The 121,896-nt window shown below is 44.8% G+C and overlaps 2 protein-coding genes and 1 long non-coding RNA gene across 6 annotated transcripts; all 3 read left to right on the top strand.

The window, feature by feature from the left end:
• Window positions 1–7,002: 7,002 nt before the first annotated feature.
• CLSPN (claspin) lies at window positions 7,003–47,323 on the top strand. Its single transcript, XM_027604964.2, has 25 exons — window positions 7,003–7,163; window positions 9,654–9,762; window positions 10,269–10,711; window positions 11,314–11,487; window positions 12,959–13,036; window positions 13,363–13,435; window positions 15,080–15,188; window positions 15,373–15,950; window positions 21,181–21,372; window positions 31,123–31,334; window positions 32,521–32,696; window positions 33,016–33,080; window positions 33,672–33,871; window positions 34,202–34,356; window positions 35,226–35,452; window positions 35,985–36,096; window positions 40,615–40,687; window positions 40,907–41,010; window positions 43,290–43,454; window positions 43,546–43,667; window positions 43,913–44,040; window positions 44,361–44,463; window positions 45,044–45,126; window positions 45,389–45,550; window positions 45,857–47,323. The coding sequence occupies exons 1-25, from the start codon at window positions 7,140–7,142 to the stop codon at window positions 45,965–45,967; spliced, it is 3,978 nt and encodes a 1,325-aa protein (XP_027460765.1). The 5' UTR covers window positions 7,003–7,139; the 3' UTR covers window positions 45,968–47,323.
• Window positions 47,324–60,426: 13,103 nt separating this feature from the next.
• C4H1orf216 (chromosome 4 C1orf216 homolog) lies at window positions 60,427–66,625 on the top strand. Of its 4 annotated transcripts, XM_027576621.2 has the most exons (4): window positions 60,427–60,942; window positions 63,239–63,348; window positions 63,448–63,956; window positions 64,486–66,625. In XM_027576621.2, the coding sequence occupies exons 2-3, from the start codon at window positions 63,244–63,246 to the stop codon at window positions 63,928–63,930; spliced, it is 588 nt and encodes a 195-aa protein (XP_027432422.2). In that variant the 5' UTR covers window positions 60,427–60,942; window positions 63,239–63,243; the 3' UTR covers window positions 63,931–63,956; window positions 64,486–66,625. The 4 variants fall into 4 exon arrangements, 2 of the variants coding, with proteins under 2 accessions (XP_027432422.2, XP_027432403.2); XR_003517009.2 differs by having other exon boundaries at window positions 63,239–63,998; XR_003517010.2 differs by having other exon boundaries at window positions 63,239–64,032.
• A 517-nt stretch (window positions 66,626–67,142) lies between these two features.
• Window positions 67,143–67,763, top strand: LOC113912846. The gene is made up of 2 exons (XR_003517012.1): window positions 67,143–67,201; window positions 67,466–67,763. It is a non-coding gene; the product is annotated as an uncharacterized LOC113912846 (long non-coding RNA).
• The last annotated feature ends 54,133 nt before the right edge of the window (window positions 67,764–121,896 follow it).

Below are 121,896 nucleotides of genomic sequence, written 5' to 3'. Positions count from 1 at the left end.
ATAATGAAAATAAAATCTGCAAAGTTCCTTAAAGCTTAGCCTCAGAAGCTCTATATACAATGATACTCTCCCTATATTTTGTTCATCACTGCAAGTAACACGGACAGGCAGATTTAAGAGACTGAGAATTAGATGGGAGGCACAGCAAAATCACATTGAGGAAGGGAGAGGACACAAAGAGCTGTGATTATTCTAGCAATCCATCACAATGTTCAGTAAAGGTTTGTGGAGTGAATGAATGACTGTCTAAAGTTCCATGCTTCATATTCAAGGTCTGCTGTGATCATACTTCCCAGAGCACAGATTTCATATCTTTCCTGTAACACTCATCACAATCCGCTCTGTGTTTTTTATCCTCAAAGGAAGTTACCTTGTCTCGTTCTCTCCATATATTCTGTGTATCCAACAGATATTCAATCTCCAAAAAGATACTCTATAGATCCTTGAGTTGAATTTAATTCAACAATCTTGACATCCTATCCCCTACCTTCCATTCCATCATCACGAAGTCACTGATTGAACAAGTCCCTGAAAATCTTATCATCATTCTTGTCTCGGTGCCCTTACCCTTTCCATCTTCCCTGCCGAAAATACCCTCCTTTGGGGCCCCTGGCTGACTCAGTTGGTAGAGCATGAGATTCCTGATCTCGGGGTTGTAAGTTTGAGCCCCATTTTGAGTGTAGAGATTATTTTAAAATAAAATCTTTTAAAAAAATACTCTTCCTCTATGCTTATTTCACTTAGCAACCTTGGCCCTACACTCTAAATTCTTGGGGAGGGGGGGCATTATAACAACTGTGACAAATCCCCTGGTTGAATACCACTAATAAAACCATCCTTTGGGATTATAGTGGGAACAATGTTTTGTCTGTCCAGTACCATCTCCTGTCTTAGGAAGTGTTTCTTCTCCAACTATACTGTGCTTGAAGGAGTTACTATATTACTATAAGATTCTGCCCTTCTAGGTACAGTCCAATTATCTGACATGTCTGAAGTACGCATTAGCCTACCCAAAAGCAGGTGCTGAAATTTAATAGAAAGCAGGAGTGGAGCAGATCACCTTTGTCCTTCTGTGATGGAATCCCCTCCCCTAGACACACATATATGCATATAGAGTCTCCCTAGACTCGTTGAGGAATATGTGATTTAAGTATAATTGACCAAGTGCTGAGGATGCTGATGTCTAAATAAACACTCTTAGCACCACCAAGCCATTAAATGTCTCTAGGGCTTTAGGGGAGGGTTGGGTCATGAAAATAGGTGGGTTTTTACAAAAACTGAAGCCAAAAGCCTGAGGAAAAAAAGACAATAAAGCAGGGCAGAGGAATTGTTCTTACACATTTTGCCCCCCTTGGGTAGGTAGCCAGAAAGGAAAAGAAAATTAAGGAGAAATTATACAAACAGGAAACAAAAAGCTGCTGAGCTGAGGTTCCAGGTACTTCACAGAGAGCAGTTTGGAAATGGAATGGAGAGAGAAGCCTGTGCCTGGGGGGCACCTCTTCAGCCACCAGGAAAGCTAAGAGAGCTCCAATGTGGACAATGTGTGGACAGAGGGGAGCTTGGAAGCTCTTTGTTCCCAATCCATCTCCTTCTCTCCATTGCTACTATCACTGACCTAGTTTAGGTCCCTCTAATCTCCCACCTAGACAACTGGTCTTCCTGCCTCCAGTCTAATCCCCTTCCAATCCAGCCTTCATACCCTGTCAGAATAATCTTTCTCAAACACATATCGAACCACATTGCTCTCCTTCTTTACAACCCCCACCCTCAACCCCAGATGGCGAGTTCATATTTGCCTAAAAACTAGACTGTAAGCATAGCATGCCAGACTTTTTTTGTCCCGTTTAACTTTCAACCTTCTTTCTAGCCATTCCCCCCTTCCCCCCCCAAACACATACCCTGGGTTCTCATCATACTGACCTACTTTCAGCTCCCCAAACGCAACACGCGTTATCAAGCCCCTGTGCGTACCTAAGTGCCTTCTCCTCCACTGCCAGCCCAGAGAGCTGCAATCCATCTTTAAAACTCAGCTCAGGAGTCATCTCCCCATGGCTCACCCCAGGCAAAGTCACTTGCCTTTCTCAGGGCCCCACAGCTACCTGTACACACTTCTGCTATCACACATGTGTATTTATTTGCCTGTCTCCAGCCAACAATGGGAAGTTCTCCAAGAACAAGACTGTGTTTTATTTATCTTTATAGTCTCCATGTTTAGAATAGGCTTAACATAGATGCTCAAGTTCTTTTAAATGAGCAGATGAATATTGGATAGATACTTGAGCTTGCCAAAAGTTGCAGTAAAGGAGCTTCTGCATACAAAATAGTGGATAGCACGTGTGCCGTCATGCCTTGGGAAAAGGCCCTGAGAGTTTTTGGTTTTGTTTTTTAGGCCATGGTATTTTAATCATTCATTCAACAATTATGTAGTAGGCACCCCTTATGTGTCAGGTCCTGTGCCATTTTTAAAGGTCAGGGAGGACTTAAATAAAGCCAGAAAAACAGCCCTGGCCTTACAACGGGGCACTCTCCAGGAGAAGATTAAACTGTATGGAGTCATGGCATGAAATTATTTTTGAAAGCAGATTCTGGGAGATGCAGTTATTTCACCCCACCAAAGGAAAATTTAAACAATTCTGAATAATTTTAAAATGAAAACAAACAAACAAAACCAACAATTTTTTTTAGGGTAGAGTGGCTACAGGCAATAGATGGAATGACATGACCAAGGACTGCCACATGGTGGCAGTGCTTCTCCAAGGATAAAGACTCAGCGGCCCAGGACTTCAGAAAAGCAAGCCATTCCTCACACTTTTAACTCCAGAAGAGTAGTACTAAAACTTTAACATGGGAGGCTTTCTCAATTTGCAGAAAAGGTGAAATAAAATATATAATTTAATCAACTTTCTCCTCCAAACTTTCATAAGCTTTTAGAATCTGCTTTTGTCTTCCAGCGAGCAAATAAAACTACAACTTCGGAATGGGCTGACCATGTTAAATCCTGTGGCTTATTTTTTCATAGACATGTAATCTCAGAATTCCTTTTTTATGTTGATTTTGTGTGACATAAGGATAGATCCTAGTAGTGAAAATGTTTCCTAATTTCTATGACCAGATTAGGTGTGGTCAGTACTGCAAAATATTTCCTTTAGATTACCATACGTCCAGGTGATCTGCCAATTAAATCCATCTGAGAGTCCATCTGATCTGATTGGATTGGATCCAGTGTTTTCTACTTATAAATAATGAAAACAAGGCTCTAAGAAGCTAAACAACTTACCTAAGTTTACAAAGCCCTTTATTGGACAGGTTCAGGCTAATCTCTGCAAAGTGAACACTGCAGAGATTTCCCTTGCTACCATCAACTTCATAAACAGAGCTTGTTGGATGATTAACCTTGAGAGTCAAGAGACAGAGAACAGTCAAGGTGAATCCCAGGTTTCTAAATTGGTGAGTGATGAATTATGGTGCCAACAACCAAAATTGAGAATATAGATTGCTAATTCCATATACAGACTTGCTTTATTTATTTATTTTTAATTTTTTAATTATCATATAATGTATTATTTGTTTCAAGGGTACAGGTCTGTGATTCATCAGTCTTACACAATTCACAGTGCTCACCATACTACATACCCTCCCCAATGTCCATCACCCAGCCACCCCATCCCTCCCACCCCCCTCCACTGCAGCAACCCTCTGTTTGTTTCCTGAGATTAAGAGTCTCTTATGGTTTGTCTCCCTCTCTGGTTTTGTCTTGTTTCATTTTTCCCTCCCTTCCCCTATGATCCTCTGTCTTGTTTCTCAAATTTCTCATATCAGTGAGATCATATGATACTTGTCTTTCTCTGATTGACTTATTTCGCTTAGCATAATACCCTCTAGCTCCATCCACATCATTGCAAATGGCAAGGTTTCGTTTTTTGATGGCTGCATAATATTCCATTGTATATATATACCACATCTTCTTTATCCATTCATCTGTTGATGGACATCTAGGCTCTTTTCATAGTTTGGCTATTGTGAACATTGCTGCTATAAACTTGGGGTGCATTTGCCCCTTCGGATCTCTACATTTGTATATTTGGGGTAAATACCCAGTAGTGCAATTGCTGGGTCGTAGAGTAGCTCTATTTTCAACTTTTTGAGGAACCTCCATACTGTCTTCCAGAGTGGCTGCACCAGCTTGCATTCCCACCAACAGTGTAGGAGGGTTCCCCTTTCTCTGCATCCTCGCCAACATCTGTCGTTTCCTGACTTGTTAATTTTAGCCATTCTGACTGGTGTGAGGTGGTATCTCATTGAAGTTTTGATTTGGATTTCCCTGATGCCGAGTGATATTGAGCACTTTTTCATGTGTCTTTTGGACATTTGGATGTCTTCTTTGTAGAAATCAGACTCACTTTAGATTAACACAAGTTAATGTATAGAGTAAAATGTTTCCCCTTCCTAACTCACTCATTCCGTTCATTGTCCAAATCAGAGCTCTCTTTGTTTCTCTGGTGACTAAATAGGTGTTTTTCAAAGAAAGGAAAATGCTGATTACTTCTGAAAATGCTAATATCAGGAGTATTATCTCATTTATTCACTTCCAAAGGGAGTTCAAGAATAGTACAGTTGTCAAGTGACCGAATTAGTTCAACAAATATTGATTTGCTACCATGAGCCAGGTATGTTCTATGCCCTTGGTTCTCAAAGTGTGCTCTCCATATCAGCAGCTTTAGCATCATCTGGGAACTTGTTGGAAATGAAAATTCTCAGGCCTTGGGGCTCCTGGGTGGCTTAGCTGATTAAGCGTCTGCCTTGGTCTTGGGTCATGATCCCGGGGTCCTGGGATCCAGCCCTGTGTCAGGCTCCCTGCTCAGCTGGGAGCCTGCTTCTCCCTCCGCCCCTTCCCCCACTCCACTTGTGCTCTCTTGCTCTCTCTCTTAAATAAATAATTTTTTAAAAAATCTTAAAAAAGAAAAGAAAATTCTCGGGCCTCACATCAGACATACTGAATCAGAAACTCTGGTAGTGGGGTTCAACAACCTTTCTACCAGCTCTTCAGATCATTCCGATGCATGCTCAAGTCGGAGAACAACTATTCTAGATAGGATATGGTGTTAAAGGAAACAAAGTGCTTGTCCTCTTGGAGCAACAATATCCAAATAGATAAAAATAAAATTTCAGGCAGAGATGTTATTGGGAAAAGCAGAACAGGGGATGGAGGGAGAATGGAGAAGGGGCTCAGGCAAAGTCTCCCTTAGGAGTATGAGCTCTGGAGTCAGATTGAGCAGGGTGTGAATATTGGCTCCACCAGTTATTAGCTTTTAAAGGTTTAGTCCCCTGCTAAAATGGAGATAATATATTACTTACCTTGCAAATTTACTCTGAAAGCTAAATAAGATGTTTGCAAAATTCTTGCAACTGTTTCTGTCTCAGGGTAAGCCCCCGATAAATGTTAGCCCCCCATATATGAAGGAGGAGTGCTATAGATGTATATTTGGAAATCATCAATGTAGAAATAGTGAAGTGGGTGGAAATGTGGCTAGACAGATGGGAAAGAAGAAGATGGATAATGGGATCTTGGGGCGGGGGGCAAAAGTGAGTTGAGAAGTGGTGAGGAGGTAAAGAAATAATGAGGAAAGAACTTTTATCTGAACCCAGCTAAAGCTGGAAACTTGGAAGACGAGGCCAGTGGATAAGGTAACTAACTATCCTGGTTTGCCTGGGACTGAGTATCTCGGGACGTGGGATTTTCAATGCTAAAACTGGGAAAGTCCTGGGAAAATTGGGATGAGTTGGTCACCTACCAGGGGATAGGCTCATGAAAGTAACTACTGTGGCCTTTCTTTCTTGGTGCTTTCTGATCTCCTTACAGTAATATTGTAAAGTACCTTCCAGGAGCTTGACTCAACCAGAAGCCAGAGGTCAAGGGAGCTTGGGTAATACAGTGGGGAGAAGTCAGCCTTGCCTGGACAGAGCAGGGTAAGGAATGATAAAGAATGGACCCGCAGGGGGAAAAGATAGTAACCAGCATAATGACAAGGGATTAGAATTGCCTGGCATTAGTCTGACTCCAGACCTTTTATTTTTTCCTGCCTTGTCTAAGGATGGACTGGTAGTTGTTTTCCGTATCCTCAAATTAACCTTATTTTTTAAAAAGATTTTATTTATTTATTTGAGAGAGAGAGAGAGAGAGCACAAGCAGGGGGAGGAGTAGAGGGAGAAGCTGACTTGGAGCCCAGTGCAGGGCTTGATCCCAGGACCTGAGCCGAGGCAGACGCTTAACCCACTGAGCCACCCAGACGTCCTCAAATTAACTTCCTTCCTTCCTTCCTTCTTTCCTTCCCTCCTTCCTTCCTTATTTATTTAATTTATTGGCCTGAGAGAGGGAGCGCGCGCGCAAGAGGGCAGAAGCAGGCTCCCTGCTGTGCAAGGAGCCAGACGTGGGACTCGATTCCAGGACCCTGGGATCATGACCTGAGCCGAAGGCAGATGCTTAACCGACTGAGCCACCCAGGGGTCCCTTAGATTAACTTTAAATAAAATTATAAAGGCTATCTAAGGATATTCTTTGGTATCTGAGCAGCCCATAAAACTTTTCTTTGTCGATGTTCAGTGGCGTGAATGCTATGTACAAGAAGGAGCCGGTAGGATCTAGCTGTTCCAGGGATGGAGGTCCCGGAGAAAATCCCCACAGGTGCCTTCGGTTGCCCTGGGACCTTCTCCCTGCTCACTTCCCGCTTGGAGGGCTTACACCTCAAAATGCGCTGCGGCAAGGGCCAAAGGTCAAAGGCCACCACTCGCCTGGTACCGCCTTGCAAGGCCAGAGGGCCCCTCCGACCCGTAAACGGGACACTCCCAAACTCCCTTAGTTTCAATTGACTGGAGGAGCAGGGACCCGCCAACCCAACCCAGATTATACTTGCGGGACTGGCCGAAGGCGCTTCGTGATTGGTAGGACAGTGTGGAGGGCGTGGCCTCATGAGAAAGGCTCCTCCGGATTGGTGCGAATCCTTAGGGCGGGGCCTCCACTCTGGCTGGGCGCGAAAGCTTGAACAGTGTTGCCTGACTGGAGACCGCGGGAGCAGCTGTACCCAGGCTAAGAGAACCGGAGACCTGCTCCGTTACAGCAAAGCGCCGGGGAAGCCGGAGTCATGACCCGCGAAGTGGTTTCTGAGGTGAGTTCGTACATAGGCCGCCATCCGCAGCTACAGAGGCTTGGCGCGGTGGGGCGAGGTTGGGTAGGGGTCTAGCCGGGCGGAGCCGGTCGCCGAGGATGGGAGGACTACAGCTCCCGGCGTGCACCGTGGCGGCGCGCGGTCGGGTCTGGCGGGATGCCCCCCGCGGCCCGGTGAGCTCGCGACTCTGTGGTTCAGTCCCGCGCTGGGCTTCCCGCCCCTCGGTGCGCTTGGCCGCGTCTCTTGTGGCCCCTGCGGCGCGCGCAGCCGGCTGCCCAGCGGTTCCTCAGCGGGCCCCGCCCGTCCGCCTCCCCTTTGGCGCGTTTCCTGCCGCCGGGGCTCTTCCTTGTTCAGGTCCCCAAAACAGAGGAAGGCCCAGGCTGACCTGGGCCGCTGGGTTGCGGGGCGGGGTTCCCCGGAAATGGACGGCGGGAGTCTCTGGGAATTCGGAATTGAGTGTGCAAGGGGACTTTGAGGTCATGCACGGGACCCCGAGAGACGTAGCAGTCTCTGGGCTTCCCGGCTGGTGGCTGGCTGATCGCTGGCGGGATTGGGCATAGAAGCAGATGATTCCAGACCCGTGTTCTTTCCTGGGACCGGGACTAGGGTGAGACACTAGCCTTGGGAGCAAAATTTAAGAGAGCTCCCAAAAACTCAGTAATTAAGATAGTATTTTAATGCAGTATTTTTTTAAAATAAAAATTAAAGCAAAACCCTGCGGTTGCACTACATCTCACCCTCCCCTAATCCTGGCCCTGTTTCCAATAAAACTTTATTTACAAAAGTAGTTGGGTGACTTCATGAGCCATAGTTTATCAATTTGATTTTTTTTTAGTATTGCACTAAGATATTATCTTGATTACTGAGGTTTTTAAGACTCGACTCTGTCCTCGCGGTGTTCCTGACCCTGACTGTTGCTGATATTGGTACAAATTGCCTAGAATAAAGTGATTAAGAGCATCACCATGTATTGAGTTATGTGGTTACCTAAATTCAGTTTCTGCATCCACAAAAAAAAATCTTACTGCTTTGGATTGTTGGGAGAATCATCAGCACATGCGTGATGATCCTTAGTGATTCCTCAGTACCTGTTACCTTTGGTTATTATTTAAATAATTATACCAAACATTTAAATCAATTTAATAGTTGTTTGAGAAACCATTAAGGTGGGTAGTGCCCTGCTACTTTACAGATGTTGGTATTTACCCCCCTATTTAAGTTCATTCAGAGCCCTAAGGACACCAAGGATGTAGGAGATCTGGCCTCTAGGATCAGCCTGGTCACTACCTGGCCAAGTCACCTAAAAACACACCCGTACTACTTATTATTTTTTACTTATGACTTTTAAAATGGTTTTATTTGGAAAATTTCAAACATAGAGAAACATAGAAAGGCTGGTATAATGAACCTGTTACCTAACTTCAACAGTTAATCAAATCATGCCAACTTTGTTTCATTTATAGTCCCACTCACTTTCCCCCTCACTGGATTATTTGGAAGCAAATTTCAGACTTCATTTCATCCACAAATATTTCATTATGCATCTCTAAGATAAGGGCTTTCCAAAACAGATAATCACAAATATTATTACCACACCTAAAAAATTTAGAATTGTTGCTTAATACTAAATATCTAGCTAGTGTTGAGATTTCATTGACTCATATGTATACTTTCAGTTTATTTGAATCAGAATCCAAAGCCTGCATATTACAATTGTTGATAATGTGTGTGTATATATGTATCTTAACTCCTCCCTCTTTTTTTCTTGCAGTTTACTATTAAGGAAACACATTGTTTGTTTTATAGAGTTTTTCACATCTGGATGCATCTCTGTGATGTTATTTTAACATGTCATTTGGGGTACACTGAGAAGCAGTTCAAACAAAAAACATGTAATAAATGCTTGATTCTTTTTGTTTAGGTACCATTACTCAAAGTAAAGCATTGGTTCTATAGCATTCTTCAAAGGTGAACAATGAATTTTTGTGTTTTTTTGCCCAGTGATTCTTTTTTTTTTTAAGACTTTATTTTTAAATAATCTCTACACCCATTGTGGGGCTCAAACCCACAACCCTGAGATCAAGAGTCACATGCTCCACTGAACCAAGCCAGCCAGGCGCCCCTTCTCCAGTAATTTTTTTTAAATTAAATTAAATTAAATTTATTTATTTGACAGAGACACACAGCAAGAGAGGGAACACAAGCAGGGGGAGAGGGAGAGGGAAAAGCAGGCTTCGCGCCGAGCAGGGAGCCCGATGTGGGGCTCGATCCCAGGACCCTGGGATCATGACCTGAGCCGAAGGCAGACGCTTAACGAGTGAGCCAACCAGGTGCCCCTTATCCAGTAATTGTTAATGTCATCCCTTCATTGAACAATTATACTGGTGTTTTCCTTACTTCAGCCTTACGATCCTATGATTTGTGTGTCATTATGTACTTAGAGCTTTCTGTCACCAGCTGGTTAATGCAAAGTATGTTCTAATTTTCTAGATTCACCTAGAAATCAGTGATCCAAAGCTCGTTTCACAGGAAGAAGCCGATAGCCCTTCAGACAGTGGACAAGGCAGCTGTGAAACAATTGTGCCCCTGAGTGACGGAGGTTTGTAATAGTGATTTTATTTTTAGGAATAGAATAGATTGGATTAATTTCATTATTCTCTTGGTTTGTTAAATTATTCATGTTTAACCTTATTGTTTGTCTTATTTATTATAAAAACAAAATAATAGTGCTTGTACCTTTTTGACATTAACCATTTCTATTATGTTATTGAATAAAATATATAAAATGTTTAGAAGCTACCACCGCCTTGTTGAATGCATTCATCCTTTAATAAAAGGATTTTTAACACCTGCCAGAAGAATTAGAACAACTTTACACTTTGTAAGTATATATAATTATATTTCTCAGTAAGAGACATTTTTCCAGGGAAAATGTTTTTCAAAACCTGTTTTTAGATTTGCTTTGCTACAATCAGTTCTTAGTGGTAGTTACATAATTTCACATGGTGACATAGCACTCGGATAATTGGATGTTTTTGAGGAGCAGTGGGACTAGGAGGAGGGCCAGATGACAGTAGACCCCTAAAAAAATTATGTTTCCTCCAGATTCAGATGAAGAGATATTCGTGAGTAAGAAATTAAAAAGCAGGAAGGTGCTACAAGACAGTGAGTCTGAGAGAGAGGACACAAATGCCTCTCCAGAGAAAACTCCCTATGACAGTGTCGAGGAGGAAAATAAAGAGAATTTATACGCCGGAAAAAATGGAAAAGTCCGAAGGATTTACAAAACTCTGGCAGACAGTGCTGGAAGTGACATTGAGGAGTCTTTGTATCAGGAAAATCTTGAAACTCGGGTGATGCCTTGCTCACAGCAGAGTCTCCAATCTGAAAACTCTGTGGACTTCACAGTTGACAGAAAGATTTCCAAAAAACCCAAATGTGATAAAGAAGGAATTGAAGGAAAGGTAAAATCAAAGAGAAGACTTGAGAAAGAGGAAAAAAAGATGAAAAAAATCAGGCAACTAAAAAAGAAGGAAACGAAAAATGAGGTATATTTAAAAGAATAAATTTGTTCTTTCTAAGGCAGATGAACTTAACATCTTAGAAAAAGTTGCGTTTAGTTCTTGAGGTTTCTGCACTCAGTATAGCTTTGAGGAGGCTCTTGCATTGCGAGTAATGAGATATGTAATTTAAAACTTGTTGGTCTCATTCTCCATTTTGATAAACAGGGGACACTTCCAAATAAATAGGCTTCTGATTTTCTTTTTGAGCACGTGGAGTAATTGCTGCCTCTGATTTGATGAAAATTAACTTTCAGAGGAGAATTTTTTAGGTATCCGTAAGTCAAGTCTTGTTTGCTAACTAGAGAAACCATCCTCAAGTTTTATGAAGTAGTTGCCTAATAAGTATTTAATTGACTTTTCAAAATATATATATACTGTTATTAAGTTGGTTTGGGACAGTAAAATCACAGCATGGACCTCAAAGGGCGACTGTGGGTAGGAACCAGGGAGAATGGTTCTAGAATGCCATAAATGTGTCCACTGATGTAATATGGGCTTTTTATGGCCTGATCAAAATTACCTTATGATGTTGTGAAATATTGGAGTTTGGGTGATTGGATTTTGTTTTTCCTTTATGCATTGTCCAGGAAGATGATGTGAAACAGCCATTTAATGACAGTGGCTGTCTTCTTGTGGATAAAGACCTTTTTGAAACTGGGCTGGAGGAGGAGGAAGAGGAGGAAAATAACTCTGCATTGGAAGATGAAGAGTCATTAGAATCAATAAGGGCAGCTGTGAAAAACAAAGTAAAAAAGCACAAGGCAAGTAGATGATTGCAAAAGAGCTAACCCACTGCTTCTAACCTTTGCTTTATTTTCTAATTTACTGTTGGAACCTTTTTTTTAACTGAAAAAAAAAAATGTGGCAATTGATTTAAGTTTTTTGGCTGTTAATTCTGGAATCAGGCAGTATAGGTGATAGACATGCTAACTTGTGTGGAAGCTAGTATTTTTTTTTTTTTAAGATTTTATTTATTTATTTGAGAGAGAGAGATCGTGAAAGAGAGAGCATGAGCAGGGGGTAGAGGGAGAAGCAGGCTCCCTGCCGAGCAGGGAGCCTGACTCGATCCCAGGACCCTGGGATCATGACCTGAGCCAAAGGCAGTTGCTTAACCAACTGAGCCACCCAGGCGCCCCAAAAAGCTAGCATTATGACTGCCTTCATAGGAATGTTAAGGGAAAAAAACGAGATACTTTGTATTGTATAAGAAGCAGGTAAGTAATGGGGCAGAGATACAAATTTTATAATCCTGTGGCCTCTATGAAATGAACCTAAAGTGTTTCTGGAAAGGTATCAAAGAGAAACAACAGTCAAACATTGTCCTGAGTGTTTGGAAACAGTTGTTCTGTTCTTGCTAAGATTATCTTTAGCTCCCTGGGAGTCATTGTCCCTCCTTAGGGAAAGATATAATAAAGAAGTGTAAGAAATGAGAGCCCAAGCTCCATTTGAGACAGCAAATTTTTTTCTAGGCTTTATATGGATGCTGTAGGTTTAAAACTTTCTATCTGATAATTACTGGCTTGTTATTAACAATGATGTGATGTTGGGATACAGAAGCAATCTTCTGAGTAGGCAATATCCTGTTATTTCAGTTTATTTTTTTTAAAGATTTTATTTATTTATTTGACAGAGAGAGACATGGCGAGAGAGGGAACACAAGCAGGGGGAGTGGGAGAGGGAGAAGCAGGCTTCCTGTGGAGCAGGGAGCCCGATGCGGGTTCGATCCCAGGACACTGGGATCATGACCTGAGCCGAAGGCAGACGCTTAACCAACTGAGCCACCCAGGTGCCCCCTTTTTTTAGATTTTATTTATTTGTTTGACAGAGAGACAGCACAAGTAGGCAGAGCGACAGACAGAGGGAGAGGGAGAAGCAGGCTCTTGCTGAGCAGTAAGCCTGACGTGGGGCTTGATCCCAGGACCCTGGGATCATGACCTGAGCCGAAGGCAGCCGCTTAACTGAGCCACCCAGGCACCCCTAATTTTTTTTATAAAAGATTTATTTCCTTTAGCGAGAGAGAGAGAGCGATCAAGCTCAAGTGGGGGGAGGGGCAGAGAGAGAATCCCAAGCAGACTCCCCTCTCAGCACGGAGCCCCACACAGGGCTAGATCCCATGACCCGTGAGATCATGACCTGAAATCGTGAGTTGGTTGCTTAACTTACTGAGCCACCAAGGCACCCCTTCAATTTAATTTTTGTCCATATTTTTCAACTTGTCATCTTCTCTTTTAGAAAAAGGAACTGTCTTTAGAGGGTGGGGTATGTCCATTTGAAGAAGAAACTGAGTTATCGAAAGGCACCATGAGGAAGGTGAGATGGAGCTCTATATAATTATCATGTTGATTTCTTTCCCCAGGAGATTGTGAATTTCTGAAGGATAAATATTATATCTATCATATTTTCCTGGTACCCAAGATATTGCTTTGTACATAGTAGGGACACAAATATGGATTTTGTTGAGTTAATTCTATATGATATGCAAAATAAATGATCTCCTTGAGTTTATATTGTACTGAACTTATTAGTGCTTACTTTTCTTTCTCCATCCTCTTTTCTTGGAGAGGGCAAACTTTTGAAGCATGAATATCTTTCTGGGTAATAGCATTAATGTAGTCTCACTGTTTGTTTTCTTTAAGGAAAGGAAGGCAGCCAGATTAAGTAAGGAAGCATTAAAAAAACTGCATAGTGAAACTCAGCGCCTTATTCGAGGTAATGTAAACCACTATAGTAACTTTAAGGCAAATCACAATAGTTCTTTGTAAGCTCAACTTAGCTATTGGGGATTTTTTTTTTTTTAAGATTTTACTTTTTTTAGAGAGAGGGAGTGTCTGCACGAGTCGGGGGTGGGGCAGGGGGAGAAGCAGGCTCCCCACTGAATAGGGAGCCTGACACAGGGCTCTGAGATCACAACCTGAGCCGAAGGTAGACGCTTAACCAACTGAGCCACCCAAGAGCCCCTAAATTTTTTTTTTGTAATTTCTACACCAAATGTGGGGCTTGAACTCAGGACCCCAAGATTAAGAGTCACATGCTCTTCCAACTGAGTTAGCTGGGTTCCCCAAGAGGGATTTTTATGTTTTTAACACTCCTAGTATGAATTATAATAAGTTTAGAGTTGATCTTGGTGAATGGCCATTGTTTTAAAGCCCCTCGAACATTAGTGTAAACAGAAAATTTCCAGAACTGTATTAGTGGTAAGGAGGGAGGGTTTTTTTTTAATGGTTTTTTATGGACCGGCTGTATCAGGATCCCTTTGGGAACATTTCAAATATGTAAGTTCTTAGGTCCACAGAAGTTCTGATTCAATTGGCTTGAAGTGGGGTCCAAGAATCTGTATTTTTTTAAACTTTTTTTTTTGAGAGGGAGAAAGAGAGAGCATGAGGGGGGTAGGGGTGGTGGGGGAGGGAGGGGAAGAGGGAGAGGGAGGAGCAGAATCTCTACTGAGGACCCTGGGATTGTGACTTGAGCCGACAGCAGATGCTTAATCCACTGAGCCACCCAGGCACCCCAAGAATCTGTATTTTTATTTTTATTTTTTTATTATTTTTAAAGATTTTATTTATTTATTTGAGAGAGAGAGAATGAGAGATAGCACAAGAGGGAAGAGGGTCAGCAGGAGAAGCAGACTCCCTGCTGAGCAGGGAGCCTGATGCGGGACTCGATCCTGGGACTCCAGGATCATGACCTGAGCCGAAGGCAGTCGCTTAACCAACTGAGCCACCCAGGCGCCCAAGATTTTATTTATTTATTTGACAGGGAGACACAGCGAGAGAGGGAACACAAGCAGGGGGAGTGGGAGAGGGAGAAGCAGGCCTCCTGCTGAGTAGGGAGCCCGATGTGGGGCTCCATCCCAGGACCCCAGGATCATGACCTGAGCCAAAGGCAGACGCTTAATGACTGAGCCACTCAGGTGCCCCAAGAATCTGTATTTTTAAAAAACTTCCTGGATTAGTTTGATTTCACGACTAGGTTTAAAAGCCACTGGTCGGGACACCTGGGTGGCTCAGTTGGTTAAGCGGCTGCCTTCGGCTCAGGTGATGATCCTAGGGTCCTGGGATCGAGTCCCGCATTGGGCTCCTTGCTCAGTGTGGAGCCTGCTTCTCCCTCTGCCTGCCACCTCCCTGTTTGTGCTCCCTCTCTCTCTCTGACAAATAAATAAATAAAATCTTAAAAAAAAAAAAAAAGCCACTGGTCTTCAGGGAGTTCTTTTGTACTTAGATCCTGTCTTTATTAAAGCCAGATTGCTTTCTGTTTCTGGTGATGGCTTTCACTGTACTGTTTAGTTAACTGAATATGAAGTGACATTTCAGAATATACAGTATATGTATCTGCTTGTTTTGTTCCATTTTATAGAGTCTGCACTTAATCTTCCATATCATATGCCAGAGAATAAAACCATTCATGATTTCTTCAAACGTAAACCCCGACCCACTTGCCAGGGAAATGCCATGGCACTACTGAAGTAAGAACTCTCTTTCCTTGTGATTATAATTTTTGTAAATATTCAGTTTTGTAACAAACATCTGATGTAAAAATTTCAGATTCCTCCCTCTTGTAAAACCGATTTAACTGATATCATTATGTGCTGAGATGAGTGTTTCACACTTAGGGTGATTTTGAACTTCAGCTCATTTTCCCTTTTCTAGGTCGTCTAAGTATCAGTCAAGCCATCCCAAAGAAACCACAGACACTGCAAATACAAGTGAGAAGAATAATGACCACCATAGCAAAGATTCTGAGCAGACAACAGGTGCAGGATATGAAATGGAAATTAATGCACTCCCTGCAGCTTCACAGGAACCCCAGATCACTACTGGATCAGATGAGTCTTGCAGTAAGGATTTGATGGGAAGTGAAGAACAAGAAATTCAGGAGAAACAGAAGCAGAGTGATGATAGACCTTCACCCAAGGACAGCTCCGTGGCACAACAGGAATCCCACTTCCTTGGGAAGGAGGACAATGAGGAGTATCAGGCTGGAAGGCTTGTGGCACCTGAACCTCATGCTCTAGAAGGAGAAGAAGGCCTGAAGAAAACAGAAGAAGCAGATGAGAAGGTGGAGGAGTCTGGGCAGCAAACTAAATCAATAATTGTGCCACCTGAAAAAGTGAGGAGGTTCACTCTGGATAGACTGAAGCAACTGGGGATAGATGTTTCCATTAAACCTCGACTGGGTGCTGATGAGGATTCCTTTGTGATACTTGAAGAACCTGAAACCAACAGAGGTAATCCTTTGAATTGTGGGAAGCCTCCAGAGTAGTTTATTCTGGCACCTTTCTATTATTTGCTACTATGGAGGATAGGGAACCCAGGAGGAACCCGTAACCACACGTGATCCTATTCTGTAGATGTACCACATATGGGTAAAATTCTTTTTAGATAAATTTGGCAGGGCATCAGAGTGTTCTCAACCTTGTTTAAAATGGAAGCCTGTTGACAGGTTAGTATACAAAAAAGGTGCATCGCTGTGGTACTATGGTATGACATTCAAAAAAGCATTATTCATTTTTTCACCGTTAAAGGGAAACATTTTGGTTCAATAAATTGTCTGCAAAACTGAATTTCTTTTTTCCCCCACTCATTTAACAAATATTAAGCTATCCACGACATGTGAGGTTCTGTAGGGCATACCAAGAGCAATCTGACATTTATCGTGCATTTAAGCTACTTACACTCTTGTAGGGAAGATAAGTATGCAAATAACAGTAATGCAAGAGAGAAGGTGGAAAGTGACATCTATAATGAACGTGTGTCACTGATGATTGGAAAAAATGAAGGAAAGTGAAAAGTAGTCTTTGCTGAAGGAAACATTTAGAATAAAGTGCTGTGGCAGTTTAGAGGAAGAATTAATTTCTTCCAATAGGTGGTTAAAAGAAGGCTTGAAGAGTAGGTGGATGTAATTACTTGTTCACTGCCTTTCCCTTTATACTGTGAATAGGGAACTTCTGGCTTATTCCTACTCTATCACCAGTGCTTCCACAGTGGAGGACGTATTACAGGCGTTTATATTGGATGAGGGAATGAATGAATGATCCTTCAAGACAGTTCAAATATTACCATATTAGGTAGATTTCCTGACTAGTAGGTAGAATTGGGTGTTTCCTCCTCTGAATTGAGGCAGTATGGCATGATAATTAAGAGCTTAGGCTCTGTAGCAAGACCAAGGTTTGAATCTGGACTGTGCTACTCACTGTTTAACCTTGAATGTGCTATTTGAGCTCTCGAGCCATCTTTTTTAAGGAAAAAAAAAAAACCAGTTCACAGAGCTATAGTGAAGATGTGTTGAAATAAGGCAGAGAAATAGATAGCATAAGGAAGCACTCAAATAGTGGCTCCTAGTTCTATTATTAGTGAAATTACTTACATCGTAACCATAACAGCTTATGGTTGGCAGGTGCTCTTGTCATCCACAGTATCTAGTGTGTAAATTATGCCCAGTGAGTCTTTGCTGATTGAAGCGGTGGGCTTTTTGGAAGTGGAGAAGACATTCTTGGAAGGGACAGAGTAATCTCTGCATGGTGCATATGGGGAGGATGGATAAGTCCGTTTGACCAGAGCAGGAGGTGGAGTGAAATGGTTGTGTAACAGAACCAGCATAGCTCCATTGGCAAAGAAGCAGGGGAATAAGCTGTTGTCCAGAACACGGAGGGAAAGTTTCGTCATGTGGGACTAGAAATTACCTAAACAGTCTCAGAGTAAGAGAGGGGGAGGAAACATTTCTTAAATACTTAAAATACTAGCTACTGTGAGTTTTTTTTTTATTTGGGATTTGAAGCTCTCTAAATGGTTCTGGACTGAGACAGGAAAGGGAAGAAACCTTTTTTTTTTGAGTACCTAGTACATCAGACACTGATAGATTCTTTATTATTGTTCTTAATTCTCACAGCCCCAGGTATTATTTTGCAGTGAAGAGATGGAGACTTGGAGAGGTTGGGTCATTTTTCCAACATTACACTTGGCTTATATAGGGAACTAGCACAGTGCCTGGCACATTGTAGGCCTTTATTTTTTTATTTATTTTTTTAAAGATTTTATTTATTTGAGAGAGAGAATGAGAGATAGAGAGCACGAGAGGGAAGAGGGTCAGAGGGAGAAGCAGACTCCCCGCTGAGTAGGGAGCCCGATGTGGGACTTGATTCCGGGACTTGATCCCGAGACTCCAGGATCATGACCTGAGCAGAAGGCAGTCACCCAACCAACTGAGCCACCCAGGCGCCGCCGTAGGCCTTTATTTTTAACTCAAAATATGTTTTCCTTCAGAAATAGTATTTGACGTGAAAGTTGGGTTTCCATGCCAGCCAGTTCCATATGTATGAACTTAGGATTGACTTTTATTTATCCGTGCAATAAACTTTTTTCTAGCATGGTGTCGGATGCTGTGTACACAAGACACAGTCCCTGCTCTTATGGAAGTTAAAGTCTAGTCAGAGTGACAGGCAGGCACACAGACCATTACAACACAACTAGATGGTAAGGGCTGGGTATACTCTGAACCTAGAGGAAGGGTACCTCCCTTGGAATACCTCGTGGGGAGTCAGGGAGGCTTCTGAAAGGAACCAATACCAGAGCTGAGTCCTGAAAGCCGAGTAGGAGATACCAAGGCAGAGAGCTGAGGGAGGGCATTCTTGGTGGAGGGAACAGACCCGCAAACGACCCAATGGTGACAAGAGAGAGCACTGGGTGTTCTGGCGAACTGGAGTGAAGATTGTAAAGGCACTGAGGATGGGTAACCAGAGGCCATATCTCGCAGGGCTTTTAGGCCATGGGAGGAGCTTGGACTTTCGCCTTTTGTTAGCAGAGGACCACTGACAGATTTTTAGCAAAGGAAATGATCCAATCAGATAGTCATTTTGGGAAGTTCAATCTGGTGGCTAGTAGGGTGGACAGGGGAAGGGGTTAAGAGTGAAAGCAGTAGGAACAGCTTAGTTTCCTTAACCTCACATAGAATAAGGTTTCCATGAGAAAAGGCACGTAGATCTCAACTTTGGGGTGCCAGAAATGTAGGACTCCTGCTTCCTGCAATAGTGTAGGTAATAATCTCTGCCCTTAATTCCTCTACTTTCTGGACTAAGAACAATGGGAATGAGAACAGTTTTAGATTCAAGCTGCTGCTGGTGGAGACCTGAGCTGGAGCAGACATGAATGGAGCTGGACAAAGACTGATGGAGGGACAGGAGCTTGAACAGGGATTCTAGGGTGAGGGGGGAGATGGTTGAGTCATGTAGTAAAAGGCAAGGAAAGTAGGTGCCCAGGTGCGTTGGAGATGAAGAGCTTTAAGGAACCTGACTTTTTCCAGAAGAACGAAGGCAACTCCTCTGCCTCACTATTATTTTAGGTCCCAAGCAAATCTTCCTCCACATCCATTTGTTTTATTTTGTTGGTGCCAATAATGACCTGCTTATTTCTGTTACCTTTCCACTTCCATTTCCCCATTGCTTCCAGCCTTACTGAACTGCTATAAAAGCGGGTGCAAACTCACATCTTCTCTCCCTACATGTCTGTTTGTCATGTAAACATACTATCCTTTGGAGCTGGATTTTTGCTACTAATAATGCTAGGGACTCAGAATGAAAAGATTTCCTTCCAGTTCTTCTGTTCCCTTCTAGGGAAGGAAAAACCACATCTAGATGCTAACCCCAAAACTACTAAAATACAATTTGAGTGCATTTTAGAAAAAGAACCAAACTTGGAGTGTTCTGGACATTTTATATGGAAGAGAAGGCACGTGAAGATATCTAGATCCCTCAACCCTAAAGGAATCTTTTCTCTTTATAACTGTCAGCTCTCTCTTTTTTTTTTTTTTAAAGATTTTATTTATTTATTTGACAGAGAGAGACACAGCGAGAGAGGGAACACAAGCAGGGGGAGTACGAGAGGGAGAAGCAGGCTTCCCCGCGGAGCAGGGAGCCTGATGCGGGGCTCGATCCCAGGACCCTGGGATCACGACCTGAGCCGAAGGCAGACGCTTAACGACTGAGCCACCCAGGCGCCCCATAACTGTCACTCTCTTAAAACCACCCACTATGGTATGATGTCTTAAACAGAGGCATTAGGTGATGGTGCCAGGTAGCAGCTAGCTAAGGGAGAGAGGAGGAAGAAATTCTGAGCTACTGTAGCAATGGGGAAGTGGGGAGAGGCCCTATTGCCATTGGGCCACTGAACTTACTGCTCCCAGTATGTATATTCCCCTTTGTATGCAAGTTGCGTGTGTGGTATAGAGGCCACCTGTAAGCAGGATTTCCTTTCTGATGATACTGATTAGGCTAGTGTAACAGTTTCACCAACAGACTTTTCCAGTCCTGCTGCTGAGTTATATCACTGACTGGATGGATTGTAATTTTTTTTCCCTTTTTTTAAATGGACCTTGCCCATATTTAGTAAGATTGCTAATTAATAGTGAAATGTTCAAAATAGGGAAATTTTAAAAAAGAGGCTGGAATCTATGAAAAATTAAGCCATTGAATGACTGATAATTATGGTGTTGGTTCTACCAGTTTAATACTTTTTTTTAAGAATTGCATACTGGGCGCCTGGGTGGCTCAGTTGGTTAAGCGACTGCCTTCGGCTCAGGTCATGATCCTGGAGTCCCAGGATCGAGTCCCGCATCGGGCTCCCTGCTCGGCGGGGAGTCTGCTTCTCCCTCTGACCCTCTCCCCTCTCATGTGCTCTCTCTCTCACTCTCTCTCAAATTAAAAAAATCTTCCAAAAAAAAAAAAACAGAATTGCATACATTTAGGGGCGCCTGGGTGCCTCAGTTGGTTAAGCAACTGCCTTCAGCTCAGGTCATGATCCTGGAGTCCCGGGATCGAGTGCAGCATCGGGCTCCCTGCTCAGCAGGGAGTCTGCTTCTCCCTCTGACCCTCCCCCCTCATGTGCTCTCTCTCTCTCTCATTCTCTCTTTTTCAAATAAATAAATAAATCTTAAAAAAAAGAATTGCATACATTTATCTGAAACTAATACATTATATGTTAATTGAATTTAAATTTTAAAAATGAAAAAAAGAATTGCATACATTTAGAAACTTCGATTATAAATTTCTACCCTAAAATGGTTTTTTTGTAAGATTTTATTTATTTATTTGATGGAGAGATAGCACAAGAAGGCAGAACGGCAGGGAACCTCACGTGGGGCTCGATCCCAGGACCCTGGGATCATGACCTGAGCTGAAGGCAGACGTTTAACCGACTAAGTCACCTAGGTGCCCCTACCCTAAAATGATTTTTGAAGTATATTGAGGAAGAACAATGGCAGCATTTCATTAGTTTAGTTAAGTTATATGAATATGAATTTGACATAGGTGTTAGTAGCAAAGGAGTTTTTGGTGTCTTTGGGTGTTTTGATTCCTGCTGCAACTTTGTTGAGCTTAAAAACTTAGCTTGTGATTCTTAACTGGAATCTTAAAGGAAAGAGTTTAAGCATGGCAAACTGACATACTGGTTGGTCTTTGGATCTAGAACTGGAAGCCTTGAAACAGCGTTTCTGGAAGCATGCTAACCCAGCGGTGAAGCCCAGGGCTGGTCAGAAGGTGAATGTGAACATCATAGTGAAAGACGTGGACACTGATGGCAGGGAAGAGCTGAAGGCAGATGTGGTACCTGTGACTTTGGCAGCTGAGAAGCTGGATGGAGCAAGCCACACAAAGCCAGGTATTTGAGTTCAAGGTTTGGTTTGTCTGATTCCTTACACTTTGCCCTCTGGCAGGTCTTTATGGCTACTGAAGACCCTGTAGTGAAAAGTTCTAGAATCTCTTTCCTTGGACACTTTGGAGATTGGATAGCAGTACCTGTGGCATGATTCACATGAGCATTGCTTAGATGTGTGGGGTGGGTAAGATGACTTTATTTCCACTTGTCTTTGTCTTTTTATAAAAAACAATAAAGGTGCCTTTCTGGCTCAGTTGGAAGAGTGTGCAACTCTTGATCTTGGGGTTGTGAGTTTGAGTCCCCCATGGGGTGTAGAGATTACTTAAATACATAAAAAACTTCAAAAATAAATACATTAATTAAAAAATAAACTCCAAATATCCATTATAGAAAATACAAAGAAAGAATAAAGAAAAAACTTCTACGATCCTCTATCAGAGACACCTATAACTATATTGTGTATCCTTTTTGTAAAAAAAGATTTTATTTATTTGTTTATTTTAGAGAGAGAGCATGGGCACGAGCTGGGAGAGGGGCAGAGAGAGGGAGAGGGAGAGAGAATCTCAAGCAGACACCCTGCTGAGCACAGAGCCCCACACGGGGCTTGATCTCACAACCCTGAGATCATGACCTGAGCCGAAATCAAGAGTCCATCACTTAACAGTCTGAGCCACCCAGGCATCCCTATTGTTTATCCTTTTAATCTCTCTTTGCGTGTTTGTATGTATATGTTTTTAGAAACAAACAATAATGTGATCATACCATGCATTCTGATTTCTAATCTACTTTTTTGTTTTAACAATGTCTGTTGTCCCCACTTCCACTTTGAAAGTACAATTAATATATCACATAGAAAAAAATTAAGACACTGAGGAAAATGTATGAAATGGAAAATTAGTCTTCCTAAAGGCAACTCTTGACAATTTCTTGTATCCTAGGAAGTATCCTAGGAAGAAAATTCATATACATACACCAGAGTGTGTGTGTGTGTGTGTATGTGTGTGTGTGTGTGTGTGTGTGTGAGAGAGAGAGAGAGAGAGAGACGGACAGACATTGGATACTCACTCTCTGCCAGGCACTGCTCTAGGTACTTTACTATAAATAACATCAGTATCCTTATTCTATATATGAGGAAACTGATATACAAAGCATTTAAACAACTTGCTCAAGTTTACACAGCCTGTGAGTAGTAGAACCAGCAGCCTAATCCAGACCTCCTAACTTCAGAGCTCAGATACACATTATATTGTTTTTGAGGGTTTTTTTAACAGCTGCATAATATTCCATTGTGTGACTATAACATGATTTGTTTAACCATACTCCTGTTAATGGACATCTTGTTTATTCCAGTTTTTGGCATTTCAATGTTGCACCCCCGTATCAGATATATGTTGGTGTATCTGGATGTAGAATTCCTTTTTTTTTTTCCTTTAAACATTTTATTTATTTGTTTGACAGAGAGGGAGAGAAAGAGCACACTAGCAGGGGAACAGCAGAGGGAGAGGGAGAAGCAGGCTCTCCGCTGAGCAGGGAGACTGATGTGGGACTTGATCCCAGGACGCTGGGATTATGACCTGAGCTGAAGGCAGTCAATTAACTGACTGAGCCACCCAGGAGCCCCTGGATGCAGAATTCCTTACAGTGGAGTCATTGAGTCAAATTTTGATATATATCATCCCATTGTCCTTTAAAATAGTTGTACCAATTTACATGCTGAATTACAGTTTGTAAGAGTTCCTGTTTCTTCTTGTTCATAAGAGATACTATCAAACCTTCTAATTTTTGCCAATATGTCAAAAATGGTATCTCTTATTTTGATTTGTATCTCTTTAATTACAAATGAGGTGAGGGGTGCCTGACTGGCTCAGTCAGTGGAACATGTGACTCTTAATCTTGGGGTTATGAGTTCGAGCCCCGTGTCGGTTGTACGATTACTTAAAAATAAAATCCTAAAAAAAAAGAGAGAGATGAGGTTAAGCGTTACTTTTGTTTATTAACCACATATGTTCATTTTTTCTTTGAACATACCCTTTCCCCATTTTACTCTTGAGTTGTTTCTTTTTTTTTTAAATTTTTTTATTATGTTAATCACCATATATTACATCATTAGTTTTTGATGTAGTGTTCCATGATTCATGTTTGTTCATAACACCCAGTGCTCCACGCAGAATGTGCCCTCTTTAATACCCATCACCAGGCTAACCCATCCCCCTACCCTCCTCCCCTCTAGAACCCTCAGTTTGTTTTTCAGAGTCCATCATCTCTCATGGTTCGTCTCCCCCTCTAACTTACTCCCCTTCATTCTTCCTCTCCTGCTATCTTCTTCTTTTTCTTTTTTCTTAAAATATGTTGCATTATTTGTTTCAGAAGTACAGATCTGTGATTCAACAGTCTTGCACAATTCACAGCGCTCACCGTAGCACATACCCTCCCCAATGTCTATCACCCAGCCACCCCATCCCTCCCACCCCCAAGCACTCCAGTAACACTCAGTTTGTTTCCTGAGATTAAGAATTCCTCATATCAGTGAGGTCATATGATACATGTCTTTCTCTGATTGACTTATTTCACTAAGCATAACACCCTCCAGTTCCATCCATGTCGTTGCAAATGGCAAGATCCCATTCCTTTTGATGGCTGCATAATATTCCATTGTGTATATATACCACCTCTTCTTTATCCATTCATCTGTCGATGGACATCTTGGCTCTTTCCACAGTTTGGCTATTGTGGACATTGCTGCTATAAACATTGGGGTGCACGTACCCCTTCGGGTCCCTACATTTGTATCTTTGTGGTAAATACCCAGTAGTGCAATTGCTGGATCGAATGGTAGCTCTAATTTCAACTGTTTGAGGAACCTCCATACTGTTTTCCAGAGTGGTTGCACCAGCTTGCATTCCCACCAACAGTGTAGGAGGGTTCCCCTTTCTCCACATCCCCGCCAACATCTGTTGTTCCCTGACTTGTTAATTTTAGCCATTCTGGCGGGTGTGAGGTGGTATCTCATTGAGGTTTTGATTTGGATTTCCCTGATGCCGAGCGATGTTGAGCACTTTTTCATGTGCCTGTTGGCCATTTGGATGTCTTCTTTGGAAAAATGTCTGTTCATGTCTTCTGCCCATTTCTTGATTGGATTATTTGTTCTTTGGGTGTTGAGTTTGATAAGTTCTTTATAGATTTTGGATACTAGCCCTTTATCTGATATGTCATTTGCAAATATTTTCTCCCATTCTGTCGGTTGTCTTTTGGTTTTGTGGACTGTTTCTTTTGCTGTGCAAAAGCTTTTTATCTTGATGAAATCCCAATAGTTCATTTTTGCCCTGGCTTCCCTTGCCTTTGGCGATGTTTCTAGGAAGAAGTTGCTGCGGCTGAGGTCGAAGAGGTTGCTACCTGTGTTCTCCTTTAGGATTTTGATGGACTCCTGTCTCACATTTAGGTCTTTCAACCATTTGGAGTCTATTTTTGTGTGTGGTGTAAGGAAATGGTCCAGTTTCATTCTTCTGCATGTGGCTGTCCAATTTTCCCAACACCATTTGTTGAAGAGACTGTCTTTTTTCCATTGGACATTCTTTCCTGCTTTGTCAAAGATAAGTTGACCATAGAGTTGAGGGTCCATTTCTGGGCTCTCGATTCTGTTCCATTGATCTATGTGTCTGTTTTTGTGCCAGTACCATACTGTCTTGATGATGACAGCTTTGTAATAGAGCTGGAAGTCCGGAATTGTGATGCCGCCAGCTTTGCTTTTCTTTTTCAATATTCCTCTGGCTATTCGGGGTCTCTTCTGGTTCCATACAAATTTTAGGATTATTTGTTCCATTTCTTTGAAAAAAGTGGATGGTATTTTGATGGGGATTGCATTGAATGTGTAGATTGCTCTAGGTAGCATTGACATCTTCACAATGTTGGTTCTCCCAATCCATGAGCATGGAACGTTTTTTCATTTCTTTGTGTCTTCTTCAATTTCTTTCATGAGTATTTTATAGTTTTCTGAGTACAGATCATTTGCCTTTTTGGTTAAATTTATTCCTAGGTATCTTATGGTTTTGGGTGCAATTGTAAATGGGATCGACTCCTTGATTTGTCTCTCTTCTGTCTTGTTGTTGGTGTATAGGAATGCCACTGATTTCTGTGCATTGATTTTATATCCTGCTACTTTACTGAATTCCTGTATGAGTTCTAGCAGTTTTGGGGTGGAGTCTTTTGGGTTTTCCACATACAGTATCATATCATCTGCAAAGAGTGAGAGTTTGACTTCCTCTTTGCCGATTTGGATGCCTTTGATTTCTTTTTGTTGTCTGATTGCTGTGGCTAGGACTTCTAATACTATGTTGAATAGCAGTGGTGAGAGTGGACATCCCTGCCGCATTCCTGACCTTAGGGGAAAAGCTCTCAGCCTTTCCCCATTGAGAATGATATTCGCTGTAGGTTTTTCATAGATGGCTTTTATGATATTGAGGTATGTATCCTCTAACCCCATACTCTGAAGAGTTTTGATCAAGAAAGGATGCTGTACTTTGTCAAATGCTTTTTCTGCATCTATTGAGAGGATCCTATGATTCTTGTTCTTTCTTTTGTTAAGGTATTGTATCACGTTGATTGATTTGCGGATGTTGAACCAGCCTTGCAGCCCAGGGATAAATCCCACTTGGTCGTGGTGAATAATCCTTTTAATGTACTGTTGGATCCTATTGGCTAGTATTTTGGTGAGAATTTTTGCATCCATGTTCATCAAGGATATTGGTCTGTAATTCTCCTTTTTGATGGGGTCTTTGTCTGGTTTGGGGATCAAGGTAATGCTGGCCTCATAAAATGAGTTTGGAAGTTTTCCTTCCATTTCTATTTTTTGGAACAGTTTCAGGAGAATAGGTATTAATTCTTCTTTAAATGTCTGATAGAATTCCCCTGGGAAGCGATCTGGCCCTGGGCTTTTGTTTCTTGGGAGATTTTTGATGACTGCTTCAATTTCCTTAGTGGTTATAGGTCTGTTCAGGTTTTCTGTTTCTTCCTGGTTCAATTTTGGTAGTTGATACATCTCTAGGAATGCACCCATTTCTTCCAGGTTATCTAATTTGCTGGCATAGAGTTGCTCATAATATGTTCTTATAATTGTTTGTATTTCTTTGGTGTTGGTTGTGATCTCTCCTCTTTCATTCATGATTTTGTTGATTTGGGTCATTTCTCTTTTCTTTTTGATGAGTCTGGCCAGGGGTTTATCAATCTTGTTAATTCTTTCAAAGAACCAGCTCCTAGTTTCCTTGATCTGTTCTACTGTTCTTTTGGTTTCTAGTTCATTGATTTCTGCTCTGATCTTTATTATTTCTCTTCTCCTGCTGGGTTTAGGCTTTATGTGCTGTTCTTTCTCCAGCTCCTTTAGGTGTAGGGTTAGGTTGTGTATTTGAGACCTTTCTTGTTTCTTGAGAAAGGCTTGTATTGCTATATACTTTCCTCTCAGGACTGCCTTTGCTGTATCCCAAAGATTTTGAACAGTTGTGTTTTCATTTTCATTGGTTTCCATGAATTTTTTTTAATTCTTCTTTAATTTCCTGGTTGACCCATTCATTCTTTAGTAGGATGCTCTTTAGCCTCCATGTATTTGAGTTCTTTCCAACTTTCCTCTTGTGATTGAGTTCTAGTTTCAAAGCATTGTGGTCTGAAAATATGCAGGGAATGATCCCAATCTTTTGGTACCGGTTGAGACCTGATTTGTGACCTAGGATGTGATCAATTCTGGAGAATGTTCCATGGGCACTAGAGAAGAATGTGTATTCCGTTGCTTTGGGATGGAATGTTCTGAATATGTCTGTGAAGTCTATTTGGTCCAGTGTGTCATTTAAAGTCTTTATTTCCTTGTTGATCTTTTGCTTAGATGATCTGTCCATTTCAGTCAGGGGGGTGTTAAAGTCCCCCGCTATTATTGTATTGTTGTCAATGTGTTTATTCGCTTTTGTTACTAATTGGCTTATATAATTGGCTGCTCCCATGTTCGGGGCATAGATATTTACAATTGTTAGATCTTCTTGTTGGATAGACCCTTTAAGTAGGATATAGTGTCCTTCCTCATCTCTTATTACAGTCTTTGTTTTAAAATCTAGTTTGTCTGATATAAGGATTGCCACCCCAGCTTTCTTTTGGTGTCCATTAGCATGGTAAATGGTTTTCCACCCCCTCACTTTCAATCTGGGGGTGTCTTTGGGTCTAAAATGAGTCTCTTGCAGACAGCATATTGATGGGTCTTGTTTTTTAATCCAATCTGATAGCCTGTGTCTTTTGATTGGGGCATTTAGCCCATTTACATTCAGGGTAACTATTGAAAGGTATGAATTTAGTGCCATTGTATTGCCTGTAAGGTGACTGTTACTGTATGTTGTCTGTGTTCCTTTCTGATCTATGCTGCTTTTAGGCTTTCTCTTTGCTTAGAGGACCCCTTTCAATATTTCTTGGAGGACTGGTTTCGTGTTTGCAAATTCCTTTAGTTTTTGTTTGTTCTGGAAGCTTTTTATCTCTCCTTCTATTTTCAATGACAGCCTAGCTGGATATAGTATTCTTGGCTGCATATTTTTCTCTTTTAGTGCTCTGAAGATATCTTGCCAGTCCTTTCTGGCTTGCCAGGTCTCTGTGGATAGGTCTGTTGCCAATCTAATGTTTCTACCATTGTAGGTTACATATCTCTTCTTCCGAGCTGCTTTCAGGATTTTCTCTTTGTCTCTGAGACTCGTAAGTTTTACTATTAGATGTCAGGGTGTTGACCTATTACTATTGATTTTGAGAGGGGTTCTCTGTGCCTCCTGGATTTTGATGCCTGTTTCCTTCCTCAACATTAGGGAAGTTCTCTGCTATTATTTGCTCCAATATACCTTCTGCCCCTCTCTCTCTCTCTTCTTCTTCTGGGATCCCAATTATTCTAATGTTGTTTCATCTATCGTATCACTTATCTCTCGAATTCTGCCCTCGTGATCCTGTAGTTGTTTCTCTCTCTTTTTCTCAGCCTCTTTATTTTCCATCATTTGGTCTTCTATATCACTGATTCTCTCTTCTGCCTCATTTATCCTAGCAGTTAGTGCCCCCATTTTTGATTGCACCTCATCAATAGCCTTTTTGATTTCGACTTGGTTAGATTTTAGTTCTTTTATTTCTCCAGAAAGGGTTTCTCTAATAACTTCCACGCTTTCTTCAAGCCCAGCTAGTATCTTTAAAGTCATGATTCTGAACTCTAGGTCCGACATCGTACTAATGTCCGTATTGAGTAGGTCCCTGGCTGACGGTACTACCTCTTGTTCTTTTTGCTGAGGTGATTTTTTTCGTCTTGTCATTTTGTCCAGAGGAGAATAGATGAATGAGAGAACAAAATGCTAACAGGTTTACAACGTCCCCAGCAAATATGCTGTATACAAATCAGAAAAGACCTGAAACCAGGGGAAAAGAAAGGGAAAGAAAGGAAAAAGAAAGAGAAAAAAAAAAGATAAAAAGATAAAAACAAAAACAGAACAATACAAAAAAAGCAGAATATGATCAAATATGATCAGGCGAGTGCATAGATCAGTGCCACACACTAGATTTTGGGCGTATTTTGGTCTGTTAGAAAAAAGTGCCTCCTAAAATTTTAAAGGAAGAAAGACATATATGTACAAAATAAGGGTTGATACAATGAAGGGATGGAAGATGACTGTAAAGATGAAAATTATAAAAGATTTTATAAAAGGACTTGATAAGATAAGAAGTTGTTTGAAAAAAGAAAGAAGAAGATTTAAGAAAAAAAAAAAGGAAAAAGGGAGAGAATGTGATCAGGCAGGAGACTAGAACAAAGCCATACACTAGTGATTTAGGGTATATTTTGATCTGTTAGAAGAAACTGTATCTCAAAATTTTAAAGAGAGAACAACTTATATATATATGCCAAAAATAAGGGTAACTACTATGAAGGGATAAAATATGACTCTAAAAATGAAAAATAAAAAATGTTTTTTTTTTAAAAAGGGATTGATAAGATGTTGGTTGAAAAAGGGAAAAAGAAAAATAAAAAAAACAGTTAACAAAAATTAACTTTGTTGAACTAATGAATCATGGTAAAAAAAAAAAGCCATGAATTCTATGTGCAGTATTCCCCTAGCGCTGGAGTTCTCCCGTTCTCCTTGATCGGTAAACTTGGTCTTGGCTTGCTGGCTGTTCGTGCTGATCTTCTGGGGGAGGGCCCTGTTGCTGTGGTTTCCAAATGTCTTTGCCGGAGGCTGAATTGCCCCGCTCTTGTCCGTCCAGGCTAAGGAAGCTGCTCGGGTTTGCTCTCAGGAGCTTTTGTTCCCTGCAAGCTCTCGGTACAGCTTTGGAGGACCAGGGCAAAAATGGTGGCCTCCCAATCTCCACCTGGAGGAGCTGAGAACTCGGGGCCTCGCTCCTCAGTGTGCCCCCAGAGAAAAGCAGTCACTCCCGTGTCCCCGGTCTCCGGCCGCACTCCGTGCTCACCCGGCCTGTGACCGAGCGTTGCTATCTCTGGCACCCGACCCCGTGTGGAGTCTCCAAACCCAGCAGATCTCTGCGGTGCGTTCCTGCGCCGCTCCTCCCTGGGAAGGAAGGGGAGTCTCCCCGGCTCTGCCGCTTGTTGGGTCCCTGCTGGAGAAGCAGTGGCCCGACTGGGCTGCAGATCACAGTTTATGGCCACCCTGAGCTGAGAGCCCGCGCCTCGGCTCCGTCTCTGCAGCCGGCTTCCCCGCTCCGATACCTGGGAGCTCTGGCGCACTCAGGCACCCCCGGTGTCTCTGTGACCCCGAGGGTCCTGAGACCACACTGTCCCGGGAGGATTCCAACCCCTGCTTAGCCACTGCAGCGACGTCCCTCAGCCGAGCCAACTTCTAAAAGGTCCGATTTTGTGCTCCGCGGCTCTAGCACTTGCCAGAAGTGGCCCGCGGAGGCCCCTCCCCCGCCATCTATCCTCCCGAATATCGCCTTGGATTCACTTCTCCGCACGTCCTACCTTCCAGAAAGTCGTCGCTTCTCTGTTCAGAGTTGTTGCTACTCTCCTCTTCGATCTCCTGTTGAGTTCGTAGGTGTTCAGAATGGTTTGATCCCTATTCAGCTGAATTCCTGCGACCAGACGAAATCTAGGTCTCCTACTCCTCCGCCATCTTGCTCTGCCGAGTCCGAGTTGTTTCTTTTATTCTTTAATATTACCAATGTTGTGGTGCCTGGGTGGCTCAGTCGTTGAACGTCTGCCTTCAGCTCGGGGTCATGGTCCCTGAGTCCTGGGATTGAGCCCTGCATCGGGCTCCCTGCTCAGAGGGAAACCTACTTCTCCCTCTCCCACTCGCCCTGCTTGTGTTTCCTCTCTCGCTGTCTCTCTCTGTCAAATAAATAAATAAATCTTTAAAAAAAATATGTAATATATGAGTAGATGTAGTTTTGCTTCTTAAATAAATAAACAATAATAATATAATCAATGTTGTCCTTCATGGCTTCTGAGCCAGAGATTTTCAGAGTCCTACTTTTCCACCCCTTTTTTGCCCTCTTTAATAACTTTCTAATCTCTGTGTAGTATATTATCCCAGGGTGTAGAACATCACTATGAGAGTTCTCTTTTATACTTCAGTTCGTAATAATCCTTATTTGTTAAGATAACAAAAGCCTGGAGTACTAAGGTCTCTGGTTTTCCTTTGAGGATGTGACCAGAACACTTCTGGAGTTGCCTGGAATGCACACTTCCATGATTGCAGTAGGTAGTTGGTCATTGTGTCTACAGCATTTCTTCACATTTCTGTTCAGGTGAAAAGCTTCAGGTGCTGAAAGCCAAACTACAGGAAGCGATGAAACTCCGTAGGCTTGAGGAGCGCCAAAAGCGCCAGGCGTTGTTTAAGTTAGATAATGAAGATGGATTTGAAGAAGAGGAAGAGGAGGAAGAAATGACGGATGAGTCGGAGGAAGATGGAGAAGAGGGAGATTTAGAGCAAGAAGAGGAGGAAGAAGGCAATCAGGAGGTTCTGACAACTATTTAATTTTGTTACTCAGTCAGGATGGGTAAGGAAAGAGGAAATCAGATTTGAATAAGAGTAGAGTAAGCATGTTCAATCATGTAAGAGATTTTAGGGGCAGAGATGACGTAAGTAGCTCCGAGGTACCATAGTCCTAGTGCATTCAGTTCCATCAGTGCCTTTGGCTACTGGCCGTTCGCGGGCCCTAGCCTTGGCCTCTACCTGTTAATCTACTTATTGAAATATATGACTAAAATGGAAACAGCTTTGTATTCATAGATGCTTTTTTTTTTTTTTTAAGATTTTATTTATTTATTTGACACAGGGAGACAGAGTGAGAGAGGGAACACAAGCAGGGGGAGTGGGAGAGGGAGAAGCAGGCTTCCCGCCAAGCAGGGAGCCTGATGCGGGGCTCGATCCCAGGACCCTGGGATCATGACCCGAGCCGAAGGCAGATGCTTAACCAGCTGAGCCACCCAGGTGCCCCCTTAGATGCTTTTATCTTTGTTGTGTATGTAGTTTTCTCTATTCAGAATGAACAGTAGTCTTAACCTTGATCAGGTGGAGGTCTGGAATAAGTTCTCAGGCAAGCTGAGATTTTCCTGAGTTTCTTTCTTTGCTGCGGAGGGTAATTATAAAAGGGCCTCTTGCCCTTGTTCCACAGTATTGTTTTCTGCCTAGGTAAGACAGATGATGATAGGGTTTTGGGTATTTTGAAAAAGAAAAAAGCCACCAAAAAAATAATAGAAAAGAAAAAGAAAAGCCCCCGTGTTGGAACTCTGAAGTCACTGCAAGAGTTGGCTCATGTTTATCCCTGGGTCAAGAAAGAAGGGAGTCTGAATGTCTGAACTGGGCTGCGTGTCACAGTCTGTTTTTGGTCTGAGGCTACTAATTGTGCCTCAGTCTCAGGCTAATTATTTAACCTCTCATTGCCTCAATAAAATGATAATCCAGTCTTCTTTGACAATCTTGTAGCAAGTTGGGGAGGGTAAAAGGTAAAATAAGTATAAAAGAGCTCTAGAAGTGTCAGGGAAAGTTATGTTGCTCCTAATGGTTAGACCAAGCTTCCTTTAGGTTTACCTTTTCAGATCTAAGATGTGACCTGTCACCAAGCAGCCATATATCAGGCTAACAGCATATTTGTTTTTAAATTTTTGGACTTTTTTGTTCTGGGGCGGCATGATTGGTGAAGATTGCAGAATTCCTTCTCAGTAGTGAAGAAACGGAAACCAAAGACGAGAAAGAAATGGAGAAAGACAACAGTGATGGCAGCAGTAACATTGACAAGTCAGTTGGTCTTCTCTCTGTCCCCAAACCTCTGTCATCCGAGACCTTACTTCTATTTAAGGACAACTCTTCCAAGATGGGGTAAGTAATTCTCTCTAGGGAAAGATAAGATTCCCTTATGTTTGCCCCTCTCATAAGAAGCAGAAACATGGGCTCCTGGGTGGCTCAGTCTGTTAAGTGTCCGACTTTTGATTTCTGCTCAGGTCGTGATCTCATGGGTCATGGGATGGAGCCCCGTGTCTGGCTCCAGGCTCAGCAGGGAGTCTCCTTGGGATTCTTTCCCTCTTCTCCCTCTGCCCCTCCCCTCACTAGTGTGTGGTCACACTCTCTCTCAAAAAAATAAGTCTTAAAAAAAAAAAAAGCAGAAACAGATAAAACAACTGACCTTCTTATTTTGTAGTTACTTTCCTAGTGAAGAAAAATCAGAGACAGATGAAATCTCAGGGAAAAGGTCTAGCAAACTGGGTAAGTAGTAACTCCCACGCAGAACTTTTCTTAGCTCCTCTAACTTTGGTACTTCAGGACTACAATTCCGTAAGATTCCATTTTTTGGAACTCTAGTAGACTTTTCTCAGTCTCCCCTGTGGCAATGAAAGGAATTTATGAGTTAGAAAATTCTTCTGAAAGGAATTTACAAATTAGAAGATTTTTCTTGGTTCTGTTTTTGAAAACTTACAGTTTCCTTACAGTTGACCATGGACATATAATAGGTCCTTAGTAGTGTGTGTTGATTAAGTGAACTGTGAAACATTTCTGTCATAAGTAGATGAAAGGAAGATGTATACGTGAGTGGATAATGGGGAGAGTGATCACAGGCGTTAGGCAGGGTGAGAGAAAGATGGGAACTTCCAGGTGTCACTTAGCTCAGTGATAAACCTCGATGGTATAATGCTATCTTAGTACTATAATTTACCTTCGACTTCATGTTTTAGAACATATAACTTGAGAGGTTTGCCTATGAATGTTACCTGACAGTTTCATTCTCAATTCTTTGTCCTAAACAGATCCACCTCATTTCTAGAATCATGTACTTAAAAGTTATTTCTCTTTCCTTAGATGAAGATGATTCATGTTCATTGCTAACAAAGGAGAGCAGCCGCAATAGCAGCTTTGAGCTGATTGGCTCCACGATTCCATCCTATCAGCCTTGCAATAGACAGACAGGCCGTGGGACCAGTTTTTTCCCTACAGCAGGAGATTTCAGATCTCCTTCCCCTGGGCTATTTCGAGCCAGTTTGGTCAGCTCAGCTTCTAAGGTAAGATGATAATTGTTTTCTAATCTCCTCCCCCTTTTACTTCCCACCCTGCTAAATTAAGTGTGTCCAAGCCAACCAACTCCCAGCACATTATGTATGTTCAGTTTAAAGCAACCACCCCCTGTGTGTATTAAAAACAAGCCTCATTCGGTGTTCTTACTTTCCTGAAGATGTTTTTCTTTATTCCTCTCTTGACTATGCATTGTCCTCCTCAACTGTAATTGCCTGAGAATGGATAAAATCCTGCAAATAGCAACTTCTGTTGTTGTCATGACAGTGAATGACAATTATAAAATGTTTTGTTTTTGTTTGGTTTTGTTTTGGTGCCAGAGTTCAGGAAAGCTGTCTGAGCCTTCACTTCCCATAGAGGATTCCCAGGATCTGTATAACGCCTCCCCAGAGCCTAAGACACTTTTCCTAGGAGCCGGAGACTTCCAGTTTTGTTTAGAAGATGACACTCAGAGCCAACTGTTGGATGCAGATGGGTAGGTAGTTTTATGTTTCTGTGGGTGGGATGGTGCTGGGTACTGCTTAATTTGTTTAAAAATAAAGTGAGCTTCTGTTGCTCCATCTGTGCTTTCTCTTCTGAGAAAGAGGTGTACAGACCATTAGTATTACATTCTGCAAGTTTGAACAAAGGCCTTCCAGAAAATAAAACGTAAATAGTCCTTGCTGGCATTCTGATCCTTCGATCTCTGCTTTACAGATCCATGGCACATTACGTGGACATAACACCAAGTTCTACTCTGGCACTGTTTGAACCAAAAATTACCCTTTACCCCTTTACCTTTCAAATAGCATTTATTCTTTTATTAAACTCCCTTCCTGTTTAGATTATCACAAGGCTACAGTCTTCTGGTTTGGAATTCAGCATTTTTTTTTTTTTAAGATTTATTTGAGAGAAAGAACATGAGCGATGGGGAGGGGCATAGAGAGGGGGAGAAGCAGACTCCCTGCTGAGCAAGGAGCCCTACATGGGGCTCAATCCCAGGATCCCGAGATCATAACCTGAGCCGAAGGCAGATGCTTAACCAACTGAGCCACCCAGGCACCCCTAGGATTCAGCTTTTTTAAGTTAGGTTTTAGAAGCATCCAATTTTTTTTCCCCATGGGGCACCTGGGTGGCTCAGTCGGTTAAACATCCTACTCTTGATTTCGGCTCAGGTCATGATCTCAGGGTCGTGAGATCAAGCCCTGCCTTGGGCTCTGGGCTGGGCATGGAGCCTGCCTAAGACTCTCTCTCTCCCTCTGCCCCTCCCCGCTTCTTAAAAAAAAAAATCCTCTTTAGATTTTTTTACCTACTACTTTGTTTTTTCCCCTAGAGAATTTCTTATATTCTTCATTGTGTTTGTAGGTTCTTAAACGTTAGAAACCATAGGAATCAGTACCAGGCTTTGCAGCCTGGCTTGCCATTGGCCAGTATGGATGAGAATGCCATGGATGCTAACATGGATGAACTATTGGATCTGTGTACTGGAAAGTTCACATCTCAAAACGAAAAAACTCAGCCCAGGAAGAATGACAAGAAAGAGAACCTGGAAGAACTTCTGAATCTTTGTTCAGGAAAATTCACTTCTCAGGGTAAATAGCCAGCAGAGAATATCAGGCTCACCACAGCCAAATATCTTAAGTCAGTGTCCTTGAAAAGAAGCCTGTTACCATTGGGTGAAAAGTTCATAGAAAACAGGGCTGTGCTGGATTATTGTGTATAGGTTGAATTCTTAGCTTCCTGACATTTGGAGCCCTTACTTTCTTAAGGTGGTAAATGTCAACTTAAGCTTCAGCTTTTGCCATGCGATTTCTCATTTATGGTTACTATGCATGCAAAGCTTAGAAGAGTGTTGGAGTATAGTTAATTTCATATAAATGCCTACTTGTTTCCACCTGCGTGTTCTATTCTCCCCGATGCTAGAATGTCAGCTCTATGTGAGCTGGGATTTTTGTTTTGTTCACTACCGTATCACTTGTGCCTGGCACATAGTAAGCACCAAATAAGGATTTGTTGAATGAATGGATCTTTTTGGCAAGCTTACCTTAGAACTGTATTGAGCTGGGGAAAGAGGACAGAGCTGTTATTTCTTGGTAACAAATCTTTCTCTTTGTTGTGATATAGATGCCTCTACTCTGATTCCATCAGAGTTAAATAAGCAGGAGAAGGAGAGCAGCTTGGGGGATCCAATGGAAGAAGCACTTGCTCTTTGCTCAGGTTCTTTCCCCACAGACAGGTGAGTCTCAGTGATTGGGGGGAATGTAAGAAGGCCCAGTCTTCTGATAAAATCCTGAAGTCAGCAATAAGGAACCATCTTAGGGGCTTCCTATCCTGTCTGAGAGTCTTGCAGTACGTTTGAGTCTCATTTGCAAAGTAAGGAAATTACAGTTCTTTCCTTTGGTTGGTGGAGAACAGGGTTAAAGAAAGCAAGAATATGGAGCGCCTGGGTGACTCAGGCGGTTAAACATCTGACTTGGGCTCAGGTCATGATCTCAGGGTCCTGGGATCGGGCCCCGAGTTGGGCTCCCTGCTCAGCAGGGAGTCTGCTTCTTTCTCTCCCTTTGCCCCTCCCCCCATTCGTGCTTTTTCTCTCTCTCTCAAATAAATAAATAAAATCTTTAAAACAAAACAAAAATGGCAAGAATAGAGACCTAGAGCTAAAGCTGGGGGGCAGACAGTGCAGAGCACCGGGCACTGCTCATTCCTCTGGCTCTGATCCGCTGTTGTACCAAGGCTCCAGTCAGGCCTGTGTCTGCCTCCTTGAGTAGGCCAGGATCCCATCTAAACAGCCCTCCTACAGCAGCTCCCTGCTCCAGGGGGCCTGACAGAGTTCCAGACCAGTGTTCTCTCCTGGGATGTTGCTGCAGTAGCCACGTTTGTTTGTTTAAAGGATTTTTATTTATTTATTTGAAAGAGGAGAATAAGCGGGGAGGTGGGGCAGAGGGAGAGGGAGAAGCAGGCTCCCCAGTGAGCAGGGAACCCGATGCAGGGCTCGATCACAGGACTGAGATCATGACCTGAGCCAAAGGCAGACACTTAACCGACCAAGCCACCCAGGCGCTCCAGCAGCCACGATTATTGGTGCTGGGGCTACCACAGTTAGTGTGGCTGGTTCAGGGGCTGGCTCTGGAATGGTGTTTGCAGCTTGATCATTGGCTGTGCCAGGAACCCGTCTGTCAAGCAGCAGCTCTTCTCCTGTGCCATTCTGGGCTTTCCCCTGTCTGAGGACAAAGGGTTTTTCTATGGGATGGTCGCCTTCCTCATTCTCTTTGCCATGTGAGACTCTGCAGGGGTTGCCTACCTGTCCCTGCTGCTTTGACTTCAGGCCATGGCTGGTGTTAAAATTGTGCTAAGCTTACCATTAAACACAACATTTCTCTTAAAAAAAAAAAAAGGCAAATTAAAATATTTGTATGCATGTATTTTTTTAAAAGTTTGTGCATGCACTTTACAGAGTAAATTAAATTCTATTTCATTTTTCAGGTAACTTATAACCAATTACTATTTAGTGTTCTTTTAGAGAACACTAAAAATTCAAAGAATTATCAGTGATTGAAAATAATCAATATAGGGACACCTGGGTGGCTCAGTTGGTTAAGCATCTGCCTTCAGCTCAGGTCATGATCCCAGGGTCCTGGGATTGAGTCCCACATCAGGCTCCCTGCTCCGCGGGGAGTCTGCTTGTCCCTCTGCCTGCCGCTCCCCCTGCTTGTGCTCTTGCTCTCTCTCTCTCTGACAAATAAATAAATAAAATCTTTTAAATAAAAAAAGGAAATAATATATAGTTTAAGACTATATGTACTCAGATGTTTAAAACAGTCTTTGCATTTGACAGTAAGAATCAAAATCCCTTCAGTGTGCTCTTGTCAGCTAATACGTGACCAGCAAGGAAAACTTGGGAAGTATTTATTAAATATTATACTATGGATATAGGCAAAATAGTACAGGCTTTGCAATTTGGGATCTTGATGCTAAATTGTCAAATCCCCCTACAGCAGAAATAAGGGACAGAAAAGCAACTATTTACCCATATTCTTAATCACTTTGAAGGTGCATGAACTGCGTTCAGCTGCTTTGTTTACGTATCTTACATGGCCAGGCCTCTCCTGTAGCGAGATGCACCACTGCTGTCTTTGCTCACTCTTTTAAAATAGGAATTAATATTTCCTAGAAGTTCGATTTGGTAACCCTCTACAACTTCAGGATATTTTGTCTAGATACAGTACTTTCTTCCCTGCTAGGGGTGTCACTGGAGCCCTTACCTGTGGGAAAGGAGGAGAAAGTCGAAAAGTTGCAAGTGGAATAGAAGACAGGTTTTGGTTGAGTTAATGATATTTTTCATGGGGTTTTCCCTAGCTGTGGAAAAACTCAGGCCAGTAAGCATTTCTCTGTTTAAAGTCCTACAAGGCAATTTGAAATAATTCATTGTTCTTACCCAATTTCTAAGTGCTCTTTTTCTTACCAAGCCTACTCTTATTGGGGGGAATGTCTGGGTATAAGTAAAACATTCTTTGGATCATGTTCAAAGCCTATTAACATTGTACCTAAAATGATAGGCCATTTTGCCTCACTTGCCAAAATAGCCATTTCTAAGTTAAGGAAATTTTGAGGTAGGCTTACAGCATTCTTGTTGTATTTCATTTTAGATTGTAAGCTCCATGGCAGGGACACTATGTTGTTAATTGTGTTTTTACATAGCAACCATTGCAGTATACTCTTGGTGCTTAATAAATGTTCATAATTATTAAGAATAAAAAGGCAAGAATAAGCACATGAGAGTGTTCAACACTAATGATTAGAGAAATGCAAATCAAAACCACAGTAAGATACTACCTCACACTCATTAGGATGGCTACTATAAAAAAACCCCCACAAAATAACAAGTGTTTGTGAGGATATGGAGAAATTGGAACCCTTATCCACTGCTGGTGGGAATGTAAAATGTTGAAGCTTCTGTGGAAATCAGATTGGCAGTGTCTCAAAAAATTAAAAATAGAATATGATCCAGCAATTCCACTTTCAAGTATATTCACAAAAGAAGTGAAAACAGGGTCTCAGATATTTGTATACCCATGTTCATCGTAGCATTATTCATAATGATTAAAAAGTGGAAGCATCCCAGGGCACCTGGGTGGCTCAGTCGTTAAGCATCTGCCTTCGGCTCAGGTCATGGTCCGGGGGTCCTGGGATTGAGCCCCGCATCGGGCTCCCTGCTCAGCGGGAAACCTGCTTCTCCCTCTCCCACTTCCCCCTGCTTGTGTTCCCTCTCTCGCTGTGTCTCTCTGTGAAATAAAGAAATAAAATCTTTTTTAAAAAATGGAAGCATCCCAAGTGGAGAAACAAAATGTGGTGGACACACACACACACACACACACACACACACACACACACACACACACACACACACAATGGATTAGTCATCCTTAAAAAGGAAGGAAATTCTGACACATGCAACAACATGAATGAACCTTGAGGACATTATGCTAGGTGGAATAAGCCAGTCCCCAAAATACAAATACTGTAGGATTCCACTTAGATGAGGTACTGAGAGTAGTTAAATTCATAGAGACAGAAAGTAGAAGGGTAGTTGTCAGGAGCTGAGGGGAGGGAAGAGTGGGGAACTGTTGTTTAAAGGATATGGAGTTTGGGGCACCTGCGTGGCTCAGTCAAACGTCCGTCTCTTGATTTCGGCTCAGGTCATGATTTTAGGGTCTTGAGATCAAACCCCGCTTTGGGCTCTGCACTGGGCGTTGTGCTTATGTTATGTGTCTTTTGTTTGTTTGTTTGTTTCCTAGGGAAGGAACTTTATTACCTTGTTTCAAACTTTATTCCCAGGCTTCTTCAGCTTAATTAGCTGCAAAGAATGAATTGTGTATAAGCAAAACCTGAAAAGAGCTGCGGTGTCCAAGGGGCTTGGGCTTAAAAATATTAGAGCTCTAGATTTTATCAGATCCATGAACAAAATTTTAAAAAGCAGTCATATAAAATAGCAGCTCCCAGTAACTTCTTTAGAAGTTGACTCAATTCAGTTTGCTTCATTCTTGGAAACTTCATCAAAATTCTCCACAAGATCTGGAACTTCATCATCATCATCCTCCTTTCCGGTAGCAAGTGGTGCTTTTCCATCCACAGATTGTGTGGGCAGAGCTTCAGCCAGTCTTCTTCAACTAGTCAGACTCTCTGCACCGAGTTGGTAGCATTTCTGTCAGCGCTTTGCCTCAGCATGGCCTGTGATGGCAAAAGTTCGCTGCCAGTGACGCCTGAACTTCGGGGTTGTTAGAGTGCATCACTGTTCCTGGGTTTGTGAATACAGTCACTTCTTCAATACCAGAGATACTGTTTACCCCGAACTTCTTTAAGGAGAACTGAAGTTTCTTATCATCTGCTGTAGCCGTTCTATGAACCACCTTCTTTGGACGAGCAGTTCCTTTCCCACCAAGTTTCACTTGTGCTTGTAGTTTGGCGACTTTCTCCTGGTTCATAATAGTTTCTTTCATCTTGTTGGAGCGGAAATGGGACCGCGCGGGGGAATAGGGTTGGCGCTCAGGGGGTCTTGGGCGGGCCAGCTGAGATGTGGTGCCTTATGTGTATTTTATCACAATTAAACAAATTTTTTTTTAAAGGCAAGTATCTTGTTTCCTGTTTCTTAAAGAGATTGTTGGGGCTAATAAAATATTTTCAGTTCCTAAGTTGGCTGAATCCTTGTGGTTTGCTTTCAACGACCTATTTATTGGTTTCTTGATTTGCATTTTAGGGAAGAGGGTGAAGAGGAGGAATTTGGAGACTTTCGGCTTGTCCCAAATGATAATGAGTTTGACAGTGATGAGGTGAGCTGGAAGGGAACAGAGTAATCCTAACTGAACTCCAGGTGTTGCTGCTGCTGTCTCTCTTTTTCCTAGTCTGAGTTGTTGAGAATTTTAAGTTTGGCATGTCATCCGAAGCCATTTCCTAGAATGAGATGTTTGGGCAGAAGTTTACAAATCCTGTTTTTGTTGAGGACACGTTCTGTTCTGCTTAACTCTGTGTGTGATACTCTGATTTTTCAGGATGAACACAGTAACTCTGCTAATGAAGATGTGGCCCTGGAAGACCATGAAGATGATGATGAGGAAGAGCTCCTGAAGCAGTCTGAGAGGTTGAAAAGGCAAATGTAGGTGTTATGTCCATTCCTTCCGTTGCTAGAGAAAGTTCTCCTAACGGCTGAGTTGTCGCTTGCTCCCGTTTTACCTGTCTGCTGGGTCTGTTGCTGTTTGTGGTTAACACAGATGAAGTAAACCCCATTCACATGGTATCTCTTGAGTGTTCAAAGATGGTTATGTACTCCCTTAAGTGAGTTCTATACTAAATATCTCTAGTTCCTTCAGCTGTTTCTCACATGACGTTGCTTTCTGACTCCTCACGTCCTGGATACTCTCTTTATCCTCAGGTGTGGTCCGACTCCCGCTGCGGGTTACGGTCTAACCATGATATGGATGCACACTGCTTGTAAAGTAAAAGATCGTAAGGGCTGAGTCACTATAGATCCTGAGGATTTGGTAGACAACAAAAATTCCTTGTCTAGGAGTAGGGTCTTTTTTCCTATGAATTACTGTCATTTCAGGTTTTCCTCATCCTAGTGTTGGGCATATGACCTCCCGTTCATTTTTTTTTTTTAATGTTTCGTTGTTCTGCTCATGAAAGTAAACCATTTATTTTAGAATATTTAAAAGAAGACAGAAAGCTACAAATAAAAAGTCGTCTGTGTTCACCATCCAAGTATTTAATGAATGTGTGGATGGTAGATTGCTCCATAACCATTTTTATGCATATATTTTCATATAGTTGAGATCTGTGCAGGTTGGTTGGTTTGTTTTTTGTATGTACACTTTTGCGTCTTACTTTTTTCTCAGGATATCCATAAGCATTTTCCCGTGATGTTAAGAGTTTTATAAAGACCATTTTAATAGGTATTCAATATTATATTTTACGTGGATGACTTTTGGAATTCACATACAGGATATCATATTGATCCCTACTAGCTTTGTATTATTGTCTCTAGCCCATCATTCCATTCTATTAAGATCAAGTTTAGAGTTCTAATTTGTCACCTTTCAGATTAACTATCTCCTATAGCTTTGGGTCATCTATAGATTTTTCTAAGGAAGTGGTTCTTAAACCTTATTTAACTGCAAAGTCCTTTGTCCAAATGAAATCTTAGAAAGAATGACAGCTAAAAGTTGAACTGCTCCAAATGGGCTAATGGGACGATTAGAGAACTCAGTGGCTAGTAGCCCTCCGAAGGAATTCCTCAGGAACCCTGGGATTTAGAGGAACTCAGCTTTAAAAGAATAACGTAAGTCTGGGGTGCTGAGGTGGCTCAGTTAAGCGGCTGCCTTCGGCTCAGGTCATGGTCCCAGGGTCCTGGGATCGAGCCCCACATCTGTTTCCTGCTCGGCAGGAAGCCTGCTTCTCCCTCTCCCACTCCCCCTGCTTGTGTTCCCCTCTCTCGCTGTCCCTCTCTCTGTCAAATAAATAAGTAAAATCCTTAAAAAAAAAAAAATAACATAAGTCTTTGATAAAAATCAGCCTTCAGAAAGCCATCAAACTTCTACCACTCATGACCATAGATGACAGGACTTTAAGCCCAAAGTGACAGCAGATTTGTTCTCAGTAGGAACCGAGGTCACAAAAACTAGTAGTGGTTTTACTTATCAGTAACTCTGAGCCTCAGTCATGCCTCTAACTTGGGGGTCAAGATCTGGTGGCTGTAAGGGATCCCAGTCTATTATGTCTTTATACCATACCATCTCTAATCTGTCTCCCAGCACTGGTGAGCTTAAGTACAGAACAGAATAATCTGAACCTGCCCGCAGGTATGTCCCAAATGTATAGAGGAGATTGGGATTCTGGCTTTAAAGAATCCAGGCTCGGGCGCCTGGGTGGCTCAGTTGGTTAAGCGACTGCCTTCGGCTCAGGTCATGATCCTGGAGTCCCGGGATCGAGTCCCACATCGGGCTCCCTGTTCGGCGGGGAGTCTGCTTCTCCCTCTGACCCTCTTCCCTCTCATGCTTTCTATCTCTCATTCTCTCTCTCTCTCTCTCTCTCTCAAATAAATAAATAAATAAATAAATAAATGTTTAAAAAAAAAAAAAGAATCCAGGCTCTACTACCTCCTAGTTGTGTGACTTTGGGTAATTTATTTACTCTCTCAGTCTCATTTCATTCAACTGTAAATTGAAGGGAATAATAGTCTTCCCCCCTGAGATAAGGCCACGATGCCTGGAAAGCACAGTTATTGGCATACAGTGTGTATTAAATGATAGACTTTAAGTATCTTCAGAATGTATTATTAAAATTTAAGTGGCTCTATGTTCTGCTTTTCTCACTGCATCCATAGTCTGTATGTTTGTATTCATTGTTGCATTTCTAATCTTTACAATTCTTTTCTAGGAGATTGAAGAAATACCTGGAGGATGAGGCAGAGGTGTCGGGGAGTGATGTGGGAAGTGAAGATGAGTATGATGGGGAAGAGCTTGACGAATATGAACAGGACGAAATTGATGAAGCACTTCCTTCTGACGAGGAGCTGCAGAATCAAATCAAGAAAATACACATGTCAGTATCCCAACAGGCCCTTCTGCGTCATGGGGTGTTTCTACGACCAGCCAGAGTGGTCCCGGTTTTGAATGCTGTACTTTTCCTGCAGGAAAACGATGTTGGATGATGATAAGCGACAGCTACGTTTATACCAAGAGAGGTACCTCGCTGATGGGGATCTGCACAGTGACGGTCCTGGCCGAATGAGGAAATTCCGATGGAAAAACATAGGTATCTTGCTCATTGCTTTCGGAAACAAAATGGTACGGCATCCGTGTTTGTCCAGTTTAAGACGGCAAGTGGAAATCAAAACCGCAGCAGGCTGTTGAGGAGGACCTGGCCGTAACCGTGACTTTGTGTTAGTGAGTGGGGAAAGCTTGTGTTGGTATATGATGAGCAATGAGTTCCGTGTGTCTGTCCGGGCACCTTCTCCCAGGAGACTGCAGAATGCTGATAGCCTTGACTCTTTGCTTTAGATGATGCTTCCCAGATGGACTTGTTCCACAGAGACTCTGATGATGATCAGATCGAAGAGCAGCTTGATGAGACGGAAGCCCGTTGGAGGAAGGAGCGAATTGAACGAGAGCAGTGGCTTCGGGACCAGGTAGGAAGTCTGTAAGAACGTCCTCTGTTCTGTCCCTAGTTTATGAGGAGAGGACCCACTCACCTCACTGGTCAGGCTAGTTTCAAAATCTTGGGCAAATTATTGCTGTCCCTTTTAATCCTTGAATTTTCTTTTGTGCTTTGAGAAGATCATGAGCAGTTCATTTAGTGTTTGTCTGTCCAATATCATTTTTTTTGTCTATAGCAACAAAGGTTGTAAAAAAGAAAGCAAATGATATCCCAGGTACCTTAGCTTCACAATCCAGGCTATGCTATTTGGGGACGCGGTAGACTTCCGTTAATGTTGATTTTTGTTTTTAGGCACAGCAGGGGAAAATTGCAGCTGAAGAAGACGACATTGGGGAAGACAGTCAGTTTATGATGCTAGCCAAGAAGGTTACAGCCAAAGCACTACAGAAAAATGGTGAGCTCTTGGCCTTCGTCCGGGTCCAGCCCCCTGGACTGGTCGTGCTGGAGCCTTGGAAGCGACTGCAGCCTTAGGGACTGTTGCGGCTTAGGCATGGTCCTGTGTCTAACATTGTCTTAAAGAGGGCCCTCCGAGGTGGGAAAGGACAGTGTTTTTGGATCTTAGACTATTGGGTAGTGGACATTGTACTTGTGAGTATAAGGTAGCTGGTTTGACTTTATCTTCTAAGGCAGCTCAGAGTAGGAATTCTGGCTTCTTTATTTAGTTGCCCAGGATTGTGTCAGAGCTAGACTTTGAACCCAGATATATCTAATTCCAGAATGAGGCTCCTAAAACACTATTCTGCACTCTTACCATGCTTGTTTTTGCTTATTACTGTTAACTATTTGTCAGCGTTCAAGTTGGTTGTCTGTCTTCCTGCCACTCCTTACTATAGTTTCAAGTCACCATTATAAAATAATTCGAGTTCTTAAGCTTTAGTTTATTCGTTTAGTTACAGGCTTCTTAGCTTGTTTAGATTTAAAGGTAATTCTACCCAGCTTTGCCCAGAACAAGCCTCTCTGTCTTGTCTTTTCAGCCAATACTGCTGTGGTTGTTCAAGAACCAAAGTCTTTACTCAGAAATCCTTTTGAAGCCATCAGGCCGGAAAGTGCACACCAGGTTGGTCGGGGACTTGTTTAGGCTGATGTCATGATCTGCAAGGTTCTATAGGCCCAGGTCAGGCTAAGGGAGTACTCTGTCATTAGCGGAGGGAGGTGGCTGCAGGAAATGAAAGTAGATGTCAAAAGATTCTGCTCTTTCTTTTCTACTTGAGTGGGGTAGGAATATGTCCCCTCAAGGCCTGGGGAGGCAGGGCGGGACTGACTTCTCATTCTTCCCTTGGCGCTTGGGATCTGATGCCAACCGACTCTTCTCTCTTCAGCTGAAGACAGGCTCACTGCTAAACCAGCCCAAAGCTGTGCTTCAGAAACTGGCTGCCCTCTCTGACCTGAATCCCAGTGCACCCCGAAATTTAAGAAACTTTGTCTTCCATACACTTTCTCCTGTTAAGGCTGAGGCAGCGAAAGAATCATCTAAGCCTCAGGTAGGGAATTTGAGAATTGATTTGGTGGCTCTCCAGGGCAAGATTGATTGATTGATTTTTAAATAAAAAATATAGATATTTCTGGCTTAAAGGCTTATGCTGGGGTGTTAATCTTACACTCCCCAATGAAGTACAAGAGGACTGCTACCTCCAGTAGGTAATCAGCTTTGAAACTTTCCTGGAAAGTTTATATTTCTCTTTTTCCTAAATATCCATGATTTAACTATGTGTTCCTTAAGAGCTAATTGAAGGTAAGTACTTGTATGAGGGCCCTGAGCTGGTCCTGACTCTTTCTCCGCTCTCTAGGTAAGGAGAAGGGCTCCATCTTTAATGGCATCCCCATCACCTAAGCGCCTCAAAACAGATGATAGCATTTCAGGATTGAAGCAAAGCATCTTCAGATACTTGGAAAGCTAATATCAAGGGTGCTGGCACCTATGTTGAGACTGCTTTGAGAAGTTTCTGGTGTTGAAGATTGGAATTGATGCCCACGTGGATGACCTCTCCTCTCCCCCCCTACCCTTTATAATCAGTGCATTAAGATTACGGACAGAGATTCCAGTTCTTTCCACTGCATCGCTCTGGATGTCTTTTTCCTTTCCTAGTATTATTTCCTGGGTTGGCCACTAATCTTAATTCTGCAGTGTTTACATTAATTCATGGATGCTTGGGTGAAGGCTCACTTCCTCCATTATACATTTGACACTTTATCCTAGCAGCCTCCTGGGTTGATAGCTCTTTGTGAAAGGGCTGGTTGGAGGAGGATGAAAAAGTGTGGCATTACGGAAAATTCCAGAAAACGGAATGCCGATGTCGGTACCAGTAGGAATCCTTCACACCCTAACATGTGCCCCACAATGACCTGGAGTCAGTGAAAGAGAGCCTTCTTGGAGGACCTTGGAACCAACAGATGGACCGTTACATTTGTCTTGCCCCTTCCGTTTTCCTGTATTCCTCTTCCCGAGGCAGCCTCAACTTGCCGATTAACATTTGCTTCACTTATAGTAAGGACTCAAATCAGTACCCAAGTCAGAAAGACGTTTGCCCTAATTTTCTGGACTACAAGGATGAAGATTAAGGGTTCTACACACCCGGTGTCTCCCATATTCTATATCCCATGGGACAGAGAGAGCTCTCTCCTGGGACTAAATTCTCAATGTGAAACAAAGTTGCTCAAGGACCTCCCTTCTCATCCTGACAAAAAGACATATAACCATTATTTATTGCATTCAACTGGGTTTATTACATTGCAAGACATATAACCATTATTTATTGCATTCAACTGGGTTTATTACATTGCCCTGACCAGAGGACAACAGTTCATTGCTTATTTAGAGAGAAGACCACTATCGAGTTTATAATCAAAATATTGTTGACGAGAATTGCCCCCCACTCCCAATTTTCCCTGAACAATCATGAGGCTCTCAGAATTCTAGACAGATCCTCCCCTCCACCCCCCAGAACTGAGTGTCACTGCTGCTTTGGAAAAACATACCATGTGAATACTGTGGTTTCACTGTCAGGAACTGGACTTGACAGTTTCGGGGTGCACTGGGGTTCAGGTCAGAGAGGGCAGCCAGTTTGTGATGGGCAGATAGGGAACACCAATTTTATTGCTGGAGTTAGGGTGTAGGTTTTCTACAGTTGTTTCTAATACACAAGATGCTGACTTTGAATTTGTATATTTGTAATCTTGTAATGGGGAAAATGTATATAAAGATGTTTTAATATGTATGTAGTGTTTCAATAAATCTCAGTGCCTGAAGGCAGGGTTTGCCGTCCAGATTGGGTCCTCGTTCTTAGGTCAGTGCCTGTCTAATATTTTCAGGCAACCTGTCTCCTAAGGAAGCCCCCCTGAGTCAAGAGAAAAAGGCTGTTACAGTTGTCCCTCCCTGACCTCTCCACTCCGGTGAATCACATTAACTCTCCATGTGGTTTGGGTTCAGTGCAGGTGAAGAGAGTTTACATAAATGGTGCCTGTGGTTATAGCTCTTTGATTTGCAGCCTTGGGTCCTCGGTGAGGGCTAATGCCCCTCCTTCTGAGCCCTCTAAACAGGGCCCTAGACAGGCAGGCTTTCCCATGCAGAAGAGAGCTGGGAAGGAGGGCGAGATATTTCTCTCCTCTTGCTTTCCCAGATTCTTTTTGGGGGACAGAAGAAGAGGGTTGGCATTGACCACCGAGGATAAGAAAAGCAGTATGAAAGGTATCCAGGGAGCCACTGGCTTCTTTCCCAGGCTCTGGAAAGAAAGCACTCTGGAGAAAGTGAAGTTGGGTCTTCAGCTCTGGGTCACTTTTTCCCCATGTGGGTATAGCTGTCACAGGGCAAGCTAAGCCTCGACCTGGCTAACGGGATTGCAGTGGAGAGTTGCCTCCTGACCCAGATGCCTGTGCCCCAAACATTGAGCCATCAGCTTCAGCGCTGTTTGAATGAAACAGGCCCCAGGGCCTGCGGCTACAGCTCCTGCTGCTCCGCTAGCTTGGAACTCCTCCCTGGGGGGGTAAGAGCCTATGCATCTGTGAGAGAGATATGCTCAGTGTCAGCCCTGTCACCTGGTTCCACACCGTGGGGTAGGGACACATGGTTTTACTTCATGCGAACAGGTCTCTGATCTCGTTAATTCAGTCCACAGTTGTACAGACTATAGACTGTTCTAGGGCCTCTTGCATAAAGCGCCAGGTTCTGTTCACTAAAGCGCCATGGGGACAAGCTGCTCAACTCCCTTGCAATCCCTCATCTCAACTGCTTCTCCACAAACTGTGCCCTTCGAGAATTTCTAATGGTGCGGACTGGACGTTTTTGGTCTTTATGTCCTCTACTTGTTTAATGACTCATGGGGCTTCCTGTCTTGTTCACCTAAACAATAGGGAGGAGTGTCATGATATCTGATCATATACTTGAGATGGTGTTCTATCTTCTACCTTGTATTCTTATCTTTTTTTCTTTTATTCATAAGGATTTTATTTTTAAGTAATCTCTACACCCACCGTGGGGGCTTGAACTCACAACCCCGAGATCAGGAGTTGCTCGCTCTACGGACTGAGCCAGGCAAACACCCCTCTCCTCACTCCATGACGTGCAGCCTGGAATGTAGTGTTGCCTAGTAAAGGTTGAATGAATAATACCACACCTTTCAGAGCCCCCATCGAGGGCTATAAAATGAGGATCGTCATTCATGCCTGTCTCAGAGTTGTGAGGCTTACGTTGGAAAACGAACGTGAATGCATTATGTCAAGTGCTACACAGCAAGCTTGAGAAATCACTCCTGTCACAACTGTATCACGTTTTGTGGACAACTTAAAAGGCCCATTGTCTCATAAGCATCTCAAATGTGTGATCTTAAAAAGCATCTTAAAAATGTGATATTCCCCAGGGAGCCTGGCTGGTGCAGTCAGTGGAGCGAGCAGCTCTTGATCTTGGGGTTGTGAATTCAAGCCTCATGTTGGGCCCAGAGCTTACTCTTAAAAAAATAATATGATCTTCCTTCTAAAAACCTCTTCCTCCAGTGTTTCTCATTTCAGTAAAAGTACCTCATATACCCAGTCATTCAGGCGGGAAACCTGAAGGGTGTATTTTTTTTTTTTTAAGTTATGAAGATTTTATTTCATTTTATCATCCTTCAAATCTGAGTCAAAAGGATTTTCTTTTTTGTTGTAATTGTAACAAAAAATATATTAGTTTAAGGTGTACATTATAATGATTTGATATTTGTATATATTGTGAAATGATCACCTCAGTAAGTCTAGTTAATTAACATCTCACACATGGTTACTTACACATTTTTTTCTTGTGACAAGAACTTTTATGATCTACTCTGTCAACTTTGTAGTATGCGATACCATATTATTAACTACAGTCACCATGCTGTATATTACATCTCCACAACTTAATTTATACGACCATTCTCGCTTTTTAAAGATATTTTTCTTTTTATTTTCTTTTATTTTTTAAGTATTTCTTTTATATTTTAAGCCCAATGTGGGGCTTGAACTCACAACCCCGAGATCGAGAGTCACCCGCTACACCGACTGAGCCAGCCAGGTGCCTCTATAAGGGCATCCTTGACACCTCCTTCCTTCCGTAATCAAACACTCTCTGAGACCTGTTATTTCAACTTCCACATTGCATCTTGACTCTGCCGTCTCGCAGCTCCATAGCCAGTGCCCTAATCCAAGCTTCCATAATTTCCTGCCAGCGAACTGTGGCAGGCTCCTGATCTCTCCTCTCCCAAAATATTTTTGCTTGCTTTCCATCTAATCTATGCACAGCAGCCAGAGGGTGACCTTTGTATAAACATAAATTGGAGGATGCCACTCCCTCATATAACACTTTTCAGTGTCTTGGGCACCTGGGTGGCTCAGTCGTTAAGCGTCTGCCTTAAGCTCAGGTCATTGTCCCAGGGTCCTGGGATCGAGTCCCAAGTCTGCTCACTGCTCAGTAGGGAGCCTGCTTCTCTCTCTCCCTTTGCTTCCCCCCCCTTCTAAAAGTAAAAAATAAAACCTTTTATTGTTTCCGTTGCACTCAGAATGAGCTTCAAACTCCTCATGGCCTACAAGGTCCTCCATTATATAGCTCTGCCTCCCAACCTCCTGTCCACTCTCCTTCCACATTACACTTAACCTCAGGGCCTTCCAAAGTGTTCTTCCCTTTTCCTGGCATGCCTCCTCTTCACCCTCCTGTTTTGTCTGGCTAGTGTATAATTCTCCAGATGTTAGCTTAGATTGAACTTCCATTACCACCCCTTTCTTAATCAGCTTACCTCTGTTTGTTTCCTTTTCTTTTGCATCTTTTATCACAATTTTTTAAAAAGATTTTATTTATTTACTTGAGAGAGAGAGAGAGCACAGAGGGAGAGGGAGAAGCAGACCCCTGCTGAGCAGGGAGCCTGATGAGGGGCTTGATCCCAGGATTCTGGGATCATGACCTGAGCCAAAAGCCGGCGCTTAACCGACAGCCACCCAGGTGCCCCCTTTTATCACAATTTGCCATCTTAATGTTTGTGTAGGTCTGCCTTTCTCATTAGACTAAATTTTGTAAAAGCAGAGACCATGTCTGTTTTGTTAAAAAATGTAAAGAAAGGGGCACCTGGGTGGCTCAGTCGTAGAGCGTGTGACTCTTGATCTTGGGGTTGTGAGTCTGAGCCCAACATTAGGAATAGAAATTGCTTAAAAATAAAATCTTTTTAAAAATGTAAAAAAAGAAAAAGAAAAAGAAAAGAAAGAAAAGCCTAGGTAGCACAGTACCTGGCACGTAGAATCATTCAATAAATACCTCCTGAGCAAGGACTGCTTTGAAGCCTAATGGGGAGAAGCTTGGAGCTGAACTGCTCACAAAGAAGGTGGTAGCTAGGGCGCCTGGGTGGCTCAGTTGGTTAAGCGACTGCCTTCGGCTCAGGTCATGATCCTGGAGTCCTGGGATCGAGTCCCACATCGGGCTTCCTGCTCGGCGGGGAGTCTGCTTCTCCCTCTGACCCTCTTCCCTCTCGTGCTCTCTATCTCTCGTTCTCTCTCTCTCTCAAATAAATAAAATCTTTAAAAAAAAAAAGAAAAAAAGAAGGTGGTAGCTAAAGCCTTAAGTCCTTGTTCATGCAACTTACAAGCGGCATGACCTTGAATAAGTCATTCTCTGAACTGCTTTCCTCATCTGGAAAACAAGGCCCGAGTGGAATGACTGAGTTTAGCTCGGGGCTGTGGTTGGGATTAGAGGCGTAAATTAATCTGAAATGATGGAGCACACATGAGAGGCCACACGGATGCCCACTAGCCTGCTGCTGAGGACGGGGTGGGGCTCAGGCTCACCGTGGTCTGGCTGAGTGGGGAGGAGAAGCCAAGCCTTGCCAGAGCCAGCAGCCCATGGCCCATGGGCTGGCTCTGTGCTGGCACCTGTGGGAGTGGTTGGGATGCGCGCTGGCCGTGTAGCTGGACGCTTGCAGCGAGCTCAGGGAATCGGCACGGCTTTGTGGATTTTCCCTTGGAGACCCCGGTGCCGGATCTCTATCCCTAGTAGTTGTATTGTCCGTGTGTACTATCTGTGTCCTTCCCAACCCCTTTCTGTCCTCTCTTCTCTCACCTTAAAGGTTTTCATTCTCAGTGTATTGATCTAGTTGTTCCCTGTGGTGGGACACATAACGGGAAAAGGGGGTTTGAGGTAGCTACAGCTTCGGGGTGTTCGGAAGAAGCTCTGGGGCTGAATGCCTGGGTTCTTCCCCTTCATTTTAGAAAGCACCACAGTCTGGTATTCTTTTTTTTTAATAGGATTTTTTTTTAAAGATTTTATCTATTTATTTGAGAGAGAATGAGAAATAGCACGAGAGGGAAGAGGGTCAGAGGGAGAAGCAGACTCCCCGCTGAGCAGGGAGCCCGATGCGGGACCCGATCCCGGGACTCCAGGATCATGGCCTGAGCTGAAGGCAGTCGCTCAACCAACTGAGCCACCCAGGCGCCCCCCTTTTCTTTTTTTTCAGTCTGGTATTCTTGATGGCTGGTGGGCTAGGCCTGTGGGGGGGAAGGAGCACGTGGGGATGAAGGGGCGACTCCCAGCTCCAGGGTGGGGAATCACAGCACCGAGTCTAAGGGGTGGAAAGTGCTAGGGCAGGGTTGGGAGTGAGTCATGGTGTACGTTTTCCAGCCCCTGTCTTTCTCTCAGGGGCTGATGGAAGGAAAAATCTGACTGCCCACCCCTTTCTTTGTTTGTCTTGTCTAATTTAACTTATGTTATTTATCAAAAAGACAGGTTATTTGGAAAACCAGATGGACCCAGGCAAAAATCATCTGGGTTTTCCAAATGTGAAAAATTAGGTTCTGGGCGCCCAGGAGGAAAGGCGTGTGTGTGGGGGGGAGGGGGGGAGGCATATTGAGAGTACTTTATGTCTCTCTGCAGTCAGACCCAGAAATTGCTCCATGACATCCAAGATTCCCCCCAACACACATACACGCCTCTTTTTCCTTCAAGTTCTTTATGATTGGAATCTAAATGAGAAAACTAAGATCTTTTTTGACAGTTTTTTAAATTTCTTTTGTGTGTGTGTGAAGATTTTATTTTTTTATTTGACAGAGACACACCAAGAGAGGGAACACAAGCACGGGGAGTGGGAGAGGGAGAAGCAGGCTCCCCGCTGAGCAGGGAGCCCGATGCGGGGCTCGATCCCAGGACCCTGGGGTCATGACCTGAGCCGAAGGCAAGACACTTAACGACTGAGCCACCCAGGCGCCCCGAGAAAACTAAAATCTTTATGTTGGTGGCTAGGATGGCTGGATGACGTAATTGGCCAAAGATGAGAACGGGTCAGGGCTATAATGGAACAGCTGCTGACAGCTTCCTCTATCACCTCCTACAAAGTTGGGTTAGCGAGAAGTATAGAATATAGAGAGGTTTTTGGAGCAGAAACCTCCACCTCTTGCCCTTCAAGATTCTCCCCAAATGATCATGCAGATAGGGAAGTTAGACATTAGAGGTAGAACTCACTCCTTCATGATTTCCTAATGATCAGATGACCAAAGAGCCCCGGGGATGAAGAATGGTCTCCCCTTTAAATATCCAGGGAAGGAGCTAGCTCTGTTGCTACAACCAGGAATTTTTATTTATTTATTTTTAAAGATATTTATTTGTCAGAGAGAGAGAGAGATTGCACAAGCAGGGGGAGCGGCAGACAGAGGGAGAAGCAGACTTTCTGCTGAGCGGGGAGCCCGATGTGGAACTCGATCCCAGGACCCTGGGATCACAACCTGAGCCGAAGGCAGACGCTTAACGACTGAGCCACCCAGGCGTCCCACAACCAGGAATTTTTAAAGCCGGTGCTTCTGTAGAAAGGAATTAAAGCCAGAAGCCATGGAGGCACGACTCTTGGCTATGATGGAGGAAATATTCTGGCTAAAAGCAGAGAGAGAGCCCTGTCTCTACATACATGCATGCACACACACAGAACAGAGCCGACACCCCTTTGTGGCCCAAAGGACCTCTGACAGCAGCAATAGCACTTGTCCCATTGTGTCATTTTTTTATAAGTGTCATTGCACGGGAAAGCCACATGATAACTTGATCTCATGTGAATAATCTAAGTTAATACCAGCCACACAGTTGTGAGGATTAAATAAGAAAAACATTGGTAAAGTGTCTCCCTCCAGGCCTGGCACACAGTAAACCCCAGTGAGTGTTTGTTGAATGAATGGATCCGTGAGTTCGAGCATTAAGGCTCCCTTGACCATTTCCCAAGATCAGCGGCTTGAATAACAGACCTGCAGGCTGTCCCCATTGAGCTTGGATCCTGAGGCATGATCTAACCCGGGCCGCTCACGTAACACATGTTTAATCAGTATCTGTGGGGCATGTGTGGGGTAGGTGGGAATGCGCTGCCCCGTCCTGGGAGAAGGGGTTGGCCCAGTTTCTGGGAGCATTGTCTGCAGATAGCTTTCAGTGGTCAGCCCCTTGGGGGACTGCCTTTGCAGCAGAGAACCCCTTGCCTGTGGTCATGCCCCTTTCCAGCATGGCCCGCATCCAGTGACAGGAGTATAAAGGGCTGGCCATCTCAGCTCATTTGGGGACAATTCTGAAGGGCCATCCAACCTTCCAGGGCTCCCTGAGGGGCTGGCTGACACTCTCAGGGATCTGAATGGCAGTTCGGCTCCTGTCCCCTCCCTTCCACAGATGTAAGATTTTATTTATTTATTTGACAGAGAGAGAAACACAGCGAGAGAGGGAAAATGAGCAGGGGGAGTGGGAGAGGGAGAGGCAGGCTTCTTGCCGAGCAGGGAGCCCGACGTGGGGCTCGATCCCAGGACTCTGGGATCGTGACCTGAGCCGAAGGCAGACGCTTAACGACTGAGCCACCCAGGCACCTCCCCCCCCCAGGGGCACTTCTTAATGAATGTCCTACATGCTAAGCTGTCTCAGCGTCTGCTTCCTGGGGTGTGCTAGTCCTGGTGGCCAAGGCTTTAGAACAGAAAAGGAGACAGACTTTGCAGTTTCCAGCAAGTTTCCAGCATTGGAGGTGTTGATGCTGTTTTTTTGCCCACCAGAGGGCAGCAGCAGCATAGCAACCCGCCCTCCTGGGCTCAGCGAAGTGGGCTGGGGGACTTCTCCCTCCGACTTCCCACCGTTACCGTTCAGTATTAGGCAGGATCACCTCCTTTCATGCGTCTACCCTCCTGTCTCATGGAAGAAAACTTTCTGAAACTTTCAAGGCTTTAATTTTTGTCAGTCTCAAACCACCCCGTCCACCCCCCTCCTGCCCCAGCACCAAAGGCCAATCCGTCCTCCTACTACAATTCCCTTCCCCCTCCTGAGCTGGGCAACCTCCTTGCCCAGGATCTCCCACCTCTCCACATTTAACACCCACAACAGATTTGTTTTCTGTGTGACAGGGTAATTATGAGCTTGAGGCCAAGAGGCCCAGGGGCCAGTCTGAGGATGGTCACTTCAATCTGGTTCTCCTTGTTCTGCTAACATTATTGATTTTTAGTTTTATTTATTATGATGATTTTTTTTTTTTTTTGATCTGGCTCTGGTGATATGAGGTGTGGAGGCTAGAAGGCAAAAACAAATTTATTCTTGTCACAGTTTAGCTTCTCGAAACCACCTACCCACCCAACATTTTTTTAAAGATTGTTTTTTAAATTTTAAGTACAATCTACCCCCCAACGTGGGGCTCAAACTCATGACCCCAAGATCAAGAGCTGCATGCTCTACCTTCAGTCAGGTGCCCCCACCCAAACATTTTTTTTAATCTACTGGTTTTAGCATCTCTACTTATCTGTCTTCCTTCTCTCCCCTAATCCCCAATGTTCTCCCTAAGATTGTTCCAGGAATCAGAGCCAGATGTGGCTGGAGGATGGGGACTAGGAAAAAGAGTGTGGACAACAAATAGGATACCTTTTGTTAGCAGCCATTAATCACCCAGCAAGGCTTTATTGCATGCCGTTTATCTGTAGGCTATTTCCAGGCTGAACCCCCAAACCCTGCTTCTTCAGTCTTTCCCCTGGGACCGTCCTGAGATGGGTCAAGTGATGTGCCTTTTTTTTTTCCTTCTGCATCAGTTTCTCTGGCTGTGAAATGGGTTTGAGAAAAACCTGACCAGGAAGATTTCAGGGAGAGTGAGGTTGAGATTGGGTGGAGACAATTCAAAGAGCAAGCCTGCCTGAGCTGCAGGCTACTGAAGGCCTCCCTTACTGTCGTCTTGCACTCTATTTGCTGGCAGGGGAAGAGGAAGGGCGGGCTGGAGGCAATATATTAGGAGTGGGAGGGGGCCCTCTGAGCTGCAGGGATTGCCATGGGAATCAGCTGAGGCCAAGGGCGATTTGTGGGGCCGCGTTCCCTCGGGCCTGTTTTCTCCGCGTGTGCCTGGAGAATGAATAAATCATTGTTCAGGGGTGGGATGCAGCTGCCGGGCTCCTCCCCTCGGCACATGCCCCGACTCCAGCTCCTCCATTGAGGTCTGCTGGAGCAGAGCGGTTTATACACCCAGCTCCCCAAATCCTATTGAGGCCTCCCCCTCTGCACGAGCCGCCAGCTCCAAGTCCATTCAGCCAGGCCCTTTGTGCTGGGGGTTAAGTGGTTACATGTGGGGGGCACCCAGAAAGGACCTGTCAGACCCTGAAAGGCTGTGCTGATACCGCGCCCTCCTACTGATGAATGGGGTGCGGTGGCGGAGAGGTGGGCGGCCAGAGGGTGCGGTGGCGGAGAGGGCATGGGGATTATGGAGCCCACAGATGCAGCTGCTAGGAAGGGGGCAGAACAGGCACTCCCTTCTCTCAGTCCTCCTTCCCATCAGCTTCTCTAGCCCACTCCCTCTGTTGTGGGCTCTAGGATTTCCCACAGCCTCGGGGACTTTGGATTTGGCTTTCTGGCCTCGTGGTGGAAGAGAGGTTTGGAAGAGGCCATTTACCACTTGGGTGCACTGAAGAGAAAGAGTCTACACTGCCTTTCATTCTCCCAGCAGCTCCAAAACACCCCCTCAGCTTCTCCTTGCCCCCTTCAGAAAGGGAGGCAGGGATGGTGAGTGGAGGGATTCGTCTCCTAAGTTCTTATGGTGCAGAGCATTTGAAATTATGCCCCATCCGAGCTTTAAAAGCTTCCCGGGAGCCTCCTCAGGAGCCATTCAGGGTGGAGGGTTCAGGGAGGAGACAAGATGTCCATCTGGGTATACTACATAGATTTTGTTTGGGGGGGTGTGGAAAAAGATTCCAAGGCTAAAAAAAAAAAAAAAGCTTTAAAACTTCTGTTTGATGTACCCCCGCCCCCATTTTACAGCTGAGAAAACAGCCATATCGGGGGCAGGGAATGGACATGTCTTACCTAAAGTGATGGCACAGCAATTTCTTTCTCTTTTTTTTGTTAAAGATTTTATTTATTTATTTGACAGAGAGATAGAGAGCACAAGTAGGCAGAGCGGCAGAGGGAGAGGGAGAAGCAGGCCTCCCGCTGAGCAGGGAGCCCGATGTGGGGCTCGATCCCAGGACCCCGTGATCATGACCTGAGCCGAAGGCAGACGCTTAACCTACTGAGCCAGGTGCCCTGGCACGGCAATTTCTTGATAGAGTGGTGCTTTACCTTTAAGAAGCAGCAGAGAAATGGATCAACAAAACAACCAGGTCACCAGCTTTGTAAGCTTTCTTTCCCAGGATGAGCTAATTCTGGGGAATGATTTTCCTTCTCCTCTGCCTTCAGGACTCTCTGGGACACCAAAGGTCCTCCAGGGCTGTACCTGGTCTTGGGAGTCCAAGGAACAATGTTCACAATTACAATGTTCTTTAACCATGTTCAAGGCATAATATCTTTATTTAATCTGAAAAGTTTAAAATGCTTTGATTTGCCTAAGTTCCCAAAGCCATGTGGGGAAGCTGGCAGGTGCTATGAGCTTGGGGAAAGAGAAGAAAGCAGGTAGCAATAGAGCTTGTCCTCCAGGGCTAGAGGCCTGTGCTTTGTTCTGATGAGAAAGCTTTGGGGGCTTGCTCAGTTATTTTCCTGCTGCCCACAGGATGAGGCTCAGGCTCCTTGGAATGGTAGTCAAGGCCTTTCACAACTGGGTCAATTTTTCCCTCTAATGTCATCTCCTACCTCCATTTCCCCTCAAGCTCCAGTCACCCTGACCACACTCCGAGCATACACACCGTATAGAGTCTCCTCGGCCTTCCCCCGCATTCTCTTGGGGAGCTTCTATTCATCCTTTAAAGCCTGTGAAGGCTTTCCTTACCCTCTTTTGTACTCATTCCTTTGACTCACTTTCTTCTATTTCCCTTTCTAAACAGGGAGTCACACAAGGCCCCCATCAGTCCCGATTCTGCTCTGAATCCCCAACACAGTACGTGACACAGGAGAGCACTCTGCTGGATGTGAGTGAAGGGACAAGAAGGGGCAGAGTCTTTGAGGTTGAAACACCTTGATTCTACCCCCACCCCTTTCTTCCTGGGAGTACTGACCCTGAGAAATTCTCCACCTGGAGAGGAACTCTTGCCTGTCCTATATCCTGGGGTAGAAATCCCTCTCATCTCCCTTGTCTCCTTGCCTGACGCTCTAGGCCCTTTGGACCTGGATCCGGGTACTCACTGCTAGCCTCTCTTGGCTCTGACATCTGTCCGCCTGCCAGGATGTCTACCCAGCCTATCCAGGCTGCTACTGGCCATCTCTGGTGATTTCTATGTCCCTGCCAATTAAGTCCCTGAAATCTATGTAGCTAGGTGGACACTTTACCTCTCTACCTGGAAAGACTGATTCCTTGGCATCCTGACTGTGGAATCTTCTGGTGAATGAATCACAGACATCTGTACATCTGCTTTTCTGTGATCATGCAGACATGGACGCCCCTGCCTTCCTGGGGTTTTTTGTTCTCAAGGCTCCCGGCTTTTGAAAATTATGGAGTGCCCAGGACCACAGTCTGAGCACTTGCTGCGTTAATTATACAGTGCTAGAGTATCCCACACAACTTTACCCTTGACTAAGAGAAGAGAGGCTGCAATCCGATGCCCTTGGAATTCACTTGACTTCTCAGAGATGATGTTATTAAAAACAACTAGCTTAATAGAACGGAAAGACCGACTGATGACTCAGCTACGCCAGGTTGTCTGCTGCCCCTCAGAGTACAATAGAGGCTATAAGTCAACAATCAGTATAGAATTCTTTGTCATCTGTAGCCAGAATACATATGAAGAGGCAGAGGTAAGTGTGCCATGTTATGTGATTGTACCTGATGACTTTCTCCCAGAGTTTACTTCCTGTCTCCACCATTCTAGCCTCTACAGGTCAGGAGGTTTCAGCATCTAGGGAGGAATGTTTCTAATGAGGGAACACTAAGATGATTCCATTGCATTTCAAAGGAGGTCACTGTTTAAGCTGGATTGATAATGGCTACCATGGGGAAACTGAGTTGCTACTCCTTAATGAGGGCTGAGAGGTATATGAGAGGGACTCCTGGGTCACCACCTTGTGCTCTTGTATTAATCAGGATTCTCTGATTGCCAGTGAAGGAAATTCCACTCAAGTTAGACTTGGCAAAATAAGGGCCTTATTGGAAGATACAGAAAGGCCTCAGGAAGTAAGGACTGGAACATCACCAGAACTTCCGTCTTTTGTTTCTGCTTCTGTGCATGAGCAACATTTTCTCCTACTACAAACGGACTCCCACTTGGCAGGGAATGTGATTGCTGCAGCCCTGCCCATATGTCTTCCCTGCTTCATCTTCCTTTTATTTCAGAAAGTCCCAGAGAATGATGCTAACTCACCTGGAATGGGGTTCCCATCTCTGGACTCATCAGGCTCCCTTTTGGCCCACACGGTTAGATCTGGGAGCGATGGAGTCCACAGGAGAGGTGGGGAGGAGCTGCTCTGGGCCCATAGAACAACTAAGTATCTGACACAGCTGTGTGGCACAGGAAGATCTGCACAACTCTACACCACCCAGGCTCAGAGTGGCTTTAGGAGTGAGGATCTGGGTCACCTCATTTGGTCACCTGGCTAAAGGCAAGGGGAACTTGAGGTGGGTAAGGGAAAAAGGAAGACTAGCTAGGGTTCAGCTCCTGGTGTAGAAATGGGGCTGAGGTCTAAAAAAAAGAGCAAAAGATGGAGAGGGGGGAAAAAAGCAGCAGAAAGAGATGAGGGAAAGACAAGAGTATTTTAAATGTATTATGATCCAAAGATGAATCCCTGTTAGATTTGTTTCTAATGGGGGGAGGACATGAAAAAGGTTGTAGCCAGTTGCTTGCTTTACTTGGTAAAGTGGGGAGTATGGAAGGGACCTCCTAGACTCTCACGTGGGTGCCCTGAAGGCTAAATATGTCCCAGTCTCCTTCCTAGGGCTGCCTTAGGCAAAAACTTAATTTAAGAAGCCCTAACTTCCCTAACACCAGCCAGTGCTTTCTTATCATTAGAGTCAGCACCAACTCTGACCCCATTCTCTCTGATTGCAAACCGAGTCCCAACACTCCTCATTTCCTCCTAAGAAGAAGGGAGTGAGGGGGATCAGGCTTCGGTAAGTAGAAACTGAGAAGAGCTCACTGCACAGACACCTGGAGAGGTTCTCTGTCCTGCAGGGAGGAGGGTGCCTGGGCCTAGGTGCAGGACAGGAGACCCAGTCCTGTCCCAGAGCAGATTTTCTTTCTTCTCTTAAAACATAGCTTTCATTAAGTGACTTTAATGAAATAAGCACAAAATGAATATATCATTTCAAATTGTGATAGATGCAATGAAGAAAAGGAACAAAGTGCCCTGGGATAACATAAAAGGGGAAATGAATCTGGTCTAGGAGGTCAGAGAAGGTTTATCTGAGAAGAGAACTGAAATATGAGTAAATCGAGAAGAGGAACAGAATTTTAGGTAGAGGGAACAGTGTGTGCAGAAGTCGCATGGCAGAAAGGATCGTGAGGCCCGGCTGTAGAGATGGAGGGCAGAGGATGAAGCTGGCTCAGAACCCTGTGGCTGCCGCCTTAAGGATTTATCCCGCAAGAAGGAAGCCATTTGAAAGGCTTTAAGCAGGGGCTGGTGACATGATCGGATTTTTCATTTTGAAAATGTCACAGTATCTGCAGTGACGCAAAGCGATCCGAGGGACCCAGTGGATGCAGTTAGAAGATAAACCTGACCCGGCAGGCCTCGGTCGAGGCTGCAGGAGGCGGGGGAGTCGGTTCGGGCGCTCGGGCTGCACCCGCTGCTAGCTCCGCGGAACCCCGAACCGGCCCACGTGGGCCCGGCCGCCCCGCCCCGCCGCGCTGACGCCGCCCGACTCCGGAGTCCAGGCCTGGGGCTGGCCGCGCCGTCCGGGAGCCCCGCACCCCACGCCCGGCCCACGGGCCTCCCCAGGCCAGGCCGAGGGACACCCCCCCTCCCCCGCTAGCCCCGAGGGACGAGTTCCCGCCACGGGGTCCACAGGAGCAGAGCCAGCCGCGCCGGGGCGGGCGCGTCCAGGCCGTGAGTCGGGCCCGGAGGGGAGGGTTGGGGGCCCAGCGCTGGGGGGGCGTCGGGGGGTGGGGTGGGGTGGGGTGTCGCAGCCTCCGCCCGGCTGCCTCCTATGGGGAGCTTAGGGAAGGACGGTCTCTATCCTCTGTCTCCTGGCGAGGTCCTCTCCTGCAGGGCTAGGCAGGAAGGGAGGCCGCCTCCCGCACCATTACTGAACCGAGCGCCCCCCAGCCGCCCCATCCCCCGACCCCGGCCGACTACAGATGAGCTTGGGGGGAAGCCTGATCCTGGGGTGTCTGGGTTCCCATTTCACCATCCCTGAGAACCCCGTAAGCCTTAGCACCACAGCCACCGCATCTCAGCTTGCCTTGTGGCCCCGCCCAGCTTCGGAAAAAGAGAAAACGTTTGGGCCGGGGAAGAACTCCAAGACTGCTTAGAGGGATGGGAGCGTGTAGGTCACTAAGGGACCGTCCCTACACCCCCAGGACTTTTGCCCACTACTGAATGTAGGGAGGGTCCCTGCCACCTATAAAAACCTCTTAGTGCTTGCTATACTTCCACTATCCCTCACTCTCACTGATTCCCTATTTGTCTAATCCTAGCAATATGCGGTCAGTAGAAACCTCTTGTCGATTCAAACCCTAATTTTGGTAGAGGTGGTTATTGGGGAGGAAAGAATGTTGTGATATGCCCTCCCTCTGGGGCCTCAGGATGGAGCAAGCTAGGGGAGGGGCACAAGATAGTAGACACAGAGGGAAGTGGGCAAGGTCAGAAGAGAGGCTTGTCAATGGGGGGGCGGGGCGGGAGGGGGCGCTTCCTGGGGCAGAGGGGGGAACTGAAGCCGGGTCTCCCAGCCCTGGGCAGCTTGCAGTAGCCTCCTGCTACTGTTGGCTTCCTCTTCCCGAGCATGGGTAGCCCACTGCAGTCGCCCTCCCCCATCACTCCCTCAGCAACTGTGTACTGACCCCTGCTTAGAACCAGGCTGCGTGCTGGCTCCGGGGGTATGACGGAGGATATGCAGAACTCCTCGATTAGTCAGGGAGCCACGTGTACAAGCTGCTATCACTAGATAGTCCAAAACCAAAACAAACCCGCAAACGACTACATAGAGACATCTGCTGACCATCAGCTATGTTCCAGGGCCAAGGAACAAATACAGACAAAGCAGCGTGTACCGGTGCAGTGGGGACCCAGGGGAAGTGCATAGTTAACGGTGCTTAGTTCTGTGCCGGGGGAGGGTATCAGGAAGGCTTCAGAGAGGGGGATATGAGAGCTGGGTTTTGATGTTTGGAAAGGAATTTGCTGGTGGAGAAGGGAGGAGCTTAGAGGGCAGGGGAATTGTTGTTGTTGTTTTTAATATTTTATTTATTTATTTGACAGAGAAATAGCAAGAGCAGGAACACAAGCAGGGGGAGTGGGGGAAGTAGAAGCAGACTTCCTGCTGAGCAGGGAGCCCGAAGCTAGGCTCCATCGACTGAGCCACCCAGGCACCCCAGGCCAGGGGAATTGTGTGGAGTGAATGATGGCATATTGGGAGATTTCTGAGCAGTTTGGAGTGCAAGAGGCCAGTCTGGAGGGGTGAGCAAGGGCCTGCTGAAGCACAGCCTTGTAGGCCACGTGGAGGTTCAGCAGTTTAGAGAGGGCACCCAGAGCTGTGACAAATCAAGTTTAGCTTTTTAACTGGAGGCGGGGAGATCAGTGAGAAGGCTGTGGCCATCAGTAATCCAGGTAAGAAATGACCTGAACCAAGTGAAAGTGAGGGTTGACGTCTGTCCACATACACACAAGTTTTTACGAGGAAGAATTGTCAGCGTTTGGTGGCCAGTGAGATGGGGGAGGAAGCTGAGTGAGGAGTCCGGGCTGCTCGTAGGTTTCTGGCTGGAGTGACTGAATGGAGAGTGGGCCATTTTGCTGAGGACACTGGAGCAGGAGAGCTGGCTTGGGCATGTAGATTTTGAGGAGCCTATGGTTGGTTACAGAGTTGGACAGCATTTGGATCTGGGCTGGAGACACATCTGAGAGTCACCAACACTTGAAGGTTCTTAAAGCTACAGCAGAAGATGAGGTCCTCTGGGGAGACATGCACAGAACGAGAAGACAAGCTGTCTCAGAGGGCTGAGAAAACCCTATGCAGGAGTCTGAGCCAACAGAGAAAGAGGAGGAGAACCACAAAGGGAGGTGTTGCCAGAGGGAAAGGGACTGAGACCGCCTTGCCCCAGCAGCCAGGGTGCCACGACTTCGGACACCACCCAGCCCACCTCCCAACCCCTGTCCTGCTCTAACTCATTCTTCTGCTTCCCCTTTACAGACCAAATGTTTGCCATCCAGCCAGGGGTGGCTGAGGGGGGCCAGTTCCTGGGGGGTCCGCCGGGAGTATGTCAGCCGGAGCTCCAAACAGACAGCAACTCTAACTTCATGGTGAGTGCCAAAGATGCCAATGAGAATTGGCATGGGATGCCAGGCCACGTGGAGCGCATCCTGATGAGGAGCTCCTCTGAGTTGCCCTCTGACAACCAGGTCTTCCAGGCCCCTGGACTCCCCGAGGGGGAGGTGCGCAGCCCACCAGAGGGGGCAGAAATCCCCGGAGCTGAGCTTGAGAAGTTGAGTGGTGCCAGCCCAGTGTGCTCCCCGCTGGAGGACAATGGCTACGCCAGCAGCTCCCTGAGCACCGACAGCCGCAGCAGCAGTCCTGAGCCTGCCTGTGGGACCCCTCGAGGCCCGGGCCCTCCAGATGCCCTTCTGCCCTCGGTGGCCCAGGCTGTGCAGCAGCTGCAGGCTCAGGAGCGCTACAAAGAGCAGGAAAAGGAGAAGCACCACGTGCATTTGGTGATGTACCGCCGCCTGGCCCTGCTGCAGTGGATCCGGGGCCTGCAGCACCAGCTGGTAGACCAGCAGACCCGTCTGCAGGAGAGCTTCGACACCATCCTGGACAACCGAAAGGAGCTTATCCGCTGTCTCCAACAGAGGGCAGCCCCATCCGGGCCCCAGGAGCAGGGCTAAGGGTGTGCCTCCACAGGAGTGCAGGGGTATATGTCCATATTTGCAGGCATGTGTGTGGTTGTGCACAAGTAAGTACGTGATTATTTGCTGGTATGAGTGCAGGTAAGCAAACTGAGTATGTACGTGCTAACATGTAGGCACATGGGTCCGGGCATGGACCTGTATGTACACACAAGCTAACTTAGGTGCAGGCCTATGTGTGTGCACAGAAGTGTGTGTATGGCATGTATGTGAGAGGGAGTAAGTTTGTATGTGTATGCATGAACAGGTATCCAACAATGTGCATATATGTGCATGAGTGAGGATATATATGTAAAAGGTGTGTGTGCATATGCGTGAGTTTGAGTGAGTGTGTAGGCTTGTGGTGGGTGTATACGAATGTGTCTTTGTGCAGGCCTTTGTGTGCAGGTGCAGGCATGGGAAGTGTGTTGTAGGAGTGTGTGTGTTGGCAGGCCGACTCACAAGGAGGTATATGCAAATACACATTCAGTTGCTTATATGGAGCATCCACACCCTGTGTTACCCATTCCAACCCTAGCCTTCTTCTCTCCACAGGGTCCCATTGCTCCGGAGAGAGGGCTAGCCTGCAGGATTTATCGGAGGGTTGTGGCTGATCCATTCCCCTGAGATTTCCCAGGCCACCTGTCCACCCTCTCCCCATCACTCCTCTCAGACTTTGCTCTGCTAAGGCTGTTGTCCCTGATGGTGGATTTGCTGTGGGAAGTGTGGTGGCAGCTCTGGCCTGCCATGGCTTTTTGGCTACAATTTTGCCAGGCGACTGGTAGAGAATTAGTAGGAGGGAGGGGAGCTGGGGTTGGTGATCAACACTGTGGCAGGGATGGGGCGGGATGGGATCAGAGAAGAAGATAAAGTCCCACTTGAACTCTGCCTTGGGGCACATGGGAGATGGGGATGGGGGAGATGACAGTGGCAGAACCCTGTGAAGAATAGGAGAAAGGGAATTCTAAAACGTCACTTGGAAACAAACCACACTTCTCGACGGCAAAGGAGCGGTTGCAGACCATATTGATTTAAGCTTCTGATGAAAGCGGATGTACGCTTATACGCTTGCAAGGAACAGACAAGGTGCTCCAAGACTGCTGGGGAAAAATAATCTCACTTTCTTCTCTGTGCCTCTACTTGCTGTCCCTCTCGGGCTTTAGCAACACTGGATGTTAAATTAGTTTGGTCCGTTTTCCTGAAATCAGGCTGTCTAGGCCCAGAGGAGCCATAGTCGGCTTTCCAGGTGGGCAGAGGCCATTGTCAGCCGAGCCTCTGGAAGCTCTTAGGACGCTGGGTCATAACCCCTTCCTTCACTGCATGGTCCTTTCGGTGGGGGTTGACTGGCTCCAGCAGAGGCTCCGTGAAATGGAGAGTGGGTGAATTCTGGGGAGAACTAGGGACTAAGGTAGCCAAGCTCTCTGCTTTGCTTTTGGGAGCCATGAGGATGCAAGATCCTGATGGTGAGCAGTGGCATGATGCTGAGTCTCCCTATCTGCAAAATGGGGGTGTTCTTCCTCTCTCTAAAGAGTTCTATCCCTGACAGTGGGTGAAGGGCATATTAGTTAGGTTGAAGCAATGGTCCTGGGGAGTTTTGTGTCTAGCCCTTGCGTGTTGAGTATGAACCTGACCTCTGGGCCAAGCCAGGATGAATAAACTGGGGCAGAGGAATGCATTTCTTGGGTTTGTGTTTCTATTCTACCCATTGTCTGGTGGCCTCTTTTCCACACCATGTGAGCTGCCCTTTTGAGCAGAGTTCTGGGCTGGGAGCTAGGGGGCAGACGGGAGGAAAGACAGACAGGAGGAAAGTCACTGGGGAGGAGTAATTCAGCCTTCTGTGGCTGATGGGGGTGACAAGAAGTTTCTCCTCAGGGGCCTCTTGGTCTGACAGGGGGGACTTGGCCTCAGCCTGAGAGCCCTGTGTGGGATTGCCCTTGTCCTAAGGCACCTTTGGGCCTGAAGGTTGGTGGGGGGGAAGTAGGCATTGATGGTGAGGGATACATATGCTCTCTCCCTCCCCACCCTCACACTCCTACTCAACCCTGCCCTAGAACCACCACTTCCCTGAAGGGTGCCCTGACGGCAAAAGACTTGAGTTAGGCTCCTCACATGGTTCTGACAGATGTAGTTATAGTGCATGTCTATGACTTCAGATATTTACTCTGCCAATCTAGACCAGACCTTTTCTTTTACATGGGTTTGTATGATGACTTAATGATTAGTTTCTCAAAAATTCACTGTATAAAGAAAGGTATCTATTGCTGCATAAGAAATTACCTTAAAACTTAGGGACTTAAAATAATACACATTTGTTATCTCATGATTCCTGTAGGTCAGGAATCTCTCACAAGGCTGCAATCAAGATGTCAGTCTAGGCTCTGTGGTCTTATTTGTTGGGAGCATTCAGTTCCTCGAGGCAGGTCATTTTCAGTTCCTTGCCATGTGGGTTCTTCCAACATGGCAACTCACTTCATCAAAGTATGCAAGCCAAGAAAGTGATAGAGTACTAGCAAGACAGAGGACATTAGTTTCTGCAACCTACTCATGGAAGGGATAACCCCTCGATGTTGTCATATTCTATTGGTTAAAAGCAAGTTACTCAAGGGGCACCTGGGTGGCCTAGTTGGTTAAGCATCCAACTTGTGATTTCAGCACAAGTCATGATCTCATGGGTCATGGGATTGAACCCACGTGGGGTCCACGCTCAGGGAATCTGCTTGAGATTCTCTTCCTCTGCCCCTCCCCCCACTCGCTCGCTTGCATGCACCTTCTCTCTCAAATAAATAAATAAATGTAGAAAAAATAAAAAAGCGAGTTACTCAAAGGGAGGGTATTATATAAGACTAATTACCAGGAGGTAGAGGCTGCCTACCACAGAAGGCATTTTTTGATTGATTAAATAAAGGCATATTTTTATTGGTTTTTATTTATACAAATAAAAATTATGTTCTACTTTTATAAATTGAAACATTTCAGAGAAATCTAATGTCCCCCTGTACTTCTCCCCAACAAGGTTTATATATTTTAAACCTCACAAAGTATACTTTTCACTGAAACAGTGACCCAAGGTATTTTTTGTTTGTTTTGTTAAAGATATTATTTATTCATTTGAGAAAGAGTGAGCGGGAGGGTGAAGGGGAGAGAATCTGAAGTGGACCCCATGCTGAGTGCAGAGCCCAACTCGGTGCTGGATTCCAGGACCCTGAAATCATGACCTGAGCCAAAATCAAGAGTCGGCCTCTCACCAACTCAGCCACCCAGGAGCCCCAAGGTATTAATAATTCTTAATAATTCTTGTCACCTTGACATTTGCCATTTAAACAGAAACAATACTGAACCAGTTTTAACAAATTCCGCTTATTAAGGGATGTCGTTCTAGCAAAGAGTTATATAGCTAAATGCGAATAATTGAAAATTAATAAAAGGAAACCTCATTTAGAAGCAGCTGGGAGGCCAGAAGGGGGAGCTCTCACCCACTATCACTCCCAGTCAATTGCATAACCAACCGGAAGAGACTACCTTGCATTCCCAACAGGAAGAAGCGGATACTTCGCTGCCGGAGCAGGAAGAAGAAAGGTTTTCTCCTTGCGGGGCAACAGCCCAGCCAATGGGAGGCTGTCACAACTCAGCCAGTGACCGCCGCTACACTTCAAACTCCCGGGTTACTCCAATGGACTTTTTGTTTATAACACCTCTTCCCAATTCCCCCTTTCCTCTATAAAAGAGCTTTCTTCTCCTTTGTTCTCTGGGCTTGCCTATGGTTTGCTGAAGCTTGTTTATTCTGAATTGCAATGCTTTGCTACCCTCAAATAAATCCATCTTTCCTGGTAAAATAACTGACAGTTTTATTTTTAAGTTTAACGACTTTAATCATGGAGATCTCTAACAAGGAGACAACGTAAATCTCTTAAGAGCACAAGATAGTGAATTTTTAGAAGGGGCTCTTTCCTAAATGTGTGAAGGCTCTTCTGAGCACACCAGCAGTTAAGAGCACAGACTCTGAAGCCAGACCCCTGGATTTGGACGTTGGCACCATTGCTTTTTGTCTCTGTGACCCTGGGCAAGTCTATTTACTTTGCTGTGCCTCAGTTTCCTCATCTTAAAATGGAGACAGTAGTAACTACCTCACAGGGTTGTTGCAAGGATTAAATGAATATATAATGTGCAAAATGCTTAGAACTCTACTTGGCACAGAGTAAACTGCATTAATGAGAGTTATTATAAATCGTGCTTTTGTGATGCACACTTACATTTTTCTTTAAAAAAAAAAATCAAACTTTTCCTTAAGGAATTTGAATCCAAAATTTGAAAGGCATCTTTAAAGAAAGCTTTTAAAAATAAAGCTGCCTAATATTCCTTTCCATAAAAGAGCTGTTTGAACTGCGAAAAAGATAAAGCCAGACCAAGGAGCCAGTGTGGTGAATTGTATGGACCCCTGCCAATCACTGAGGGTCTAGGGGCAGGCCCAGCCCCTGGTGTGGTGGGGAGCAAGACAAGAAACTGAAGAAACTAGGCAAGAGCAGGGAGTTAGAGCACAACCAGGCCAGAATTTGGGGCGGAGAAACTGAGGCAGGACCCCAGGGGTTGCCGTTGTCCACCAGGTAGGCTGGAGGCCTGATGACAGGAAGTGCTGGAGTGATTTCTGGACTTCTGATGTGGGGCAGACAAGGTCCAGAGGCTTTCTAGACTGCCTCGGCTTCTTCACCTGTGGCAATGCTATAGCGTGAATGAGGAAAAGAACCTGGAGATGCTTTGTATGCATTAAAACCCACCAGGCCCTGTGGAGCCAGCCTCTGCCCTGCTCAGGCAGAGGAGACTTGCATCCCAAAGACTAATGCATAAACCACTCTGAGCCTAGGAGAGGGGAAGCTGGGCTGGCCCTCTGTGCAGGTCTCCGCCAGTGACTGCTTTACTTGGGAGCTTAAGTCATTGGGTGGGGATTAGTTAGTCCCTGGGACTGGGAGGGGAGTAGGGAAGGTTCATGCTCTAGGGAGAGAATTAACCAATGAGCCACCTTCCCCTTCCAGCCGGAATGGAATCCCGTGAACAGCAGCAAGGAAGTCTAACTAGGTTTCTGGTATTACCTGAAGAGTCTTGCTTAGGAGGAGGAAGGAGGGATGAGATTGGAGCTGACAGCCAGAGGCCCCACAGGGGCAGGGCACACAGCAGAGGCCTGAGCAGGTCCCAGGAACAGAATGAGGCATGGAAGGGATTGGCAGGGAGGCCGTGCTGGGCTGGGTCCTCTGGGGAGAGAAGAATGGGCTAGTTCTATGAAAACTTTCTCTCCTAGGAGATGACCTAATAGGAGGTCATCTCCTTTAAGTGTGGCTGAGGGGATGGGGTTAAAGCCTGGGGTGCAGGGAGTGAAGTGGGAACTAAGGAAGAGTGTAAAGAGTTGGGGTTATGAGGAGGCTTCAGAATGTGCTGGGTGAGCTCCCCAACCGGGCTCATCAGGGCTCTGTGTGGTGACCATCTCTAAGGAAGACTGAATGCCTCCTGGTAGCAGCCTGTGCCCTACCAGCCTGTTTCCTATAAGCAGTTCCTAATCCTGGATGGGGTGACAGGAACAGGAAATCGATGAAATCTGTGAGCACCTGATCTAGGAAGCGTCCCTGGAGGAAGAAGTGCCTAGAGAATGAGTAAAAGTTGAAGCAACAGAGGATAGTGACCCAGTTGTCTTGGGTCCTCCACTTCCCTAGCTGTGCCTCACTTTCCTCAGCCGTCAAATGGGCACAATTAGTACTGCTTTCATAGGATTGTGTGAGAGATAAATGAGTTTACACATGCAAAAGGCTGACACCTGAGCCTGGCACAAAGAAGGGAACCTGAGCGGTTATTAACTGACAAGGAGAGGACCGGGAGCCAGCAGAGGTAGGAAATGCAGCTGGGCCGTTGTGCTAATAAAAGCGTTGCTAAAGGGCCTTGAATCCCAGACCTATGAGTTTAATGAAGTGTTGGTGGTGAGAAGAGGAGCATGAGATGGGGCCGTTCTGGGGTCTGAGCCAGACCTCAAACCCACACTCATATACATGCCCACATCCCCTAGACGCCCCCAGACACAGGGGCCCCCATGCATGAGCGCGCGCGCGCGCACACACACACACACACACACGCACACACACAAATTCGCTCATACTCACAAATTCACACTCCTGGCCACAGAACCCACATGCGTGCTCCCTCCTCCTCCCTCAATCCCTCTCAGAAATAAGACTGCACCCAGCCTGGGGAGGTGTCCACACTCCGGCAAGACCCCCGAGACTCTCCCAGCCCCAGCACCTGACAGCCAGAAATATGTCTGCTTTTCCTCTCCAGGCCTGGAGGCTTCTCTGGCCAAAACTTATCCTTGCCCAGCTCCTTCCCCCAAACCCCAGGCTCAGAACCGGTCGATCCTCTAATCGCTCCATTCTCATTTATCACCAGATTTGAGAAGAGATTCATCTGGTTATGGGACTGGCGGGCGGAAAGGGGGAGGTAGCGCGAGAAAGGGGAGTTCGTCCTACTAAGATCAGGGCCCGGGTAGGGGCTAGGTCCCCAGAGGCTTCTACCCGCCCCCACCCGGGAGGAGAGAAGGCTCCGGCCGGGGGGTGGGAGCAGTCCGAGGGCCTCGGGCGTGGGCGGGGAAGGGCCGTGACCTTGCCCTATGGCGGAGGGGTCAAGGTGGAGCTCCAGTGCTCCGCGCTGGGGAAGAAGGAGAGGGCTGGAGGCCCGCCTTCAGCTGGTGTTCAGCGGGCCCGGGCGGGGCTCGTCCCCCGAAAGACGCAGACAAAGCGGCGGCCTCCCCGGAGCCCGGCGCCCGGCGCCACCGGGATCCTCGGCTCCGCACAAAGCGGGGGGCGGGCGGGGCCGAGCCCGCCCCAAGCGCCGGCGTGCCGGGGACTGCTGATCCGCACGACTGGGAGCGACGTTTCCTGCGCCTAATCCCAACAAGCATGAAAACGGCTCGGGCCGGCCCGCCAGCAGGCCCTTTGTCCCGGCCCCCTCGCGGGACAGCTGCAGCCGGGGTCCCTCCCCCTCTTTGTGTCTCCTCCCCGCACCCCACTCCGCCCTTCCCACCTCAGCTGCCCGGACAGCCGCGAGCCTCCCAGGGCTTTCGCCTCCGGCACTTGCGCGCACAAAGCGGGGCAGCGCCCCTAATCTGGGGGAGGGGAGGATTAACCTCAGGGTCTGCAGGGAGGGGCGGGGCCGTGGGGGGGGGAGAGCAAAAAGGGGCTGCGGGGTGTGCTCCCCGCTTGGAGTGCAGGGCTGTGCAAGTGAGAACACAGGTGTGGGACGGGACCTGTGGGTGAGAAGCTGGTGCTGCCTGTTGCTTAGACTCCTCTAGCCAGCCCCTAGCAGTCAGCAGTCAGCTCTCAGGGCAAGCAGTTCCCTTGACGCTCCCCTGGGCTGTCCTGGGGCCGCTTCTCTCCACACTCCTCCTGCGATCTCCTCCACTTTGTGACTTCAGTCCTCTCCCGTCCTTGAGACTCCCCAACCTCAGTCTCCAGCAGGGCCTCTGCCCCCGCCCCCCCTGCATAGTCAGCTACCTACTGGACAGCTCCACCCGATGCCTCAGCGCACCTTAAACTTCCCAAGTCCCAAACTGAGCCAACTTCTCCCCACCCACAAACTTCCTCGCTCCACTCAGTCATCTGGGGCCCTCCTCGTCAATCACCAGATGCTCTGCTTCCACTCCCAGGCACGTCTCCGGCCCACTCCTGGTCTGGCTCCTTCCCTTCCACTCACCCTCACTGCTCTAGAGTGGGCTTCCACAAGGCTCCTCCCACTTCAGACCTTTCTGAGGCTCTCCAGTGACTCCACTTGCTTCGCTTGGCAAGCTTGGCTTGCAAGGCCTTCTTGGTTCCTCCATGCAGGGCCTTCTTGGTTCCTCCATGCATGCTGGCCAGATCTGTCCCCAGGGTCTGGTGTTTTGCAAGTTACTGTCTAGTCCACAAAGACCTTCCTCAAGGGCCGTCATGGAGATTTTTCCCTCTCAGGAAAGGGAATGAAATCACTGGCTTAACCTCATTCCTCACAGAACCATCCCTCAGTGCCCCAAGGTCCAGGGAACGACAGGGTAGTGGCTGAGTCAGGGAAGCCAGGCTCTCCAAAGATGGTGTATGCTGGCCCAGTGCGACCCACATTGTGCCTGCCACATGCAGGACAGCCGAGCTCCTCCCAAGCTGATGAGGTCCCGCCCTGCCTTGGGTTCTCTCAGACCACTGCGGCCACGGAGGCCACTTCGGGTGCTTGAATCCCCGGAGATGCTGGACACCCTCATCTCTGTCCCCGATCCCTCAGGATGAATCATATCCCTGGAAGGCCTAGAACCCCACAGTCTGCAAGCATATCTGTGTCACCCTGCTCTTGTCACCACTGTCACCTCCTCCCAGGTGCTGCCAGGAACCTGACTTCATGTCCCCATCTTAGTCCCAGACAGGAAATCCCTGCATTGAACAAATATTTATTACTGTCTCCATGTGCCAGACTCTCTGCTAGGCACCGGGGACCCAGATGAATCAGAGACAGTCCCAGCCCGCAGGGATTTCACAGTCTCTCCAGGAGACAGACCCAGACATGCAGTGTGATAAGTGTTAATGGAAGTCTGTACACAGTGCTATGGAAGCACTTTCCAGAATAATAGACAGGAAGTAAAAGATTTCCGATATCAAAGGGCTTGGGTTTAACCATGCAAACTGGACTTCTTTACTTCTTTTTTTTTTAAAAATATTTTAGGGCGCCTGGGTGGCTCAGATGGTTAAGCGTCTGCCTTCGGCTCAGGTCATGATCCCAGGGTCCTGGGATCAAGTCCCGCATCGGGCTCCCTGCTCCTTGGGAGCCTGCTTCTCCCTCTGCTTCTCTCTCTCTCCCTCTCTCTCTCTCCTCCTCTGTCTCTCATGAATAAATAAATAAAATCTTTAAAGAAATATATTTTATTTATTTATTTGAGAGAGAGAGAGAGAGAGAGAGCACATGCATGAGCAGGAGGAGGAGCAGAGGGAGAGGGAGAAGCAGGCTTCCCGCTGAGCAGGGAGCCCAATGTGGGACTAGATCCCAGGACCCCGGGATCATGACCTGAGCTGAAGGCAGACGCTTAACTGACTGAGGCACCCAGGCCCCCCTTTTTACTTTTACTGCAGGACTCTTCAGGGCCTTTACTGTTTCAGTATGTGTTGTGAGTTCCTGGGAGGAGAGCAGCCGATGAAAAGGGTTTCTCAAATTTATTTGAGCATGGAACCCTTTTTTCATAGATCATCTTCCAGAGATCATATTTGGGAAACACATTGCCATGGGAACCTAGCGAATGGAGAGTCTGCTTCTGTGTCTGGGGTGGAAAGAGGAATGAGGGAGGTAAGTGGCGATCTAGAAAGAGTGCACAGAGGAGCTGGTGTCACCCTGGAGGATGAGTAAAAATAGGTGAGGAAAAGAGCATTGTAGGAAAAGGAGAGAGGACTTGCCGTGGGGAGGCAGGAAGCTGGGACCTGCGAGGGTTCGGAAGCAGGGCACTGCCCCAGAGACAGAGGCATCTTTTGGAGCCAGCAACTGCTATGTGGAAAGGGGCTTTATCTGCACAGCTCTGACAGATGTTCCCTCTGATCAGTTTGGCCTGAGACATCACATCCCTTCCTAGGATGCTGGTAGTATAATAAACTCAGTAAAATAGCCCACTTGTCTGTGAGCCAGACATACCTCTGTCTTCAGGTATGCCCCCAGGACTGTCACAGTTTGGGTGCACCATGGGGTAGTAATGGGTGCAGACGGGGAACCCCAGAAGCCAGTCCTCTGTAAAGAGGGTTTCTATACCAGGGTCACTGGGCGTCACCATGGGAGCCTACAAGACTCCCTCAAAAGGCCCTACTTTGTGTCAACTGAATTTGGTCCCACAAGAGCCCAACATAGGCTCCATCTAGAACATGCAGGTGTGTACAGGTGAATATGTGTGCGTCCAGACTCCTGTGAAGAAACCCAGAGCATCTTTTCTCTGGCTGTTCTGGCGGCTTTCCATGCCGTGCTCGCTCCCACTTTATTCCCACCAGAGTCCATGTGTTATTCCTGCTCCCTCAACAGCCAGCGCATCCTCTAACCATCCTCTAACGAGCTTCCCACCTCACTTCTCTACCGCAGCCCAAACCGTTTCCGGGTTCCCTAACTGACAACAAGAGAAAGAAGCAGCAGGGGTGGGAGAGGGAGAGGAAGAGGGGAAGGGAGAGGAGGGGGAGAGCGTCCCCATAGAGCACTTATTTTGTGCAGGGCAGGCACTGTTCTTGGCGCTTTACGTGTGTTAACTTATCTAATCCTTACAGTAACCACAGGAGAAAGATACCATTACCATCCCCATTTTGTGAATGAAGAAATTGAGGCCCTGGGGGTGTTGAGCAAATTGCCTAAATCCCCACAGTTGGTAGGAGGATTCAAACCCAGATGGTGTGGCTGCGGGATCAGTGCTCTTACCCCCTCGAACTTCACACTGCCCCACTTCCACCCCCTACCTACCTCTGTACATTTCTTCATTTCTTCCTACTCATATCCCCACCCTGGTCTCCATGCCCAGATGCCACTATCATCCTGTCCTGAGTGTATTATTCCCACCCCACTCACTCCTTGTCCAGTTTCATCCCATTCATCACCAGCAGCCCCATCTGACCTTCCCATCTCTAGTCCCTTCCTCTTCCCTGTACCCCTTAGAAAACTGTAAGCTTTACAGCCTCTTCTCAAGCTCACTAGCCCTGTGACCAAGAGATACATTCATTTAATCTTTTGGAGTCTAAGTTCCCACATCTATTAGAAGGGGATAAGAAAGCCAGTGCCATCTACTTTATTATTATTATTTTTTTAAAGATTTTATTTATTTATTTGAGAGAGAGAGCATGAGGTGGGGGGAGAGGGAGAAGCAGGCTCCTTGCTGAGCGGGGAGCCCGACGTGGGGCTCCATCCCAGGACCCCGGGACCATGACCTGAGCCGAAGGCAGATGCTTACCCAACTGAACCACCCAGGTGCCCTAAGTACTATCCACGTTACAGGATTATTTTAAGTCTTTAAAAAAATGCTCTTGAAATTGCTTTATAAATTTCAAAATTGTTACAGGTCAGTGGTTTTTTTTTAAGATTTTATTTATTTATTTGACAGAGAGAGCACAAGCAGGCAGAGTAGCAGGGAGAGGGAGAGGGAGAAGCAGACTCCCTGCCGAGCAGGGAGCCCGATGCGGGGCTCAATCCCAGGACCCTGGGACCATGACCTGAGCCGAAGGCAGACGCTTAACCGACTGAACCACCCAGGTGCCCTAAGTATTATCTACTTTACAGGATTAATTTAAGTCTTAAAAAAAATGCTCTTGAAATTGCTTTATAAATTTCAAAATTGTTACAGGTCAATTTTTTTTTTAAGATTTTATTTATTTATTTGACAGAGAGAGAGACAGCGAGAGAGGGAACACAAACAGGGGGAGTGGGAGAGGGAGAAGCAGGCCTCCCGCTGAGCAGGGAGCCCGATGCGGGGCTCCATCCCTGGACCCTGGGATCATGACCTGAGCCGAAGGCAGACACTTAACAACTGAGCCACCCAGGTGCCCCATTGTCTTGATATTATTTTCCACCCTTTCTAGAAGCAAATGTCTTTATTTCAGTAGTTGACCATTTGTTTTCTAAACAGTGACATTTTTATGATGTTTTGAAATTAACTGTAATGAAGTCTACTGATAATGTAATCTTTATTGCTTGTGATTAATAATTTTTTAAAAGAAAAGTAAAGTTTGCCTTTATTCACAAGGTTGGGAATACTTTCCATGGGAGGTTCTGTTTTTAGTATTCCTGAGCATGGAATGGTTTTGAGTGAAGGTGCTGTGGGAGAGGATGGGAAGGAGGTGTGATGGGGACAGGGGGTGGGGACAGGGACGTGGATGGGAAGAAGGTAGAGATACAGAGCAGACAAGCGGCACGGGCACCATATTTCAGGCCTTCCGAGGTGCCCTTTCTCTACTATCCCATTTTACAGGTGAATACACAGAAGTTACTTTAGGTGGGTTCCATTTCTGGTAGGACCCACAAACTACTCTGCATTCTCACACGGCCCCTCCAAACCTGGCCAGGAAGAAACAAAGTCACAGACTCCTTGCCTGAGAAAGAGGCTCCTCTGTACTCAGAAAGGCTTCTGTAACTTAGAGAACACCCCCACCAACCCACCTGGGGCTAAGTGGAGCTGAGCAGGAAAGAGTGGGGAGCTTGCCTTTGGAATGGAAGGGGGAGGGAGAAATGAGAGCTGGTGTCTGCCTCATGATACAGTTTTATATTTAATGCCCTAGATTAAAAAAATTTTTTTTTACTTATTTTTTTAGTAATCTGTACACCCAATGTGGGGCTCAAACTATGACCCCAAGATCCAGAGTCACTTGCTCTTCTGAGTGAGCCAGCCAGGTGCCCCTACAGTTAACGCTCTAAATGACGCTTTTCTCCTTCTTTTGGTAAAATGGAGGGAAGGGAAGGTGTACTTATTCTGCTTCCTGTGCCTCCCAGGACTCACAAACCACCTCACCCCTGAATTCCTTCCCATCCCCAAACTCAGGCAGATGGGAACAGACTCTTTTATTGATTTCCTGCCCCCCCCCCCAATTTGCCTCAGGTGCAATCATCCCTTTCATCTCCATAATGAAACTTCCTTTGTGTGAGACACTAAGACACTCCCCTAATTCTTTATAAGATCTTCCAGTTCGTGGGTGTGTGTGTATGTGTGCGGGGCGGGCATGCATGCATATGCATTTTGGGGATGGTGAGTCAATGACTATGCACTCATCTAACAGATGAGGAGACTGAGGCAGGGAGAGGAAAAGGCAGATTTTTCCGGCTCGTTTGGAAATGACAAATGACCTTATGGAAACTTCTCATACTTTGCCTCTTCATAATATTTAAGATTTTCTCAAATCACTTCCAGTTCTGTTATTTGGCTATAGAGAAGGGGCAATGAACCCCATTTTTCTGTGGAGAAGCTATAGTCAAGAATAAGCAGTGTTAACTGACCTTGTGACATAATGAGTCCCTCACTGGTGAGGAGGGAATGGTTAGGGTCGCCTTGGCCTTATAAACTCTACCCAGAGAAGGATAACTACCCTCAGGAGTTCCTTACATCCTCTAATGTGCGATCAGAATTCCGTAGTTTATAGAACACTTTCCCTCTATTTTCCCATTGCTATCTCACTACTATCCTGAGAAGAAGGCATTGTTATGCCTTTTTTATAGAAGAGGAAGTGAAGACTCCAAGAGGTTAAGTGACTTGTATTAGGTCGGACAACTTGCGATGGAGCAAGGACCCTGCCCATTCAGCTAACTACTCAGAGCACGCAGGTCTGGGTTGAATTCCATGCAACAGCATTGCAGGCCTCACAGGAAAGGCTTGTGCATGTGTGCGGGGAAGGCATGCCTTTGACATTTGAATAATTCTTGTATTAGGCACTGTGCTAGGCAATGCAGGGTCCCACTTTAGCATCCTTGGTCCCAGATATGAAATACCAATAGGACTGCCTCCGCAATGATTGAGACAATCAATACACCTCTCTCATATTGTTAAGACCTCCCTATAGGGGTGATATTCCCCTCCCACCCTCCACCCCCACCCTCACCCCAGCCACTTAGGACCATAGGGCTAGTGTCTCAGTTTTGGACCCCTACCTCTTGGGCTCGCTGGGCAGGAAAGTGTCAAGACGTACTGAGGCTTGAGCCCCAACCTGCCTCTGAGGTCTAAGGAGGCTGTTCCTTTAAGGAGGCTGGTTCCCAGGACTGGGGGTGGGGTGGGGGGGGAAGGTGGTGATGAGGGGTGGGATAGGGTGGTAGGAGGAGGGGAGGGAAAGGACCCCACCCCAGCCCCCTGCAGGCCTCACCTAATCACCACACTCTGCCGTTATTACCCGCCTAACGCAGCGTGCTTTTAAATAAAATATGCAAAGATTTCCCTCTCAAATTATCTCCCCAGGCGAGCCAGCTCCATTGCAGCTTGTTAATGGAAAAAATGCAAATAAGGCCTCCCACCTCTCTCCTCCAGCCCCTAGGCTCTGGGCAGCTATGTGATTTCCTTCTTTTTGGGAATTTCTGTTTCCATTGAAACCAATTTTTAGGGGGGCAGGGGGAAGGCTTTTCCCAGGTGCCATCCAAAGAAAGAGTCTTAGAAGGGAGGGATCAGCTGAGGTAGAAGTTGGAGGAAATCACTCTGTTATGGAGCCAGGCCCTTTCTAAGCCTCATTTTTCTTCATCTGAGGTCTCAATTAGTCCCTCCCAGGGCTGCTGTGAGGCTGAACACAGTGGAAGTCTGGGGGCCCAGGGTAGGTGCACCTTTCCAGTTTAAACAAATCTGCTTTGCTTGGTGGATCCAGAGATGTAGAAAACAGACATGGCTTCTGCCCTCATGAAGCTCACAGTCTAGCAGGAAAAAACAAACAAACAAACGAACGAACGAACAAAAAAACCCCACAAAAAACCCCAGATCATTTAAAAATTTAAAAGTAATTATAGGACACCTTAATCAAGCAATCAAAATCAATATCATCATAGTGAGACAAATGGCCATCCACCTCCAAGTATCAAGGCCTGAGGACACACTGTCATCAAGGTAGCAGGCCTGCCAAAGATGCAGAACCTGAGGGATGCAGAACCAGGAGGGAAACCATCAGACAAACCCCAATTCAAGGTCAGGCTAGGAAACAGGCAGGGACCCTTTAGAAACATTGAAGTCATGAACTATTCCAGATTAAAGGGGCTAAAAAGACAAGACAACTAAATGCAAATGCATGATTCTGGATCAGATGCTGGACTGGAAAAAAATTCTGGGAAGGACAGCATTGGGACATTTGGCAAAATGTGAATATGGATTGTATTATACATATTTTATCATATCTATCTTAAATTTCTTGAATATGATCAGCATATTATTGTTACATAGAAGAATCTCCTTGCTTGGGGGAAATATATGTGGAGATGTATAGGAATAAAAGATCATGATATTTGTAACTTAGTCTCAGATGGTTCAGAAAACAGATGTGGCAAGAAGCTAACAATTGGTGAATCGGGTGAGAAATTTAGGGTTGTTCATTGACTTACTCTTGCAACTTTTCTGTAGTTTGAAATTTTTCAAAATAAAAAGTTGAAAAAAGAAAATTATAATTGGCTTTCAAAAGTATGAGGATGATACAGTAATTATGATTTCAAAAGTCCTCATCTTTTAGAGACACTTGCTAAACAAAATATTTTCAGATGAAATAAAATGCTTTATATTACTTGCTTAAAAATAATACAGGAGGAGGAAAGGAGTTGGGAGCTCAGGTGAAACCAGACTGACTGTGAGTTGGTAACTGAGGTTGTGGGGTGAGCATATCCTCTTTTGTTTTTCTTATATTTGAATTTTCTAGAATAAAAAAGTATTGCTTTTAAGAGAAGCAATTACAAGAAATATGGTGAGTGTCAGGAGAGAAGTACAAGTCTAGCAGAGGGGACACAATCCAGTCAAGGGGTTTGGAGCACGCTTTCTAGAGAGGAGTGCTTAAACAGACTTTGAGGGGGGCCAAAGTAAGCAGGAGTGAGGTAGGAAAGAGCTCTCCAAGGTACTAGTCCAAAAGGTATGAGAGAGACCCAGTGTGGTGGGGTTTGAAGGACCTGCGGGTAAGGCAGAGAAGAGAAGCCAGGTGGAGAATGGAGAGAGATGGAGCTAGAGAGAACCTTGCTTGCTAGGTATGGGCTTGGGTATTTATCCTGAGGGCAGTAGAGAGCTTTAAGCAGGGAAGTGACAAGATGGGATTTGCAATGAGAAAGACCCCTCTGGTGCTTTGTGGGCTAATAGAAAGGTGTAAGCCTGAAAAAAAAAAAAAAAAAAAAAAAAAAGAAAAGAAAAGAAAAGAAAAGAAAGGTGCAAGGCTGGAGACAGTTGGAAGCTCCTGTCCTGTGAGTTGGATCTGAATCACTTCCTTCCCCCAAGGCTTCCTGACCCTTCCTTCCCAATTAAGAGATGAAGCTTGGGTGCCAGGTTTCAAACATGAAACCAACCAGTTCCCAAAGCCGGGATTGCTGTCTCCCATCACCAGTCCCCTTTGCCCCCATCATCACAGGGAAGCAGTAGGGCTGACGGTTAAGAGTTCAGGCTCTGGAATCGGGCTGCCTGGATTCAAATTCCACCTCTGTCCTTTACTTGCTGATGACCTTGGGCGAATTTCTCTACCTCAACTGCCTCATGTATAAAATAGGGATGATAATAATATTACATAGTCATGGGGAAGTTGTGAGAATTAAATGCATTGATGTGTGTCAAATGCTTAGAACAGTGCCTGTCCTGCAGTGAAGACTCAGTAAGTCCTCTGTACCAAGTCCTATCCCAGGATGATGCTGATGGATAGAAAGGGAAGAGAAAACAGATTCTTCATCCTCAAAGATCTCAGCCTTACTGGGCAGATGGAACACAGATCAAAAAGCAGTATCAAATCACTGTATTATTGCATCATTTACAATATGATATGCAGCTGGAAAGGACCAAGGTCCATCAAAAAAGGAATGGCTAAGGACATTGTTACATCCAGCCACGGGAAAATTCCCATTTTATCATATTAGGTAAAAATGCCAGAAGCAAAATTTACAAATGTCACGTGACTTCAGCTATATTTTAGAAAGAGTAGAGAGAAAAAAAATTCAAAGGAAACACTGAAATATTTACAGAGATTACCTCTAGATGGTGCTATTTGGGTATGGTTGAATTTTTTAAAAAATCTGTTTCCAAAATATCTAATAATATGCGTGAATTACTTTTATAATGGGAACATTTCAACTTTATTTTGTTAAAAAAATTCCTTTCAGTTACAAATGAATAATGGTGAACATCATTAGCCATCAGGAAAATGCAAATCAAACCACAAGGAGATGTCACTTCACACCCACAAGGATGGTTATAACCAAAACAACAGATAATAACTAGTGTTGGTGAGAAAGTGGAGAAATTGGAACCCTTGTGACCTGCGAGTGGGGACGTAATACGATGCAGCTGCTTGGAAAACAATCTGGCAGTTTCTCAAAAGGTTAAAATAGAGTTACCATAATTCCACAGCCCACTAATTTCACTCCTAGTATGTATATGCCCAAGAGAATTGAAAACATACATTCCCCCAAAAAACATGTATGTGAATGTTCAAGGCAGCATTCTCCATAACAGCTCAAAGTGGAAATAACCTGTTAAAAACAAAATCCAACTGAATAAATTTAAAGATCTATTTGGCTTTATTTAATGATTCATGAATTGGGCAGCATCTCCGCAGAGAGAAAGGAGCTCCAAGGAGCTGTACAAAATGGAAGGTTTTATAGGCAGCAGGAGGTGGGGCAAGAAATAATTCTAGCAAAAAGGAGACTGTTTCAGACAAGGTTACCTTCCTTTGAGGAAAGGTGGGCATCTATCCTTAGATTACCTCACTGGTGTTGATGAGGTGCTTCCAGAACAACTGGTTAAAGGTTACATTCCCAGGACAAGCTGAAACTAAGGTTAGATTGGGTAGTAGGTCTTGGTAGCTGATGTGGGCTTAGCACCAGTGATTTCTTTTTTTTTTTAAAAGATTTTATTTATTTATTTATTTGTTTGTTTGTTTATTTATTTATTTATTTATGAGAGAATGTGCACGCACACCCATGAGGTGGGTGGAGGGGGAGGAAGAGGGAGAGAGAGAATCCCAAGCAGATTCTGCACAGAGCGCAGAGCCTGACTCAGGGCTGGATCCCAAGACCCTGAGATCATGACCTGAGTTGAAACCAAGAGTTGGATGCTTAATCAACTGAGCCACCCAGGTGCCCCACCAGTGATTCCATTTTGAGCTTGGGTCCATCATCTGATGAATGGGTAAATGAAATGTGGTATATCCATAAAATGGAATATTACCTAGCAATAAAAAGAACTAAAGCACTGATACGTTTTTTATTTATTATAATCATATGACGGTATATATCATATCATAAAATAAGGTCACCGACTACAGGTTTGAAAAGTAGGGTTGTGGGATTAGAGATAGCTGGCAGTGACTCCATAAATATTGTGTAAGAGGGGTTTCAGATGGCAGTCTGGTGGAAGGGAGTGGATCTTGGCTCCAATTTTAGTATATGTGCTGCCGAAGGGAGCAGGGAGTGGATCTTGGAACTGCATTTCCATAGCACTTTGTACACTAAGAAAATAATGTCAATAGCAAAGGATGAGGAGGAGATTATGGTGAAAGAAGAGGAACTAAAGATACCAGGAATGACTCTTCTTTTCAAACACAATGACTCTTATTTAGCATGCTGTTTCTTTCAGATTGTTTCCCCAATCATGTTTTCTACATCATCGCAACCATAATGTGTAAGCACGATGAATCTCAGTTTTGTTTACTCAACACTGCAGTAATCATTTTCCATGCTGTTAGATCAACTGTTCGACTATTATTTTTAATAATTTTATAATGTTACATAGAACAAACCACAACATACTTAACTCATCCCCTATTGTTAGATAATTAGGATGCTTCCAAGTTTTTTTTACTATAATGAATAATGTTATAATCAACATCTTTGTTTATATTTCCCCTCATATTTCAAACTATTTGTTTGGGGTAGGTTCTCAGAGTTAGGATTCCTGGATCAAAGGGTCTTTATTGTTCTTGAGAAATGAAAACATGTTTGCAAATTTAATAAATACAGAATCAATAGTTATTAGATATAATTGTATATATACCTCACAAAATATACTCTATATTATTATATATTACAATTAATATGTTACAAAAACTGTTATTTTCATTTTCCTTCTTTTCTCTTTCCTTCTTTCCTGATTTTTAGTGAGGTTGAGTATCACTCTCTCTTTTTTAAAAGATTTATTTATTTATTTATTTATTTATTTATTTATTTATTTATTTGAGAGAGAAAGAGAGAGCATGCATATGTGCATGCAAAAGTGGGGAAGGGTAGAGGGAAAGAATCTCAGACTCCCTGCTAAGCATAGAGCCCAAGGAGGGAGGGCTCGATCCCATGAGCCTGAGATCATGACCTGAGCCAAAATCAAGAGTTGGACACCTAACTGACTGAGACACCCAAACACCTCTCACTCTTTCTCTTTTTTTAAACAATATCCCAATAAATCCTTCATGCAGCACCTGTTCTGGCTAAGTGGCTCTTTCCACTGAATATGCTCGAAGGTAATTGAAGTGCGGTGCCATAACAAGGTTGTGAGTGCCTGAGGCAGGTCAGTGGTGGGCAAGAAGGTAGGGGATGGGGATGAATTCAAGAGACTTTAAGCCAAGTCTAATACCCTTAATGAGGTATCAGTTGGATATAGGCTAAAGGAGAGGGGGGGATAACTGACTCAGACTTGATAAGCCTAAGAATTGGGTTCACAACATGAGAGAACCCAGAAAAGGAGCAGGGGCAGTTCAGTCTGGGGCATATCAAGTCTGAGATACCCAAGGACATCCGAGTGCTGGCTGGGATAGCAGATGCTGTGGTACATCACTCAGATCCCTCTTTCAGGGCCAAAACGCTCATTCCCTCATTCCGGAAGTGTTGGTGGCTGAGGGTTCTCAGCTGAGTCCCTCTCTGTATTTGCCCTCAGCTGAAAATTCACACTGTCTTCCTAGGCAGTCAATATCAATTACTGACCAAAGTGGAGATATAAAGGCCAGGCCCCAAGACAAGACAATTCCGAAGCCCATCCAGATTCCAGAGTTCTTTATGAGATTGGTGGTGGCTTTTGTTTTGACCATTCAGTTCCTTCAACTTCCCAAGTCTACTTCCTCTCCTCCCTCACTGACGCTGATCCCAAGAGCACTCCCCAATAAACTTCCTGCCTACGGGTCTCCATCTTGGAGTCTGTTTTCAGGGAACCAACTCTAGACAGTTGGAAATACATATCTGGGCTGGGGAGGAAAGTGTTTGAGAGAGATAGAGATTTGGGGACAAAGATGGTGGATGTGGGGCAGTGGGGTAAGATGATGGAAGATGAGGGGCCCTGTGGGTCTTAGGGAATGAAGGTTTGCACGGAGGGGCTGGGAAAGGGAAGAACAGGCAGAGAGGGGAACAGAGGCATGACAATGTAAGGTTGAGACTGTTGTTTTCAGGAGGGGCAGCCAGTCAGGGGCTCTCAGAGTTTGACAGAGCTCAGGCCACTATTGTTTATTTGAGAGTCCGGGTAAATTAAAAAATGTCTAATACTAATACAGTGTGCTTTAAATGTAGTATAATTTAAATGCTTCCATTAATAAGTGGATTGTTTTATTATTTTAAAAAAAGATTTTATTTATTTGAGAGAGAGAGGGCCCAGGCAGTGGGGAGGGGCAGAGGGAGAGGGAGAAGCAGACTACCCACCGAGTAGGGAGCCCATCAGGGGCTTAATCGCAGGACCCTGAGATCATGACCTGGCGAAGGTGGACAGTTAACTCTCTGAGCCAGGCGCCCCTAAACTGATTATTTTAATAGCGATACAAAAACAGAACAAGTCTATGTACTATCTCATTGGAAATAAAATTTAAAATACAGAATTCAGGCTCCTCACATATATGAAGCCTGGACCATAAGTCCCTTGTGGCCACTGATTGTCCCACTTTCCCCTGCAGTCAGCAGAGGCTGACCTGATCAGAATTTGGAAAACAAAAACAGAAAATAACAAACGTTGATGAGGATGTGGAGAAACTACTCTTTGTGCCCTGCTGATTAGAATGTAAAACGGGGTAGCTGACGTGGAAAACAGTAGAGCAATTCCTCCAAAAATAAAACATAAAATACTGTATGATCCAGAAATTTCTTTTTTTTTAAAGATTTTATTTATTCATTTGAGAGAGAGAGAATGAGAGAGAGAGAGCACGTAAGAGGGGGTAGGGTCAGAGGGAGAAGCAGACTCCCTGCCAAGCAAGGTGCCCGATGCAGGACTCAATCCAGGGACTCCAGGATCATGACCTGAGCCGAAGGCAGTCGCTTAACCAGCTGAGCCACCCAGGCGCCCTTGATCCAGAAATTTCACATCTGGGTAAATACCCAAAAGAATTGAAAGCAAGGATTCAAACATGTTCATAGCAACATTCTTCACAGTAGCCAAAGGTGGAAACAAAGTGTCCATCAATGGATGAATGGATAAGCAAAATGTGGTGTATACATATAATGGAATGGTATTCAGCCTTATAAAGGAAGGAAATTCTGATACATGCCACAGCGTGGATCAACCCGGAGGACAATATGCTGGGTGAAAAAAGCCAGTCAACAAATACTGAGATCATGACCTAAGCCAAAATCAAGAGTTGGACAAGTTGTAAAGTACCTAGGATAGTCAAATTCAGAGACTGAAAGTAGAATTGGATTGTCAGGGACTGGGGCGGGGGTAGAAATGGGGAGTTAATGTTTAATGAGTATAGAGTTTAAGTTTTGCAAGATGAAAAGAGAATGCTAGAGCAGGATGGTGGTGATGGCTCTACAGCAGTGCAAATGTATTTAATGCCACAGAACTGTGTACTTGAAAATAGTTAAGATGGTAATGTTTATGTTATGTATATTTATTTGACCGTACACATAAAAGCAAACAAACACGAGCTCCATTCTGTGAGAGTGTATCTGTCACCGACTGCTGCCTGGGCTAATCAGAGCCAAGTGACTTCATACAATCCATACTCAGCCGTGTCACAAGCAAGTGGCCATCAGTGCTTAGGAACGAAACTAACTCTGTAGGTGATGTAGTGCTTTACAAGTCATGATTGAAAAATGAATTACTTGTGGCTGGTGACTAATAACATAATTGTTTTATACCCACTGCCAGAAAAAATAAAAGGCTACAAGTAACAAGCACAGACAGCTTAAATCAGGTGTTGCAAAATAACTCAGATTTTTGGGAGGATTCACCTCTTTGACTTGGGTGATTTGTGCCTTTTGGAAAAAAGAGAAGAACCTGAACTCGTGTCAGTGAACTTGATTGGAACTACAAAGATGGTTATATTATCGTCATGGTCTATGTGTGTGGTGCCCTAGAGATGTAGAGTCTACAACCTGTACAGCCATTCTGAGCTCCTTGAGTGGCAGGCAGTGAGTTAGAGGAACATGTAAACACCTCCCTGAATCCTCAGAAATACGTGGGAGAGGGGACGGACTTCCGTGGGCACCCAAGATCGGGGCTGGGGTTATTGTTATGTGCATATAGTCACAGTAGCTACATTAGGGAATCTCTAGTTTACGTGTGAGCTAATGTATAGGTACTGGACGCAAGGACTACCCCCTCCTCAAGCAGATGGATCAGAGGGAAGGGCTTTCTCCCTACTGCCAGGAGCTGGGGGTGATGCCCTTGACTGTTAAAATGGTGTGTGTATAACTCCCACAGATGTAGCCACTCTTCCAGACAGGTGTGAATTTTTAGGGGCTATGGGGCTGGAATGGGGTTCTGAGGGCTGACCTTAGCAGCAGCCAGGCCTCTCCCTGGCCCTGTAATTCAGCATGGCCCTGCTTCCATTGCCCCAGTTCCAGGTTCAGGGAAGGAGGACCCAGTGCCTGAGTTAATGACGCTGGGCTTAGTGAATGTCCTGGGTTCCTGTGACCCTAGTCACAGGGGGAGAGGGCACTCAGGGGTCTTCCCAGGCTGCCGTTGGGCGTCATCTGAGGGGCTGAGTTGAGACTCCAGAGGCCAAGTACCTGCTCCAGTGTTGGGCACCCGGTCAGCCTCCCAGCCTGGTTCTTGGTTCTCCAACCCTCCCCACCCCATCATCCCCTTACCAGGGACGTGGCTGGCTGGGTCTCCCCCAGGCAGGTGCATGACAGGGACAAAACCCAGGGGAGAAAGCAACCCCATTCCATCTCAGGACCCTCTTTGTCCCTCTTTACAACCTCTTTCCTGGGGGTCTTTTGTGCAAATGGAGTGAGAGCCAGAACAGAGTTAAGCCTCTGGCTCTTTATTAAAGATGTGTGTGTGTGTGTGTGTGTGTGTGTGTGTGTAAGGAGAGAGAAGTGTGCTGAAAAATGAACGTGTCCCTTTTCCAATTTCCCCAGAGCTTCCACCTCCCAGCCCTGCTCATCTGTGCAGGTAGACCCCAGGCTTGTCATTAAGTCTTTGTCTCTGACACCTCTGCAGCTTCCATGCCTGGGGCACCTCTGGCTCCCCTCTCCCTGCCCCTCCCCCTCAGCTTCAGCTGCAAACTGCCGCTCAGCATCCTCAGCATCCCCAAAGCTGCTCCCGCCTGCCCCAGTGCCCCAAACCTGTGCCAGTCTTCAGAAGCAACCCTTCTCAAAGTAACTCCCCAGCCCCTCTCCAACCTTGGCACTGAGCCCCCAGATAACAGGAGGAGGAGACGGAGGAAGGAAAAGAGGAGGAATACAGAGAACAAAACTGAATCTAGAAAGACTGAGTTTCAGGAGGAGAATAAATCTGTCAGTCCAGCTATTTTATACTCACCTACTCACCTAGCCTTTTGCCCCCTGCCTGTCTCTCTCCCCAACTTCTCTCTCTCTCTCTTTTTGTGTTTTCCTTTGATCTATTATTTATCATTCATTCATTTTCCATGCATTCATTCATTCTTCATCTACTGATCAAGTCCCAATCAAAGAGAACCACAAAACAATTTACATATAAGAAAAAATTTCTAAGCTCCACTTTTAGAAATATTTACTTTCACCCAATTCTCCCACTTTCTGCCCAAGTCTGGTTTGTACCTATCTGCTTCTCTCTCTCTCTTTGAACCCTTACTCCAGCCACCCCCACCTGTGCTAGCCCCACCTCCTCACTGGCACCCAAATTCCCTTACTCTCGGCCTCCTGCAGCATCTGCCTGACTAATACCTACTCCAGGTTGGCATGGTGAAGGTTGTGGAAGGGTGGGGATCCCATGGCCTTTCTGCCCTTGAGGGGCATTCAGTGATGCTACCTCTCCTATTCCCACCTCATCCCACATACTCAGATCCTCCCCAAGCCCCTACCTCTTCTGCTCCTCATCCCCTCAACCAGGGCCAAGCTACTGACTCCACCTAGCCATGGATGTGAACCCCTCAAGCTGCCCCCCCCAACTCAAATGATCTCTGCTCTCTCATCTTGCTTTCTCTTTTGATTCTGATTTCTCTTTCTGGGAAAGACCAACAACAACTTTGTTTTCATTATTATTATTATTATTATTATTATTATTAAGGTATAATTGACATATAACATTATATTAGTTCCAGGCATACAGTGTAATAATTCGATATTTGCATATACTGTGAAATTATCACCATAGTAAGTCTAGTTACTGTCACCATACATAGTCTAGTTACTGTCGCCGCAAATAGTTACAAATTTTTTTCTTGTAATGAGAACTTTAAAAAAATATTTATTTATTTATTTGAGAGAGAGAGAGAGAGAGATCATGAGGAGTGGGGAGGGGTACAGGGAGAGGGTGAAGCAGACTCACTGAGCAGGGAGCCTGATGGGAGGCTCGATCCTAGGACCTGGAGATCATGACCTGAGCTCAAGCCAGAGGCTTAACTGACTGAGCCACCCAGGTGCCCCTCTTGTGGTAAGAACTTTAAAGATTTACTCTCTTAGTAACTTCAAATATATGTCTTTCTCAGACTCATTTTACTTAGTATACGGTCCTCAAGGTCCATCCCTGCTGTTGCAAATGGCGAGATCAATTCCTTCCTTTTTTGCAGATTTTATTTATTTATTGGACACAGAGAGAGAAAGAGAGAGAGAGAGAGCACCTGAGCAGGGGGAGTGGCAGAAGGAGAAGCAGGCTCTCCACCAAGCAAGGAGACCAGTGTGGGACTGGGATCATGACCCGGGGATCATGACCTGAGCTGAAGGCAGACACTTAACCGACTGAACCACCCAGGTGTCCCGATCATTATTTTTTATGGCTAAGTAGTATTTCATTATCTCTCTCTCTATACACACACACACACACACACACACACACACACACACACACACACACACACACACACAACACATCTTCTTCCATTCATCCATTGAATCCATTCATCCGTCAAAGGACACTTAAGTTATTTCCATGTCTTGGCTTTTGTAAATAATGCTGCAATGAACGAGGGGGTGCATATATCTTTTTGAATTAGTGTTTTTGTTTTCTTTGGATAAAATACCCAGAAATGGAATTGCTGGATCATGTGGCATTTCTATTTTTAATTGTTTGAGGAAAATCCATACTGTTTTCCATAGTGGCGGCACCAATTTACTTTCCTACCAATAGTGCACAAGTGTTCCCTTTTCTCCACATCCTCACTAACACTTGTTATTTTTGTGTTGATAATAGCCACTATCACCAACAGGTGTGAAGTGATATCTCATTGTGGACAACTTTGGGTTTGACCCCTGCCTTCTCTAGCCTTTGTGGAACATCTTTTCTTTCCTGCATCTTCTGTCTCTTCTGCTTCCACTGCTTCCTTCCCTCAGCCCACAAATGCCTTCCTCTTACCTCTTGTTCCACTACCACCAGCCCAGTCTCCTCTCTGTAAAGTCCCACTTCAGAAGGAGAACCTCCTATTTCTATTTATTGCCTCCTTTTCACTCTTCAGTTTACTATTGTTAGTCTTCTATCTCCTACTATCCCATGAAAACTCTCACAAGGTAGTCAGTGACCTCCATGTTTCACATTTAATGGTATCCATTCCATTCTTATTTCACTAGTACACACAGAATATTTGATATGATACACCTGATTCCCTTTCTTGAAACTTTTTTCTCTGTTATCTTCTGGGACATCATTGTCTCCCTGTTACTGTCAAACCTCTGTAATAATTTCTCCATAACATTTCAGCATTTCTGCTTGAGATATTAGACTGAGCTAACATTTTGATCCAAACACATAGAAATGAGGAATAGTTTTAGATTTTTTTCCTTCCAATTAAAAAAGTGTGTATCTGAGCTTGAAAAACACAAAGGTAAAATTTCCAATGTCAAAACAACACTATTTATTTCAATGGTGATGGGGAACCAAGGCCAGGTAGCCCATGACAGTGTTGAGAGATAAGCCTTGGGGCTGGACTTTTATTTTATTTTTTAAAATTTTTATTTAAATTCAATTTAATTAACATATACTGTATTATTAGTTTCAGAGGTAGAATTTTAGTGATTCACCAGTTGCATACAACACCCAGTGTTCATTACTTCAAGGGCCTTCCTTAATGCCCATCACCCCATCCCCCCTCCCACCTTCCTTCCAGCAAGGGGCTGGGCTTTTAACACGAGATACCAGCTGGAATCAAGACTATAGGATAGAATTGGGCTCCTTGCATAAATATGGAGGCAGGAAAGGACTGTACTGCCTGTTAATTTAGACCTCTAAAACTCTTTACCTGCTCATTTCCTGGGGGACATGGACAGAAGTGGAAATAGGCCACTCAGGCAAGACTAGAAGTATTTATATCAACCCTGAGAAAGCTGACCCTCTGGCCTGACCAATATGTGGGTAGAAGGCTACAATTCTACATGACCTTTCTGATATAGAAATCTCAACCTCAAAGTAGCCCCAGACTAAGATAAAAATTGATCCAGAGCCAGTGAACTACATTGGTCAGAGGCAATCCACAATCTACTGCATGACCCAGGGCATTTATAGAATCCTATGAAAGAAAATTTCCCAGAAGATATGTTCACAAATAAAAATTACAAAATAAGTAAGGAAATCAAATAGCAGAAGAGACAGCCCACAAAGCAGAGATGATAAAGTAATTTATTAGGGTATAAAATGGCCAAAGAGAGAAAGAAAATAATAAAATACACAAAGCATAAATAAAATACTATAAAATAGGTAACTTTGAAATAAATTCTTTTTTTAAAAGATTTTATTTATCTATTTTGACAGAAAGAGAGAGACAGCAAGAGAGGGAACACAAGTGGGGGGAGTGGGAGAGGGAGAAGCAGGCTTCCTGTGGAGCAGGGAGCCCGACGCGGGGCTTGATCCCAGGATCCTGGAATCATGACCTGAGCCGAAGGCAGATGCTTAATGACTGAGCCACTCAGGCGCCCCGAAATAAATTCTAAACATAAAATTGTAGTCTTTGAAAAAATAATTCAGTGGAGGGGTGCATGGCTGCTCAGTTGGTAGAGCATATGATTCTTCTTTTTAAAAAGATTTATTTATTTATTTTAGTGGGAGAGAGAGAGAGTGAGAAGGGGGGAGGGGCAGAGGGGAGGGAGAGAGAAACCGATGTGGGGCTCCATCTCACAACCCTAAGATCATGACCCGAGTCAAAACCAAGAGTTGGATGCTTAACCAACTGAGCTACCCAGGTGCCCCTAGAGCATGTGACTCTTGATCTTGGGGTCAGTGTGAGTTTGAACCCCACACTGGGTGTAGAACTTACTTTAAAAAATTAAAAATTAAAAATAATTCAATGAAGTGTTAAACAGTTTACTAGACATAACTGAAGAGAGAGAGAGAGAGTTGTTGAATTCTAATACATAGGTCGGTGGAAATAACCTAGGATATAGCATAACAAGATAAGATCTGGGGGAAAAGTTCAGAGATTCAGATGGCAGGATTGTAAGCTTCAAATACATCTCAAGAATTCTGGAAGGAGAGAACAGCAAGAATGGGGGAAAGACAATATTAGGAGAGATATTGGATAATAATTCTGTAGAATTGATAATTGATATGAATTCTCAGATTGAAAATAAACACGGCATCCCAAACAGATAAATTATTTTTTAAAGAATTTATTCATTCATTTGAGACAGAGAGAGAGCATGAGCAGGGGGAGAGGCAGAGAGAGAGGGAGAAGCAGACTCCCTGCTGAGCCGGGAGCCAGACATGGGGCCTGGTCCCAGGACCTGGAGACCATGACCCGAGCCGAAGGCAGACGCCCAAACATCTGAGCCACCCAGGCGCCCCCAAGCAGATAAATTAATATAGAGTCACACCCAGTACATAACAGTGAAACCACAGAACATTAAGGAAAAAGAGAAAATCTTAAAAGCTATCAAAAAGAGAAGATATATAAAAAGGAATGGCAATCAGACCAACAGTAGACTTCTCAACAGCAACAATAGACGCTAGAAGGCAATGGAATGATATCATCAAAGTTTGAGAAAAAATAACTGTCTACTTAGAGTTCTATACCTGACTGACCTATCACAGAAAGTTGATGGCAAAATAGTGATTTCAGTCACATAAAGACAAAAACAGTTTTTTACTAAAAGAACTATTAAAGGCTGTCTATCAGCAAGAAAGACATTAAATCCAGAGAAGGTTGGGATGCAAGAGGTAGTAATGTTTTAAATGTTTCTAAATATTGAAAAAAAATCCATCTCCTGTACAGGCTTTTTCCTTCCCTATTCATCCCCTAAATATTGCTGTTACCTTGAATTCTGTCCTTTCCCGCCCCCCCCGACTCTACTTGGGCAATTATATCCACACAAGTACTTTCAAATATCATCAATAAACAGATGCCTCAGAACATTCTATCTCTGTTCTTGACTTTGAGCCCATATATGCAACTGTGTGATGGGTATCTCTATTTAAATGTCCCAAAGACTCCTTCAATGCATCATGCTCAAACTAAATTCACTACCTTCTCCAAACCTGCTCATCCTCCACTTTCCCTCTCACAATAGATGTCACTAGTGCCTTCTCAGTGGCCCAAGCTACATGTCTAGACATCATGCCTAACTCAGTCTCCCCAAATCCAATCATTTACTGACTTCTAAAATGTTTCTTGAATCCATCTTCAGGCCTCCGTCATCCCTAGCTTTGACTTTAAAGGCAAGGAAACTTTTACTTGTAAGCCTTGACTTAAATAAGGCAAAACAACTGGCACAGTGCCTATCAGATAGTGACCATGTAATAAGTGACAGGTATTTATTTTTTTAAAGTTAGTTGATCATAAACACTTTATGATATAGGTTCTACTCTTATTCTTATTTTAGAGTTCAGATAACTGATGTTCGTGGAGACTAACATCATTTACCCAAAGTCACATAGCTTTGTGATCGAAGACCTCAAGCTCTTAACCACTGTGTACTTACCATATAATGTTTTAATCGTGGACAGAGGTGTCCATTTCCCCCAAAATACCAGGAGCTGCCCAGGATCAGGGACTAGATTTGATTTGTTTCTGTGTTATCAATAGATATTTGCGGAATTGAATCTGATCAAGAGCTTTGAGGATGAAGTTGACACTGATGGATGCCTACAAGGACTAATGGTAGAGTTATTGAAGAGATTAGCAAGCAGGGAGGTATTTGTGGGCAAAAGGTAACTTTGGGAGCTAATGGAAAGAGGGACTTGATGCGTGGGGTGGCTGAAGGACACTTCCTGGGAGTTTGAGCCGCTGGTCCTATAGCTGTTCCTTCTTGATCGTCCTTTAGGCTTTATTTGGGGGGAGCAACATAGGGATGCAGGGGGGCTATGCTGGCACGGAAGGGGTCACATTGTGAGCATCCAACTCTTCATTGGACCTATGGTTGGATAAGAGAGAAATTTATGCCTCCTTTCTCGGGGAGAAAAAACTGCCTGATTCAAAGCTAGGTATCCAATGTCAGTTTCTTAGTTTTGACGAATGTACCATAGCAATATAACATGTTAACAATGGGGAAGTTGAGTAAAGGGTATACAGGAACTTTCTGTAGTATCTTTGTAACTTTTCTGTAAATCTAAAGTTATTTACAAATTAAAATTTTATTAAAAACAGAAAAGCAAGGTGTAGCTAAAACCACGGCTAGAATCCCAGAAGAGCATAGCCTCTGAACAGAGAAAGGAAAGCCTCTGTTGTCCTTGGACAAGCTACCTTGCTGCTCGGAACTTCAGTTTGTTCACCTGTGCAATGGAGAAATATCCTTTTGCAGTGTACCTGCTGGAGATATGATGATAATGAAGTGAGTGAAGGGACAGGTAGGAGGTCAGGATCCAGCAGAGCCATGAGATTCAGGACCAGGCACTAGGTCCAGCAGGGAAGCAAACCCAAGCCCTAGGCAGAAGCAATGGTGGCATTGGGTTCAGTTCATCCCAATGCACCAGATACCAAGCCAGGATAATTCAAGACCTCTGACCTGAGAGATAAGGTAGTGGTCTGCCTGTTGGAGCAGGGGCAGGCAACGACTAACACTTTCTTAGGGATGATGTCCCAAAGCCCTGGGTCCTGGATGGCTTATCTCTGGCTCATCCTGTCCTTGTGGATTCCTGGGAGAGAAGAACAGTTCAGAGGAGGTTGAGAGGGCCAGAACCCAGTAAGAGTAGTAGCCTAGGTTCTGGCCTGAGAGGACAGGTCCTCCCTCCCTCATCAATGGAGGTAGGAGGCAGGTAGCAGTTCATGGCCACAGGAACAAAGTGGCAACTTTGAGCTGGGAGCCATGAATGAAGCTGGGCTCTGGCAGGTAGAGGCTGAGCATTTCTGCACGCTTGGGCCCTCCTTTGAATTAATTACCCACTGACATGGTTTGTGCGCTGCTCTCCCTTTGTGCTATTTTAATTAACAGAGATCTCCTCCGAGCAAACCAGCTGCTATGTGAGTTGTCAAACTGTCAGCACACATAGGATGGGTGCCATGGGGACATCAAGTGTGGAAACTACTGATGGGTTCCCCAACTCCTTGGTGTATTTGAACCTCTCTCTAAACCTTCCCCTCTGGTAATAATGGGCAGAAGAATTCCAAGATCAAAAATTGGCTTTGGGTTCAGACAGGCTTAGGTCTGATTTTGACTCTGCCATAAATCTGCTGTGAGATTTTGGACAAATCACTTAACTCTTCTGCATCTTATTTTCCTCATCTGCAAAATGGGAATCATAATACTTATCTTGTCACAGGGATTGTGGTAGATGAAACACATTACATGTTTCATCTAGTGCCTGTGGTGACCAGTAAATATGATTTGTTATGAAATCGGTTTTCCTGGTCAATAGAGAGTTTCCTGTCTGGACTTTGAAACTTTAACTAAAACATACGTGGGAGAAATCTCATAGTTCTCATTACTTTGCTATGTATTGTCATCCTATACTCAGTGAACTCTTTCTCAGTAGTTTTCCCTCCATCAAGTAATTAGGACCCTACAGTCCTCTTTCTTCACTTTCTCTTCCTCTAGGAGGCCCCTGGGTGGAATGGGCATTCTCCTTGAGGGTCTTAAAGTTTATATGCAGCTACTCTCACTGGATAAATGAACAAATGAATAAAAGGATGGATGGGGCAGGGAAGGCTTTAAAGAACCAATGGTTGAGTTGAGCCCTGAAGGACAAGTTGTTTAGGTGAAGGTAGGGAGCAAGGGTAGGGAAGTGTTCTAGGCAGAGCTAATAGGACGTTCAAACGACTGAAGGCAAGAGATAGCATCCTGTATTGCAAAAGTTGAAAAGGGTTTAGCTAAACCGAAAAGGCTTATGGAAGGCAAGGGGGGTAAGTGTGAGAAGTGAGGCCACAGGAGCGTGAACACAGGCCTTGGTAAGCCACCTTTCAGAAATTGGATTTTATCATACGGACAAAGAGAGGCCAAGGAAGGATTTTACGTCGCAGAAGGATGTGGTCAGAGTTGTATTTTAAAAGGATGGCTCAGGTGAGGCATAGATAGTAAGTTAGAAAAGGCAAGAATGGATCCAGGGAATCTAGTTAAGGAGGTGTTGTTCGAATTAAGATTGAAGCTGAAAGTCTCACTTGGCAAAAAGAGAAGTCGCCTTGTTTTCCTTTGCAGATCTTTAGGAGGCAGAAACTACAGAATTAATATTGATTTTGGACGTGGAAAGTCAATAGCAATAGGACAGAAGAAGAAGAAGCCAGTAAGACATGGCCAGAGAGGTGGGAGGAAAACAAGAAAGTCAAAACTTGCCAGGAGAGAGGACAACCAGCGGGGAGAGAGCCCCAAGGAGCGACTGGCTGGTCAATAATATCCAATGTTGCCAAGAGCTTCTGACCGTGAGGACTGGGAAGCGGACCCTGGGTCCACTCCAAAGGCATGGCTGGTGCCCTCGGTGGGCAGCCGTGTGTGGGTGGGGCGGGGGCGGGTGGAGCGCAGAAGACCTTGTAGTGATTTGAGAAATGCAGGGTGGTACGAGGAGGATAGAGTCGGTGGACACAACTCTTCCAAGAAAATTGGCAATGAATGGAGGGAGAGAGACCGAATGGCAGACAGAAGGAAGTGTTGTATAGAAGAATAACTTATTTTTTAAGATGGGTGGGGTATGAGCATATTTAAATGCAAGAAGGATCTGTGGAGAGCAAGAGACTGAAGATATAGGAGATAGGGGATAGTTGACGGAGAAAGATTCTAGCAAAGGTGGGATGGGATGGGAGACAGAGCATCAAGGAGCAATTAGTTGTGGATCTTTCTGAGATGGGAGGAGGTTAAGGATGAGAACAAATTTGAGGAGGTTTCTAGTGGGGGGTGTTCAGGAAGCTAAGAGGGTCTGCTTCTGCTGGTCCTTAAACCATGTATATTCTCCGTAAAGAAAGAGGTGAGATTATATGCTGAGAGTGAAGCCAGGAGGTGGTGAAGATGTGGGCTTCAGAAGAGGGACCAGAGCAGCTGTTTAGGGAAAGGCTGGGAACTGGTTGGGGGTTTGTGAAAAGGCCTGTGTGCCAGGCTGAGGCCCTGATGAGACAAACATATGCCGCTCCCAGGATAAATTTCTTCCTTTCTCTCACTCAGAGTTTTTCATCACCCAAGTGGAGACCCATCTGTACACGGCTCACCTGCTGGGGATGCAGCAGTGAAACAAGGAGAGGAAAGGCTGGGGGCAGCTGAGTTTGTGCAGACATCCTATGAGATATATCTGATGACTGTGGCATTGGCCTGCGGGATGAAGGCTCTCCAAGGACAGGAACTGTGGCTCCGAGGATCCTCAGCTTCTGCTCAGAGGTGTGAGAATAGGGACCCCTAAGCATCTAGAGAGAGGCAGACAAGGAGAGAGAGGGAAGAGTTCTGTTCTTCTAAACCTTCCCTCTCTCCTTTTCTCTCTCTGTTTCCCTCTCGATCTCTCTGCTTCCCTGACTTGTCCCCAGACAGATTCGTTCTCTGATAATACGAATGTCTTGACGCAAAGCTACAGGTTGGCAAAATCATTTGCTAACCAAGATGTCCTCCCTGGCTCATGGATGTGCAGTCTACTCAACCCTCCTCAGGCTGGAAAACTTTCAGTTTAGGGGCACCTGAGTGGCTTAGTTAGTTAAGCATCTGCCTTTGGCTCAGGTCATGATCCAGGGCCCTGGGATCAAGCCCCATGTCGGGCTCCCTGCTCAGCAGGGAGCCTGCTGCTCCCTCTTCCTCTGCTGCTCCCCCTGCTTGTTCTCTCTCTGTCAAATAAATAAATAGATAAAATCTTTATTTTTTTTAAAGATTTTATTTATTTATTTGAGAGAGAGAATGAGAGACAGAGAGCATGAGAGGGAGGAGGGTGAGAAGGAGAAGCAGACTCTCTGCTGAGCAGGGAGCCCGATGTGGGACTCGATCCCGGGACTCCAGGATCATGACCTGAGCCGAAGGCAGTCGCTTAACCAACTGAGCCACCCAGGCGGCCCTAGATAAAATCTTTAAAAAAAAGACTTTCAGCTTAATTTTGTGCAGCCATGTGGGCCTCTGTGAGTGTGTGTGTGCACAAACTTACTTGCACATATGTGAGCCAAGGTGGGAGTCTATGTGTGTCCTTGTCTGTGAGAGTATGCTTATGAATTGGACATGTGTGGGTTCATATGGGAATATGGTAGACTGTGCGTGTGTGTTAACCTGTACATATTTATGTAGACCTACAGGGGAGTGTGTGAGTTTGTGTTAGTGGATTCCTGGGCCGGTGTGAAGAGAGGCCCCAGTCAAACAATGTGAGCTTGTATGCGAATCTGTGTGTGGAAGGTTGATGTATGAAAGCCTCTGCATATGGGGCGCCTGGGTGGCTCACTCGGTTAAGCATCTGCCTTCGGCTCAGGTCGTGATCCCAGGGTCCTGGGATGGAGCCCCACGTTGGGCTCTCTGCTCAGCGGGGAGACTGCTTCTCCCTCTCCTCCCTGCTCATGCTCTCTTCACTATCTCTGTCTCTCTCTCTAGAATAAATAAAATCTTAAAAAAAAACAAGCCTCTGCATGTGTTCATGGGCTTATGTGATTGTGCATCTGTGTGAGCCTGTTTGTCACTAATAATGATAACAACACTAATATTTGAATTATTCACATTTTGCAGGGCATTTAGATATGCTTCTCATTTCATTATGCGTCTCACAACCTTGTGAAGAACACAGAATGGAATAGTCTATAAAAATTGCCCATAAATTAATGATTGTGCCATGTGCCAGCAGTGTGTTGGAAAGGGCGTATGTGAGTCTGGGGGTAGGAATGAGAGTATGTGTGGTTAAGCTCTGTGTCGGCACACCCCCATCTGCCCGTGCGAAAGGGCGAAGTGGTCTCCTCTTGCCAGCACAGGTGGAGCCTGACTGGGTCTGGGCTCCCTGACTGGACACGAAGCAGGGGCAGGGGGTGCTCAGAGGAGCCTGGACATAACTTGCTCCTGGTCAGCCCTTCACTCTTCTGCAGCTTCATTTTCTCCCATTCCACTAGCTCCTTCTTTCACCTATAAACTTGCTTACATCTTCTCCATTCCAAAATGGGCTTACCTCAAACCATCATTCAAATCCCCTCCTTCCCTTCACTAGCACAATTCTTGGAAGAATAGTTGTGATCAGTGGATACACTTCTTTCCCTTCCATTCTCTTTTCGAAACACTGCAGTCTGGCTTTTCTGCCCCGCCACTCTTGACAGAGCTACCAATAAATCTAAATGTCAATCCCGGTGGGCTTTCTCACCACCTGTCTGAAACATTTGACACTTGTGAACCCTTGTCTTTCTGCTGAGGCCCTCTCCTCCCTTGGCTTCTATGACAGCACTCTGTGTTCCTCTTCTTCCTCCTTTGGGATACCTCATTCTTGGTCCTGTGCTCCTCTTTCTCCACTCACCCTTTATTTATTTATTTATTTATTTATTTATTTATTTATTTATTTATTTATTTATTTATTTATAAGTGGGCTCCATGCCCAAAGTGGGGCTTGAACTCACAACCCTGAGACTGACTGAGCCAACCAGGTGTCCCTCCACCCACCCTTTAAAAGTTGGAATGGGGGCACCTGGGTGGCTCAGTCGTTAAGCGTCTGCCTTCAGTTCAGGTCATGGTCCCAGGGTCCTGGGATTGGGCCACACATTGGACTCCCTGCTCCGTGGGAAGCCTGCCTCCCCTCTCCCGCTCCCCCTGCTTGTGTTCCCTCTCTCGCTGTCTCTCTCTCTCTCTCTCTCTCTCTCTGTGTCATATAAATAAATAAATAAATAGACTCTTAAAAAAAAATTAACGCTGGGGTGGACTCCAATCTGCTTCTCTTATCTATAAATCTCATCTATGCCCAAGTCATGTTCTTCCAACTCCCTGGTCTGTTTCTCCAGCCCAGGTGTCTCACTTGGAATCCAGACACATTTTCTTGTTCCTATTCAGTGCCCACCCCCAACCCTCTGCCTGTCTCACACTCACCTTGTTGCCTACACTCACAGTAAGCAAGTTCCCATTGTTGTGTGAGCACCACTACCATCCAGCTCCAGAACTCTTCACTGTGCAAGTAGACCCTCTGTGCCCGTTACATCTCCATTCCCCTGTCCTCTCAGGTTCTGACAGCCATCATTCTACATTCTCTCTCTAAGGATTTGGCTACTCTAGGACTTTATATAAGTAGAATCATGCAGTATTCGTCCTTTTGTGACTGGTTTATTTCAGTGACCATCATGTCCTCAAGGTTCACTCATGTTGTAACATGTGTCAGAATTTTTTTCCTTTTTATGGCTGAATGATATTCCTTTGTGTGAATATACTACATGCAGTTTACATCTTATATCCTTACTTAATCTGCATAATTCTATGCAGTAGAGATCACTGTCCCCATTTTTCAGGTGAGGAAACACACTTAGAAGGAAGGTGGCTTGGGCGCCTGGGTGGCTCAGTCATTAAGCATCTGCCTTCGGCTCAGGTCATGATCCCAGGGGGATCGAGTCCCACGTCGGGTTCCCTGCTCGGCGGGAAGCCTGCTTCTTCCTCTCCCACTCCCGCTGCTTGTGTTCCTGCTCTCGCTATCTCTCTGTGAAATAAATAAATAAATAAAATATAAAAAAAAAAAAGAAGGAAGGTTTGCAACTGTGCTAAAGGCAGCGCCAGGGCTAGAACCCAGGTCCCATTCTGTTTGTCTCCTCACTCCTTACTTCATTATAAGGCCCCAAGGCACAGGCCTCATGATCATCTGTGACTGAGATTCACCTATGATAGAGATTATCAGACAGTTCATGGTGGGAGATCTGCCCCCTGTTCTCTCAGCATGCAAGTCATCATAAACTAGATTTAGTTATAAGAGAAACAGACTGAGACAGAGACCTAGACCCCATGTAAGCCTCCAGGGACAGGGTAGGGAGAGTTCTTGGCTATAGGGGGGGAGTGGGCTTGTTAGGCAATGTTTGGCTCTGGTAGAAGGCAGTAAGACCTGACTCTGACCTTAGGGATGGGATCCTTGGAAGGAGGAGGGATGAGAGGTGGGGGGATTTCTCTTGTGAAATAGTAGGGGAAAAGGGTTTTGTAGAATTTGGGCAGAAGGTTCTCTATGTATTTGCCAGACAGGCTAGCAAGATGCCCAATTGCATTCCTAGGATGCAAACTGTTCCAGATGGAACTTTAAGGGTGGGTGGGAGTGGGAGGAGGGAAACACAGAGAGTGCAGAGCGCCTTTGCTGAAGCTGGCTGTTAGGTGCAGGCATGTGTGAGGTTGCACTCAGGTGTGCACTGTGTGCTAGGAAGTATGATGTCATGTGCTGGGTCACACCCAAGTCCAGAGAGGGGGAGGGAAATCCCACACCATCTTGGCCACTGGACAAGGACTCTCTGTGTCCACTCCCACCCCCATCCTAAGCATAAAGAGGACAGATCACATTACATCAGAAGCTGGCATGGCCTGGCTCCTGGCATCCTTCACTTTGTCTTACCCTGGTGGAGACCATCACAGAAGCCCCCTGGATGTTGCCCAGTGCCTCATTAATGGCATTACTGAGCTCATTAAATTGATCTTTCTCTTCTCCTTAGTCTCTCAGCTCTGAGCTGTCGCCTCAGTCACTCCCAGCCTGGGGCTGGGTTAACTCTTGGTGGCTCCAGCATAGAGGCTCCTGCAGTTGGGGCACCTGGGTGGTATAGTTCGGTAAGAGTCCAACTCTTGGTTTTGGCTCAGGTTGTGATCTCAAGGTTGTGAGATTGAGCCCCATGTTGGGCTCCATGCTCAGTGAGGAGTCTGCTTGACACTCTTCTTCCCTCTCCTTCTGCCCCCATCCCTCTCTCTCTCTCTCACAAAATAAATAAATAAAATCTTAAAAAAAAAAAGATAAAAAGAAGATCCTGAAGAGGTTGCTGTGGGTTCCAAAGCACAGATTCAGAAAGACCTGCCAGAGGTCCCCTTGGGGGTAGATTAGTTTGCAAGAGCTGCCCGAGCAAGGAACAATAAACTAAGTGGCTTCAATAACAGAATTTGTTGTCGCACAGTCCTGGAGGCTAAAATTGCCAGATCAAGCTGTCTACAGGGTCGATTCCTACTGAGGGCTGTGAATGAGAATCTGTTTCAGATCTTTCTCCCAACTTCTGGTGGGTGGCTGGCCATCTTTGGCATTTCTTGACTTGTACAAGTATCACCCCCACCTCTGTCTTCATCTTCACGTGGAGATGTTGATGTGTGTGTCTGTGTTCGAATTTCCCCTTTTCATGAGGACACTAGTCCCATCAGATTAGGACCTACCCTAACGAACTCATTCTAACTGGATTACTCCTGTAAAAACCCTACCTCCAGATAAGGTCACAGTATGAGGTACTGGTGGCTGGGACTGCAACATATCTTTTTCGGAGAATAGAATCCAATCTATAACAGGGACACGATCTTTTGCCCTTCACAATCCCCCTCTGGACACCATGTGTCATTAGGAAACACCTAACCTTTGCATTCAGAATGGCATGTGCTGAAGCTCAGAAATAATTTCCTAATAGGACATGGTAATAAATGTGTCTATGGCCACAGGGAAGAGAAGAGAGAGGGGTGGGAGGAGAGGAAAGATGGGGAAGTAGAGGAGATAAGGAAATGAAGGAGAAAAATTACATCCAAACTCACTTTTAGGATGATGCTAATAAGAAAGAAAACCATGGCCAAGTCTCTCTAAAGGCTTGGATTGAATCTCTCAGCTGGACCTAAACCAAAGCCTTGGCCAGGGACTATGATTTTATATCAAAGAACCTTTCTTCTCACAGACAAAATGTTGAGTGAAACAAGCCACACATAAAAGAGGACATGCCACATAATTTCATTTATATGACAGTGAAGACGAGAGAAACAAATCTATGGTGATAGAAGTCAGCAGTGGTTACCTTTGGGAGGTATTGATTGGGAGGGGGGGCATCCAAGGAGTCTCTAGGGTACATCGATCCGAGGGGGTGGTGTAAACATATGTGATACCACAGAGCTTTATATTTTATACAACCTCACTTGACTATTGGTAAATTATGCCATAGACGAATAATATAAACTCATTCCTTATGTTTCTTCTCACCACTGATCACCCTAGGCCACTCTGTTCAATACTCAAGCTCTTTCCATACTCTATGTTTACGAATAACTCACAAATGTGAAATAATATCGATAATATGTAGCATGATGTCCAGCATACAGTAGGTACTCACAAAATGTACATTCATATCATGCTCCCGTGCTTATCATGTTCTGAAGACACAGAAGAGGTGGTGTCCAGAGTGGATCTGGGCTCTCTCCTCGCCTCCAATCTGTAGAGAATGATGCTGGGCCCTGGGAGTAGAAGGGGGTTCAGGTCTTAGTGGAAGACTAGTAAAAAAGAATACCCCCTATTCCCAGGAACAGAACACAGCCCAGCAGAAACCCCAAATCATAATTAAAAGATGCCCTGCAACTCTCTTGGCAGCATAAATTTTGAAGATGAAAGTAAATGATTAAAATAATTAAACACTTCAAGCTGACAAGCTGGAACAGAATCTTGCCAGCGGACGTTTGTCAGTAATTAGCTAATTAATCCTGGCGCAGATTATAAGCCATAACAAACCAGTCAGGCTGAACAGAGCCGGCTGCTCAGAATTAGACTTTTAAAAAAGAGAAGAACCGGTGGGGGGAGGAGAGGGTGGATAAGAAGGAAGGAGGAAAAAATAAGAGAAAGACATGGTGTTTGTGGCCACTTGGCTTTCCCCTAGCAGATGGTGTGGGCCCAGCCTGGCAGGGGCTTCCTGGAGAGTCCTGAGCCTGTGTCTAGGCCAGAGACCCAGCATGTGTTTGGACTTCAAGCAGAATGGGTACCAGGGAGGAGGAGAGGGCATACTCTGGCCAGAAAGAACAGTGGGAAGGAGTCCAGGCAAGAGGTGATGTCCACGTCAGGTGAGTTTGGCATTAATCCATTTGCTACTCCATTCAGCAAGGGACTCCCACGGTGACAAGGGTCCCATTTCCATGGAAAGGAATGACAAGATCCAAGCAGTGGATCAGGGTCCAGCCAAGCAGTCTGGGATCACGATGGGTTGCAGGCTAGTGCTGTCCAACACAAATACGATGCAAGCCACTAAGGTCATTAAATAAAGTAAAAAGAAACAGATGGAATTAATGTTAATAATATATTTTATTTAACCCAGTAGTATATTTAAAAGGTTATCATTTCAGCATATAATTCATATAAAAACATTTTCCCCCATGAATATTTTACATTCTTAATTTTTTTCTAAGTCTTTACATTCTGATATGTATTCTGCACTTACAGCTCATGTCAATTCAGACTAGCCACATTTCAGGTGCTCAACAGTCACACATAGATAGTGGCTCCCATTTTGAATGACAAGCTCTAGATGGAAAGGAAGTGGGGAACTGGGATCCTAAGCCCGGGGACAGTCTGTTGCAGGGTGGAGGCAGACCAGAGTGACCTGACCTCCTCACTGTCTTTTGTCTTCTTTGCCATTCTCCCACCTAGCTGCTCCTGCTGGCTATTTCTAGCTGAATGAGTCCCTGCTTCAAGGGTCTCCAAGATGAAGAGTCTGGGAAGGACCGGGGAGAATGGAGAGGGGCTGGATTTCTCCCCTGGTGCACACATGTGGGGTAGGTCGTGCTGTTGCTGCACCCAGAGTTGTGCTGCGCAGTCTGGGAATGGGAGTGCCAGCACGCGTGCGCATGTGTGTGTGTGTGTGTGCATCCGTGTGTTTCTACACTCCAGGACAGGAGTGCCGGCCCTGAGACAGCTCCCTACAGCTGCAGTCCTCAGGCAAAGCTCATAGCATCATGTCTTCAAGATTCATCCAGGTGGTAGCATGTCAGAATTTCCTTTCTTTCAAGGTTGAATACTATTCACGTATACACCATTTTTTACTGATCACATTTTAGCTATTGTGAGCAATGCTGCTAATCAGGATCTTTTTGAGGTTGAGATCAACTACTTCTGGCCAGAGACTAGTCCCTTTTCCACCGCCACCCTGGCCTAAATTTTCTGTGGATATGAACTGAAGCTCTCCGAATCCACATCAAAGGTCTGGGAAGAGGGAAGGAGTGAAAGGACATAGCCTCTGGACCAGAAGCCCAGACTTGTTGATACAGCCACTGCCACTGTCCCCTGTGCCCAGAGGAGACATCTGGAGAGAGGAGGGGATGCAAGAGGGAGAAGGTAGACCTGGAGGGCCATGGCCATAGCTCACACTGCAGGGACACAAAAGCTACTTTAACTCCTAAACTCACTACCAAAGAAACAGAACACTCCTTCCCTTGCCCCCAAATGTCATCCTTGTTTAGCCACGCTTGTGTCTCTTGACTGTAGGAAGGAGGAAATCTTTTTTGTTATACACTGTTATACATTTTACTATGCATCTTGGCCGGTAGCTCTGTGCCCACAGTGGAATAAAGTAGCATTGCTTAGGGCCAAAGGAGGTGCACAGAGAATCTGTGGTGGCTCAGGGCCTAGGACTCCGGGCCATCCTGTTAGCTGGGTTGATCAGGGAAGGCCCCAAGAAGGAGATAAGCTTGAGCTGTAACTTGGAGATGCAGAGGAATCAGAGAGCAGAGAGAAGGAAGGAGGGAACTTGGGTAGGGGACTTTAACATAGGCTCTCTCATTCACAGGGCTCTTTAGAGCTTACAAAGTATGTTCACATGTGTAACCTCATTTCATCCTCATTGGGCTGTGGGATCCCAGAGGTACTGTCTCATTTGAGAGGCAATATAGCATGGTAATTAAGAGTGTAGTCTTTGGATTTCTGGTTAAGTGTGGCAGATGGAATACATGCATTTATATCTGCTCCCTCACTAAAATGAAAGTAAAGGAATATAAAAGAGGCAATGGTGGACCACAGATGTCAACACATTTTTGGAAGATTAGCAAGTGGATGGAAGTGTTGGCAGAGCTGGGATAGCTGCATACCAGGTGTTACAACAAAAGATGCCAAAGAGGAGTCATCCAGTTGGGGACCCAGGGCAAGGAAAAGAACAGATATTGGAGGCAACAGTTACAGCAGAAGGTGGGAGTGAGACATGGTGCTAAGAACAAGGGAATGGGAACAAGGGAACATAAGAAACAGACCCCTTCCTTATTACACACAGATACCCGACTATACCTTCCATAACCTGGCAGGAACTGGAGGTTTTATTCTGTTTAAAAGGAGAACCAGAAAGGCTCCAGCCTAGGAACACTCAGCACCGTGGAAGTCAGAGAAGAAATGTCCTAATGAAAAGAGGAGCATTAAGTGAGAGTCTGAAGAGTAAGACTCTAGGGCTCACAAGACATGGCTTCTAGAATGCTTGTGGTAGAGTGCATACCTGCTCAGGTGGAGACTGGTGGGTTCTTCATTGGAGAAACTGAGCAGAGAAAAGATCTTTAGATATTGAAAGATGGAGAAAAGAGATTCACAGAAATAATAGAAGAAATTTCTCAGAGCTAAGAGACATGAATTTTTGGGGCAACTGAGTGGCTCAGTCAGTTAAGTGTCTGCCTTCGGCTCAGGTCATGATCCTGCGGTCCTGGGATCAAGCCCCGAGTTAGACTCCCTGCTCAGTGGGGTGGCTGTTTCTCTCTCATCTTCTGCCCCCCTGCCCCCGGCTCGGGCTCTCTCTCAAATAAATAAATAAAATCCCTTAAAAAAGAAACAAAAGACATGCATTTTCAGAGTGAAAAGGCTTATCAAAGACGTGACAAATATTATATTTGTCACTTGATATATATATCAAGTCTCATTAGCATGAACTTTTAGATGAGCAAGGACACAGATAAAATCTTAAAAGTTTTCATATGGAAAAGACAGTATACACACAAAGTATAACAATGGGAGCAGGCATGGCAATGGACTTCTCAATAGCCATGTTGGAACAATGCCTTCAAAATTCCAAAGAATTCCTATACCAGCCAAGCCCTAAGTCACCTGTGAGAGTAGAATAAAGTTCTGAAATTCAAGGTCTTAAAAATTTTACTTCTCACGTATTCTTTCTCGGGAAGTTACTAATGGATGTCCATCAAAATGAAGGACTAACCAAGAAAGAAAAAGATGTGGGTTCTGGGAAAGAAGATTCAGCCCAGAAAAATTATAGCCCTGACCAGCTGAGGCCCAGAGAGTCAGCACACATTGAGCAGGTAGGTGGAAGGCTCCAGGAGGGATAACATAAGGGAAAATAAAAGTGGAATTAATAGATTATCTGATGTGTTTTACTACGTGGAAATTAGCATTTAGAAGGTTTTTGCATTCTGTTGAAGAGTTTGGGAAGAATTCATGATAAGCAAGTATAAAACTAAGAAAATGGGAGAAAGGAAATAAAACAAGGCTGTCAACACAAGGGAAATTTTTAAAAACTGTACAGGAAAGGTAACACAATATTAATGCCAGCAGTGAACCATATGTGCAAAATCAATAAGGCAAACCCCGAACATTGATGTAATCAAAAATTGTGATATAATTATATTAGAAGAATGCAAGAGGGAGAGGTGTACAGGTGGAGCACTATAAGATTAAATTATCTTTCCTAATAGATTAAAAACTACCATAAAAGCATATTATTTAGATATTGAGAGGTAAATACTGGTAGACACAACTCAAATGATTTTAAGTGATTGCCTTGGGGAGTGAGACTAGGGGATGGGGTATGAACTGTTGTTTTTTGTGATAATATTTGCAGTACTAGCTGACTTTTAAAAACCATGTACACGTATTGATTTGCTTTTTAAAAATGTGGGGACACCTGGGTGGCTCAGTCAGTTAAGCATCTGACTATTGGTTTTGGCTCAGGTCATAGTCTCAGGGTCATGAGATTGAGCCCCATGTGGGGCTCCACCCTCAGTGCAGTTTGCTTGAATTTCTCTCCCTCTGTCCCTCCCCTGTTTGCACGCACACATTCTCTCTCTCTCTCACTCTCATTCTCTCTAAAATAAGTAAACAAAATCTTAAAAAAAAAAAAAAGGAATGTATGTGGTGCCTGAGTGGCTCAGTTGTTTAAGTGTTCAACCTTTGGTTTCAGCTCAGGTCATGATCTCAGGGTTGTGAGTTTGAGCCCAGAGTTGGGCTCTGTGCTGGGTGTGGAACCTGCTCGAGATTCTCTCTCTCCCTCCCTCTGCCCCTCCCTGTCCCCCATACACACTCTCTCTTTCAAAAAAAATGTACATTAGAATATTATTCTGTCTTAATAAGGAAGAAAATTCTGACATATGCTACAACATGGATGAACCTTGAGGACATTATGCTACGTGAAATAAACCAGTTATGGGCACCTGGGTGGCTTAGTTGGTTAAGTGTCTGACTCGTGATCTCAGCTCAGGTTTTGATCTCAAGGTCATGAGTTCAAGCCCCACATTGGGCTCCACATTGGGCAAGGAGCTTACTTAAAAAAGCGATAAGCCCATTATAAAAAAGACTGTATGTTTCCATTTATTTGAAGTACCTAGATTATCCAAATTCAGAGACAGAAAGTAAAATGGTGGTTGTCAGGGGCTGGGCAATAGGGAGAATGTTTAGTGGGTATGGAGTTTCAGTATTGCGAGATGAAAAGAGTTCTAAAGATGGTTGGTGGTCATGTGAATGTGAATGTACTTAATACCACTGAACTGCACCTTTATAAAGGGTTAAAATGGTAAGTTTTATGTTATGTGCATTTTACCACAATTAAAAATTTTTAATTAAAAAAGAAAAGAATATAGCCTACAATTCAGATTTCCAGAAGATTAAATGTAGAATTAAAATATAAGGATTAAATGTAAATGCCAAGACGGCAGAGAGTTTTGTCTGTCTGCTTACTGCTCCAGCCCTGGAGCCTAGTACAGTAGTCACTCAGTAAACAAATACATTTGACTACTGAACAACACAGGTTTGGACCGTACAGGTTCACATATGTGGATTTTTTTAATATATAATACAGTATTGTAATTGTATTTTCTCTTCTTTATGTTTTTCTTGATAGTTTCTTTTCTTCAGATTACTTTTTTGTAAGAATACAGTATATAATACATAGAACATACAAAACAAGTGTTAATTACCTGTTCATGCTATTGGTAAGGCTTCTGGTCAACAGTAGGCTTTTTAGTAGTTAAGTTTTTGGGGGAGTCAAAAGTTACGTGTGTGTTTTCGATTGTGCAGGAGGTCAGCATCCCTAACGCCCTGTTGTTCAAGGGTTAACTGTACAGTGAGCACTCAAAAAATGCTATTATTATTCTTTGTATTTGTCTTCAGGGCAAATCCCTTCATGAGGGCGTTCCTTCTCATGCAAGTACATACATGTACATACATGCACACAGGTATGCAGGTAGACCTCAGGGCATAGTCCTTCAACAAGCACTTGCTGTATGAATTAAGAATAACTCCACAAGGTAAGCATTATTACCCTATATTTCAGATGAAGAAAATGGGCCATGTAGCCCATAAATGGGATAATTCTCATTTCCAGTCTTGGCCTTCAGACTCCAAATCTGGTGTTTTTTCTTCAGCAGTCACAGCTGAAGAGTTGTAGAAGCACATTGCTGAGGAATCACCTAGACTTAATGGGAATGACAAACTTGCCCATTTGGCTAGAAAAGAGGAGAATTCATGCAGGGGAGGAGTGGGTAATGACTGGAGATGTGGATGTTTGTCAGATAGTGATGGACAGCCTTGAGTGTCAAGCGAAGGGGTCTGGAAATTGTTCAAAAGCATTGTAGATCCAGTGAGAGCCCCAGATGACAGGGACTTTCGAGGAAGCATCATTTGGCAGCATGTACTGGGGTGGAGGACCAGGCCATAAAGGCCTCTTAGGAGGCTTCCACAATAAAATGATAATGTTCCAAATTGGCACAGTGGAGGTAGTGGAAGGAATAATGAAAGATCAATGAGGGGCACCTGGGTTGCTCAGTCGGTTGACGTCTGCCTTCAGCTCAGGCCATGTTCTAAGTTATGATCTCAGGGTCCTGGGGTCGGGGCCCCATGTCGGGCTCCCTGCTCAGCGGGGAGTCTGCTTCTCCCTTTGCCCCTCCCCTTCTCGTGCTCGTTCTCTCTCTCTCAAATAGATAAATAAAATCTTTTTTTAAAAAAAGAAAAGTCAAAGAAGAAGAAGATAGCAGGAGGGGAAGAATGAAGGGGAGTAAGTCGGAGGGAGAGACGAACCATGAGAGACGATGGACTCTGAAAAACAAACTGAGGTTTCTAGAGGGGAGGGGGTTGGGGGGGATGGGTTAGCCTGGTGATGGGTATTAAAGAGGGCACGTTCTGCGTGGAGCACTGGGTGTTATGCACAATGAATCATGGAACACTACATCAAAAACTAATGATGTATGGTGATTAACATAACAATAAAAAATAAAAATATTAAAAAAAGAAAAGTCAATGAAATTTATAAATCTCTAGTCAGACTAATCAAGAAAAATGGAGAGTAGATACAAATCACCCTATCATAGGAGCCATAAAAGGTTTATCACTACAGATCCTACAAAAAGTAAAAGGTTAATAAGGGGATACTATGAACAACTTTACACCAATAAATTGGATAAAAATACAATTTCCTCAAATTACTCAAGAAGAAATAGCTTGACTAGCCCTACAGCTGTTAAAGAAATCACATCATACTTTTTTTTAAAAGATTTTATTTATTTATTTGACAGAGAGAGACACAACGAGAGAGGGAACACAAGCAGGGGGAGTGGGAGAGGAAGAAGCAGGCTTCCTGCCGAGCAGAGAGCCCGATGAGGGGCTTGATTCCAGGACCCTGGGATCATGACCTGAGCTGAAGGCAGACGCTTAATGACTGAGTCACCCAGGCGCCCCCACATCATACTTTAAGGTAAAGGGAGATGTGCCTGTAATTTCCCACTGCTCATTGCAGCAAGTTTGGGCATTCAGTGCCACCATAGGCCCCACCTCACTCATCCAGCTCAGCCAAAGACTAGCTTAGGCTAATTTAAAGTAGGTTTCCATTTCTTATAATCAGAAGAATCCTGACTAGTGCAGGATCTTAAAGACTGCACTTCCAGTAGAACAACAGCTGGTGGCATCTGTCCATGGTGCTGACTCTGTCCCTTTTCACTGCCAAGGCTACTGAACTCATCCTCAATACCAGGCACCCCAAACCCTGTTGCTTCTCTCCATGGTTCTGACCACAATCCTATCATTTACCACCTTAGCCTGAGGGTTAATATGAGTTTATAACTCTTAAGTCATACTCTCCAAATTTGGGGATTCAATAAGATGCTCCCCTCTGGCTGTAGCCTCAGAGATCTTCAATGGTCCCACAGTGGCCAATTAAGACAGGGGGGAGGCCAAGCTCTTGTAAAAGATGACCAGCCACCAGTATATAAGTCCACACCCCTGGGGCAAGTTCAAGGCAGGAAATCAAGGCTACTACCAAGTGGACAGAACTCCAGCCTTAGAGAGACAGGAAAGAAAACTAGTGAAGGAAGTCTGCCATATGAGCTAGATACAATTGAGGATAATGGGAGAGCCCACAGCCTGACAGGCACAAGAATGCTCAGGGAACCCCTAGATACCATATAGCAAGCTTGGGCTAGAACCTCTAAGTCCAAATGGACCTTGGGGGGTCTGATGAATCTGAACCTATCTAGTCCCCTTGCTGGAATTTGACAATTCACTCCCTCAAAGGCAACCCAAAACTATGGGCTGAGCTTCCTTGGATACAGAACTTCTCCAGGTCATAGCAAACACTGAGGCTCTTGCTGTCACTTGCACATGACACTCAAGTGATGAAAAGAGAAAAAGAACTGGGATTAACTACAGAAGTCTTCCCAGAGTGGGTGTCTCTTGAGGAGAATGGAGAATCAATTCCAACTAACTACTATGTGCCAGGGACTGCAGAGTACTTTTATATACACTTCCTTATTTAATCCAAACAATCCAGTGAGAAAAGTTATTTTTAATCCCATACTGTATTATTCAGGGTTCTCCAGAGAAACAGAACCAATAGGATATATTTAGACATATATATATATATACATATATATGTATATATATGGACATTTATTATAGGAATTGGCTCACATGGTTATGGAGGCTGAGAAGTCCCACGATATGCCATCTACAAGCTGGAGAACCAAAAAAGCAAGTGGTATAATTCAGTCCAAGTTCGAAGGCTTGAGAACCAGGAGCTCTGATGTCTGCAGGCATGAAAGATGGATATCTCAGCTTAAAAAGAGAAAAAGATAACTGGCCCTTCCTCAGGGTTTTTATTGTATTTGGGTCCACTGACAGATTCGATGGTGACTGCCTACATTGGTGAGGGTGAATCTTCTTCACTCAGTCTACCGATTCAAATCCTAATCTCTTCCAGAAGCACCTTTACAGACACACTAAGAAATAATGTTTTACCAGCTATCTGGGCATCTCTTAGCCCAGTTGAGCTGACATGTAAAATTAACCATCACACATACACATGGAGAACTGGGGCACAGAGGGGCAAATGACTTGCCCAAGGTCACATTGTCAATATGTGGTACAACCCTTGCTTTTTCCATAGTATGTTATAAGCTCCAAGCTAAACCCTGTACCCACTCACTCACACCGATCCCTCCAAGCAGACAGTACCTTTTGAAAAGGCCATCTGGGGCGCCTGGATGGCTCAGTTGGTTAAGCGACTGCCTTCGGCTCAGGTCATGATCCTGGAGTCCCGGGATCGAGTCCCGCATCGGGCTCCCTGCTCGGCAGGGAGTCTGCTTCTCCCTCTGACCCTCTTCCCTCTCGTGCTCTCTATCTCTCATTCTCTCTCTCTCAAATAAATAAATAAAATCTTTAAAAAAAAATGAAAAGGCCATCTGTCCTTCTGCCAGCCATACCTGGCATGGCTAAATGAGGTGGGTACCAGCCGTGCCCTCCTCTGAGCACCCATTAGGCCTGGGAGTTGAAGAAGGATTGGAGACTTCAGGTGGCAGGGAGGAGGAGGAAACCTCTGAGGAGGGAGGAAGCTGGTAGGGATGGAGGTGGGAGAGGACTGGCTCCCTGCTGCTCCCGGAATGATTCTCACCTGCCAATCGATGGCTAGAAACTCACGCAAGTGCTAATCAGCTCCATTGACACACACAAGCTGGGGCTACAATCCATTTTCACATGGGATGGCAGATCGATTCCTCATTCTCTGTAGTCCTCAACCAACCTCATCAGGCCATTTGTCCTTGAGGGGCTGAGAAGCTGGTTAACTCTGCACCTCTGGCCTCCTGAAAGATTTGATCTTCTGTATGTTCTGCCCAGATTACAATCTCTCTCCCAAACCATTGCCAGGCAGAGTAATACAGTGGAATTCTGGGCTGGAAGTCCAATAGGCCTAGGTTCCAGTCTCAGATCAACTCTGTGTGACCTTGGAGAAGTCACTTCACCTCCTCCAACCTCAAATTTCTCTGCTGTGTAATGGAGACAGAAATTTCAGCTCTGCAGGATCCCTGTGAACATCTAGTGAATGTAAAGTTGGGAAACACTGCAAAATATAGCTAATACAAAGCATGAACTACTGCTTCTAGAAGAGTAGGCTCTTTCTCCAAACCTGGCCATCCACCTTCACTTCAAGTTCTGTCCTTGGGGACTGACAATTCTGGGAGGGAATTCTGTTAATGTAGGCCTAGGAGAGGTTTTCTCCTCTTTCAGATTATGTTAAATAGCCAGAAACAGTTCTTGGAGCCCTTATTCTCCCAACATGATCAAATCTTCTGGTGGGGCGGGCGGGGGAGGGGGGTTGGTGGCTCTGGGTTCTGAGTTTAGAAACAGTGGAAGGCAGGCAGTAGCTGGACTCAGCCAAGCCACCAGGGAAAAGGGTGTTTCTAGGGCTCTAGGTAAATTTCTGGGTTTATCTTCTACATTCAAATATTAAATCCCACTGATGTTGACAAATATTTTATTTGTAACCATCTGTTTTATTTAATTTCAGGAAAGAGGACCAGGTTCTAGAGATGTCCTTCTCATTCTTCCCATGCATATCTTCTTCCAGAAGGAGGATTCCTCTGTATCCCTCAATCCTATCCACTGGTCATAGAGATTAGATGGGAATAGGAAAGGAACATTTGCCTACTCCCTGGGCCAATCACATTCTTTCTAACTTCACATGTCTTGGGAGAGAGCCATTATAGTGTACGTGGAAACAGAGAAAGCCAGTTCCCTGAGAGAAGAATGGAGCAGACATGAAGAACAACATAGAGGCAAGAAATCATGAGGCCCTATGAGAGAACAGCATGGGGAGTTGCAGTCTAATGATTTTCTAGTTTCGTAGCATATCGACTATAGTTGTGAGAGAGAGGTTCAGTGAGTTTCCCCTGTGTCCTTCCAATATAAACAACCCTTTATTAATCTGGCTTGGGTGCATTTCTGTTTCTTGCTGCCAAATAGCCTTCTACTTAGAACAGACCTCGTGTTAAACTGCTACAACTTTTTTTTTAACCACCTAGTGTAAATATTGACATTCTTTTTTTAAAAAGAGATTTTATTTATTTATTTGACAGAGACACAGTGAGAGAGGGAACACAAGCAGAGAGAATGGGAGAGGGAGAAGCAGGCTTCCCGCGGAGCAGGGAGCCCGATGCGGGGCTCGATCCCAGGACCCTGGGATCATGACCTGAGCCGAAGGCAGACGCTTAAAGACTGAGCCACCAAGGCACCCCAAATATTGACATTCTTATGGAACATTCTAGTGGGGCAACCAAACACAGAAGTTGTTTGGTCATGCAGTGACTTTTTCAAAGTGCTTCCAAATTAGTATCTGTTCCTATATAAAAATGGAAATAATAGCAGTATTATTAATTATTAATTGAAACATTTAAACATATTAATCAAGCAAATTAAACATATAAGACCTACTATATCCTAAGAGCTGTTATTCACTCTTGTCATATATTAATTATCTCATTTAATTCTTATATCATCCCTATGAGGCAGATACTATTATTATCTTTGTCTTACAGATTAGAAAATTGAGGCACAGAGAAGTTAAGTAATCTGCTCAAGGTTATACAATTGGTAAGTGGTAGAGGTGGGATTTGAACCTAGTCTGCTTGCTGCCATGATCCACTCACTTAACCATTATATCACACTGACTCTCCATACAAATGAATAACATCCTAGGTTAGGTATGACTCTGCACCAATTGCTCTGGTGTCATCTGGGCCCATTTCCCCAAATGAGAGTCAGAAAGCTGAGCAGCTCTAACCAGTCACCAAGAATAAATAGCCCCATCAGCCACCTCTTGAGATAGCACAGTGCACGGAACTGGGGCCCAGGGCACTGGGAAGGAGGCTTGGCCACTCTCTGTTCCGCCCTGGCCTTTGCACACACATCTGAACTCCCCCACACCTGCCAGCCTGCGGAGCTCTCCACAGAGATTCCTGGTGAGAGATACTAATCCACTCACGCAGAAAGCTACTTGGCAAACGCCTCAAACAGAGGGACGCCCAACCCAGGGCCCGCAACTCCTGACTGTGCTATTGGTTTTTCCTCTTCTAGAGTATTCATAGCCAGAAGTTTTCTCACATCCACACTCTCCTTATCACCCTCTGATCGGTTGTCTACTGGATGGTGCTAACAGCACCCTCATTGGTCTGCTGACCGCAAGTCTCTCTCCCTCCAATTCCTCCTCCTCACAACTGCTACAGCAACTTACCAAAACATGCGCCTGACTATGTTATACTCTTGCTTTATCAGCAATGGCTCCCTTGGGGAAACCATTAGGGGAAACCGAGTAAAGGATATCCTGAAACTCTTACCACTACTTTGAAACTTTTCTGTAAATTTTAAATTATTCCAAAACAAAAAGGTTATTTAAAAAAGTCATGACTTGGGGTGCCTGGGTGGCTCAGTCGGCTAAGTGTCCGACTCTTGATTTTGGCTCAGGTCATGATCTCAGGGTTGTGAGATTGAGCTCCGCATTGGGCTCCGCACTGGGCGTGGACCCTGCTTAAGATTCTCTCTCTCCCTTCCTCTCTGCCCCTCTCCAAATAAATAAATAAATAAATAAATAAATAAATAAATGAATAGAATAAGTCATGGCTCACCACACCCCTTACCCTGATATTCAAGATCCCCTGACAAACCCCTGCCCCCATGGCCTTACCACCATTACTTAAGGATGACATTCTGTTGGAAACCTCAATACCATTACATTGTCTAGAATGTTCTTCTTCACACCCTTAAATTTCCATCCTGTCAGCCTGATGAATTCCTAGCCAGTTGTATTTATTTACCAAACACTTGTGTAGTGCTATGTGCTACTTATGCTTATGTTCTAAGCATTTTACAAGTATTAACTCATATAATCTTTAAAACAACCCCATAAGGGAAGTACTATTTTGAACCCATTTTATAGGGGCACCTAGGTGACTCAGTCAGCTAAGCGTCTGCCTTCAGCTCAGGTTGTGATCCCAGGGTTCTGGAATTGAGCAGGCATTGGGCTCCTTGCTCAGCGGGGAGTCTGCTTCTCTCTCTCACCCTCTGCCCCTCCCCCTGCTCATTCTCTCTCTCTCTCAAATGGATAAATAAAATCTTTTTTTAAATGAACCCATTTTGGGGCGCCTGGGTGGCTCAGTTGTTAAGCGTCTGGCTTCGGCTCAGGTCATGATCCCAGGGTCCTTGGATCGAGCTCCACATTGGGCTCCCTGCTCTGCGGAAAGCCTGTTTCTCCCTCTCCCTGTCCCCCTGCTTGCGTTCCCTCTCTCGCTGTGTCTCTCTCTGTCAAATAAATTAATAAAATCTTTAAAAAAAAGAACCCATTTTATTACGCAGCCATCAAAAGGAATGAAATCTTGCCATTTGCAACGACGTGGATGGAACTGGAGGGTATTATGCTAAGCGAAATAAGTCAATCAGAGAAAGACATGTATCATATGATCTCACTGATATGAGAAATTCTTAATCTCAGGAAACAAACTGAGGGTTGCTGGAGTGGTGGGGGGTGGGAGGGATGGGGCAGCTGGGTGATGGACATTGGGGAGGTTATGTGCTATGGTGAACACTGTGAATTGTGTAAGACTGTTGAATCACAGACCTGTACCTCTGAAACAAATGATACATTATATGTTAAAAGAAAAAAAGAAGAAGATAGTAGAAGGGGAAGAATGAAGGGGGGGAATCAGAGGGGGAGACGAACCATGAGAGACTATGGACTCTGAAAAACAAACTGAGGGTTCTAGAGGGGAGGGAGATGAGGGGATGGGTTAGCTTGGTGATGGGTATTAAAGAGGGCACGTTCTGCATGGAGCACTGGGTGTTATACGCAAACAATGAATCATGGAACACTACATCAAAAACTAATGATGTAATGTATGGTGATTAACATAACATAATAAAAAAAATTTTTTAAATGAACCCATTTTATAGATGGGGAAACTGAGACACAGAGAAGTTATGTAACATGCCCCAAACCACATGGAGTTGGTGTTCAAACCCAGGCATTCTGGATCCAGACTCCATGCTCTTAACCAGTACACCATGCTGCCTTTCCAGCTTTCAGGGTTCAGCTCACATGTCACCTCCTCTGAATTCTTCCTTGACTTCTCTCCAACAAAGCTACTCTTTTCCCCACTCTTAGATCCTATAGCTCTTTAAATGTTCATTCATTGATCCATTCATTCATTCATTCAGTATTCATTGAAACATATTTATTGAGCATTCACTAAGGTCTAATATTCTTCTAGACACTGGAAATATATCCATATATGACAGTCTGTATAATCCTATATTGGAATTCTTTTTCATCTCTCTTGCTCCCTGTGGACTTCTTGAAGATGTTAATCTTGGTAACTCCTTTAGCATCTTGTACGGTACCTGGCATGCAGTTTGTCCTCAGTAAATGTGTTTTGCAGGAATAAATTAATAGTTATCAGGAATGGTGATGACAGTAATGATAATGTCAACCATTCAGATACTTCTGGTGTGCAACTGCGACAGTATGGGCCAGGGGCCGGGTACATTGCCACAATTGAGCCCCAGGCCAGGAGGCTCCTGGGGAGATGACAAGTACCTTCTGCATGTATACCAAGCCGTCGTTGTCACTATGATTATTTCTGCCATTAGTGTTGGTGTTATGTTACAGTGTGGCGGGTGACAGCAGCAAACTGGCCTGCCATACTTCCTCATGTCAGGAGAAGCATCAGGGAAGCAAAGGCTCTTAGAGGATAAGCAGCAAGGTGGACTGGGCTTAGGATAGGCTTTCAGCCCAGAATCTCAGCAATCCAAACATCAGGTCTAGGTGGCTGGCGTCAGGGCACCTTTGCATCTTTCTCTTGTCTCTGTGGTCCCAAGCTCTAGATCTACTAGGAAGTAGGAATATAGAGGACGGGTGATACGGAGCAGAAACCACCAGACTAAAGGGCCTTAAGCAAGAAGGCTCATCAACTTTCATCACATCATGAGTGGGTGATGGGGCAATTAGAGGTGGGCTGCACGTGGAGATTGGTTTGGGGTGAGAATGTGGGCAAGGGACAGGTAAGACAGGGCTTAACATGGTCCTAATTCCTTTATAGCTCCAAGTCCTGGAGAGAGGCTCACTGGCCTTCCTGGTTCTGCAAAATCTCCTTGGGGACCAGAAATTCAAGGGCACAAATAATGTTTGTGCAGAATCTTCAGAAGTCCTCTATGACTTTTCTTAAAGGATCCCAGAATCACTCTATTGATTATTTCAGACTTCTTGAGCCATTTGGATTCTCTAAACATCATTAGATCCATTCCCTTCCCTCTGGGCAAGAGTTTGGAAACAATTATAGGTGGTAAATAACAATTGTTTACCAGTGAAGTGCATGGTGCCATCAGATTCAGACAGTACAAGGCTGCAGCAGGTCTCTGATCACGGACCACTTTAATTCTACACGGGCTACGTCAGCCTCTGTGAGACCTACAGGAAGAGTTGTGTTTGGGGCCACCAGCAGATGTGACCATCCTGGTCCCTGGGGGTAATGAGAGGGGCAGGAAGGTGTCATTTGTTTGACAACCTCTGGGATGCTGGGGTCTGATGCTGAAAACATCAGCCAGCTCTGGTTGTTTGTGGTTTAGGCCAATCACACCCCAGGGATTATAGGGGGAAACTGGGCCATTTTCCAGGGAGAAGTTTTCTTTTCCGGGTGGAGAAACTAAGGCCTGGAGCGCAAGATCCATTCACAGAGTTTGCTCAATCTCTAGGTCCCTGATTTTCAATTTAGCCTCTTCCTCAGGACTGGCTTCATTCCAAAGTCTTCTAACTGAAAGCCAAACTTCTTTGCTCCCAGGTCAGAAGTGGGGAAACAGGAGAGAAAACTTGAAATTTGAGAGGGTTCGGGGAAATGTCCTGGCTCTTTTCTTCAAGGCTCTGCTTCTATCAGCTCAGGGTACCTTGGGCCAGGAAGGATATTGCCTTTCAGGGTATTTATTCCAAATCTGCACAGTTCACCCATTTGTATTTTAACCTTTCTCTGGTTGCCCCAAACAGACCCTCATCTATCCCTGGCCTTCTCCCCTGCCCTGCCTCTCTAGTTGAGGCTTTGATGGGCTGCCTTCTCCCCTTCTACTCTTTGGTTTGGTACTTGTGTTCCATCTGGCCTGACTCCCCTCTGGCCCAACCTCTTCAGTAATGAATTTCTGCTGCAGCCCTTGTACATCCACCTCCCATAGTGGTGATGGCTCTGATGGACAGTTCTTATTGGGTATTGCTTGGCCCTTTGCAAAACTGCTGGACTACTCTGGGCTTGAACAGCTGCCTTTGAAGATGGTGAATAAATAATAATATCATTTATGACATGCATACTGCATACTAGGCTCTGGGCTAAACACTTTGTTTGATCTCATTTCATCCTCACAACAACTTTATGAGGCAAGTACTATTATGTTCTTTGCCTGTGTTAAAGAAAATGAAACAGCCTAAAAAAAGTTGAGCATCTTGGTCAAGGTCTCCTAACTTGTGAGTAGTAGAGCTAGGATTCAAACTCAGGCTTGTTTTATTTCAAAATATGAGCTATTCTTTTTTCTCTTCTTTCTTTTAAGTAGGCTCCATGCCCAGTGTGAAGCCCAATGTAGGGCTTAAACTCATGACCCTGAGATCAAGACCTAAGCTGAGACCAAGAGTCAGACATTTAACCAACTGAGCCACCCAGGTGCCCCCAAAATACAAGCTGTTAAACACATGTTGTGCTGCCTATCCAAGTTGGAGGAATTCAGTTTTCTGGAACATGACAAACATCACTGGTAAGCATAGCGACTGTTGTATAGACATTTAAGAAATGTATGTCTGGAAGAAATCTTCCTGACACAATGCAGAAAGTGCTAGATAGAAATGTGATGAGGAAAGATGAACATCCAGGCTAAAGTAAAAGTAGACACCAGGAAGACTTAAGATGTGATATAGAAAGGTCCTGTTAGAAAAGGAGGAGGTTGGTACTACAAACACAAAAATCCCTATAAAGAGGATTTAGAAATGCTGCTTATGACTTCAGGTGTCTAATAACCAACAGAATATGGATGATAAAAAAGTGAACTTAAAGTATTTACCCAGCCAGGGATAGACAGCCTCAGAGGTACAAGCAAGGCTGAGTAGAATGGGACTCCTGACTTGAATATAGAAGAGGGTGTTTTATATGAAGAGGGTCTAAGAAGACCAAAACCCTGGGAGTATCAGGGCCTGTTCCAGAGGGGCAGCTAGCATATGTCAGGTGCAATCAAGGAGGCAAAGGTAGTATTGAGAGAGGAAGCCAAGGACAACTGATGAATGTCAGTGGTTGGCCATCATGACTAGTCTATAATGCAAAGGTAGGACCAAAGGTGAAGCTGTCATCACTGAGGGTTCAGTCAGAATGTACTAAGTGAATGGCTACAAGTGGCAGGAGTAAATGAAACAGGGGACCCAGAAGCTCGAGTCAGGGAATGGTCATTCAATTAACCACGGTTCTGCCAGAACCATGGTTCTTGCTTAGCATGAGACTGCTTCCTGCTGTGAACTATTCTAAAAGTGTAATGCTAAGCAAAATAAGTCAGTCAGAGAAAGACAAATACTCTATGATTTCACTCATATATGGAATTTAAGAAACAAAACAAATGAGCAAAGGAAAAAAAAGAGAGAGAGAGAGAGAGAGAGAAACCAAGAAACAGACTCTTAACTACAGAGAACAAACTGATGGTTACCGGAGGGGAGTTGGGTGGGGTGAAAGGGAAATAGAAGGTAGGGTTTGAGGAATGCCCTTGTCATGATGAGCACTGGTGACGTATGGAAGTGTTGGATCACCATCTTGTACATCTGAAACTAATATAACTCTATATGTTAACTCTACTGGAATTTAACACAAAGTGAGGTAAAGAATGCTTTAAAAAAAAGTGCTGACTTGCATCTGGCAACGGAAGAGACACCTTTTTCAAAATAAATCCACTTACTGGAAAAAGTGTGGTGTAAACCATATGACAACAAGATATTCACCCATAATAGGTGTGAATTTTACAATGCTCACATGTAAGATGTGGCATATTTTTCTACATTAGGTAAATATTATTTAAGGGGTGCCTGGGTGGCTCGGTCCATTGAGCAGCGGCCTTCAGCTCAGGTCATGATCCTGGGGTGCTGGGATGGAGCCCTGCGTCAGGCTCCCTCCTCAGTGGGGAGTCTGCTTCTCCCTCTTCCTTGCCCTTCCTCCGCTTGCTCACTCTCTCTCTCTCTAATAAATAAAAAAACTTTAAAAAAAGGATAAATATTACTTAAGCCCTCACTCACTCTGGTTAACAGGAAATTCTATTTCAGAAGTATTTTGGGGGACTCTACTTCTCCCTAAGGTTATATAAAAATTCTGACCAATGTACTCTGGCTTGGATTGGTTTGCCAAGAAGCAGTCTGAGACAGTGATTCTTGTTCAAGTGATTTATTTGGGGAGTCATTTCTGGAGGAAGGCTGAGAGAAGCAGTATGACACAGGGAGTAAAAAGCTGGCAAGGATGTGGTCTCAGCTGATTCTGCAAGAAAGCTCTGGAACATAAATTGGACCTCAGAATCAGTTCCCTGTTGAAGCAAAAGAGCCAGTCTTTCATATCCTTGTGTCAATTAGTTATTGCTCAGGTAGAATGCAGCCTCCCACTTGAGGGAATTGACAGTTCTCCCTAAGAGAGGGTAGCTTTTAGGGCCTGAATATTTATGTCCCCCAAAATTCATATGTTGAAACCATAACCCCCCAAATATGATGCCATTTTGAGATGGGGTATTGGAAAGGTAATTAGGGTTGGATTAGGTCATGAGGGTTTGGACCTCATGATGGGATGAGTGACTTATATGAATAGGAAGAGATACAAGATAAAGTCCTGGGGATGTAATGTACAGCATGGTAGCTATGGTAAATAATACCATATTGTATACTTGAAAGTTGCTAAGAGAGTAGATCTTAAAAGTTCTAATTACAAGAAAAAAATTTGTAACTTATATGTGGTGATGGGTGTTAAATAAACTTATCATGGCAATAATTTCACAGTATATACATATATCAAACCATTATGTTGTACACCTAAAACTATGCAATGCTAAATGTCAGTTACATCTCAGTTTTAAAAAAGGAAGAAAAGAAAAGCGCTCTCTCTTCTATCTCTTAGTGTGCATGCACTGAGGAAAGGCCATGTGAG

Source organism: Zalophus californianus, chromosome 4, assembly GCF_009762305.2.
Source record: "Zalophus californianus isolate mZalCal1 chromosome 4, mZalCal1.pri.v2, whole genome shotgun sequence".
Lineage (NCBI taxonomy): Eukaryota > Metazoa > Chordata > Mammalia > Carnivora > Otariidae > Zalophus > Zalophus californianus.
This window is presented reverse-complemented; position numbering and strand designations above follow the sequence as displayed.

Coding starts and splice junctions, on each gene's coding strand:
- CLSPN (XM_027604964.2), top strand. CDS start 7,140: ATGACCCGCGAAGTGGTTTCTGAG. Junction 11,488..12,958: donor ACAAAGTAAAAAAGCACAAG/GCAAGTAGATGA, acceptor CTTCTCTTTTAG/AAAAAGGAACTGTCTTTAGA. Junction 40,688..40,906: donor ATGAGTTTGACAGTGATGAG/GTGAGCTGGAAG, acceptor CTGATTTTTCAG/GATGAACACAGTAACTCTGC.
- C4H1orf216 (XM_027576602.2), top strand. CDS start 63,244: ATGTTTGCCATCCAGCCAGGGGTGGCTGAGGGGGGCCAGTTCCTGGGG.